General features: G+C 43.3%; 3 protein-coding genes across 6 annotated transcripts; all 3 read right to left on the bottom strand.

The window, feature by feature from the left end:
- Window positions 1-23500: 23500 nt before the first annotated feature.
- On the bottom strand, window positions 23501-25048 carry LOC115147389 (high choriolytic enzyme 1). Its single transcript, XM_029689619.1, has one exon. The coding sequence runs from the start codon at window positions 24501-24503 to the stop codon at window positions 23694-23696; it is 810 nt and encodes a 269-aa protein (XP_029545479.1). The 5' UTR covers window positions 24504-25048; the 3' UTR covers window positions 23501-23693.
- An 18056-nt stretch (window positions 25049-43104) lies between these two features.
- Window positions 43105-54108, bottom strand: LOC115147387 (xaa-Pro aminopeptidase 1). Of its 2 annotated transcripts, none has more exons than XM_029689618.1 (20): window positions 53990-54108; window positions 52329-52453; window positions 51846-51909; window positions 51001-51105; window positions 50664-50756; window positions 50374-50517; window positions 50077-50172; window positions 48883-48964; window positions 48526-48736; window positions 46699-46788; window positions 46524-46574; window positions 46323-46381; window positions 45705-45782; window positions 45520-45591; window positions 45029-45089; window positions 44849-44918; window positions 44566-44739; window positions 44262-44338; window positions 44019-44117; window positions 43105-43456 (listed from the first exon to the last, which is right to left on the bottom strand). In XM_029689618.1, exons 2-20 carry the CDS (start codon window positions 52443-52445, stop codon window positions 43337-43339), a joined length of 1863 nt encoding a protein of 620 aa, XP_029545478.1. In that variant the 5' UTR covers window positions 52446-52453; window positions 53990-54108; the 3' UTR covers window positions 43105-43336. The 2 variants fall into 2 exon arrangements, with proteins under 2 accessions (XP_029545478.1, XP_029545477.1); XM_029689617.1 differs by lacking the exon at window positions 53990-54108 and adding an exon at window positions 52996-53100.
- A 1335-nt stretch (window positions 54109-55443) lies between these two features.
- On the bottom strand, window positions 55444-80637 carry LOC115147386 (uncharacterized). Of its 3 annotated transcripts, none has more exons than XM_029689616.1 (11): window positions 80609-80637; window positions 73931-75784; window positions 73435-73681; window positions 72101-72200; window positions 68212-68289; window positions 65600-65704; window positions 64904-65036; window positions 64326-64440; window positions 60551-60675; window positions 55776-55856; window positions 55444-55625 (listed from the first exon to the last, which is right to left on the bottom strand). In XM_029689616.1, the coding sequence occupies exons 2-11, from the start codon at window positions 75744-75746 to the stop codon at window positions 55534-55536; spliced, it is 2892 nt and encodes a 963-aa protein (XP_029545476.1). In that variant the 5' UTR covers window positions 75747-75784; window positions 80609-80637; the 3' UTR covers window positions 55444-55533. The 3 variants fall into 3 exon arrangements, with proteins under 3 accessions (XP_029545476.1, XP_029545475.1, XP_029545474.1); XM_029689615.1 differs by lacking the exon at window positions 80609-80637 and adding an exon at window positions 78680-78901; XM_029689614.1 differs by lacking the exon at window positions 80609-80637 and having other exon boundaries at window positions 73931-76047.
- Between the last annotated feature and the right edge of the window lie 62962 nt (window positions 80638-143599).

The following is a 143599-nucleotide window of genomic DNA, read 5'->3' as shown; positions in this document are numbered from 1 at the left end:
TGTGTGTGTGTGTGTGTGTGTGTGTTGCTTTAATTAGATGAAGATGTGAGTGGTGTCAGTGGAACATCACAACACACACTATAACACAGGACCGTGTTCTCTATGGGCTTGACATGTATCCTCCCACATCACTGTTTGTTTAGTGGCTGTTGAACATACAGCTCTCTATGATCTCTCCATTCCTCTCATCTATGATCTCTCCATTCCTCTCATCTATGATCTCTCCAGTCCTCTGTGTGTGATTAGTAGTGTTGGATTGGAGGAGTTTTGATTTATTTCAGAGTAGTAGTTTCAGCTGTAGCAGCCAAACATCTAGATGCTCAGAGCATCTGTGAGGGAAGCCAACATCTCATTTGAAAAATGTTTAGTCCTGGAAATGGGACTTCTGGAACTGTGCTGTTGTGTTTCTTTTCTGAACATCTTACGTAAACATCAGCCGGGAGTCGAAATTAAAATCTAATTTCTTTATGACTTGGAAATCAATCGAACTTACTTAGAGGGTTCAAACCCATCAAAAACGTCTGGTTAAATCTCCAAGGAAATAACTGAAAGTAAATCATCTAATCAGGGACATGGCTACTACATTGATGGATAGCTGTAAAGCCCCACAAACACTTTCTCTGGGAGTGTGTCTAACAGATATTGACCCTGCGCTCCAGCTAAGTGGACCCATAACTCTAATCTACTCATCATGTTTACAGCCACGGGGGTCTAAAGAAGAGAGTCGTTTTTAGTCTTCAAGTCTTTTTCCACCATCTCCTCCATTCATTGGAAAGTTAGGGCCTATCACTCACCCAGCGTTGGGGGGGTTCTGAGGGTGGTGTGTGTGTGTGTGTGTGTGTGTGTGTGTGTGTGTGTGTGTGTGTGTGTGTGTGTGTGTGTGTGTGTGTGTGTGTGTGTGTGTGTGTGTGTGTGTGTGTGTGTGCGTGCGTTTGTGTGTCTGTGTGTCTGTGCACGCGAGTTTGTGTGTTTTTTTTCTGTGTGTGTCAGAGTGACAAGTTTACCATCACACAGAGGGATTATGGGCATGGGGGTCTGTCAGCGATCAAACACAGATCTGAGAGGGCTCTAAGATGGGCCTGGTGATAAGACCGAGAAGAGCTGTCAGGGAAGAGAGAGACACTCCGCAGTGAACAACAGAGCTGTGTGTATGTGATTGATAGATGAGAGAGGAGAGGCAACAAAACAAATAATAGAGAAAAAGAGAATAACAACTAGAAGTCTCCGCTCTACCAGACAGCAGGCCTTTTGACTCTTTACCTGTTTTACTGAGATGCCCTTGACCTTCTCTCTACTGACCACCTCCAGAGGTTTCTGGTTATGATGAGAAACGGGACAAAGTGCTACGACTGTGAGCGAGATACCAGATGTGTTATAGGGTGGCCATTTTAACAGTTATCCCCACTTTGTAGACTTTACTGCTGGACCAAGTGCTCCATATCGGCCGTCTTGAAATGACATCTGTGAGGTCAAACTGGACTAGAGCCACGTTTGTATGTTAGCTGCAGACCAAGTGATGCTTAGCAGATGGATGTGTGTTATCACTGGGAGGACATTTTGGGGTGATAAAGAGAAGGAGATTAGTAATCTGCTGTAAGGGGTGAAACGACCACAGAGCTGGTTTTTATCTGAAGGACAATAGAGGTGGCCGTCTTTAGCCTTTAGACCTTAGTGTGTCTCAGGTTGTTCTTAATGGGATTTCATTGAAAGCGTTAAGATAACCACGGTACATTCACGCTCTGTGATTTCAGAGGGGGACCATGGACTTTAAAAAAAAAACGTCAGAATGTTTTCTCTACATTCTGTCTTAACGGCAGTTTCTCAACCATTGTGGCTCGGCCATTGGAACGAGATGGGAAGTGAATGATGTTTGTCCGTTTGTATTGAATGAAAGCGAGAGATGAAAAGAGGGAGAAAAGAAGGGAGAAGAAGAGGACCCTCGTTTTGCACAAAACTAACATCCAGTGTTGCTTCTATAGAAGACAGTTCTATAGAAGACAGTTCTATAGAAGACAGTTCTATAGAAGACAGTTCTATAGAATAAACTTTTGTGTCCCCAGAAGTCAGAGGGTTAACTGAATCCTGGAAGCATCCATAGTTCCAGTCATTTGTTCGATCTGGTGAAGTGTTCCTTTTGAAGTGTGTGTGTGTGTGTGTGTGTGCCTCTCTGTGTGTTTATTTCATCAATCCAACCTACTGACCAGCCATTCTCTTTCTTCTCACTTCCAAGTGGTGTCTCACTTTCATAAAAACCCAGCGGTCCATTCACACTTCCATCCACTTTTATCTTCTCCTCATTCCAAAAGGGTTGAAATGTCATCGCTGAGGTAATGCTGTACCTCCCTCCCTCCCTCCATTCAAATGCCGATACACAATCAGCCAACTGTATTCTATTTCTGAAAGGACAACCCCAGTCAAACAGAATCGTACAACGACACATGCCACAAATCCATTAAAAAACATAATCCCTTTAGTTATGTCTAAACGTTCATATGTTGTCTTATCTGTCTCGTTTCATGAAGTTATCAGGGCTGGACCGCTGACAGAGAAGTGGTATTCAGGGTTATCTGATGGCAACAGGGATCTTGGTGGTGGTGGGGATTTCTGCTTCAAGTTTGTGTGTACTGTGTGTGTGTATGTGCGTGTGCGTGTGCGTGTGTGTGTGTGTGTGTGTGTGTGTGTGTGTGTGTGTGTGCATGTTTCTGTTGGAGTAAAGAAGGGGAGAGAACATAGTCTGAGCGCCGAAACTCTTAATCCCAAATCCAGAGACATGACAAGACTCCTAAACTGCATTTATACTATACACAATTGATCCACTGATTAAACTATTAAGATGAGGTCTTTATGTTCGGTCTGTTCTGTATTCTGACCAGGACAGCTGTTTAAGTAGCTGGTGTATGTTTGTCTGCCAGTGGAAGAATGGAGCTTTTATATAAAATGTTATATTTAGTTGCTTTATGAGATCTCATAAATGTTTTATTGCAAATAAACAATTAATTATGCAAATAAACAATTATAAAGCTGTCTTTGACTTTTCTATGGGATGGATACCTCTTGCCTTGTCTTTAGCTGCCCAGTAAATCTATGGGATGGATACCTCTTGCCTTGTCTTTAGCTGCCCAGTAAATCTATGGGATGGATACCTCTTGCCTTGTCTTTAGTTGCCCAGTAAATCTATGGGATGGATACCTCTTGCTGTTATAATGAGGATTACAGAGAAATAGCTCTGAGGCCGGTTTGCCGATAGCGATGGAATTTAGGCTTACAATTCTTTAACAGTGCGTCTTCCTACAACGGCCGAAGATGTAACATGCGCTTCCCAAAACACCACGCAGAGACAAATGATCGCTAAGTGAGTCATTGGAGTATGTGTCTATATTGATTGGATCGAATGAAAGGGTGCGCTGATCTTAGATCAGCTTTCTCCATTCAAATCTTACCTCAACATTATAATTATTTCACAATACTGACGTCAGATCAGCTCCTAGTGAGATATTACCACCTATGGCTGCAAATTTTAGGACTGCCTGTTCTAATGCTTACCCAATAAAAATGCACTGAATCACCAATTTGGCACATCATTGCGCACGTTAGGCTACACATCATGAAATCTATTGCAGACAGTAGCCTACAAGTAGCAAAATAGAACTCAATTGATTGAACGTGAAATGTATTCCAATATAATGGAAATAGGCCTACAGCCTGCTGTTTATGTTTTAATGTAGTCATCTCAGTTTTAAGCATATTTTTATACGCCGCTTGTTTGTAACAATTACAACTTTGGTTCAGAAGGTCACAGAGAGACAGATAAATCAAAAAAGCATCTAACGACGCACTTACCACTGGGCACAGACGTTAATTCATCGTCTATTCCACATTGGTTCAACGTAATTTCATTGAAATGACATGGAAACAACGTTGATTCAACCAGTGTGTGCCCAGTGGGTTAGCTGTTCTGCAAGTGGTCTGACGCTTCGATCACCCCGACATCATTACATTTCGGTGCACCAGAATTACATTCATATCCAATGGAACGCTGCGTTTGCTTTGCAGCACTGCGTTGCAGAGGCAGTTGCAGTGCGTTCGGTGTGGTGCATACGTTGGATTTATCGTACGTATGCGTCAGACTGTATGTGTAGACGGCTTGACAGAAATGGTAGCAGAAGGTGAATGTTGAACTTTTGTTGCATACATATCCAGATGATGCTGAGTACTATTTTGAGCAATGACGCTGTCGGTGTGTTTGAAGCGTGAGGCAGGTGTCAGATTACAAGTGTTTTCTATTGCAACATTAATAACGATGTTTTTGGGAAACAGCTGAGTGATCTAACGGTGTTCCTACGAAGGTTGTAATGATGAACTTAGCCTTAAGATACTTTGGGGAAACCGTGTCCCTTGTGAAACAACTTTCTGTTATAATGATGATTACAGAGAAATAGCTCTGGTGAAACAATGATTTTGGACACAAGTCCAGTTCAACTTTGTACAAAAATGACTTTGGATACCGGTAGAAAATGATTTGGCCCTACACCTCCAGTAAAATGTTCTGTACCACGGGAATGTGTATTGGACAATTCCACTGCACAGCTGTTCAGACTATTTCCCCAATCCCTGAGCAGCGCTTGAACAGGTGACATTAAAACGCCTCACTAATTAAAGCAAACAACAGTAGAAAGTGAGAAATCCATTGTTTACAGCTATGGTCACATTCCCTCTCATTCAGTGAATTACAACAGCATGTGTGATTCTGATACTTTCTTGTTCTATTTCTGTGTGTGGTTCCATAGAATATCAGAGAATAGAATAAAATAGAATAGAAAAGAAAGGAAAATAAATGGGGAAAAAATATGGAACAGAACAGAGCTAAATAGAATAATTGTTCGCCGTAACAGTGTGTTTTAGAATCACAGATACCCCAAGCATCTGTTCCTCACACATACCACACAAAAACCTCTCACAAATTAAATTAACCGCCATACAAAATCACATCTGAAGCGGTACTGTGGGCTGAGTGCCAAAAACAATAAACAAGCAACCGCAAGCATATGGAGCCCAACCCACAACCCACAACTCTCTCACTCAACCACATCTCCATAGAAGACATGTCCAGGTCCTTCATTGAAACCACACCAGACAGCTGACAGACAACCAGGGCTGGGTCCCTTTACTTTGGCAGTCCAAATAGACAAATCTCAATTCCATCGCAATTAAGCAGGTTAAAACGGTAAAAATATTTGGATTTTGGTTGTTGTTAATGTAAAGTTCACTGTTATCGCGGTGTGTAGTTATCTTTCCGATCGTTCGTCTGTCAGTTTAGCAGTTTAGTGGTTGGGTGTTATCTGGGGTGAGATCTTACCTAAATGGACTTCAGGCAGGACTATTTTTACTGTATCTTGAGGTGATGATGACGCTAATGTGCTGTTCAAGGTTATTCATAGTCAGTGGAAATAAACACAGAACTGGAGTTCCTATTCTGTCAGAGATTCAACAGAAATCTCTGTCAGTATATTTTAATAGGGTGAGTTGTACCAATGTATTCTGACATTTTGGGATCCCAATCAAAACACACAAGCAAACTTCTATTGCACTATTTTCATTCATCCCCCTCCTCTCCCCTGAAACTATTCCCCATGTCGATGCTGTAAATGAGAATGCGTTCTCAGTCAACTTACCTGGTAAAATAAGAGTTAATTAAAAAATATAAAAATAGGCTCAGCAAATACAGTATGAGCACCATTTTGTCTGACCACATAATCAGAGAAATCTTGCTACCACAGAGTACCCTCTATCCTAAATTCCAAGAGTGAGTTAGTAATTAAACAGGCTCTGTCTGGGTAGTGCAGCAGCAGACCAGTCAGACTGGGACAAAAGCCTTACAACCACCATGTTGTAACCTCACCAGGTCAAGCGGGGTCTGTGTGTGTGTGTGTGTGTGTGTTTGTGTGTGTGTGTGTGTGTGTTTGTGTGTGTGTGTGTGTGTGTGTGTGTGTGTGTGTGTGTGTGTGTGTGTGTGTGTGTGTGTGTGTGTGTGTGCGTGTGTGTGCGTGCGTGTGTGTCTGTGTGACAAAATAACTACACGTGTGTGTCTGTGTGTGTGTGTGTGGGTGCGCATGTGTGTGACCTGGGCTCTATCAAAGCAACTGGACAATGTCCCTGTCCCTGAGTCCTGCTGGGAAAGTAGACCAATCACAGTCCTGCCAATGGCAATCAAACTGACGAAAAACTTCAACTGATTAATATAACTAAAGTGACTGGAGAGTGATTATAGCCGATAGAAGATCTGCTTTAAGATAGTCAGTATCAATACACCAGATGTCTTTTGGTTTTAGTCAACAAAGTGGAGAGGGATTTTTAGACATAAAACCAAGTAAAGAAGGTAATTTCAAGCTCAGAAAACCTAAACGGTAACATTACGATCCACATGCCACCATATACCCCTCCTTTAAATCCACCACAGACTATAGTTTCAAAAGGACTCAAGTGATATCTGACATCTATCACATGCCATGAGAAATCATGATGAATGGAGATGTAGCGTTCAAAGGAGAACCAGGTTCCCTCCATGCAGACTGACAATCACTTCCATATGGTCTATCAGAGAGCTGTGAATGATGGTGATCACACACACACACACACACACACACACACACACACACACACACACACACACACACACACACACACGCGCGCGCGCGCGCACACGCACACACACACACCAGTGAATGATGATGTGAATGAATAATGATGTGCTAGAGGTATTATTTAGGATCTTGGATGTGAGTCAGAGTAATGTCAACTTATCCGGATGATAGATCGACCAGGGATGAATAGGTGAGCCACGTCGTCAAATTGTGCGCAACTATATTTCACTGGAATTGCTGCTATGAAGCAAGGTCAATATGAGGAAATTGGTGAAAAATATATTTTCTATGAAAATACCACACACAGGCATTTTAGCACTTTTTAAAAAGTTTGTTGACATTCGCTGTAAGAAATGTTTGTTTTACAGTTATTTCCTGGTTATTCCCCAGTCATGTGCAGTACAGCCACTATAAGTTGCAGCTATCAATGAAGTTAAGAAAACCAGTAAGTTCTGTAAAAACATCTCCATTTCCAAAGTCCGATAAACCATTATATTATCAATATAGTCTGATACTGCTGTTTCTGATGAGCCAATAAGTCTTTCTCTCTTACCATGTGAATCTAAGGGGACATGTTTCCTTTCAAATGACAACTTGATAGACTGGGTGTGTTGTCAGTATAAATCCTTCTGTAATATACATATATGCGTGACGTCTGGGCATCCATTTTGTGTCTGATTCTTGGCTGGTGTTCAGTCTAGTGTCTGGACATGTTGAAAATGTATCTACAGCTCGAGGCGGGATTTGAACGCTATGTTGGTAATCCACAGCTGGAAGACCCCCCTCGGTTCTCTCACAAAGACTGGCTATTGTTTTAATAAAACATATATAGTTTCCATACACAGGGCCTTGGGAATGGCTGAAAACGGAACAGCTTGAAACTACAAGTAGCGTAGCGGTCAATCTGAAAAGAAAACGATGGACAAACGTCAAACAATGCAGTGAGTTGATGAGTTCATGTTGGACCAAGACTTTTTCCAAATATCCCCTCTCAGCAAACGTTTTCAGCTTTTCAAAAGATAAAGGATTTGTGGGTAATATACTAAAATATGATGATTAACAACTACAGTATAATAAAGTGGGACTTTCGGGAGCCAGTGGTTTGAGCCAATGCAGTCATGCTCTGTGTAGTACAGTATGTATGTATCAGCCATGGGTTCAAATCCTATTTTAAACCATGTCAAATACTGCATTTGTGCTTGATTGAGCTTGCCTGTTGCAATGGAACCAATAGACATGTCTCAAAAGTGCAAACCCCGCCCATAGCACTCCAGGCAGGTTTAATCAAACACTGAAAGCATTTGAAAGATTTTCAAACACTATTTGAACCCAAGTCTGGTCAGTACTCAAAGGAGATGAACTGCAGACGGGGGAACGATCTCCTCGCTGCGATTAATCAACCAGCTCCAAGATCATGGAACAACATCCAGGAGGTTTAGGATGTGGTCTCTGGACTCCACATAAAGACTGATGTTTAAAAGAACCAAAGGAAATCATGTTATTTTCAAAACGCTGCCCAAACTTTGACCAGACTAGGCTTTCTATATAATTCTATAAATATACAGTATTTAACTACAAAGGTCATAGATGAAAACAAACTGGCTGGTCTGAGAAACCTCGCTCCAAGATAGGCTCCTTAGGGTCCTCATTTTAGAAGTGAAAATGTTTATTGTCTCAATCAAATGAATCACACTGGACCTCTGTGATTAACTGGCTGTTTTACTTCAGTACAGTCATGCAGGCTTACGCGTGTGTGACTGAGCGTGTGTGTGTGTGTGTAGCCTTTACTGTCTGTGTCCACCTGGGCTTAGTATAGAATCAGGGAATGTAGGACTATGCCCTAAGGGATGCACTGGTAGAAAAAACCCTAGCTTACAGTTAACACACCAGGAAATCAATCTAGGGCAATACAGGAAGTAAGGTTGCTTATTTTATCCTCCCATTCAATGTATCTCTTTTTTCCTTGTTATTATTCAGATACCATGGAGGTCTGTGTAATTGTGATTTAATTAAACACGATAGACGAATGAATTAATGGGTGTTTTGTATGAAGGAGTACAGTGTGGATTTCAAAGAGAGAGAGAGAGAAAAGAGAGAGAGCAACAGAAAAAAGAGTGAGAGGGAGATACATTTCTAAACAGCTCTACCCTGACCCCTACTGACCAGGCATTCTGTGAGGTCACCTATATGAACTGGCAGGGTCCTACTATACAACCAGTGAATCAACTGTATTATTGTCTCACTCTCACCGTGTATAAAAAGTCTATCTAACATCAGACCTTAAAGTAAAAGGACACTAATCTTCTACCCTTACACCCTCGTACACATATCTTCTCATCTATCCCCCTATTACTCAGTGGTGCGTATTCATGGATGCCAAGGGAAACCAGGCTTCCCAAAATAATTTACCCCAAAAAAGAATACAAAACATGGCATTGGCTTTTCTTTACAAGTAGGATGAATGTGAACGCGCACGCACACACACGCACATACAGAAATCAGCCGCATTATATTTAGCTTACGTTGATTGGACTAAATTGTTTTTGGTATCTTTTAGTTGTCACTGTATTATACTAAGCAAAGGTGATGTGAGGATGTTGAAATGTTGAAGTTGAAATGGTGCTGGAATAGTGGAGGCAGCTCCTGTTTTTGTTTTGCATCTTGCTGGTAACTCTCTGTGGTTCTTAATCGCTAGTTTTTTAATGGTCCGAAAATGTCGGAAATATGAACTTGTTTGACCATGCTGTAGGTCATGTACATGCAATATGCGTAGTGGACTTCACCAGACAGAGGTTTCTATCTAGTTTTGTGATAAAACAAAGGTGTGGTTGAATTTATTTTGCCACTGTCTTGTTATTGTCTCGGCCTTTGTCACGACTTCCACCGAAGTCGGTCCCTCTCCTTGTTCGGGCGGCGTTCGGCGGTCGACGTCACCGGCCTTCTAGCCACCGCCGATCCACTTTTCATTTTCCATTTGTTTTGTCTTAGTCTTACACGCCTGGTTTCACTCACCCAATTACCTGTTTATTATTTAACCCTCTGTTCCCCATGTTTGTTTGTGAGTGATTGTTCTTTGTAAATGGGTCTGTTATTTGTGGACTCGTATATTTGCCTTGTATTTTTGTATTTTGAGTAAAGTACGTTGATTACTCATTTCTGCTGTCCTGCGCCTGACTCTCTACACCAGCTACGCAAAGGTCCCTTACAGACCTGGTGTTGTTCTACTCATATCTGCTGTCCTGCGCCTGACTCTCTACACCAGCTACACAAAGGTCCCTTACAGACCTGGTGTTGTTCTACTCATATCTGCTGTCCTGCGCCTGACTCTCTACACCAGCTACACACAGGACCCTTACAGACCTGGTGTTGTTCTACTCATATCTGCTGTCCTGCACCTGACTCTCTACACCAGCTACACACAGGACCCTTACAGACCTGGTGTTGTTCTACTCATATCTGCTGTCCTGCACCTGACTCTCTACACCAGCTACACACAGGACCCTTACAGACCTGGTGTTGTTCTACTCATATCTGCTGTCCTGCGCCTGACTCTCTACACCAGCTACACACAGGTCCCTTACAGACCTGGTGTTGTTCTACTCATATCTGCTGTCCTGCGCCTGACTCTCTACACCAGCTACACACAGGACCCTTACAGACCTGGTGTTGTTCTACTCATATCTGCTGTCCTGCACCTGACTCTCTACACCAGCTACACACAGGACCACATTACAGCCTTTAGGCCTATATATCACCATGTCAAGACATGAATTAGCAGGTTATAGAGCAAACAACGCAATAGGTTGTAATATGGCCCTTTATCCTTCCTTCTATGTCCGCTTTAGGGGTACATCACCCCTTAAAAGGGGTACCTTGCTGAGCTCTAGTGGTCTCTTGGCCTGGGTATAGAGCCCCAGACTGGTGCCTTGGGTCTGGGGTAACCACCAGATGGCTGCTTCATAGTCTCTAGGAGAGTCTTAACTATCACAGTTCAGGATATGGCTTAGTTTAATGATACTTTCTTCACAGTCAGACAGTCATTTATTATTCATCTACAGTCATTCAGACACTACAAACTGTGAGCATTTTCGTTGACTTTGGGTCATATTTTCACATCGATATAATAATTTCCCTGTCTTCTTCAATAGCAAGGTCTAAGGTGTATGTCAAGTTTTAACATACCAACTGTGTTGAGAGATCAGATGGTTTAGATTTTCCTGTCATTATGGTGTTGTATTTAAACGCAGAAGTCGTTTGAGAAAAGTGAAACCTATACTCCCTGTACGGACTACATGTTCGTTAATGGTCTAATGGCTGTGTCAGTCTCCCCCCAAAACGAATACACACCTGTTAAAACAAGACAGGACTTATGGGGGCTAACACAGACTTATGGGTACTGTCAATACTGTTGAATACAGTCTTTATGAGTGCCCTCAACACGTACTTCCTAACACAGGACATGTTTTAGAAATGTAAAGCTTTCGGATGGGATTTGCTAATCAAATTAAGATGGCCGCCATCCTTTTGCGATGATGTGATGCGATCGTCACCGTAGAGACGCCTTGTTTCCCTGGGGTTTATTCCCTAACTTCCCTAACAGGTTGCTAATAGGTTGCTAATAGCGGAAGCTGACTTGTACTAATGTGACGACCACTTAAAAGTGATATGGAACAAATTAATGCAATTCCTCTAGTTCTCATAATAGGAGATTTTCACATTAAGGCGTGGAGGGAAAATAAATAAATTCCATTGGAATATCGGGTTTAGACTAACTGAGTAAAAATAATAAACTTTCCCTCAAGTTCATAACTGTTAGCCTGGGGGAGGGAATGATAGCTAAGCTAACAGTGCCATGGGTCTCTGGGTCTGGGGTCTGATATGCTAGCTGCTCCTGTATGTACTGTATATTCAGTTGAATGTTGAACTATGACTGATTCTTTACAAGGGACTCCTCTTAGCTGTAACACTCTGGGATGTTAAAATGTACTGTGAAAGGATTCTGTGAGAGTGTTACATAGATCTTGTTTTCACAGTGTTAAGTTCTTTAAGTGGTGTGTCAACAGTGTTTGTGTCTGAGCTATGTGGTGGGAGTGGCGTATTTATGGCCCTAAGGTCATTTCTGCTTTATGTTTGACCATTCTCGGGTGTGCAGTGCTCCTTGTATCCATGAGAGACACATCCATGAAAGAGGAGTCCCTTGTAAAGAATCAGTCATAGTTCAACATTCAACTCTATCTAGGACCACCAGAGAGTTATATAAATATGACTCTGAGTCAACCTACAGTTGATTCATAGGTGTGCTACGACAGTTGTAGTGACATGGAGTCATCCCTTGGTATGGAATTCTCCTGCAGCGGTGCTCACAGTCCGCTTGTCATGTCATGGTGGAATTCAGACCTCCTAACCTAAAGTTTTACCTCAGTGCTGAAAAACAAATCTAAAGATGAGTTGGTCGTCTTTTAGAAATGAAAGAATGACATCGTATATAATTGAAGTGTGAATGGCATACATCTATTCCAACAACATTATCCCTCACAATTACATTTGAAACTTCATTGAACATCCACTATGTAATTAGTAAATCTACTTAAACCATAATGTGGCCATAAAGCATATGTCTTTACGTTAACCTTGTTGCTTTACAATAACGTCTTGGCAGAGTAAACTAACGGCAGTCTATGACTTCCTTCCTGTCTAGGCAGTATGGTATATTTTTTATGGCTTACGATGATCTGTGTAATATCAACATGGCGCCGGTCCAAATTGTAAAAATAAACAGGCAATAGAGAAGTTTGAGGACGTAATGACTTATTAGCTACAGATAGGGACGAGATAGGGACTAGGCCATTCACTAGGGCTGATATTGCAGTATGGGGTAGATTTAAATTAAGAGTTTCATTCCAACATGCTATATAGTATATCCATTTTCAGAAATGTTGGTGAATTAGCTTTTATTGTTTAAAGATATTCTGAAAGAGATTGGTGTGTTTTTTCACTATCTAATCATGTCAGAGAGGCAAATAATCCTTATTTTTTTGCATAATGCTATACATCTGCCTCACTCTCAGAGAAATAAGTAGTACTGCTAGGCTTTACACAGTCAAATGTAACAAATAAAAAAAAAATATATAAAGAAATTTACAAATTTGTGAAATAATGTAAATATATATATTAAATAATTCAGTACAGTAATGTGAGATCTGTGTGTAAAACATTTACATTTGACATTTTAGTAATTTAGCAGATGCTCTTATCCAGAGCGACTTACAGTAACATTCATCATAAGATAGCTAGGTGAGACAACCACATTTGACAGTCAAATATACAGGAAACAAATATTCGATTCCTGCTAAACAATGGATATATAGCGTTTTACAAAAAAATAACTAATCTAAACTCTATGTATAAAAAATCTGAGAACAGTAATATTTTACACACACATGAAGGTACACATGAGCAATCATTTCTGATGAAAAAACACAAATGTGAAACATTTGTGGATATAGCGTTTTGGAAATAAACTCATGCTATTAAAATCATGCTATTCTTATGCTTCATTGGGATTTCAATGGTGCCGAAAATGTTTCACTTGTGGAGAATAGATAAATGTCGTATTATAATTTTTTATTGAGAACACTTTGCCTTAGTAGGCCTAGTCATGTCTGTCTGTCTGTCTGTCTGTCTGTCTGTCTGTCTGTCTGTCTGTCTGTCTGTCTGTCTGTCTGTCTGTCTGTCTGTCTGTCTGTCTGTCTGTCTCTGTCTGTCTGTCTGTCTGTCTGTCTGTCTGTCTGTCTGTCTGTCTGTCTGTCTGTCTGTCTGTCTGTCTGTCTGTCTGTCTGTCTGTCTGTATTGGCAGTGTTTTCTGAACAGCATTGTCTAAGATTCCATAACCCATTTCAACCTTCAGATAGGTTCTTAATATTCCATGACGGCAAATATGTACTTTTAGAGTGACTGCCATCCATCTTGTCCACCAACAGTCTGAAGAAACACTTAGCTAGGAGAATGATAACATGACACTGATGCAGAAAATGAGATCTAAAGTATTGAAGAATTGCAAACGTACAGAGTTCCTTGCTTGCCCTGATCCAGACTAAATACTACTTTAAACAACAAAGCTGACAAACCTATAATCAATCATTTTTTTGCGGAAAGAGCTGACATGAGCTGAAATTCAGAGAGGAGATTTAAAGTGCTTAAACACTGCAAACATAGAGAGTGCTTATGGAGAGATAACAAACAGATTGTTGTAGGGGTAGGTGGTACAGAGACATGGGCACTAGGTGATAAGATCATTGTGCTTTGTGGTTTAAAGGTTAAAGGAAACTCCACCCAAAAACAATATTTTAGTACTTGTTTCATTAGTCCATTGTTGACATAGTCCAAAAATGTTTTGCCTGTCAGCAATCAAGTTTTCAAGATATGTAACTTTCAAAATACAGAAAGCATCCCCTTATGATGCATTTTGTATCGTAAATCATGTGATGCAAAATACAGGGATACAGGGATGATTTTTGCATTTTGGAAGTTTAACATTAACAGTATCTAACATGAACCGTGTCTATACATCATTTAACATGTACCATATCTATACATCATTTAACATGAACAGTATTTATACATCATTTAACATGAACAGTATTTATACATCATTTAACATGAACCATATCTATACATCATTTAACATGAACAGTATCTATACATCATTTAACATTAACCATATCTATACATAATTTAACATGAACAGTATCTATACATCATTTAACATGAGCCGTATCTATACATCATTTAACATGAACCATATCTATACATCATTTAACATGAACAGTATCTATACATCATTTAACATGAGCCGTATCTATACATAATTTAACATGAACAGTATCTATACATCATTTAACATGAACAGTATCTATACATCATTTAACATGAGCCGTATCTATACATCATTTAACATGAACCATATCTATACATCATTTAACATGAACAGTATCTATACATCATTTAACATGAGCCGTATCTATACATCATTTAACATGAACAGTATCTATACATCATTTAACATGAACAGTATCTATACATCATTTAACATGAACAGTATCTATACATCATTTAACTTTTATTTAGCTGGGTAAGTCAGTTAAGAATAAATTCTTATTTTCAATGACGGCCTAGGAACAGTGGGTTAACTGCCTTGTTTCAGGGGCAGAATGACAGATTTTTACCTTGGCAGCTCGGGGATTCAATCTTGCAACCTTTCGGTTACTAGTCCAACGGTCTAACCACTAGGCTACCTGCCACCCCACATGAACAATATCTAGACATTATATAAATATTTCTTCAGTAACAGCTTTACTGGAGAGATTAGCCTATGTGTGACTTTCAGAAAATGAAATACACTGCTCAAAAAAATAAAGGGAACACTAAAATAACACATCCTAGATCTGAATCAATGAAATAATCTTATTAAATACTTTTTTCTTTACATAGTTGAATGTGCTGACAACAAAATCACACAAAAATAATCAATGGAAATCCAATTTATCAACCCATGGAGGTCTGGATTTGGAGTCACACTACAGGCTGATCCAACTTTAATGTAATGTCCTTAAAACAAGTCAAAATGAGGCTCAGTAGTGTGTGTGGCCTCCACGTGCCTGTATGACCTCCCTACAACGCCTGGGCATGCTCCTGATGAGGTGGCGGATGGTCTCCTGAGGGATCTCCTCCCAGACCTGGACTAAAGCATCCGTCAACTCCTGGACAGTCTGTGGTGCAACGTGGCGTTGGTGGATGGAGCGAGACATGATGTCCCAGATGTGCTCAATTGGATTCAGGTCTGGGGAACGGGCGGGCCAGTCCATAGCATCAATGCCTTCCTCTTGCAGGAACTGCTGACACACTCCAGCCACATGAGGTCTAGCATTGTCTTGCATTAGGAACCCAGGGCCAATCGCACCAGCATATGGTTTTACAAGGGGTCTGAGGATCTCATCTCGGTAACTAATGGCAGTCAGGCTACCTCTGGCGAGCACATGGGGGGCTGTGCGGCCCCCCAAAGAAATGCCACCCCACACCATGGCTGACCCACCGCCAAACCGGTCATGCTGGAGGATGTTGCAGGCAGCAGAACGTTCTTCACGGCGTCTCCAGACTCTGTCACGTCTGTCACATGTGCTCAGTGGGAACCTGCTTTCATCTGTGAAGAGCACAGGGCGCCAGTGGCGAATTTGCCAATCTTGGTGTTCTCTGGCAAATGCCAAACGTCCTGCACGGTGTTGGGCTGTAAGCACAACCCCCACCTGTGGATGTCGGGCCCTCATACCACCCTCATGGAGTCTGTTTCTGACCATTTGAGCAGACACATGCACATTTGTGGCCTGCTGGAGGTCATTTTGCAGGGCTCTGGCAGTGCTCTTCCTGCTCCTCCTTGCACAAAGGTGGAGGTAGCGGTCCTGCTGCTGGGTTGTTGCCCTCCTACAGCCTCCTCCACGTCTTCTGATGTACTGGCCTGTCTCCTGGTAGCGCCTCCATGCTCTGGACACTACGCTGACAGACACAGCAAACCTTCTTGCCACAGCTCGCATTGATGTGCCATCCTGGATGAGCTGCACTACCTGAGCCACTTGTGTGGGTTTTAGACTCCGTCTCATGCTACCACTAGAGCGAAAGCACCGCCAGCATTCAAAAGTGACCAAAACATCAGCCAGGAAGCATAGGAACTGAGAAGTGGTCTGTGGTCACCACCTGCAGAACCACTCCTTTATTGGGGGTGTCTTGCTAATTGCCTATAATTTCCACCTGTTGTCTATTCCATTTGCACAACAGCATGTGAAATGTATTGTCAATCAGTGTTGCTTTCTAAGTGGACAGTTTGATTTCACAGAAGTGTGATTGACTTGGAGTTACATTTTGTTGTTTAAGTGTTCCCTTTATTTTTTACATTTACATTTACATTTAAGTCATTTAGCAGAGTACTTTCGTTTGGTTCTTCATTTAATGTATTGTACAATGAGTGTACAAAACATTAGGAACACCTGCTCTTTCCATGACAGACTGACCAGGTGAATCCAGGTAAAAGCTATGATCCCTTATTGATGTCACTTGTTAAATCCACTTCAGTCAGTGTAGATGAAGGGGAGGAGACAGGTAAAAAAAAAATGTTTAAGCCTTGAGACAATTGAGACATGGATTGTGCATGTGTGCCGTTCAGACAAAAAAATGTAAGTGCCTTGGGATGGGTTATGGTAGTAGGTGCCAGGCACACCGGTTTGAGTGTGTTGAGAACTGTAGTTTCCCGTATGTATCAAGAATGGTCCACCACCCAAAGGACATCCAGCCAACTTGACAACTGTGGGAAGCATTGGAGTGAATACGGGCCAGCATCCCTGTGGAGCGCTTTCGACACCTTGTGGAGTCCATGCCCCGATGAACATAGGCTGTTCTGAGGACAAAAGGGGCTGCAACTCACTATTATGAAGGTGTTCCTAACATTTTGCAAACTCAGTGTATATCACTGTATTAAGTTTCCTAACTACAAGTCTTCGCTCATAAGAGTAGACTAAGGAGACTTCTACAGAATATAGGCCTATCAATCCATATAATTCCAAATACCTTTTTCAGTAGAAGTTGAGAGCGTAATTTGTTATCGTTGGGGATATGTCACAGTATGACAATGTGCACCTGGGATTAGGAGGATGGAGAATATCATTTTCCCTTCATAATCAACTGACCATCAAGTTACATATCCTGACGTTTCCTACAGGAATACAGTAAGGCATATACAGTGAAAGCCAACCTGATCCTGTAGGCTAGCACTCTTTCTGCGTGGGTAATCACAATAGACCCACTAAATACAGTGAGCATTCCCAATGTGACAATGACCTTTTTACACATTATTTATATTGAATTACTTCAAATTGTATTATTATAAACGCTAAAGCCAAATTACCACCCTGTTCCTATAATATTGAAATCCCATTTGAATACCATGTTTGAGCAGACATTGTATTCTTTCTCCACCACCTCTATCTGCCAGCTACAACACAGTGTGGTTGTCACGGCTGTTCAAAGGAGCAGACTAAAGTGCAGCGTGGTTGTAGTTCCACATTTTATTAAATCCGTGAAACTTTGCAAAACATAAATAACTGAATTTACAACCCAACATAGAAAAAGAAAAACTAGAACTTAAACATAGAAATATAAAACATAGAAAAACACAAAACACCCCCTGTCACGCCCTGACCTACTCTACCATAGAAAATCACATCTTACTATGGTCAGGACGTGACAGTGGTTTTAATGTCATCAATCCACCATGTAACATGTTGACAGTGGAGCTGCTATAGCTGGATGAAATACTGCCTTTTTTCCGGATTGTACAGTATTTCAAGTGGAGCTCCTCATGAGAAGACCTTGGTTCAAACTGCATTTGTTTCCTTTCAAATAGTTTGATGGTTTTATTAAAGTCTGTCTGGACTGCCAGATGGATGGGGTTTGCATTTTTGGGACTATTCTATTGGTTCCATTGCCTCAGGTAAGCTCAATCAAGCACAGTGAATGGGTTTGAAAGAAAACAAATATGATTTGAACCCAGGCAGGGTTGTCTGGTGCAGCTAGCAGAGGTTTTACAAGATATAGCCCCTCCAGAGTGTGTTGTCTCTGGGGACAGAACCCAATACCTCTCCACTCCATCCCTCCATTCCCTCTCTCCACGCTTGGATGAGCGTACTCAATGTACTGTGAGCTGTGGCGTATGTGATTTCACTGTTGGGGTTGGCAATGGTTACCAAACCTGTCTGATTCTTCTTCAACTACAGGGAAAGCCCCACTGGATTGTGTAGAGGAGAGAACAGAGAGAATGAATGAATCTAAACTGGAACAAAAAGCAGGACTACTAAACTGGATCTGTGAGAACCACTGCCATGATGTACGAGACATGAAGGTATCTGGCCCATTACGAGCCCCAGACCCTGCCTGTTTCCAGTGTCCTTGTCCATGCACCCTGTGTGAACACACAAGTCAACAGGGGGGCACATTTTTCCAACAGTCGCCATGCAAGGCTGCTGAGAGATTTGGAGATGTCAATTGGTTCTATCTTTGGGGCGGCTGTGTGCTCCTGTGTCCATCCCCCACATACATGATTCCCCCTGAGTGTCTGAGACATTGTTTCCCAGCGTCCCGTGCTGCATCCCAAATGGCACCCTTTTCCCTATATGGCACTACTTTAAACCAGAGCCCAATGAGCCCCGGTCAAACGTAATGCACTAAAAAGGGAATATGGTGCATTCGTGATGCAGCCCAGGACGCTCGTCTCAACTCCCCGACCGGTTTGCTTTTTATTTTTCATGGGCAACTCCCACATCAAACATATATGCGTTCCCAGAGACAAGCGTATCTATCCATCTAATATCCGAACCCAGAACCAAATATGTCATGAGAGACTACTATCCATCTAACTGAGCAACAGCGGGAGATAAAGCAAGCCAAGTCTCTACACAACTATTGGAGCTGTCTTTGGGTCTTTGAGAAGAAGTATGCAGTCACGTTTTACAGCAACGATTCAAGATATGTCCAGAAGTTATTGCTGAGGCTGTAGTTCAGTATAGAACTGTAGTTTGATATGGAGGGTGATACCATGATTCAGCTCTTCTGCAAAAAATAGAGTTTATAAAGATGTGTCATAGATGGACTATATACAGTATTATAGTGTTGTCTTGCTCTCAGTTTCCTCTCCAGAAATGCTACATCAACATGTCAAATCTAATCAGGTTGATTTGACACTTTGGTCACTGCATGTCCTCTCAAGAGAACGAAGAGAAACGTCTTTGGAAAAACTAATTCTCCCAGACCACAACCGTTCTGGAGCAAAATTGGCCCTGTGTCATCCGGGTTAGGAGAGGGTTTGGCCGGGGTAGGCTGTCATTGTAAATAAGAATTTGTTCTTAACTGCCTAGTTAAATAAAGGTTAAATAAAATATTATAGTCATATTGATTTAGGAGTGTTCCATAGTTCTATTATAGTCATATTGATTTAGGAGTGTTCCATAGTTCTATTATAGTCATACTGATTTAGGAGTGTTCCAGAACTCCATTGTAGTCATATTGATTTAGGAGTGTTCCATAGCTCCATTATAGTCAAATTAATTTAGGAGCGTTCCAGAACTCCATTGTAGTCATATTGATTTAGGAGTGTTCCATAGCTCCATTATAGTCAAATTGATTTAGGAGTGTTCCATAGCTCCATTATAGTCATATTGATTTAGGAGTGTTCCATAGCTCCATTATAGTCAAATTGATTTAGGAGTGTTCCAGAACTCCATTGTAGTCATATTGATTTAGGAGTGTTCCATAGCTCCATTATAGTCAAATTGATTTAGGAGTGTTCCAGAACTCCATTGTAGTCATATTGATTTAGGAGTGTTCCATAGCTCCATTATAGTCAAATTGATTTAGGAGTGTTCCAGAACTCCATTGTAGTCATATTGATTTAGGAGTGTTCCAGAACTCCATTATAGTCATATTGATTTAGGAGTGTTCCATAGCTCCATTAAAGTCAAATTGATTTAGGAGTGTTCCAGAACTCCATTGTAGTCATATTGATTTAGGAGTGTTCCATAGCTCCATTATAGTCAACTTGATTTAGGAGTGTTCCAGAACTCCATTATAGTCATACTGATTTAGGAGTGTTCCAGAACTCCATTATAGTCATATTGATTTAGGAGTGTTCCATAGCTCCATTATAATCATATTGATTTAGGAGTGGTCCAGAACTCCATTGTAGTCATATTGATTTAGGAGTGTTCCAGAACTCCATTATAGTCATATTGATTTAGGAGTGTTCCATAGCTCCATTATAGTCATATTGATTTAGGAGTGTTCCATAGCTCCATTATAGTCAAATTGATTTAGGAGTGTTCCAGAACTCCATTGTAGTCATATTGATTTAGGAGTGTTCCAGAACTCCATTATAGTGATATATTGATTTAGGAGTGTTCCATAGCTCCATTATAGCTCTGCAGATGTAAAGGAAGTGTCAAAAGGTGTATTGGAGGCGAAGTCAGGTGCAGGAGAGCAGAGTATAATGAACAGGCACACTTTTATTATAGTTCCAAAAACAAGAGCACTACATAAATCAAACGCGCTCAAAAAACAGAACATAAAAGTAAAGCGCGTAAACTAACACCACATAACATGAAACAATTACACACAAAACATGATGGGAAACAGAGGGTTAAATACAAGTAGCTTAATTGGGGAAATGAAAACCAGGTGTGTATGGAGACAAGACAAGACAAATGGAGCGGCGATGGCTAGAAAGCCGGTGACGTCGATCGCCGAACGCCGCCCGAACAAGGAGAGGAGCCGACTTCGGCGGAAGTCGTGACAGGAAGATAGGAGTGAAATCAACCTCCTTGATTCCATTTAACATTTTCTTTGGCGCTTTGAGTCTATTCTATACTTTAAAACGCATGAGGTGAGTCTTCATAACAGAACCAGTGCTATTAGATGGAAGAGATAGACCTAATGGCAAAGGGAAAGAATCCATATGCCTTTTAAGAAATCTTCCACAATATGTCATCTACATCTGCCTTTGTACTCTTGCCAAATGCACTCATTCCACTAGACTCAAGAAGATGCCCAGTTCCATTTGAAGAGCACTTTCACATGAACATGCATTCTTTCTAGTACCAGAGATCCAAAGATAGCTAGCTCTTTCTACATGTAATTCAAAATGTGGCTCATCCTCATCCGCATTAACATATGACAATGAACAGATAGGATGTTGTCCATGGCCAGCGTCCCGAATGGCACCCTATTCCCATAGGGCATGGGCCCTGGTCAAAAGTAGGGCACAATGTATGGGAATAGGGAGCGATTTGAGATGCAGGGCATACTTCCACAATGGCAAACAATATGGTTTCATACAGCATTCAGAGAGAGAATGTGTGTGTCTGTCTGTGGGACCAGGGGCTGTAAGATAAGTATGTCTAGAACAAGAGGGATGGAGGGAGACTCTGCAAGTGCATGGTCAGTGGGAGTGAACCAGTAGAATCCCACTTTATCTGGATAGTCCCCGTCAGATGATTTATATATGTTCAAACTAACTATCAACAACTGTTCAACTAACCCTAACTCTAGGTTCATGTTTATCCCCTGGCTCAGCCCTAACCTTAACCATAACCCTAACTCTAGGTTCCTGTTCATCCCCTGGCTCAACCCTAACCATAACCCTAACCCTAACCATAGCCATCACCTTTAGAGGTTACAAAGTCATGCCCTTGATCCTTGCCCTAACCCAAACCACACCCTTCACAAGGGCCCTAACCTAAACCTTCTTCTGGGAATGTTTTCTCCCTTCTCATATAACAACTTTAATAAAGATGGATCCCTAGGAGCAATAGAATCCCTAGCTCTAACCCTAACCTAACCCTAGCTCTAACCCTAACCTAACCCTAGCTCTAACCCTAACCTAACCCTAGCTCTAAGCCTAGCTCTAACCCTAACCCTAGCTCTAACCCAAGCTCTAACCCTAACCTAATCCTAGCTCTAACCCTAGCTCTAACCCTAACCCTAGCTCTAACCTTAGCTCTAACCCTAGCCTTAGCTCTAACCCCAACCTAACCCTAGCTCTAACCCTACACCTAGCTCTAACCCCACCCCTAGCTCTAACCATAACCCTAGCTCTAACCCTAACCCTAGCTCTAACCCTAACCCTAGCTCTAACCCTAACCCTAGCTCTAACCCTACGCCTATCTCTAACCCTAACCCTAGCTCTAACCCTACTCCTAGCTCTAACCCTAACCCTAGCTCTAACCCTAACCCTAGCTCTAACCCTAACCCTAGCTCTAACCCTACGCCTATCTCTAACCCTAACCCTAGCTCTAACCCTACTCCTAGCTCTAACCTTAACCCTAGCTCTAACCCTACGCCTATCTCTAACCCTAACCCTAGCTCTAACCCTACGCCTATCTCTAACCCTAACCCTAGCTCTAACCCTACACTTAGCTCTACCCCTAACCCTAGCTCTACCCCTACACTTAGCTCTAACCCTAACCCTAGCTCTAACCCTAACCCTAGCTCTAACCCTAACCCTAGCTCTAACCCTAACCCTAGCTCTAACCCTACGCCTATCTCTAACCCTAACCCTAGCTCTAACCCTACTCCTAGCTCTAACCTTAACCCTAGCTCTAACCCTACGCCTATCTCTAACCCTAACCCTAGCTCTAACCCTACGCCTATCTCTAACCCTAACCCTAGCTCTAACCCTACACTTAGCTCTACCCCTAACCCTAGCTCTACCCCTACACTTAGCTCTAACCCTAACCCTAGCTCTAACCCTAACCCTAGCTCTAACCCTACACTTAGCTCTACCCCTAACCCTAGCTCTAACCCTTCACTTAGCTCTAACCCTAACCCTAGCTCTAACCCTAACCCTAGCTCTAACCCTACTCCTAGCTCTAACCCTAACCCTAGCTCTAACCCTACGCCTATCTCTAACCCTAACCCTAGCTCTAACCCTACACTTAGCTCTACCCCTAACCCTAGCTCTACCCCTAACCCTAGCTCTAACCCTAACCCTAGCTCTAACCCTACTCCTAGCTCTAACCCTAACCCTAGCTCTAACCCTACGCCTATCTCTAACCCTAACCCTAGCTCTAACCCTACTCCTAGCTCTAACCCTAACCCTAGCTCTAACCCTACGCCTATCTCTAACCCTAACCCTAGCTCTAACCCTACACTTAGCTCTACCCCTAACCCTAGCTCTACCCCTAACCCTAGCTCTAATCTAACCCTAAATGATGTAGTGTGGACAATTGACTGAAATGACTTGACAAAAGAAAGACAGAGGACTTATGTGCTTCCTCATCAGATTTATTTTTATTTCCATTACTGTCAAGTAATGAACATGACAAAATGAGTTAACCCCACGTTGCCTTCAAACAACACAATGCCAGATCGTTTTAACATTGACAGTCCAACATCAAATTCAGACATCAGATTCAGACATCAGATTCAGACATCAGATTCAGCTCCAACTTTTCCCTCCCTTTAACACCTGTAGAGCTTGTTAACCCTCTGAACATCAATCGCAGACATCTCCAAGCTCTGTCCGATGGGCACAGTGGCGTCAGGAATAGGAGTGATCGTCTCCTTCCTATACACAGTGCTGAACGACCATCTATTATAATGCATGACGGAGGAGTAGTCATAGGGAATGTCCAGGTTGTTGGTGTCCTCTTTGTCGAAGTTGGGCTCCTCCCCGCGTTCAACATACTCCCAGTTGATCCTGATGTACTTGTCGCGGTCACTCCTGTTCTGTTCGTGGTAGAAACCCAGAGCGTGGAGCAGCTCGTGCTGGATGGTACCGTGGTTAACACACCCTCTTTTTTCGAGGGATACGAGCTGCTTACCTCCGGTTTTGCCAACCCATGAAGAACAGCCGGATCTGCTTTCGATGCTAAGGTAGTCCCTCTGGTTGCTACGTTGGACGAAGCGCACGCAGGTCTTGGTGTGGAAGGTGTTCATGGCTTGCTTGATCTTCCCCTGGGAATAAGAGTCAAAATCTGAGCTGAGCGTGTAAGGAACCTTGACGAGGTTCTCTGACTTCTTCCTCTCCCAGAGGCATTTGTTGGACCACGAGCACCTGATGGCGGTCCTGGTCCTTGGGACCATGATGTCTCCTTCCATCAGCATCTCTGTGGTGGCATTGTTGGTCTCCAGGATCCTGGTGGTGATGTCCACCAGATCATCTGGGTCTTCTGTGAAGACCATCTCATCTTTCTCATCAAGCTGGATAGGGTGGGCCTGTGTGAGTCCTAGGAAGAGGAGGAAGAAGGAGAGAGGAAGAAGGTAGGCCATTTTTCTTAGCAGTCGGAGAGACTGTTTGTGTGTCCTCTTTTGCTGTGGCTCCCAGACCGGCCAGCCGGATGCCTGACGACGACCCAGATCACACAGGACACAACATTCTCAGAAGCCTCAACTCGTGACCAATCCAGCCTTGAACTGGTTAAACCTGCTGGTCATCACTCTCTGTACCCAAAGTAGCAAATGTTTCACTGTTCCCATTGTTCAGTTGAAAGTTGTATCAATTTCATATCAACCAACGTCTGTACTGATGCATGTATGTGTAATTCAGAATGACTATGTAATCTTCAGACAGAATAGTTAGCCGTGTCTTTTGCAAGTTGTTCAGGTCAGTTCAGGTAATGTAATGTTTCTATACCAGAGCTGTAGGGGTTGTCCAGCTATGCTTATACAGTCTTTATGATGCACCACCACCAGACCAGACACTCTCCCCACACATTCCTAAACCAGAAACTCTGATTGTAATTGCCCTACTCTGAAGCCATTGTAGCCTGGTTGAGGCATTAAAGTCTTAGTGACTAGGAACATGGTAAAGGACAGACAATACTGTATAGTCAACAAGTGGGAACAATTTCATTTGATTCAATAATCCGGTTTACATTAACACAGCGTTTTAAAGGCCTTATACCCAATCATTCCAATCCTAGCTGTGCTGAAGACATTGTATTGGATACACATAGACTGTGTGTCTGGGGCTAGTGTTTGTAGGGTTATGGAAGAGTGGAGGGACAGGAATGCTGTTTTTGATTCTGTTAGACTCCATAGCAGCACAGCAGAGATCCTAAAATGGTTGAGGATTGTGAATGGTGTAAGTGGGTGGTGACGGAGTGGGTGAGTGAACAACAGATAGAGAACAGGCTGAGTACCTCTCTCTGTGTATATCTCCCTCGTTCCCTCTCCCTCGCTCCCTCGCTCTCTCTCTCTCCTTCCCTCTCCCTCTCTCTCTCCCTCTATCCCCCCCTCTCTCCCTCTCTCTCTCCCTCTATCCCCCCTCTCTCTCTCGCCCTCTCGCCCTTTCTCTCTTTCTCTCCCTCTCTCCCTCTCTCTCCCCCTCCCCCATATCCCCTCTCTCTCTCTCTCTCTCTCTTTCTTTCTCACATACTGTAATTCATCCTCCAGTATTTATCTACATGTGTGTGCCACACACTGGTACCCTCCCTCCTCCTTCCTACAGCACATCATCAGACATAACCACAGTTCCTTGTCTTCATTCATCACGCCTGAGGTGAGAGGGCGAGGAGAACTGGGCCTGATGTATGGTCGTGGGCCTGACATACAGACGCTGTCTCCATACGTTCTGCTTCACACTGATTAAGCTACACAGTGTGAGGGACGACCTTGGATCAACTGCACTTCAAGGATAAAGATCTGTATACGGCTGAAAGCTACACACTCCTCTATGGTGAACCATCACTCTACTCTAGTCACCCTCCCTAATGGTACATTCACATATAGAAATGACTAGTAGTCTAAGGATTAAAAGCCACCCGTGTTAAGTGTGTTTAAATTATTCAGCCTTATCAACAAGTGCAAAGCTTCTATTTATTTTTCCTTTGATTTTTGTATTCCTTAGCAACCTGATTAATATGTCTTTATTGCACTGCTGTCATGTTCAAGCTTAGTTAATCGACTGTGAGTTGACTCTACTCTTGTGGTACGGCAGATAGCACCCCTCTTATCACATACAGAGATTCATATAACATTCATGGGAGTTAGATGATCAAGACAGACTATGGTCTCTAATGCCACCATATTCCCTAGATACAGATGTAGGATCTTAATGTGAGCCCGTTTGCTACATCAGGAAAAGAATCCTGCGCAAGAGGAAAAGTGAATTATTATGTGGATTATAATTAATGGACATTTTTATAGGCATTGATACATTTTTCATTAGGGCAAATCAAGTCTGACATTTTTAAGTGGAAATTACCAACTTTAGAAGCCTTTTTTGAACCTTGAATACACTTCAAGTTTACGTTTCCTGCTGTGCAGGAAGATTCCTGCAACAACAGGATCAAATTAAGATACAGCATCTGTAGTGCAATACTTTTGACAAGCCCTCCCCCTATGTAGTGCACTACTTTTGTCAAAAGTAATACACTTTGTAGGGAATAGGGTGCCATTTGGGACGCACAGTATGTTCCTATCCAGGGTGTGTAGATGAAACTAGTGATGTGATGGATGAGTTTTACACTACAGTACAGTGCTGAGAACACACAGATGGAATGAGGAGGGAGAGAGAGGAAGAGAGGGGGAGAGGAGAGGAGGAGGAGAGGAGGATGGGGGAGAGGAGGAGAGTGGGCAAGGGGGAGAGGAGGAAAGGGGGAGAAGAGAGGAGAGGGGGAGAGGAGGAGAGGAGGAGAGGAGAAGAGTGGAAGAGGAGGGGGAAAGGAGAGGAGAGGAGGATAGGGGGAGAGGCGGAGAGTGGGCGAGGGGGAGAGGAGGAAAGGGGGAGAAGAGAGGAGAGGAGGAGAGGAGAAGAGTGGAAGAGGAGGGGGAAAGGAGAGGAGAGGAGGATAGGGGGAGAGGCGGAGAGTGGGCGAGGGGGAGAGGAGGAAAGGGGGAGAAGAGAGGAGAGGAGGAGAGGAGAAGAGTGGAAGAGGAGGGGGAAAGGAGAGGAGAGGAGAAGAGGAGGAGAGGGGAGATAAGGGTGTATTAACCAACTATCTTTCATTAGGGGTGAAAACTGACCTAAGATCAGCGTTTAGTGGCAGCTTTATTGTACTGCACTTCTGTCAGACGTTGAATAAAATACTTGCATGATATCATAACCAGTAATTAAGCACTAACCCTTGTATTGTACAACATGGACAGAAGAAGTCTATTTAGACCTGCTAATTACACCTGGATGTAAACTGAACGTGCAAGTTTTCAGTAGGCATGGTGTTGTGTACTCTGACCAACATGGATTATTAAGGGATGATCACCTAGTTGGAACTGTGGGGTTAGACTGGGAGAAACTCCCATTGGGTGTTTGTACAGGACAGGTAGGATGAACATCAACCCATAATCCTAATCCAGACACACCTATGAAGGTTCTGTATAAAATACATGGTTTCCCTGGACTCCAGCATCCAGACACACCTATGAAGGTTCTGTATAAAATACATGGTTTCCCTGGACTTCAGCATCCAGACACACCTATGAAGGTTCTATATAAAATACATGGTTTCCCTGGACTTCAGCATCCAGACACACCTATGAAGGTTCTATATAAAATACATGGTTTCCCTGGACTTCAGCATCCAGACATAGCCAAGAAGTCTGTCAGACGTTGAATAAAATACTAAAATGTAAGTCTGCCAGTCTAGGGAGTCTCTATGCATCCAGACACAGCCAAGAAGTCTTCCAGTCTAGGGAGTCTCTATGCATCCAGGCACAGCCAAGAAGTCTTCCAGTCTAGGGAGTCTCTATGCATCCAGGCACAGCCAAGAAGTCTTCCAGTCTAGGGAGTCTCTATGCATCCAGACACAGCCAATAAGTCTTCCAGTCTAGGGAGTCTCTATGCATCCAGACACAGCCAAGACATCTTCCAGTCTAGGGAGTCTCTATGCATCCAGACACAGCCAAGAAGTCTTCCAGTCTAGGGAGTCTCTATGCATCCAGACACAGCCAAGAAGTCTTCCAGTCTAGGGAGTCTCTATGCATCCAGACACAGCCAAGACATCTTCCAGTCTAGGGAGTCTCTATGCATCCAGACACAGCCAAGAAGTCTTCCAGTCTAGGGAGTCTCTATGCATCCAGACACAGCCAAGAAGTCTTCCAGTCTAGGGAGTCTCTATGCATCCAGACACAGCCAAGACATCTTCCAGTCTAGGGAGTCTCTATACATCCAGACACAGCCAAGAAGTCTTCCAGTCTAGGGAGTCTCTATGCATCCAGACACAGCCAAGAAGTCTTCCAGTCTAGGGAGTCTCTATGCATCCAGACACAGCCAAGAAGTCTTCCAGTCTAGGGAGTCTCCACAACTGCAGCAGAAGAAGAGGACATCCAAAGACTCTTCCCTCCAAAGACTCTCCTCTCCACTGCCAAGAAAGATGAGCTACTTTAGTTCTCTCGCCTTAGTTCTTGCTAGGCCTCTTCATGGGGATGACGAGGATGGGGGATGATCTTCACAGAAGACACAGATGATCAAATGAAGACCCCAAATCTGTACAAGTGTTAAAGGAATGGGAGGCATGAGTGAAAAGACATTGGATTTAAAGGTGGACTTTATTTGAAATGAGGTTTTAGTTCCAGGTCCAATGTGTCTAATTATTTTATCATAATGTCAATTCATTGTAATAGCATGGAAGTAAAAACACGTTTCATTAAACAAAAAAGTTATCCTCTAGCACCCTCAAACTCAACTCTGGACCTGGAAGCCAGTTCCTCTGAGTTTTCTCATTCCTCCTGTCTGATCAGGGATTGATTTAGACCTGGGATACCAGGTGGGTGCAATTCATTATCAGGTAGAACAGAAAAGTAGCAGGCTCCGGACCTCGTAGGTTAAGAGTTGAACACCCCTGCTGTAGAGTTTTCCAAATCATAATCAGTATTGAATCTTGTAGGGACTGTGTATTAGCAAGCCTCCCTCATCAGCCTGTCAGAGATATGACTATTAATGCACATCTGATGGGTTTTGTTCAAGTATCAGGGTTGACTTGGGGGTGGTAGTGTGTGTGTGTGTGTGTGTGTGTGTGTGTGTGTGTGTGTGTGTGTGTGTGTGTGTGTGTGTGTGTGTGTGTGTGTGTGTGTGTGTGTGTGTGTGTGTGTGTGTGTGTGTGCGTGTGTGTGTGTGTGTGTGGGAGTTCATCTTCCTGACAGAGTGTGTGTTTGGCACAAAGCACAGACTGTGGTGCTCTGTCTGATGACCGCACACACGGACATAGAGCAGGGTATTTGTGTGGGCTGTCAAGGCTCCCACATGCCAGCTCTACACTCTCTGTCTGTATCCCAAATCCCACTACTTTTGACCAGGGTCCATACTGTATGTCTCTGGTCAAAAGTAGTGCACTATGTAGGGAATAGGTGGACTTTTGGGACGCAACCTGTCTCTTGCACACACACTCTCTTGTCTGGAAGAGGGGATCACCTCGGAGGAGTGAAATCACAGGGAGAGATAAACTGACTTGACTGAGTTTGTCCTGAAATGTTCACCTTGAAAACAGGAGGCGGAGAGAGAGAGCTGTGTGAGAATGTTTTTTTTGATAATCTCTCTATGAGGAAAAAAACGTTTTTTTGAGATATATAATTTTGACTTAAATTCAGTTTGAATTACATTTAGATTGTAGTCATTTAGCAGACACTTTTACCAGAGCAACTTACAAGACATCTTTATGTAGTAAAGTGGTTGGCTTAATTACCAACAACAACGAGACGGCCTACAGGGAGGAGGTGAGGGCCCTCGGAGTGTGGTGTCAGGAAAACAACCTCACACTCAACGTCAACAAAACAAAGGAGATGATCATGGACTTCAGGAAACAGCAGAGGGAGCACCCCCCTATCCACATCAACGGGACAGTAGTGGAGAAGGTGGAAAGTTTTAAGTTCCTCGGCGTACACATCACGGACAAATTGAAATGGTCCACCCACACAGGCAGCGTGGTGAAGAAGGCGCAACAGCTCCTCTTCAACCTCAGGAGGCTGAAGAAATTTGGCTTGTCACCAAAAACACTCACAAACTTTTACAGATGCACAATCGAGAGCATCCTGTCGGCTGTATCACTGCCTGGTACAGCAACTGCTCCGCCCACAACCGCAAGGCTCTCCATCACTAACATTGAGTGGCTGCTGCCAGCATACTGACTCTCTTCCATCTCTAGCCACTTTAATAATTACAAATTGGATGTAATAAATGTATCACTAGTCACTTTAAACAATGCCACTTTATATAATGTTTATATACCCTACATTACACATCTCATATGTATATACTGTACTCTATACCATCTACTGCATCTTGCCTATGCCGTTCGGCCATCGCTCATCCATATGTTTATATGTACATATTCTTATTCATTCATTACACTTGTGTGTATAAGGTAGTTGTGAAATTGTTAGATTACTTGTTAGATATTACTGCATGGTCGGAACTAGAAGCACAAGCATTTCGCTACACTCGCAGTGACATCTGATAACCATGTGTATGTGACCAATAAAATTACATTTGATTTGATTTGATTTGGTTGTTTTAAGGGTGTAGTTGAACTAAAATTACCACATTTTCCCACTAGACTGTAAAGTGATTGTTCCCTTGTGACAACCCCCTTAGAGAGTACTGGGTGGTCTATGTTCTCTTGTGGTAGGGAGGGAAGCTTGTTCTGCAATGGCTCATCTGAAATGTGACCCAATTATTGTTAAGTAGCACACTGTGACGAGGGGCAAACCGATCTCTCTCACACACACACACACACACACACACACACACACACACACACACACACACACACACACACACACACACACACACACACACACACGCACACTGTGACGAGGTGCAAACCGCTCACACACACACTGTGACGAGGGGCAAACTGCTCACACACACACACTGTGACGAGGGGCAAACCGCTCACACACACACTGTGACGAGGGGCAAACCGCTCACACACACACACACACACACACACACACACACACACACACACACTGTGACGAGGGGCAAACCGCTCACACACACACTGTGACGAGGGGCAAACCGCTCACACACACACACACTGTGACGAGGGGCAAACCGCTCACACACACACACACACACTGTGACGAGGTGCAAATTGCTACGCTGCGTCTCAGACAAATAAACGTACTAACACAAAATGTCAGGCCCTCCACTTGGATAACATTTGGGCTGTGTCATGGCACATAGGCTAGGAAGTGTTCGCTGTCATTACAATGTCCACTAAGAGGACAACTTTGCATCACAACAGATGCCAAGACTGTTGACTTATGCTTTAATATATCTAGCCTATCTAAATAAGTTGATTCACGAATTATAGAAATGTATTTCTTGTCATGAATCAAGATCCATACAATCCTCTGCCAGATAGCCAGCTTGCATCCATCTCAATCCCAAGCAAGCCAAGCAACAAGCCTAGCAACAAGAAACAAGCCCTAACAGCAAAAGGACCTAGTCACACTAAGAACAGTCCAAAACACAGCAACAAGTGTTTCTTCTTTTAGTTCCCACCGTGTCTCCATGGTCCACTTCCAGCCAAACTGTATTTGCTACCACCAGCCAGAATAGCAGGCCTGGCTATCCTCAGGGGGTCAAGGAGGGCTTGGTACCCAGCCAACAGTGCACTGAGCTGGGCCGGGAAGGAAGGAGCATTGGGGGTGCTGGAATGATCTATGATCCATACCCCCGTGGTTGTATTGAGTTATGGCAGACAGACAGGCAGACAGACAAGTTATGGCATTTTAGTATATAGATTGATAGATGGGTAGAGGTTGATAGAAAGGTAGAGATTGATAGAAAGGTAGAGATTGATAGATAGGTAGAGATTGATAGATAGGTAGAGAATGATAGAAAGGTAGAGATTGATAGAAAGGTAGAGATTGATAGAAAGGTAGAGATTGATAGAAAGGTAGAGATTGATAGAAATGTAGAGATTGATAGATGGGTAGAGAATGATAGAAAGGTAGAGATTGATAGAAAGGTAGAGTCTGATAGATAGGTAGAGATTGATAGAAAGGTAGAGATTGATAGAAAGGTAGAGATTGATAGATAGGTAGAGATTGATAGAAAGGTAGAGATTAATAGATAGGTAGAGATTGATAGAAAGGTAGAGATTAATAGATAGGTAGAGATTGATAGATAGGTAGAGGTTTAACGTTATATTAAACAAAAAAATGTAAATTGATAGATAGGTAGAGATTGATAGATAGGTAGAGATTGATAGAAAGGTAGAGATTCATAGAAAGGTAGAGATTGATAGAAAGGTAGAGATTGATAGAAAGGTAGAGATTGATAGATAGGTAGAGATTGATAGAAAGGTAGAGATTAATAGATAGGTAGAGATTGATAGAAAGGTAGAGGTTTAACGTTATATTAAACAAAAAAATGTAAATTGATAGATAGGTAGAGATTGATAGATAGGTAGAGATTGATAGATAGGTAGAGATTGATAGAAAGGTAGAGTCTGATAGATAGGTAGAGAATGATAGATAGGTAGAGATGATAGGTAGAGATTGATAGATAGGTAGAGAATGATAGAAAGGTAGAGATTAATAGATAGGTAGAGATTGATAGAAAGGTAGAGATTGATAGATGGGCAGAGATTGATAGATGGGTAGAGATTGATAGGATAATTTCATCTTTGTTGGGTATCCTAAAGCGTTATCTATAGGACAATATTGGTCAAAATGAATGCTTCTCTCTAGACAGAATAGCTTTGCAGAAAAGCAATAATTGTTTTTGGAAGGCCGACACACACGCAAACTTGATAATTGTTTGGTAGAACGATTCACCACTAAATAAGAAGCATATCTTTCTGATTCATGTACGATCTTTGCTCACACTGATTTCTCCTACACATCTGGCACAAGTTACAACCTCTCTGTGGGGTTACGAGGATCTGCTTTAGCTGTGTGGAGGATGAGGTCAGGGATATAGTGAAGCCATGGATTGCAACAAATATTCTAGGAATCCATTAAATTATGTGTTTCTATATTATGGGATCACAGAGGGCTATATTGTTTATGAAAACAGGGATTTTCGTAAAGAGTAATTATGTTTAATATAATGTTAAAGCTTAGCTGGATATGTATTTCGGTGCATGGCTACAAAGCTCTTGTTGGCATCCGAACAGTATGTATAGGTCAGACAGGATCGTGGAGGCAGTGTATTAACAAAGTGTATGGGTCATGCACCATGTACAATTCCTCTCTGATATATGATACAGTCATACTGGGACGTGTGTGTGTGTGTGTGTGTGTGTGTGTGTGTGTGTGTGTGTGTGTGTGTGTGTGTGTGTGTGTGTGTGTGTGTGTGTGTGTGTGTGTGTGTGTGTGTGTGTGTGTGTGTGTGTGTTACACTGTTATACATGACATATGACCATGTGCCATGTGCATGTATGGATTCAATAGGATGGAACGGCGATGACAGCAGGAATCATTAAATCATACACATAAAATGTGTCCTGACTGCCTGGGTTTTCAGTGGTCCTTGGTGGCTCCCGTTCTGCTGTGGGTGAGATTAGTGGGGTTTAACTGGTCATGTACAGCTGGTCTCATTGGCTTCTATTTGTAAATGGTCATAGAAATAAAATGAAATGTGTTGGCAACATACAGAAACAGTACAATATGTTTAGAAGATTAGATCTTTCAAATGTTCTGCTGTAGGTCCACTAAGGCTATGTTCACCAGACAGTCAGCGTGCCACATCATAATATATCATGTATATATAATATAATATATTGGCACCTATTCATCCAAAGTAGGCAGATGCTGCTTGAATTGTGTGATGATGTATACCAGGATAAAGAGGGATTCCCGAACCAACAGATGACTGGATAAACAAAATGTATCAGTTCTGTACCGACACGAAAAAGAGTAGTGAGTACTCAGGCAGTGCCCTATGGTTAAGAAGTATCCTGGTATTATAACTGGCCCTATGGTTAAGAAGTATCCTGGTATTATAACTGGCCCTATGGTTAAGAAGTATCCTGGTATTAGAACTGGCCCTATGGTTAAGAAGTATCCTGGTATTAGAACTGGCCCTATGGTTAAGAAGTATCCTGGTATTAGAACTGGCCCTATGGTTAAGAAGTATCCTGGTATTAGAACTGGCCCTATGGTTAAGAAGTATCCTGGTATTAGAACTGGCCCTATGGTTAAGAAGTATCCTGGTATTAGAACTGGCCCTATGGTTAAGAAGTATCCTGGTATTATAACTGGCACTATGGTTAAGAAGTATCCTGGTATTATAACTGGCCCTATGGTTAAGAAGTATCCTGGTATTAGAACTGGCACTATGGTTAAGAAGTATCCTGGTATTAGAACTGGCACTATGGTTAAGAAGTATCCTGGTATTATAACTGGCCCTATGGTTAAGAAGTATCCTGGTATTATAACTGGCCCTATGGTTAAGAAGTATCTTGGGTATTATAACTGGCACTATGGTTAAGAAGTATCTTGGGTATTATAACTGGCACTATGGTTAAGAAGTATCTTGGGTATTATAACTGGCACTATGGTTAAGAAGTATCTTGGGTATTATAACTGGCACTATGGTTAAGAAGTATCTTGGGTATTATAACTGGCACTATGGTTAAGAAGTATCTTGGGTATTATAACTGGCACTATGGTTAAGAAGTATCTTGGGTATTATAACTGGCACTATGGTTAAGAAGTATCTTGGGTATTATAACTGGCACTATGGTTAAGAAGAATCCTGGTATTATAACTGGCACGTGCGATAAATCAATAGTCGGGCCTTGCCATTGAACCACATCAGAACAAATGTACCGCGTCAGAACACTAATTCCCTACCAGCTTTTCCATAAACATAGACTTCAGGGTGAGAGGGGGAGGAGGGGCGAGGGCATGTGGTGCGGAGGGGGTAGGAGGAAGGGTGTGCGCAATGGGGAGGGGAGGGTGAGGAGGGAGGCAGACAGGTGAGGGGTAAGGAAGGGGAATTAATTCATTAATGACAACATTAAACACTACCATGCCAACGCTGGAACTATCTGGAACTCTCTCTGACACAAACTTTGCTTATTTACTCTACAAAGTACATCAAGAGGAATACGGTTTACACAAATAATTACCCCAGACACTTTCCCTCCTCATAAAATATAATTCCTGCACCACTTGCCCAAATAAACTACATTAAGAGCAACCACATGTAGCCACTTCACTACGGTGTGAGGGGAAACTTGGCGTAGACCAGGTCACAAAATGGCAGCTCATGGCCATATGACTGAGAGATGGTGCATTAAGTGGCGTGCGTGCTCGTAAGACATATTAGCACATTAAAAGATGTTAATATTTGAACCCAATTGTAAATGGAGTTAGTATAGACTCTCCTTCCCACGGTGGTTCTTGTTAGTTAATGAATACCAACTGCTGCTCAAATAAACCTTTCCATCCAGCGCCACACACATACCCTCAGATCAAAACAGCTAGACTCCAGTATAGGCTATGGTAGAATAAAATATCAAACAGTGAAGGTAGGTAAATAAACACATTTAAGAGGCCAGTGTCATGCTTGATTTCCTTATCAGTCAATCTGTCTCCATATTGATGTTTTTGCTTATAATATACCCATAACAGCTGTAACATATACAGTATAGTGTGTTTTATTATTACTGTAACATATACAGTATAGTGTGTTGTGTTATTACTGTAACATATACAGTATAGTGTGTTTTATTATTACTGTAACATAGACAGTATAGTGTGTTGTGTTATTACTGTAACATATACAGTATAGTGTGTTGTGTTATTACTGTAACATATACAGTATAGTGTTAGGTTATTACTGTAACATATACAGTATAGTGTGTTGTGTTATTACTGTAACATATACAGTATAGTGTGTCATGTTATTACTGTAACATATACAGTATAGTGTGTCATATTCTTACTGTAACATATACAGTATAGTGTGTCGTCTTATTACTGCAACATATACAGTATAGTGTGTTGTGTTATTACTGTAACATATACAGTATAGTGTGTCATGTTATTACTGTAACATATACAGTATAGTGTGTCATGTTCTTACTGTAACATATACAGTATAGTGTGTCGTGTTATTACTGTAACATAGACAGTATAGTGTGTTGTGTTATTACTGTAAAATATACAGTATAGTGTGTCGTGTTATTACTGTAACATAGACAGTATAGTGTGTCGTGTTATTACTGTAAAATATACAGTATAGTGTGTCGTGTTATTACTGTAACATATTCAGTATAGTGTGTTGTGTTATTACTGTAACATATACAGTATAGTGTGTTATGTTATTACTGTAACATGGACAGTATAGTGTGTCGTGTTATTACTGTAACATATACAGTATAGTGTGTCATGTTATTACTGTAACATATACAGTATAGTGTGTTGTTATTACTGTAACATATACAGTATAGTGTGTTGTGTTATTACTGTAACATATACAGTATAGTGTGTTGTTATTACTGTAACATATACAGTATAGTGTGTTGTTATTACTGTAACATGTACAGTATAGTGTGTCGTGTTATTACTGTAACATATACAGTAGAGTGTCACGTTATTACTGTAACATATACAGTAGAGTGTGTTGTGTTATTACTGTAACATATACAGTAGAGTGTGTTGTTATTACTGTAACATATACAGTAGAGTGTGTTGTATTATTACTGTAAAATATACAGTATAGTGTGTCATGTTATTACTGTAACATATACAGTAGAGTGTGTTGTATTATTACTGCAACATATACAGTATAGTGTGTCGTGTTATTACTGTAACATATACAGTAGAGTGTCATGTTATTACTGTAACATGTACAGTAGAGTGTGTCGTGTTATTACTGTAACATATACAGTAGAGTGTCATGTTATTACTGTAACATGTACAGTAGAGTGTGTCGTGTTATTACTGTAACATATACAGTAGAGTGTCATGTTATTACTGTAACATATACAGTAGAGTGTGTCGTGTTATTACTGTAACATATACAGTAGAGTGTGTCATGTTATTACTGTAACACATACAGGTTATAACTGTCACTCAACTCAGCAGCATGTCCTCCATGTAGACATAATGTGCTTTACAACTGGCTTGAGGAAGAACGTTCCCCTAACAGCAGATCTAGGATAAGATGACCTGTTCCTCAATTCTATCCAGAACTATAAGATGACCTGTTCCTCCACCCTATCCAGAACTATAAGATGACCTGTTCCTCAACCCTATCCAGAACTATAAGATGACCTGTTCCTCAAACCTATCCAGAACTATAAGATGACCTGTTCCTCAACCCTATCCAGAACTATAAGATGACCTGTTCCTCAATCCTATCCAGAACTATAAGATGACCTGTTCCTCAACCCTATCCAGAACTATAAGATGACCTGTTCCTCAACTCTATCCAGAACTATAAGATGACCTGTTCCTCAACCCTATCCAGAACTATAAGATGACCTGTTCCTCAACCCTATCCAGAACTATAAGATGACCTGTTCCTCAACCCTATCCAGAACTATAATGTGACCTGTTCCTCAACCCTATCCAGAACTATAAGATGACCTGTTCCTCAACCCTATCCAGAACTATAAGATGACCTGTTCCTCAACTCTATCCAGAACTATAAGATGACCTGTTCCTCAACCCTATCCAGAACTATAAGATGACCTGTTCCTCAACCCTATCCAGAACTATAAGATGACCTGTTCCTCAACTCTATCCAGAACTATAAGATGACCTGTTCCTCAACCCTATCCAGAACTATAAGATGACCTGTTCCTCAACCCTATCCAGAACTATAAGATGACCTGTTCCTCAACTCTATCCAGAACTATAAGATGACCTGTTCCTCAAACCTATCCAGAACTATAAGATGACCTGTTCCTCAACTCTATCCAGAACTATAAGATGACCTGTTCCTCAACCCTATCCAGAACTATAAGATGACCTGTTCCTCAACTCTATCCAGAACTATAATGTGGAAAAGGAACATCTAATCCTGGACCAGCATTTAGGGCACAACTTCTAACAACTTCTAACTCCTACAGTAGTTTCAGGACAGAAACACAAGTCAACACTCACCTCTAGTGGATTATAAAGTCAAATCTATCCCTCTTTCAAATTCCAAATGGTCCTACAGTAAGATATCACAGCCAAGGAGGATATAGGAAATTATTATTATTGTTTTGACATCCACATTATTTAATTTCCTTTATTTAATATGTCATTATTCTGTTTGTGTTTCAGGCAAATTCACCAATCACACTCTGCACTTATCTAGTGGGCTATGGTTTACAGTAGCCAGTTTGGTTGCTGTCCAACTGGTCTCGGTCAGGACAGTCAAATAAGCAGCAGTGAGAGTTCACAAGGAAAATATTTCTCCCACGTTCCATTGGCTCATTGCGGAGAGAGGAGCAAGGCACGGATTTCCCATGAGGTGAACAGACCCCCCTATATCTAGAGAACTGTCCCTCAACACCCCCAAGTCCAGTGGGTTCTTTCTCTCTCTCCTATTCTTTCTCTCTCTCTGTGTCTCTACCCTTCTCCTCTCTTCTCCCTCCTATTTCTGTCTGTATAACTCTTTCTCTCAACCTTTCTCCCTCTCTCTCCTTCCTTCCATCCAGTGGTGTAAAGTCCTCATTTAAAGTACTACTTTAAAGTACTACTTCAGTAGTTTTTTGGGGTATCTGTACTTTACTTTACTATTTATATTTTTGCCAGCTTTTACTTTTACTTCACTACATTCCTAAAGAAAATAATATACTTTTTACTCCATACATTTACCTGACACCCAGGAAAATGATCCAATTCACACACTTATCAAGAGAACATCCCTGGTCATCCCTACTGTCTCTTATCTGGCGGACTCACTCGACACAAATGCTTTGTTTGTAAATTATGTCTGAGTGTTGGAGTGTGCCCCTGGCTATCCTTCAATAAAAAAATTCCAAAATAAATTGTGCCGTCTGGTTTGCTTAATATAAGGAATTTGAAATGGTTTACATTTTTACTTTTGGTACTTAAGTACGTTTTAGCCATTCCATTCACCTAAGTATATTTAAAACCAAATACTTCTCGACTTTTACTCAAGTAGTATTTTACTGGTGACTTTACCTTTTACTTGAATCATTTTCTATTAAGGTACAGTATGTTTACTTAAGTATGACAATGTAGTACTTTTTCCACCATTGCTTCCATCCCTCCATGGCTTTAACTAGGATCGTAGCCAGATTCATCACAATAAACTTGTTGGTGGGATGATATGACCATGAAGACAGCCTCAGGAGAACAAGAGGAAAAAGGGGAAAGATGTTTACTGAACTTCTACTGGGACAATCTATTAATACATGTCTGGCACTGCATTGAGCGGCCGGGGACTGTGATATTGTCAAAAATGTCCAAAACAGTACTGAAGATGAGAATGGAAAATATACGATATCAACAACTATGATGGGATTATTCTAGAAGTATCAGGGGGGATTGAGATGTTTTCCTATTCACAGATATGGACATCGGACAGTAGGCCTTATGTAGATTTGATACATCCACAAGGGCCCAATGATGACCTATGAACTATAGACACACATCTACTGGAAAGTGACGAACCCCAAATAAAATGGTTATAGATCGATGGGAGATGGCATGGTTGAAAGACTTGTTTTTTTAATGAATACCGAGAATCATAATAATCACCTCTATATCCAGGTTGTATCCATGGTTTCACAATATGGGCTATGCACAGAGAGCAGACAGAGACAAAGAGAGCATTGTATTCCTCTACCAACTCTTCATGCTTCATTTAACACTGGAACGCTACTGGAGATAGCCAGGCTATTACGCAATGTGTTCCAATACAATACAGTGTGTGCTCCCCAAATGGGACCCTATTCCCTATAAAGTGCACTACTTTTGACAAGGGCTCTGGTCAAAAGTAGTGCACTAGTTAGGGATAGGGGCCATTTGGGACACAGACAGTGTGTTCCTTGTTTGACAGGATGTGATGAAGAGAAGCTGATGCATGATGTATTGAACATGATGGACCTTTTTCTTATAGAGGCCATATTGCAACATATTGCTATGATTGGGTTCGTTAGCCGAAGCTCAACTAGCTGTGAAACCAATTATAGCGTCAGAACATGAACACAACATATCTTGTTTGTACTGAAGTGGGTGGCAGTGTTGAGGGAAAAGTTGGTGGTGTTCAACCCAAGAGGCCTAAAGTACTGTAGCTCCCTGTTAATGTAGTGGGGCAACACTCAGAACCTGCCATGAGTATTCAGACTGTTACCCATCCACCCTCCACCACTATCCCCCTCTCTCTCACTGTCCCTCGGAGATGGAGAGAATACTCCCTCTCCCTCTCACTGTCCCTCAGAGATGGAGAGAATACTAATAATATGTAAACGAGGGGTGAATGGAGAGATGGGAGGGGGGAAGAGGGGTACAAGAATTATAAAGGGTGCAGAACAAAGGCTGGGGGGCACCAAAAGAGGGGCGCCAAGTTTCCACGACAACAGAACAGAGCCAAGAATAGTTGGGGGGAGTCACATGGTGTTGAGGGCTTTTAAATCAGTGAGTGGAGCTTGAAGCCTGGGATCAGTCCATGTGGTGGATGCCAATGGCAACAATATGAGTGGGATTGGGACCCACAACTACAGTAGTGTGACGGTGATGTCGTTTGATATGAACAGGACCGCGGCTCTCACCACGGTCGACCAGGATATGAACGCAGCAGTACATGGTAGGTAAGGTCAACTATAAGGGCTGCTTTTTGGTATTTAGAAACATATTGTAAGAAGGCTCACTGTTGAATCTAGCCTCTTCATTTGTAAGTTGAATTGGGAGTGTTGTTGGTTGAGTGGGACTTTGTGTCTTGAATAAGTTTCAGTGTTTGACTTGAAATGAAAGTGAACCTTAGTCTTCACTTGTTTTCCCCTCTTCTTAGAATATGGTCACCATAGTCACTTGTTCCTTTCCTTCTTCTTCCAGAGTTCAAGGTGTTCAACATCATCCTAATGTCTCTAGCCTTGTGTGTTCTCACCATCACTGGCCTGTTCTGCAGCATATCCTGTCACAACCGCAGACGGTAAGGCTTGATGTACTACAATACCCATAATGCTTTGTACTACATATGAATCTTAGCAAAGATTGTATATTATATTGACAAGATATTGGATATGTCCTCAAATGTGGAAGGCAGGCCAGAGGAGGCGAGATCAGGTGGGACCATTCTAGCCAATGACAGGGCAGATAATCGGTAAACAGGCCATAGAGTTAGATAGAGCACTCATCTTTGTATCTGTGTCATTATAGCATCTGTTAGAGAGCATTGGCAGCGCCATTGAGGCTAACTCTATTTAAAAGTCTTCATCATTGATTGATTGTTCCTAACTCATAGGAATCCCCACTCAGTTGACTACTTTAAAATGGTGGAGGCCCTCAATGGCAAGGTCCTTTCTAAAACAGGTTATATCCATGATGAGTCTTCTATCTATCTCTATGACAAAAGGCACATCTCCGATATAAAGTTGGTTTTTGGGCAAGTTGCAGAAATTCCACGTGTCCACTTTTATCAGTGCATTCGTAACAACCATTACGAAACGTCTATTCAATCAAATAAGCCTCACGTAGCAAATTAGCAATTACATTTTTTTATTGACAAATTCAACACTCTCTCGTTGACCTCCATACAAAAATTTATTTTTGTAAATAAATTATTTTCATGGACAGATTTTGGGTGGAGTAAAACCTCTCGCTTTGCATCTCCTGTCACAGTCACAGGAGGTAAGGCTTGTTGTACTACAGTACCCATAATTACCTATACTTCATATATATCTTAGTAAAGAATCTCTACAGCATCTCCTGTCACGGTCACAGGAGGTCATCTGTCTTTGGGTTATGTTTATATCACTGGCTTACAATTACCTCTCTGAGACATGTTGGCATCCTCAGCTAAAGCCATCTTAGTAATGACTTTCACTCACTAGGCTACATTGGAGCAAACAAAATATTTGGTAATTGAATATGACGCTTAAATTACATTGAACCTTTGTTGAAGATTGTTTTGGTGACAAACCTAGACGTGTAGCCCAGAGGAGGCTGGTGGAAGGAGCTATAGGAGGCCAGCTCAATGTAACGGCTGGAATGGAATTCATGGAACGGAGTCAAACATGTCGTTTCCATGTTTGATGCGTTTAATACCTTTCCATTTATTCCATTCCAGCCATTACACTGAGCCCGGCTTCCTCTGGCGTAGCCTTTTCCTCACTGTACAACTCCACATTTAACACAGTAGAACAGTGACACTCCATGGACATATGAGGAAACTGAATGGTCTTTCACAGCAACTGTTTTTACCATGTTGGTTTACCATGTTGGTGTGCACACAGAATAATAGACATTTTAATGCATTGGTTTAAAATGACAAGAAAAAACACATAGAAAGTCCCACAGTTCCCTGAAAGAGCATATCTTTTCCCGCCTCCAGGCTGTCGAAGAGGGCCCATATGTATGAGAGTGCTGTGCTTCGTGACGTACCAGTCAACCCGGTGGACATCAGAGCTGTCAAGAGATCCACCAGTTTCAGAAACCCTCTCTCATTCTTCAGAAAACAGGAAGCATCTAAGGACAACTCCAGAATCTACTACATCTACAGTAACCCTCTACCCATAGGGCTGGAGGAAGAGGACACTATCCAGAATATCGCCCCTGGTGGATTGAAGGAGCAAGAAGAGCTCACTTTTCAGGACTACGCCAATGATCCCAATAGTGGTATCATCCTGGACCCGCCCAACTTTTACATGCAGCTCTAGAGCAAGGTGGCATGTTCCACTTCATGGGAGGGGTGTTTGATTTTTTTGTCCTATTCAAGTTTGTATTTTGGGAAAAACATTGTCTAAAGTGGATGAACTTTGATGAAGTTATTTGGAAGTTGTGAAAGATCCTTTTTTCCACACTTGGATATTTATTGAATTGCCATAAAACAGTTCAGACATGGATGGGGTGTGCTTTAGAAAAGAAGCATAGCGTGAAATACACAGAGACCAGAACGATAGATAGTAGCTTCTCAGAGAAAATATCAAAAGAAAAGGTTATCATCACTGCTGAGATGAGCAATCAATTGTACTCCTGGGCAATACAATTGGATTAAATAAGAGTCAGTCACAGAATAGCCTTCAGGCGATTGGCTGGGTTTCCCTGATCAGCCAATCCAGGGCCTCCTTGCGGCCCTGCCTCTCCAGCTCTGCTCCAATCGTCTCTCGGCACTGCCTGTGGTACTCGTTCACCCAATCACGCTGCAGGAAGAGAAGAGAGAGTGTCACACACACAGAGTGATAACATACAAAATGGCAGAACTATTACTAATCGATTTCCCCGGTTTCAAAGAGCACCTGTGGATATTTCCTGAAGACCTCCTCATACATTATCTTTCTCTCCTATGGCAAAGCTGATTTGAAACTGAAAAATTGTTTTATTTCTGCTCTACTACGTGTCACTTCATTCAACCAAACAATACAGTTTTTCTACCCAAGTTTCAAGTGCCATGTTTACATTATAGAGCTGTATAATGCTGACTTTTTTTAAATTAGAAATAAATGACTACTTTATTTTAGTATAAATAAATGAGTGCTTTATTTTAGTATAAATAAATGAGTGCTTTATTTTAGTAGAACTAAATGGGTGCTTTATTTTAGTAGAACTAAATGAGTGCTCTATTTTAGTAGAAATAAATGGGTGCTCTATTTTAGTTGAAATAAATGTGTGCTTTATTTTAGTAGAAATACATGAATGATAGCTCCTAAAGAAACAGTGTGTTTGGTAAAATATGAATTCCAAAGAATGGGGACCAAGACTGACCTCTTTCTGGGTGAGAATATCTGTGTTTACCATCTTGGCTTGGATGGGGACCAGAGTGAGAGGCTCAAACGTCAAACTGCCCTTGTTTCTGTAGTTGTACTGAGGACACAGACACAAAGGTCACATGGTCTTCACACTTCATTTTACACGTAGTCAGTCAATGTGTCTCCATAAACATAAATACTCATTCTTCACTCTATACACACTTCACTTCATTTTATACTTATTCAGTCAATCTCTTACCTTGGGTTTTGCTGGCACCACCAGAACAACGTTTTCAATTCTAATGCCAAACAAGCCGTCCTCGTAGTACCCAGGTTCTGAGGAAAGCAAGGAGACAAGTTCAGGTGTGTGTGAGAGAGAAACAGACAGAGACCGAAAGAAACAGAGAGAGAGAAATAGTTAAATTGTCTGTGTGTTTGTGTATGCATGCATGCATGCATGATAGTTAGTAAGTGTGTGTGTGTATGCGTGCCTGCATGTCTGTGTGTGTGTGCATGCATGTACGTGAGTGTGTGTACATCCATATATGTGTGAGCGTACCCACCATCGCTGACAATCATGCCTGCCTCCAGGGGCTCGTCAGCGAAGGTCTTGTAGGAGATCCCACAGGGTCCCTCGTGGACATTGAGGAAACATCCCACCCCGTGGCCTGTACCATGGAGGTAGTCCAGCCCAGACTCCCACAGCGCCTGGCGGGCAAACGAGTCCAGCAGGTGGCCTAAAGGTGGAGGGGGAGGAGGGGGGAGTGGAGGTTTACATTTGACATATTAGTCATTTAAAAACAAACATTGGCAACATTGAGTCCTCCACAAACAACAAGGTCTCACCTTTGGTTCCGTTGGGGAAAATGGCAGCGCTGACGGCTATATGTCCCTTCAGTACGTAGGTGAAGGTTTCCTGAGATATAGAGAGAAAATCTATAGGTCACTGAACATACCACTGGGACTTTCTCTCTGTCATATGCTGTAGCAGGTCATGAGAGGAGAGGCCATATGGATAACTGTTACCTTCTCATAAGCAGAGGGGGATCCAAAGTGCATGGTGCGGGTGACGTCTGTTGTTCCATCACTAGAAAACACCAGAACCAGAATTTATTATAACTATATGTTTTATTTGTAATGTTCTTTTCTTATGTGTCACATTATTATGTATTACATGTAGGATTATGTGTAGCATTATTACATGTAGGATTATGTGCAGCATTATTACATGTGGGATTATGTGCAGCATTATTACATGTAGGATTATGTGCAGCATTATTACATGTAGGATTATGTGCAGCATTATTACATGTGGGATTATGTGCAGCATTATTACATGTAGGATTATGTGCAGCATTATTACATGTAGGATTATGTGCAGCATTATTACATGTGGGATTATGTGCAGCATTATTACATGTAGGATTATGTGCAGCATTATTACATGTAGGATTATGTGCAGCATTATTACATGTGGGATTATGTGTAGCATTATTACATGTAGGATTATTGCTTACATATACTGGGCTCCAGAGTCAAGGAGGTAGATTTCGTTTAGAGAGAGAGTTCTGTTGGTTTCAGGGAGGGGTCTATTGGACAACAAAAATGAGTACATAAATACAAAATAACTTATCAAAAACATGATTATAGACAACTCTACATTAATTACAGTCTAATAAAGTTATACAATAAACAAAGGTACCTGTAATGAATGATTGCTCCGTTTGGTCCAACACTGGAAATGGATGGGAAGCTGAGTCCGACAAAGTCTTTCTGCTGGCTGAAACCACATAAAATACATGAATATTTATTTATGTGTATTTAAGCAATAAGGACTGAGGGGGTGTGGTATATGGCCAATATACCACGGCTGTGGGCTGTTCTTAGGCACGTATCGCAAAGTTGAAGTAGGTACATACAGTTCCTAATTGTTTCAATAGAGGGAGTTAAAATACTAAATATCCCTATCATGCAAAAGCCTCTGACTCACTGGGAATATCTCAATTACATATACTCCTCGTGTCCGCTCTACTCTCTCCTCGTGTCCTTCTCAAAACCCATTGGATGAGAAAGCCAGAGATCCCTCCCTTCTGACCTTCTCCTCCAATGTGTTTTGAGAAAGAGATGAGAGAGGTGTATGCAATTGTCCTACTGCCTTGTGCATCAGAAATGATTTTTCACAGCGTAGCGACTGCACGGAACCTAGAAAATCTCAATCTAAAGATCCAGGATAATAAGTGAAGTTGGAGAGCAAACATCAGAGATGTTGTTATTGCATAGCTTTGTTATTTTATGGTTGAAGTGAAAAGTAGAACCCCACCTGCGTAACTCCTCGGCCTTATCTGCTGCGGATATCTCAGTCACTGTGCCTTTTGGAATCTATAAAACAACAACCACACAGTACATGACACGTAGTCATTACAACACTCACAGCCAAAACGTCTGCAATCATAAAACTGTAATACTACTTTCAGCTACAAAACTACTGGAAATTACATTTTAAAAGTACATATAAATGTACCTCTTTTTCCAACCAAGCGAAGAGCTCACAAAGAGCGACAGCATCCTTGATCTGTGGTTGAGGAGAAGAAGTCAAACATGATCAATGGCTGGTTGATGATACAATTATGGTGATTTCATGATGTCTAAAATCCAATTAAATAATTGTAAGGGTCAAAATGTCAAAGGTAACTTACATGGGCCATTTTCATCCCTTGAATCTCGGTGGCGTTCTTGACAGCTTTGGCGAGGCAGAGAGGAGTGTAGGGGATAAGAGTCCGGTGGGCCTGTGGACAAAACAGAAAAACAAAGCAATGAATTAGTTGGTACCTGATGCTACACATATCATTTTACTAAATAGGCCTACATGTAAACTCAGCAAAAAAAAGAAACATCCCTTTTTCAGGACCCTGTCTTTCAAAGATAATTCGTAAAAATCCAAATAACTTCACAGATCTTCATTGTAAAGGGTTTAAACACTGTTTCCCATGCTTGTTCAATGAACCATAAACAATTAATGAACCTGAACCTGTGGAACGGTCGTTAAGACACTAACAGCTTACAGATGGTAGGCAATTAAGGTCACAGTTATGAAAACTTAGGACACTAAAAAGCCTTTCTACGGACTCTGAAAAACACCAAAAGAAAGATGCCCAGGGTCCCTGCTCATCTGCATGAACGTGTCTTAGGCATGCTGCAAGGAGGCATGAGGACTGCAGATGTGGCCAGGGCAATAAATTGCAATGTCCGTACTGTGAGACGCCTAAGATAGCACTACAGGGAGACAGGACGGACAGCTGATTGTGTAACAACACCTGCACAGGATCGGTACATCCGAACATCACACCTGCGGGACAGGTACAGGATGGCGGCAACAACAACTGCCTGAGTTACACCAGGAACACACAATCCCTCCATCAGTGCTCAGACTGTCCGCAATAGGCTGAGAGAGGCTGAGAGAGGCTGGACTGAGGGCTTGTAGGCCTGTTGTAAGGCAGGTCCTCACCAGACACCACCGGCAACAACATCACCTATGGGCACAAACCTACCATCGCTGGACCAGACAGGACTGGCAAAAAGTGCTCTTCACTGACGAGTCGCGGTTTTGTCTCACCAGGGGTGATGGTCGGATTCGTGTTTATCGTCGAAGGAATGAGCGTTACACCGAGGCCTATACTCTGGAGCGGGATCGATTTGGAGGTGGAGGGTCCGTCATGGTCTGGGGCGGTGTGTCACAGCATCATCGGACTGAGCTTGTTGTCATTGCAGGCAATCTCAACGCTGTGCGTTACAGGGAAGACATCCTCCTCCGTCATGTGGTACCTTTCCTGCAGGCTCATCCTGACCTGACCCTCCAGCATGACAATGCCACCAGCCATACTGCTCGTTCTGTGCGTGATTTCCTAAAAGACAGGAATGTCAGTGTTCTGCCATGGCCAGCAAAGAGCCTGGATCTCAAGCCTATTGAGCACGTCTGGGACCTGTTGGATTGGAGGGTGAGGGCTAGGGCCGTTCCCCGCAGAAATGTCCGGGAACTTGCAGGTGCCTTGGTGGAAGAGAAGGGTAACATCTCACAGCAAGAACTGGAAAATCTGGTGCAGTCCATGAGGAGATGCACTGCAGTATTTAATGCAGCTGGTGGCCACACCAGATACTGACTGTTACTTTTGATTTTGACCCCCCTTTGTTCATGGACACATTATTCCATTTCTGTTAGTCACATGGTCTGTGGAACTTGTTCAGTTTATGTCTCAGTTGTTGAATCTTATATTTCACACAAATATTTACACGTTAAGTTTGCTGAAAATAAACGCAGTTGACAGTGAGGACGTTTCTATTTTTGCTGAGTTTATTAACAAACGTACTTTACATTGTTTGGGGGTAACTCATCCCCATCCCACTCATGTGATACAGCTATGCACAGTGGTCATTTTGTGCCTGACTACACAGTTGTACTCTCTCACCTGCATGAGCACCCACTACAGCCATTTTGTGTGAGACATTACACAGTCGCACTCTCTCACCTTGGGGATGACCTGCGTGAGGGCGCAGCTGGCTTTGTCACTGATCCACACCTTCTCCTTGGGCACCAGGGAGGCACACACGGCCTGCAGCTCCGTGAACACAGACTCGTAGGGGGCGGTCTGGATGCTAAGCTCCGCCTTAGAGGGCGTGTCCAGCTGAAGGTGCTCCCTCACCATCGGCACGGCCAGACGCTTGATGTCCACAAAGAGCCTAGGTGGGGTCAGAGGTCAGATTCATGTCCTACTTCCCATGGGAGATCAAAGTATGCTGTGCATTCTATACTGTGTCAGAGAAAGGACAGTCGGGAAAGAAAGTTTTTATTTTAGATTAATTTAGGTGCTTTTAGGATCTTTTACCTGATTGTGTTCATTCCAACGATGGCGTACGCAAAGAAAACAGGGTTGTACTCGATGTCAGAGCCACGGAGGTTGAACAGCCCTGAGAAGAGTAACACAGTTAAAACACACTACTACTTTACACCTGTTTGGTGGATACGATTTTTCCTGTTCTCCTTCAACAAATGCAGTAATGTATGTAAGCATTTCATTGTAAGGTCTACACCTGTTGTATTCGGCACATAACAAATCAAATTTGATTTAGATTTTTATGTACAGCAGTTTGAATCTTGTAAACAGCTGTTTAAAAATGTGTCTTGCTGCTCAAAATAAATTAGCTAACACTGTGTTATTATTATTATCATAATCATTATTATTAATAAGATCCTAATCATTATTATTAATATGATCCTAATCATTATTATTAATAATTGTATTATTATTATTAATAATTGTATTATTATTATTATTATTATTATTATTATGATGATGAGGTTACCCTCCTCACCTTCTAGGGAAGAAGCCCAGACAAACCCCCTCATTTAGACACACTAGTCTAAAAGTGACTGGACGACTGCAATCAACATCAACATTGTCCTCCCTAATTAACACAAACACTCTGGCCAGCCAATCAGCTCTGAGAGCTCTATAGGCTCGTTAGGGCCAGCTAACAAGGTGCTCAGACAGGCATCTACAGGGACACCCGTACAGCCTCAGGGTTCTTGGATCGTGATCAGGGGGTGTCGTGTCTACCTCACAGGGTTATGCAACGTAACCGTGGAGTCGATGCGATTGGCTGTGCCTGCTGTCACTGTTTGGTGAGGTCATTCAATAAAGTGCATCAACCCTCGTCCTGTAGGTCTACTGGTTGGGCAGACTTTTGTTCCAGCCCAGCACTAACACACCTGATTCAACCCATCACCTACTCTTCCATCAAGACATTTGATTAGGCTGTCATTGTAAATAAGAATGTGCTCTTAACTGACTTGCCTAGTTAAATAAAGGTTAAATAAAAAATAAAAAAATGTGTTGAATCAAGTGTGCTAGTGCTGGGTTGGAACAAAAGCCTGTGCACCCTGTAACTGGACATGACCAGGGTTAGTGAGTTGGTGATATTTTATATGGTAATTCCAACGACTGTTTAGGGTGAATTATATAGGAAAAATGTCTCTATGCTGTGTTATAGTAACTATATCAGTATAAAGGGAATCATACATGCAATCTCATCCAGCGCCGTGGCAACGAACCAAGAGATCTTCCTCTCGGCCATCTTGGATCTCAGAGCGGTCATCTTGTCCTGCCAGGTCAGACCTGGAACAGAGGAGGACCTGGATTAACTGTGAACCATTGATGAGGAAGATGTCATGGTCACTGTTGAACAAAATCCTTTCTGTATCAAAAACATTGTACATGCATGTACAGCTACTACCTTTCAACCAATCACAAGATAGGATACATAACACCTCTAGAATGTTGAATAGGTCAATAATTGCTCCAAGCAGTACTACCGACCCGTGAACCCCAGGCCCAGGGTGAGGAGCTTAGTGGAGGGTCTGGTTGGACGGTCCATCCAGATGGCATCTATCAGGTTGTCCTGAACAGCCACCAGGGAGTGGCCTGCACCGGCCAGGGCCTTAGACATGTTCTTCCACTGGTCTGGATGGAACAACAGACAGGTCACGTAACCATAGTCAGCACCAAAATGGTAGATGCTTAGCACTGGAAGTATAGTACACAACATGTACTACACCATTATTACTGTGTTATTGTGTATGGCGTAAGAGATGTAGAACTCTACAGACCAGTAGCAATGATCCAGGGGTCCACTCCTACTGTCGAGTTCTCAGGCAGCACACTGATCAGCCAGTCCTCCTGGCTAAGTGTCTCCTTCAGACCTGGTGACAGGAAACACCCGCAATGAGCCAGAAAATACTGACACATCTCACAACAAGGTAGACTGTCCCATGTGTAGTATGTCTTATCAAGAGAAGCATCGGCCAATCTATACTAAAGGGGTTAAGTGCATTTGCTTTAAAGTTTTAACTTTAGATGCAGAAGAAACCAACTTCCACTTATACTAGCTTCAACTAGGGGTCTTCACTTATCCATTCAAGAACTAAGAGTGTTGTTGTTGTTTACCCATCTTCATGAGGGTCCAGTTGTTGTCCATCTGCTGGCTGGCCTGGAGGAAGTACCGTCCGTCTGTCCACATGGCCGCATGCTTCTCTGTCACTATGGCCGTGCCTGGAGACATGTCATCAATCAATCAAGGCTGCATATCTGTTCTCTGTCACTATGGCCGTACCTGGAGACATGTCATCAATCAATCAAGGCTGCATATCTGTTCTCTGTCACTATGGCCGTACCTGGAGACATGTCATCAATCAATCAAGGCTGCATATCTGTTCTCTGTCACTATGGCCGTGCCTGGAGACATGTCATCAATCAATCAAGGCTGCATATCTGTTCTCTGTCACTATGGCCGTACCTGGAGACATGTCATCAATCAATCAAGGCTGCATATCTGTTCTCTGTCACTATGGCCGTGCCTGGAGACACGTTGTCTCAATATCTGATTCTTAGTTATGTCTTTAGTTGTCACTATGCTACTGTTCAAAGGTTGTCAAGCAAGGCTACAGAACTGTCCTGTTTCTATGGCCTGATTTCATTTTATTATCAACGTGTCCAAACTCTGACCCCAATTCAATACAAGCAAATGTCTGTCTATATTGTTTACCGATGTCCTGTTCTTCTTAGGGCGTAAAAGTTCACTGTTATAATCAAGGTGTGCATTTATGGGAGATGACAATACAACTTTGCTGGTATTGTATGAAGTGTTGATTTCATCTGGTCTGACATAACCAAAGGCTGTGATAAGTTTGTCTTGGTGTATTCACTGGTGTTCTCGCCATATCAACCTCCTTTATAACAAGGGAACTAGATCCTGACACACACACACACACACACACACACACACACAATACCTGCGGAGCCATTGAAGCCACAGATGAATTCACGTCTGCAGTCACATGGTGCGATGTATTCACTCTGTAACGAGAGAGAGAGAGAGAGAGAGAGAGAGAGAGAGAGAGAGAGAGAGATCAGATCAGATCCAGCAGTAATCAGGTATAAGTGGTCCCCTAGCAGTTATTATAACATCTTAATTATTCCCCTCTTCACATCACGACCAGAGAGAGAGAGAGAGAGAGAGAGAGAGAGAGAGAGAGAAAGGGAGGGATGAGGATTAGAGAGAGAGAAAGAAAGAGTAGAGTGAAAGATGTGGAGATGGAGAGGACCCTGCTAGAAAGTCACATTGTCCATTACTAGAGGTCAGGCAGACTTATACTCACTATTGTTCATTATTTCTAATTAGTAATTCTGTGTGTGTGTGTGTGTTTGTGTTCTTGCGTGCGTGCGACCGTGTGTGTGTGTGTGCGTGACCTGGTGTGTGTGTGTGTGTTCAGTACCTGGTGTGCGTCTCCAGAGGGGACAATGTAGGCCTGGATGGGCTCAGCGATGTACTTGGTGTTCCTCATGGCATGCCGTAGCTGCCGCAGCAGCTCCACCGTGATCTTGGGAGACATGGCAGCGTCTAGGGAGAGATACACAGGCGGTAAAGCCATAACAGACGAACTGAACAGGCAGCCCAAGAATGGGACTCCGGAGGGATCCACAGTTCCAGCATGCTCCTGCCTCCCCTGTCGAGTAGGTTAGTTCATCTGTCTCAGTCAGTTTTACCTCCCCAGATACAGGGGTTTAAACCACGATAGAGTAACAGAAGCACAACATGGCTAAAGATGCTCCCTCAGAGCTAGATTACACACAGCAGTGTAATACAACTGCAGCGACCGTGGTTTAGATTGACTCTACCATTGGAGCATGCTTTTGTGGCACGCTTTTGTGGCACAGTTGAATTCCGTGCGGCTACGGGCCAGAAGGTTGAGGGTTTGCACCGCAATCCCTGCCTGTTTCGTTACCTTGGTGTCAGAAGTGGGCCATGTATAGCCTAAACTAGAATCGACCTCCAACAAAATGATCAAGAATAATAACACAAACGCATCATTTAACATACCGAACAAACTAAACAGACATGTTATTCATTATTATTACTCAAAATATTAATAATGCGATTACCTGAGCCCATGTTGTCTTCAGCCGTCTATGAGATATCTGACAAATAGCCTGTTAATGTGGGGCTCAAAGTCTTAGCCTGCACATGGATCTTTAACCTTGCTGACTCAGACAAACTCAGGGTTAAATATTAACAGATTATGATTATTATCTTTGCTGCAACTGCAAACTATTCAATTACCCGTAGGCCTGAATGCTGCCTTTATACAGCATACTTTTGATCACGCATCAAGGTCTAAGAAACCCATCTACAAAAAGCCATTTTGTGAGATCATGACTTTGAAAGATTTGACATACTGTAAGGTGTATAATGGATAATATCAGTGGTTTCATTTCAGGCCGTTAAAGGAATAAAATCATCCCATATTATTGATGGGGTAGTTTTTATTCATCGATGCCAGTATGGGCGTCATCCAATCGCCTCAACAAAGGCACGGCCGAACTCACGGATTGGCTGAAACCTACATGCGATGCTGTTTACCATTTCAGAACAATTATTTAGGAAGTTCGCTGGCAACAAGTGGGGGGGAAAGTGGTTAGCTAATTCATTTACTAATTGAATGATTCCAACTGACATAATTGTGTTAATCAATTCAATGCAGTTATTTTGTCGCAGTTGGGGTAGGTGTGGCAATTCATCAGTCTGTTGTGGGGGATATTCAATGGAAAAGTTACTTTGAGCAAAATAATACGAATTTCTTAGCCAATGTTGTATATATTTCATTAGAGTACGAGTCACACGTTGTTCATAGCTGTAGTAGTTAACACATTAGACATATATTTTCTACCAAAAACATTCGTGGGCTTTGCCTATCTTGCTAGCTAGACAACACTAATGGGGCTACGTGAGTAGCATGTAGCACGCGAGCGTCTTCCACATTACAACCACACGATATTCTCCATTCATTGCTTTCTTGCATCGGGCAACTGAACCCCAGCTAGAAAGTTTGTTAACACCATGTCAGTTTAATAAGATAACGTTGAATTGTACATTTACCTTAGAAATGCGATTCTGTCGTTTAAAACAGTATTTTATGCAGCTGTCCCTTGTGTTAATTTACAAAACAGTAGGCTGCCATTGAATCGTTGACGTTCCCGGTCACGTGACACGAGCTTCTTCCAATAACCACACGGAGATGAGGCTCGCCTCCCTTTAATTCAAAATGCAGCGGCTCAAGTAAACAACATGTATGAAACAGTATGTAGACTACGCCCCTGCATAGGAGCAAAAGGCCTATAGAGATTTCATGAAATTCACGTTTTCAATAATCGGTATTTATCAAAATATTTTTTTTTCATCATCACATATTATTTTTTATGGTTACTCAATAAAAACATATATGCAAGACTTGGAAATTCACCTTAAATGGGAAAGTGGCAGTTTAATACATTAATGCATGAGAAAACAATGCATACATACAATGGGACACATTTGCAAACATTTACAGCATCTCTTTCTTTCAAATTGCATTTTTGATACAGTAATTGGACATGGAAGGACAATGAACAATTGTTGCTCTATTACGTTTGCTTTGATGTTCTGGATATTGGGCTGAAACAGTATACATATCTACCCAAATGTGGAATATTTACAATATAATACAGGAAGTTGGCATTTAGTTGGCATCTAAAGTATATATATTTTTTATATCTAGGATAAAAAACGAATAAACAACAAAATGCTTGCTTCAAGAGCAAATTCAAACCCACACCATTCAGATCAATGACAAAAAGATCATCAAAATATAGACTAAATTGCAGTTTAGAAAATAGGAATATTTGACAGTTCCAGTGTTGATTCAGAGTGAGGGTTAGGGCTATGCCCAAATGGCACCTTATTCCCTATACAGTGCACTACTTTTGACCAAAGCCCAAGTCTTTGCTAGGTAAAGCCCTGCCTTATCTCAACTCACTGGTCACCATAGCAGCACCCACCCGTAGCACGCGCTCCAGCAGGTATATTTCACCGGTCAACCCCAAAGTCAATTCCTTCTTTGGCCGCCTTTCCTTCCAGTTCTCTGCTGCCAATGACTGGAACGAGTTGCAAAAATCACTGAAGCTAGAGACTCATATCTCCCTCACTAACTTTAAGCATCAGCTGTCAGAGCAGCTCACAGATCATTGCACCTGTACATAGGCCATCTGTAAATAGCCCATCCAACTACCTCATCCCCATATTGTTATTATTTTATTTTTTTGCTCCTAATTGCTAAATTGTAATTACTTCGCCACTACAGCCTATTTATTGCCTTACCTCCCTAATCTTACCTCATTTGCACACACTGTATATAGATTTTTTTCTATTGTGTTATTGACTGTACATTTGTTTATTCCATGTGTAAATCCGTGTTGTTTGTGTCGCACTGCTTTGCTTTAACTTGGCCAGGTCGCAGTTGTAAATGAGAACTTGTTCTCAACTGGCATACCTGGTTAAATAAAGGTGAAATAAAAAAAAAGTTTTAAAAGTCTCTGGTCAGAAGTAGTGCACTATATGGGGAATAGGGTACCATTTGGGATGCAAACCTAGATCTACAGTATAAACTACTGCTGGATCAGAGAGTGTAGGAAGTAGGCTGCAGCTATCGTCAACATCACCAGATGTCTCCCAGGCTCCAGCAGTTGTCCAGAACTTCCTGTTTAAATGAACATTGAGATGAAAGATTGTATTACATTAATACGTCTACACAGTAAGGTTTATTTGTATGTTTCTGTTCAGTTATACACTATCCCACCTACTGTATTGTGTGTGTGTGTGTGTGTGTGTGTGTCAGTGGTGTACTTACTTGAGCAACCTTCTGTCTGCTTGAAGATGCCCATCTTCTCACTGTCTTTGATAGAGTTCATCTTGTCCGTACTCACCTCCCCTGTAAGTCAACAGGGTATTGGTTATTAAAAGTCACAGTAGTATGTAGCATTGTGAGTAACTTGTTACCATTGTATTATTACAATGTTATTACCATTTTATTCTCCCCTGTAATGTCTTCATCAGGCTTCCCTAAACTGAGAATATTGTGTAAAGACTGTTTTGGAGTCAGTGAAAGCTTGGGTCACGCATTCTCTACCAGAAAGTTGGTTGGCCCTCTTTGATGTCACGTAGGTTGATACATTGCTATGTTTTCATTTATGAAGCCCTTTTACAAAAAGTTCCACTGTTCCTAACATCATTACTAAACTTCAGTCATACTAGTTACCACACCCGGTTTCAGGGATGACTAACTCTGTAAATTCCTTTGGTCTCTACAGAGTTAGGTAAATCAGCTTTAGTTTTCTTGCACCTTATTTGAGGAACAATCTTCAAAATGTTGTTAAATGTGATGTTCTGGTGCCTCTATGGCAATTCAGAAAGCGGATTGAGGACCTTATTACTGATGAATGTCTTTGTTTTTTATGACCGTGTTTTTCTTTCTGCTTGCATTTTGTATTTATATTTTCATGTGTGTATTTTCTGTAATTTATTGACTCAGTATGACTCTCTGATAAAATAAAGGTTCAATAAATACATCTACAGCCTAGTCTGAGTACCCAGATCAAGGAAAAACTATGTTTTTAGATGAGACAAATAAACTTTTTTTCACAAAGATAGTTTATCATTCACAACTCTGTATGTCTTCATCGGACAGTCCTAAACTGAGAACGTTCCACTGTGTTCTTCTGATGTCATAAAGGCCATCCTGTCTGTGCTATACTGTGGTACCACTTCTCCATACACTGCTCTCCTCTGTCCTCCTGGGACAGACAACTTGGAGGGGGACAAAGGCTGCATCCCAAAGGGCACCCTATTCCCTACTTAGTGCACTACTTTTGACCAGGGTACATAGGGCTTTGGTCAAAAGTAGTACACTATAGAGAATAGCCAGACCCTTAACTCCAGCATCAGGTTACCCAGCAGTTTTTCCAGGTTTTGTAAGGCTTTTGAATGGGCAGAATTATTCATTGTCTGGACGTCTAGACACAGAGGCCTGAGCAGCTAGCTACTTAGTGCACTACTTTTGACCAGGGCCATTGGGGTTCTGTTAAAAGTAGAGTGCTATGTAGGGAATAGGATTCTTTGGAACGCAACTATCTCTGAGTAGCTCTCAGAGTGGGACACAAGGGCTGAGAAAACAACAAAGCTTTATGGAGGGAAGAATCAACACCTAGCATAGCATCTACACAGACTCCCACGATTTGGCAGTTCATTGAAAACGACAGACAAAAACCCTGGTAATTGCTCTGTAGCGTGAGGAGGAGTTGTTTTTCTCCATTATACAAGGCTTAATCTGTGTCCTGCAAACCATCTGTGAGCAGCCTACCTCCTCATTCTTCAAAAAGTTATTCCTTCACCCAAGAACACCCACAGCTCGTGTTTCAGCACCTCTATTCCTTCTCTACCTGACTGTCAGTTGTGACACTTTAATGACAAAGACAACTATATAAGTGGTGTGATGTTCAAATACTCAGACAACATAATTATAACGTTTCGGATGTAAACAATAGGTTCACAATCCAGGTGAATACTTTTGACTAATGAATTGTGTCATGGCCTCCAAGAAACTAGATTTCAACATAGATTGCCAAATATAAATGAACACACACACACACACACACACACACCTAAACACCTTCTTTGCCCGCTTTGAGGATAATACAGTGCCACAGACACGGCCCGCTACCAAGGACTGTGGGCTCTCCTTCTCTGTGGCCGTTGTGAGTAAGACATTTAAACGTGTTAACCCTCACAAGGCTGCCGGCCCAGACGGCATCCCTAACCGTGTCCTCAGAGCATGCGCAGACCAGCTGGCTGATGTGTTTACAGACATATTCAATTTCTCCCTATCCCAGTCTGCTGTCGCTTCAAGATGGCCACCATTGTACATGTACCCAAGAAGACAAATGTAACTTAACTAAATGACTACCGCCCCGTAGCACTCACTTCTGTCATCACGAAGTGCCCAAGAGACTAGTCCAAGATCATATCACCTCCACCTTACCTGTCACCCTAGACCCACTTCAATTTGCGTATCGCCCCAATAGGTCCACAGACGATGCAATTGCCATCACACTGCACACTGCCCTACCCCATCTGGACAAGAGGAATACCTATGTAAGAATGCTGTTCATTGACTACAGCTCAGCATTCAACATCATAGTACCCTCCAAGCTCATCATTAAGCTTGAGGCCCTGGGTCTCAACCCCACCCTGTGCAATTGGGTCCTGGACTTCCTGACGAGCCGCTCCCAGGTGGTGAAGGAAGCAAACAACATCTCCACTTCGCTGATCCTCAACACTGGGGCCCCACAAGGGTGCATGCTCGGCCCCCTCCTGTACTCCCTGTTCACCCATGACTGTGTAGCCATGCACACCTCCAACTCAATCATCAAGTTTGCAGATGACACAGCAGTAGTAGGCTTGATTACCAACAACAACGAGACAGCCTATAGGGAGGAGGTGACGACACTCGAAGTGTGGTGTCAGGAAAACAACCTCTCACCCAACGTCAACAAAACAAAGGAGATGATCTTGGACTTCAGGAGGCTGAATAAATTTGGCTTGTCACCTAAAACCCTCACAAACTTTTACAGATGCACAGTTGAGAGCATCCTGTCGGGCTGTATCACTGCCTGGTATGGCAACTGCACTGCGCATAACCCCAGGGCTCTCCAGAGGGTGGTGCAGTCTGCACAACGCATCACCAGGGGCAAACTACATGCCCTCCAGGACACCTACAGCACCCGATGTCACAGGAAGGCCAAAAAGATCATCAAGGACAACAACCACCCGAGCCACTGCCTGTTCACCCCGCTACCATCCAGAAGGCGAGGTCAGTACAGGTGCATCAAAGCTGGGACCGAGAGACTGAAAAACAGCTTCTATCTCAAGGCCATAGACTGTTAAACAGCAATCACTAACACAGAGAGGCTGCTATCTACATACAGACTTGAAATCATTGGCCACTTTAATAACTGGATCACTAGTCACTTTAATAATGCCACTTTAATAATGTTTACATATCTTGCATTACTCATCTCATATGTATATACTGTATTTTATACCATCTATTGCATCTTGCCTATGCCGCTTGGTCATTGCTCATCCATATATTTATATTTATATATTCTATTCCATTCCTTTACTTAGATTTGTGTGTATTAGGTATTTGTTGTGGAATGTTTAGATTATTTGTTAGATATTGCTGCACTGTCGGAACTAGAAGCACAAGCATTTCGCTACACTCGCAATAACATCTGCTAACCATGTGTATGTGACCAATAACATTTGATTTGACCTTTCCACTATAACATTAGACTGGTGATAGACCTATGCTGTATTGTCACTGTTAGTATTTGACTTGAACTGACGTTTACCTTAAAATGAGTGACAACAATGTGCAGTAGCTGTCATTCTTGAATTACTGTCATCTCTTCAACACCTCTGCAGTGAACCTGTCCTGAAACCACTTCTGAATATGGGTGACTAACTTCTCACTACTTTCAATGACTCACTGAGGAAGATACTTGATTGTTTTTCTGAAGTCGCTGTAGGCTCGTAGACTATAAGCTCTAGGGGATCTCCCTCACAAGTGCTTAAAGGTCCAATGCAGCCGTTTTATCTCAATATCAAATCATTTCTGGGTAACAATTAAGTACCTTGCTGTAATTTAAAATGGTCAAAAATAGCAAAGAGCAATTTCTCAAGCTAGAATTTTGCTAGGACTGTCTGGGAGTGGTCTGAGTGGGGAGGGGAAAACTGAAAATTAGCTGTTATTGGCAGAAAGATTTGGAACTCTCTTTCTTATTGGTCTATTAACTAATTTACCACCTGGTGATATCACCAGGCAGGCTAAAGCGCCATCCCACTAAAACAGGCAAGAATATCAAGCTGTCTTTTCAAACAGCTCTTACATTAAAAGAGCATTATCATAATTATATTTTAACCTCATGGTGAGGAAAAATATATATTGTAAAACACAGGAATATCACTTTTTGACTGCACTAGGACTTTACACTTTATTATTATTGTTAAAACAATTCCCCCACATGCACTGTCAGATGTTTTAGGCTGATCTGATTAATCAGCGCAACCCACACACTTCCTTTTTACAACTTGCATGTCCCTCCCTGTTCAGTGTTAGGGTCAGGAGAGGGGACTTGGTATATAATATGGGCACAGACAATAATTCATTCTGTAATGTTTTGACTTTGCCACAATTATCAGTGTTTGTGCTGGAACATTTGTCTGCATCTTATTTGGAAAGAATATCACTTTTGAACAGTATAGAAATTCAAAGAAAACACGTTTTCAGGCAGATTTTGATAAAGGAATATTGGGCATCATTGCGCTGAACCATAGACAAACAATATACTACCTACTGTATGTCATCAGCTGTACCTGAGATAAGGAAGCTGATAATAGCATGGGCACAGACAATAATTACCAATGTAATGTTTTAAATGTGTCTTAAGTGCCACTGCCTCCGTAATTCATAAAATGTTTCTTCTTTTTTCTTCTTTGATCAGAGAATATTGTGCATCACTGTGCTCTACCCATACACATACAGCACTATATTATTGGCTGTACCTGAGACAAGGAAGCTGACTTTCTGGCATGGTCTGTCCACTGTGGCCAGAGGAGACCCTGGAAGGATGGTGACCCTGGACATGTTCACCTCTAGGACCTCTGCCACCCTATTGCGGAAGTCATATCTTGAGAGAAAAATGAACAATAGACAATTTGTATTATTGTTTTTATAATTTGTTGGGAAAATATACAATTTCACAACATATATACTGCTCAAAAAAATAAAGGGAACACTTAAACAATACATCCTAGATCTGAATGAAAGAAATAATCTTATTAAATAGTTTTTTCTTTACATAGTTGAATGTTTTGACAACAAAATCACACAAAAATAATCAATGGAAATCCAATTTATCAACCCATGGAGGTCTGGATTTGGAGTCACACTCAAAATTAAAGTGGAAAACCACACTACAGGCTGATCCAACTTTGATGTAATGTCCTTAAAACAGGTCAAAATGAGGCTCAGTAGTGTGTGTGGCCTCCACGTGCCTGTATGACCTCCCTGCAATGCCTGGGCATGCTCCTGATGAGGTGGCGGATGGTCTCCTGAGGGATCTCCTCCCAGACCTGGACTAAAGCATCCGCCAACTCCTGGACAGTCTGTGGTGCAACGTGGCGTTGGTGGATGGAGCGAGACATGATGTCCCAGATGTGCCCAATTGGATTCAGGTCTGGGGAACGGGCGGGCCAGTCCATAGCATCAATGCCTTCCTCTTGCAGGAACTGCTGACACACTCCAGCCACATGAGGTCTAGCATTGTCCTGCATTAGGAGGAACCCAGGGCCAACCGCACCAGCATATGGTCTTACAAGGGGTCTGAGGATCTCATCTCGGTACCTAATGGCAGTCAGGCTACCTCTGGCGAGCACATGGAGGGCTGTGCGGCCCCCCAAAGAAATGCCACCCCACACCATGACTGACCCACCGCCAAACCGGTCATGCTGGAGGACGTTGCAGGCAGCAGAACGTTCTCCACGGTGTCTCCAGACTCTGTCACGTCTGTCACATGCTCAGTGTGAACCTGCTTTCATCTGTGAAGAGCACAGGGCGCCAGTGGCGAATTTGCCAATCTTGATGTTCTCTGGCAAATGCCAAATGTCCTGCACGGTGTTGGGCTGTAAGCACAACCCCCACCTGTGGATGTCGGGCCCTCATACCACCCTCATGGAGTCTGTTTCTGACCATTTGAGCAGACACATGCACATTTGTGGCCTGCTGGAGGTCATTTTGCAGGGCTCTGGCAGGGCTTCTCCTGCTCCTCCTTGTACAAAGGCGGAGGTAGCGGTCCTGCTGCTGGGTTGTTGCCCTCCTACGGCCTCCTCCACGTCTCCTGATGTACTGGCCTGTCTCCTGGTAGCGCCTCCATGCTCTGGACACTACGCTGACAGACACAGCAAACCTTCTTGCCACAGCTCGCATTGATGTCCCATCCTGGATGAGCTGCACTACCTGAGCCACTTGTGTGGGTTGTGGACTCCGTCTCATGCTACCACTAGAGTGAAAGCACCGCCAGCATTCAAAAGTGACCAAAACATCAGCCAGGAAGCATAGGAACTGAGAAGTGGTCTATGGTCACCACCTGCAGAACCACTCCTTTATTGGGGGTGTCTTGCTAATTGCCTATAATTTCCACCTGTTGTCTATTCCATTTGCACAACAGCATGTGAAATGTATTGTCAATCAGTGTTGCTTCCTAAGTGTACAGTTTGATTTCACAGAAGTGTGATTGACTTGGAGTTACATTGTGTTGTTTAAGTGTTCCCTTTATTTTTTTGAGCAGTGTATATATATAAATAAATAAATAAATATATATATACAGAGGCTGCATAATAATGGCCGGAACGGAGCAAATGGAATGGCATCAACCACCTGGAAACCATGTGTTTTATGTATATGATACCGTTCCACTGATTCCCCTCCAGTTATTATTAACTTTTTTTTTATTACATTTTAGTCATTTAGCAGACGCTCTTATCCAGAGCGACTTACAGTAGTGAATACATTTCATACATTTTGTTTTATTTTTTTCCCGTACTATCACGATCCTGTTCACCCCAATTAAGGTGCCACCAACATCCTGTTATATATAGTGTTTTCAGAAAGTATTCAGACCCCTTGACTTTTTTCACATTTTGTTACGTTACAGTCTTATTCTAAAATTGATTGAAAATATTTTTTTCCTCATCAATCTACACACAATACGCCCATAATGACAAAGCGATAACAGGTTTTTAGAAATGTTTACTAATTTATTAAAAATAGAAAACTGAAATACTTTATTTACATAAGTATTCAGACCCTTTGCTATGAGACTCGAAATTGAGCTCAGGTGCATCCTGTTTCCATTGATCATCTTTGAGATGTTTCTACAACTTGATTGGAGTCCACCTGTGGTAAATTCAATTGACTGGACATGATTTGGAAAGGCACACACCTGTCTATATAAGGTCCCAAAGTTGACAATGCATGTCAGAGCAAAAACCAAGCCATGAGGTCAAAGGAATTGTCCGTAGAGCTCTGAGACAGGATTGTGTTGAGGCACAGATCTGAGGAAGGATACCAAAAAATTTCTGCGCCATTTAAGGTCCCCAAGAACACAGTCGCCTCCATCATTCTTAAATGGAAGAAGTTTGGAACCACCGAGACTCTTCCTAGAGTTGGCCGCCTGACCAAACTGAGCAATCCGGGGAGAAGGGCCTTGGTCAGAGAGGTAACCAAGAACCCGAACTCTGACAGAGCTCTAGAGTCCCTCTGTGGAGATGGGAGAACCTTCCAGAAGGACAACCATCTCTGTAGCGCTCTACCAATCAGGCCTTTATGGTAGAGTGGCCAGACAGAAGCCCCTCCTCAGTAAAAGGCACATGACAACCCATCTGTGTGATATTGAGTATACAAAACATTAAGAACAGGATGCTGGCCAATGTTGATTCCATTGTTTCCCACAGTTGTGTCAAGTTGGCTGGATGTCCTTTGGGTGGTGAACCATTCTTGATACACACGAGAAACTGTTGAGTGTGAAAAACCCAGCAGCATTGCAGTTCTTGACTCAAACCGCTATGCCTGGCACCTACAATCATACCCTGTTCAAAGGCACTTAAATATGTTGTCTTGCCCATTCATCCTCTGAATGAAACACACAACCCATGTCTCAAATGTCTCAAGGTATAAAAATCCTTCTTTAACCTGTCTCCTCCCCTTCATCTACACTGATTGAAGTGGATTTAACAAGTGACATCAATAAGGGATCATAGCTTTCACCTGGATTCACCTGGTCAGTCTGTCATGGAAAGAAAAGGTGTTCCTAATGTTTTGTACACTCAGCATATATGAATTCATGATGATGTACTGTAATCCCATAATTCAGGATTAGTGATGGTGTATTATCATGTAAAGCATTTGAGATATGGTTGGATTGTTTTCGTGGTTCGACAATTGGCACTGGGCCAAACCCTTTATGAAGATATGATCAATGAGTTGTGTCACATTGTTGTCAATGAACCCTCCATCATCTTATACAGGTGTGGCACGTGTGGTGGCTCGCTGAGGAGGTGGTGGCATTTCCAAATAAATGTAAATGCCAGGTACTCAAGTTTTAAAAACAAGTAGTCTAATTACATTTAACACTCACTTCCTCATTCCCTCTCCAGTTCCACGGTTTAATACCCGATCAGTCTCACATATTGGCTCCCAACACTAACGCCTGTAGGTCTTAGCTTGATGGGCTAACACAGTCTTGAGTTCACAGGCGGTTTAATACCCAATCACACCCACCTGCTGAAAGACATGACGTTGGGGAAGGTCTGCTCTGCCCAGGGGGATTCTGGAAGAATGACGGCACACGCGAAGACATCGCTGCCGCTCCTCAGGACCAGGGACCTGTGGACCACTACAACAACAACATCAACAACAGCACCAAAGTCAGAAATATACTTTTTATATTATCACCTAAATTACTTTGTTGTTTCACACATGACATATCCCCTAATAGTGAAGGTGGTTGACATTTTTGTCATGAAACTTGATTCTCTTGGGAAACAATGTGATGCAACAATTTTGGATTGCAGTTTGGTGAGTGTGCAATGACAATACATCAATATTATGTTTCATGTGCATCATAAAGGAGTCTAGATTTCTGAACAGACAATGTGTGTCTGTTACCTGTGTACTCCCCTGACCTTTGTATGCTGGTGTCTGAGTACAGCTGTTTGTATTCTGTCTGGTCCAGCTTACAGTGCTGTGTGTGTGTGTGTGTGTGTGTGTGTGTGTGTGTGTGTGTGTGTGTGTGTGTGTGTGTGTGTGTGTGTGTCTCTGTGTGTCTCTGTGTGTGTGCGTACATGCTTGTGTGTTACCTGTGTAGTCCCCAGCCAGTTGTATGCTGGTGTCGGTGTACAGCTGTCTGTGTGTCAGGCTGACTGTCCCCTGTCTGTTCGTCAGGTCTCCCACCTCACAACTCAGAGCGTTGTCACGGGAACAACTGGAGTTCTGAGAGAGAACAGAACAGAGCAGAGGACGGAACCAACCATAGAAATAGAATTACTAGAAGGGACGTCCCCATTCAAGTCAATAGGGCTGGGTCAGAGGTTCCATGACTGTTCTACTCATTCTAATTCTATTGAAACCAATTCCAACAAACACTTCCACTTCTGGTTATGAGAACGATGTGAAGTATATGGTTGTGGTTGTGGTGTAGTTGCAAGTTTTAATGTCACATGCATAAGTACAGTGAAATGCCTTTCTTGCAAACTCAAAACCCAACAACTGTGACATTGTCAAAGACAAAGATTCGATGGAATATCAAACACAGTTCTGTTGGATTCCATAAGACTTGTTGATCAAGTGGAACTTTAAAGTTGAAATAAAGCAGAGATCAGCGCTGCACAGTGGACTACACAGTGGACTACACAGTGGGGGAAATTCTCCTATGATGGCTAGGTACTGGGCCCTTATTCATAAAGTGTCTCAGAGTAGGAATTCTGATCTATCCTAGACACTTCATGAAGAAGGGCCATGATGTATTGTAAGTGAAAATGAGAGAATAAACTCACCCCAGCTTCCATGTTGAAGGGGTTAAACGTGTCCCCAACACTGGTACACTGGTTGTCGTTCACCTCAGAGCCTTTACCAGTGATGATCCAGGAAACCTCTGTTACCTAGTTACAGTGGGGAAAACATTATTTTTTCTCTGATGTTTTACCATTCTTTTTATACAGCTTCCCTTTTCTAATAGAACCTGTGATAAGATTCTACGGTAGATAGACTCTAGTGACAGACATTAGAATGTTACAGAGCAGCTGATTTGTTTCTTACATTGTTTTTACTTCTGCATTGTGGTTCTACATCTGCATTGTGTTTCTACGTCTGCATTGTGCTTCTACATCTGCATTGTGCTTCTACATCTGCATTGTGCTTCTACGTCTGCATTGTGCTTCCACATCTGTATTGTGTGTTCTACGTCTGCATTGTGTTTCTACGTCTGCATTGTGCTTCTACATCTGTATTGTGTGTTCTACGTCTGCATTGTGTTTCTACGTCTGCATTGTGTTTCTACATCCGCATTGTGCTTTTACATCTGTATTGTGTGTTCTACGTCTGTATTGTGTGTTCTACGTCTGCATTGTGGTTCTACGTCTGCATTGTGATTCTACATCTGCATTGTGCTTCTACATCCGCATTGTGCTTCTACATCTGCATTGTGTTTCTACGTCTGCATTGTGCTTCTACATCCGCATTGTGCTTCTACATCTGTATTGTGTGTTCTACGTCTGCATTGTGCTTCTACATCCGCATTGTGTGTTCTACGTCTGCATTGTGCTTCTACGTCTGCATTGTGCTTCTACGTCTGCATTGTGCTTCTACGTCTGCATTGTGCTTCTACATCCGCATTGTGCTTCTACATCTGTATTGTGTGTTCTACGTCTGCATTGTGTTTATACGTCTGCATTGTGCTTCTACATCCGCATTGTGCTTCTACATCTGTATTGTGTGTTCTACGTCTGCATTGTGTTTCTACGTCTGCATTGTGCTTCTACATCCGCATTGTGCTTCTACGTCTGCATTGTGTTTCTACGTCTGCACTGTGCTTCTACATCCGCATTGTGCTTCTACATCTGCATTGTGTTTCTACGTCTGCATTGTGCTTCTACATCTGCATTGTGTGTTCTACGTCTGCGTTGTGGTTCTACGTCTGCATTGTGCTTCTACGTCTGCGTTGTGATTCTACATCTGCATTGTGCTTCTACATCCGCATTGTGCTTCTACATCTGCATTGTGGTTCTACGTCTGCATTGTGTTTCTACGTCTGCATTGTGCTTCTACATCCGCATTGTGCTTCTACATCTGCATTGTGTTTCTACGTCTGCATTGTGCTTCCACATCCGCATTGTGCTTCTACATCTGTATTGTGTGTTCTACGTCTGCATTGTGGTTCTACGTCTGCATTGTGCTTCTACATCCGCATTGTGCTTCTACATCTGCATTGTGTTTCTACGTCTGCATTGTGCTTCTACGTCTGCACTGTGCTTCTACATCCGCATTGTGCTTCTACATCTGCATTGTGCTTCTACATCTGTATTGTGTGTTCTACGTCTGCATTGTGGTTCTACGTCTGCATTGTGCTTCTACATCCGCATTGTGCTTCTACATCTGCATTGTGTTTCTACGTCTGCATTGTGCTTCTACATCCGCATTGTGCTTCTACATCTGCATTGTGTTTCTACGTCTGCATTGTGCTTCTACATCTGCATTGTGCTTCTACATCTGTATTGTGTGTTCTACGTCTGCATTGTGGTTCTACGTCTGCATTGTGCTTCTACATCTGTATTGTGTGTTCTACGTCTGCATTGTGCTTCTACATCTGTATTGTGTGTTCTACGTCTGCATTGTGCTTCTACATCTGCATTGTGCTTCTACATCTGTATTGTGTGTTCTACGTCTGCATTGTGGTTCTACGTCTGCATTGTGCTTCTACATCCGCATTGTGCTTCTACATCCGCATTGTGCTTCTACATCTGCATTGTGCTTCTACGTCTGCATTGTGCTTCTACGTCTGCATTGTGCTTCTACGTCTGCATTGTGTTTCTACATCTGCATTGTGCTTCTACGTCTGCATTGTGTTTCTACATCTGCATTGTGCTTCTACATCTGCATTGTGCTTCTACGTCTGCATTGTGTTTCTACGTCTGCATTGTGCTTCTACGTCTGCATTGTGCTTCTACATCCGCATTGTGCTTCTACATCTGTATTGTGTGTTCTACGTCTGCATTGTGTTTCTACATCTGCATTGTGTTTCTACATCTGCATTGTGCTTCTACGTCTGCATTGTGCTTCTACGTCTGCAATGCTTGCTCTTTGGGGTTTTAGGATGGGTTTCTGTATAAGCACTTTGTGACAACTGCTGATGTAAAAACGGCTTTATAAATACATTTGATTGATTGACCTTGATTTCTGGATGCCGAGATTGCACTGTAGGCTAGATAACAGCCACTATGTGACACAAGTTATTTATTGCCACAAAAATAGTTTATTTTTCCAGGCTCCCTTTTTCAATGGAACCTACCTGTGATAAGGTTAGTAATTAGATAACAATGAGAATGTGACCGTTTTTTTTTGTTTCTATTAAAAGAGATTGAACAGATCCGAGAGGTCCATGCATGCTTACGTCTAGCACCTGTGATGACCGCACGTCCACCTCCAGAGTGATGTCACTGTAGCTGCCATCCAGAAAAGTCTGCTGGGACTGAAGACAGTAGAGTATACTGTTAGACTAGTTACTGAGTCAATGGGGCTGAAGACAGTAGAGGATACTGTTAGACTAGTTACTGAGTCAATGGGACTGAAGACAGTAGAGGATACTGTTAGACTAGTTACTGAGTCAATGGGACTGAAGACAGTAGAGAATACTGTTAGACTAGTTACTGAGTCAATGGGACTGAAGACAGTAGAGTATACTGTTAGACTAGCTACTGAGTCAATGGGACTGAAGACAGTAGAGTATACTGTTAGACTAGCTACTGAGTCAATGGGACTGAAGACAGTAGAGTATACTGTTAGACTAGTTACTGAGTCAATGGGACTGAAGACAGTAGAGGATACTGTTAGACTAGTTACTGAGTCAATGGGACTGAAGACAGTAGAGTATACTGTTAGACTAGTTACTGAGTCAATGGGACTGAAGACAGTAGAGTATACTGTTAGACTAGTTACTGAGTCTGCTGGGACAAAAGACAGTAGAGGATACTGTTAGACTAGTTACTGAGTCAATGGGACAAAAGACAGTAGAGGATACTGTTAGACTAGTTACTGAGTCAATGGGACTGAAGACAGTAGAGGATACTGTTAGACTAGTTACTGAGTCAATGGGACTAAAGACAGTAGAGGATACTGTTAGACTAGTTACTGAGTCAATGGGACTGAAGACAGTAGAGTATACTGTTAGACTAGTTACTGAGTCAATGGGACTGAAGACAGTAGAGGATACTGTTAGACTAGTTACTGAGTCAATGGGACTGAAGACAGTAGAGTATACTGTTAGACTAGTTACTGAGTCAATGGGACTGAAGACAGTAGAGGATACTGTTAGACTAGCTACTGAGTCAATGGGACTGAAGACAGTAGAGTATACTGTTAGACTAGTTACTGAGTCAATGGGACTGAAGACAGTAGAGGATACTGTTAGACTAGTTACTGAGTCAATGGGACTGAAGACAGTAGAGTATACTGTTAGACTAGCTACTGAGTCAATGGGACTGAAGACAGTAGAGACTACTGTTAGACTAGTTACTGAGTCAATGGGACTGAAGACAGTAGAGAATACTGTTAGACTAGTTACTGAGTCAATGGGACTGAAGACAGTAGAGGATACTGTTAGACTAGTTACTGAGTCAATGGGACTGAAGACAGTAGAGTATACTGTTAGACTAGTTACTGAGTCAATGGGACTGAAGACAGTAGAGTATACTGTTAGACTAGTTACTGAGTCAATGGGACTGAAGACAGTAGAGAATACTGTTAGACTAGTTACTGAGTCAATGGGACTGAAGACAGTAGAGGATACTGTTAGACTAGTTACTGAGTCAATGGGACTGAAGACAGTAGAGGATACTGTTAGACTAGTTACTGAGTCAATGGGACTGAAGACAGTAGAGTATACTGTTAGACTAGTTACTGAGTCAATGGGACTGAAGACAGTAGAGTATACTGTTAGACTAGTTACTGAGTCAATGGGACTGAAGACAGTAGAGTATACTGTTAGACTAGTTACTGAGTCAATGGGACTGAAGACAGTAGAGGATACTGTTAGACTAGTTACTGAGTCAATGGGACTGAAGACAGTAGAGTATACTGTTAGACTAGTTACTGAGTCAATGGGACTGAAGACAGTAGAGAATACTGTTAGACTAGTTACTGAGTCAATGGGACTGAAGACAGTAGAGTATACTGTTAGACTAGTTACTGAGTCAATGGGACTGAAGACAGTAGAGTATACTGTTAGACTAGTTACTGAGTCAATGGGACTGAAGACAGTAGAGGATACTGTTAGACTAGTTACTGAGTCAATGGGACTGAAGACAGTAGAGAATACTGTTAGACTAGTTACTGAGTCAATGGGACTGAAGACAGTAGAGGATACTGTTAGACTAGTTACTGAGTCAATGGGACTGAAGACAGTAGAGGATACTGTTAGACTAGTTACTGAGTCAATGGGACTGAAGACAGTAGAGGATACTGTTAGACTAGTTACTGAGTCAATGGGACTGAAGACAGTAGAGTATACTGTTAGACTAGTTACTGAGTCAATGGGACTGAAGACAGTAGAGGATACTGTTAGACTAGTTACTGAGTCAATGGGACTGAAGACAGTAGAGGATACTGTTAGACTAGTTACTGAGTCAATGGGACTGAGGACAGTAGAGGATACTGTTAGACTAGTTACTGAGTCAATGGGACTGAAGACAGTAGATAATTGTAACAGGTGTCGTAATGATTGGACGAAGGTACAGCGGGAACGTGTATACTCATCTTCTTTAATTGGTTAAAAGAAGGAAAAACAAACACACCGACCGCCACTAACTGTCATGTCATGTCATGTCATGTCATGTCATGTCATGTCATGTCATGTCATGTCATGTCATGTCATGTCATGTCATGTCATGTCATGTCATGTCATGTCATGTCATGTCATGTCATGTCATGTGTTCAGACACTAAACAAGGAGACAACTACCCACAAATCCCATTACAAACACACCCCTATACATAGGACCTTCAATCAGAGGCAATGAGGAACAGCTGCCTCCAATTGAAGGCCAATCCCAATTAACTAAACATAGAACTAAACAACCTAGATCTAACATAGAAATACACTAACCTAGAACATAACCCAAAGACCCCGGAACACTCTAAACAAACACCCCTCTACATAACACATAGCCCAACAAACCCTGAACCACATAAAACAAACACCCCCTGCCACGTCCTGACCAAACTACAATAATAAATAACCCCTTTACTGGTCAGACGTGACAAGAATACTGTTAGACTAGTTACTGAGTCAATGGGACTGAAGACAGTAGAGAATACTGTTAGACTAGTTACTGAGTCAATGTAATTTAACCAGGTGTTTTAAGGTTATGAAATCTTACGTCACTGGGAACATGATCACCTGCTGTCCTATCAGCAAAGCTATATTAGCACTTGTTTTATGAGACGCTCATACCAGGTGTTCTAAACTGTCTGTAAAGAGCACACAAATCCTGCATCTGATAGACCATAATATTTGAAAGGATATTTGATGGGTTCTCTAAGCATCCTAAACAGTAATGGAGATACACTGTGGAGGACACAGGTCTGTATAGGAGCCTGACAAATACAGCTGTTCTCCTGAGTGCTTTAGACTGGGGGCTGCCGGGGGCTGCCGGGGGGCTGCCAGGGGGTTGCCGGGGGGCTGCCGGGAAGCTGCCTGGGGGCTGGGGGCTGACTCTACAGGCCAACACTACATGGCTGTGTTTACACAGGGATCCCAATTTGATTGTTCTAAAGACCAATTAGTGAGAAAAAACCCCATCAGAAATGGGCTGCCTGTGTAAACACAGCCATAGACACACATAGACAAACACAAACACTCACAGATATACACACACAGATCCAGACACACGCCCTACCGTCACACACAGGAGTCTGCCACAGCCCTAATGAATTCACTGTCTGGCGCAGCAGAAAATACAGTGTCATGTTTTTGTGGCAGCTTTGTAATGATTCGCCAGCTTACTCTCCTGGGACGTATCATAAACGGAATAACATCCACCCCTGCAGATGCGTGTTGTTGTATTCCTCATGCTCTGAATTAGTCTAAATACGTTTCCCCTGTAGGCAATAATGAAGTCTTTTTTTGTTGTTGTATATATTTGGCAATTTCTTTATTGGATAGAGAAGAGGCAGTGTGAAATATGGAGATTTTTTCTGAAATAGTATTAGACCGGATTCAAACCAATGAAGTACTTTTGTGCCATTTGAATACTGTAGAGAGCAAAGGTGAGATCCAGGTCTTACCAGTGTGACTGTCCCTGTCACCGTGCTTTTGAAGACAGCCTTGGCAAACACCCAGTGTCCATCTGTTGCATTCTCAGCTAAGACGTCAGCACACCGCATCCTGGAATTCACAAACACAAATAGACAAAATATGAACTCATTAAAGAAAATTATTATTGTGAACGACTCAAAAATGAAACATTTAGGGGATGCAAACATGATTCAGATGTGTCCTGTGTGGCTCAGTTGGTAGAGCATGGTGTTTGCAATGCCAGGGTTGTGGGTTCGATTCCCACGGGGGACCAGTACGGAGAAGAAAAAAAAAATGTATGAAATGTATGCACTCACTACTGTAAGTCGCTCTGGATAAGAGCGTCTGCTAAATGACGTAAATGTTATAAACTGTTATGCCGATTCAGAAGACATACCCACTTTATAAGTCAACACCACAACAAGAGATGAGGATACAGTATTCCAGACATCCTACTCTATAAAGGCCCTACTTTACCTATTTGGCTTCTTGTTGTGCCAAAGAAGCTTTGTTCTAGGTAATAATGTGAGCTGTCCCATGTCCTGTATGGCCAAGTGTAGCTCATTTGGTAGAGCATGGTGCTTGCAATGCCAGGTTTGTGGGTTCAATTCCCACGGGGGGGGAATCAGTATGCACACACTACTGTAAATTACTCTGACTAAGTGCTTCTGCTAAATGTCTGTGTGAGAGTGTTGGGCCAGTAACCAAAAGGTTTCTGGATCGAATCCCTGAGATGACAAGATAAAAATCTATCATTCTGCCCCTGAACAAGGCAGTTAACCCTAGGTTGCTATTGTAAATAATAATATGTTCTTAACTGACTTGCCTAGTGAAATAAATGTTACATTTTTAAAAGAATTAAGTGAATATAGCTCTCTCCATTTTACATGAGTAAAGTGTTTGATTTGAGTCAGAAATTATTCTGCGTGAACTGACTGAGCTAAAGAGGAACTGGATGGTAATGTAAAACATTCCAAGTTTGTCAGAAGTTCCGTTCATGAATGTCAAGGTATCACAAATGTGACCCAAAGAGGAACCAAGTCTACAGCAGTCTTAAATTAATCACACACCACCTGTTACAATCTTTCCCCTTGTGTATTTTTGGTTTGGCTGTTTATAGCACTCCTGGAGGGAACTGTGGCTATACAGACCCATGACAAAGGACACTCTGTCTGTCTGTCTGTCTGTCTGTCTGTCTGTCTGTCTGTCTGTCTGTCTGTCTGTCTGTCTGTCTGTCTGTCTGTCTGTCTGTCTGTCTGTCTGTCTGTCTGTCTGTCTGTCTGTCTGTCTCTCTCTCTCACACACACAAAATCCCCACACTCACCTGGATCCGTTAGTGTAGTGAACCACCAATGACCTCCCCACTATACTGTTCGGCCCTGTCATCGGCATATTCCCGTCCAAATACCGAGTCTGTGTCTGGTTCTGATCCGTCAGCATCCCGAACTTCCCGCTGATGTCCCCAGTCTCATATTCATCCACAGTCCCTGACCCCGGAGCAGGAGAAGCAGACACATTCCAGGAGAAGGGGTTAAAGTGGTCCATGACGTTGTTGTCCGAGCAGGGCTCTCCTGTAATATTAATAATAATATGTTCTATTTGATAAACGCCTTTCTCAAAAGGAGGGAAAAGGATTGATACTTTGCGTTTAAAAAAATGAATATTTGATCAAGTTATCTGTTCATATTACAAAACAGTTACAGCTTTGAAATTAATTAACAGATATACACACAAAGGCTGAACAAACACTCAGAACAATAGAGGACTATCACAACATTCAAGGACAACTGGCTCCCATTATAAAGAACATGAAATAGTACCTGTGGCACTGATAGGCAGCATGTGGACGTGGTAGCCCCCAGCCCTGGAGCTGAGTCCAGCCAGGGAGACGTCCATCATGGTTGGGCCCTGAGGGAAAGCCTGGGAGAACCGGATCTGGCCCCTGGAGGCCCCTGGTCCATGCCAGGGGCCCAAGACCGCCGCGGGCATCCGGACCTCAGTGAGGTTAGCACAGGCTATCCTGGGGGCGGCGCCCTCCGCACTGTGAATCACCACCGATCGACCAATCATGGAGCCCGACCTGGCGGGAAGTGACAACCAGGAAGTGGTATCCGTGAAGAAGTGTTTGGCCGACGCCCCACCCGCTCGGGTCCCCAGGTCGAGGGTGCTGTGCTTTTTGGAGAGGTCCCCCACCTCACAGGAAAAGGGTCTGGAGGGGCCGCAGTGGAGGCCGTAGCTCAAATCCCTTGTGTCCACGTTGAAGGGGTTCCAGTGGTCCCCCGTGGTCCCACACCTCCCCTTGTCCGCGTCTGTCTCCGAGCTGATAGGATACATGTGGATGTGCCAGTGGTGGTTACGGGTAGCGGTCTCGGAGGGTCTCCCATAGGACAGATCCATGAAGACTGTGACATCAGACAACGGGTTGCTCTTGAGTTGGACGAACTGGACCATACCCACCACAGGGTGACGGAATGTAGCCCTGGCTACATGCACCTCTCCTGGGTAGCCTATGTAGGTGCACAGGAACCTAGTTCCATCCGGACGGTGGATTACCACAGACCGACCCACTATGCTGTTCTGTCCGAACAGAGGGAGGTTGAAGTCTGTGAAAACTGCGTCCATCACAGCTTTACCCTCTAGTGACCCATGCCTGGCGCTGAGGTCCCCTACTTCATACCGGTCATGGGTCGACCCAGGTCCAGAGGGGTAGGTGGGATCTTTAGTGTCCATCCCGAACGGGTTCCAATGGCCTCCAACGTTGTCGTTGGAGCAGGTCGTCTGCGGAGGTGACCTCATAGGAGGTGTGGGGAAGTGGTGGATGTGATAGGGTCCGACCCGGCTCCTCAGATTGGTCAGATTTACTCTCAGTTTTGTGACTTCGAACGGCGAGTCCTGCCTGAAGAGGAAGTAACCCTTGACCCCTCTCATATTCACCAGGGCGCTCACCTCCTTCCTGTCCATTGTTCTGATCTCGGCGCACATATAACTCGAAGACCCCAGTTTGAGGAGAGCGAAGCGGGTGTTGGAGCTGAAGCTAGCGAGGTCCAAACGAGACTTGACGGGTGTAAGAGGGCTGCCTACTTTCAGTTCCCCAAGCTGGGTGAGAGATGAAGGTTCCAGACTATCCAGAAGAGCCTTACAGTCTCTAGCAGAACTCTGCGACGTCAAGATGGTGATGTTGGTTGCCGTAGCACCTACCTGACCAATCGTTGCCAAGTTTGTGAGGACCCTGGCGTGGGTCTGTCCGACGTTCTGCCTGATGTAAATGTCGCCGGCAACCGAGCTGAAGAACCTGGCCTGCCACGTCTGAACTGTGGTTTGACCGCTTATGACTGTACAAGCTTTGGTGCCGTTGCATGTCTCCAAGGTCAACGAAAGGTCATCCAGATTTGACCTCTGCTTAAATAGACTGGACATATTAACAGTGGTGTTGGATGAGAACGGATCAATGGTGAACGTGAAGATGCTCGCTCCTACGTTGGCTTCAAGGCAAGGCTGAGCAAAATGGCCGAACATCACAGGGAACACACTCAGGGAGAAGTTGAGCGACGAATCACAGGTTCCGGTACCAGTGACGTTTACGGTCGCCGTCTGATTAGTGGAGTCAAACCGAACCCATCCCGTGACTCCCCCCATGTTTAGGTTGGCCTGAAACTGGGTGCAGGAACTGGAACCTGAAAAACACAGCCAAACAGACAGAGAGACATACAGACAGACAAATGTGGAAGTAAATAAGTGCACAAGGAAGTACGTCCCTATTGTGTTACATCTGAATTGTTTTGGAGTGTTCACATGCTTTGCCATTATGGACGTAATAACTGACAGGTTTAGTAATTGATATTGATCTTTCTCATTTCTCAAGGAAGTTCTTAAAGGTCCAATGCAGCTGTTTTTATCTAAATATCATTTCTGGGTCACAAATAAGTACCTTACTGTGTTCGTTCTCAATTAAAATGGTCGAAAAGAAACCAAAATAGCTTCTTGGTAAAGGGCAATTTCTCAAGCAAGAATTTTGCTAGGACTGTCTTGGAGTGGTCTAAGTTGGGAGGGGAAAACTGAAAACTAGCTGTTGGCAAAGATGTTTGGAACTCTCTTTCTTATTGGTCTATTAACTAATTACCAGGCAGGCCAAAGCTCCATCCCACCAAAACAGGCTGAAATTTCTGACGGTCTTTTCAAACAGCTCTTACACTAAAAGGTCATTATTATAATCTTCACAATTTCACAGTATTATTTCAACCACTATGGGGGCCATAGTGTGGAAATATATATAAAACACAGGAATTCATGTTTTTGACTGCACTAGGCCTTTTAGGATAATCTTAAAGTGGTTTATGATATTTCTTCAAGCTTAAGTATTGACGACTATACAGTAGCAGTGGTTAATCTAACATATTTTCCAAGGCATGTAGAAAGGGTTTCCCCCACTATTACAGTAACTTCCTCATCACTGTAATGTCAATAGCTAGTATATTTCATCATCACTGTAATGTCAATAGCTAGTATATTTCATCATCACTGTAATGTCAATAGCTAGTATATTTCATCATCACTGTAATGTCAATAGCTAGTATATTTCATCATCACTGTAATGTCAATAGCTAGTATATTTCATCATCATTGTAATGTCAATAGCTAGTATATTTCATAATCACTGTAATGTCAATAGCTAGTATATTTCATCATCACTGTAATGTCAATAGCTAGTATATTTCATAATCACTGTAATGTCAATAGCTAGTATATTTCATCATCACTGTAATGTCAATAGCTAGTATATTTCATCATCACTGCAATGTCAATAGCTAGTATATTTCATCATCACTGTAATGTCAATAGCTAGTATATTTCATCATCACTGCAATGTCAATAGTGGTGGAACAAGTACCCAATTGTCATACTTGAGTAAAGGTAAATATACCTTAATAGAAAATGACTCAAGTAAAAGTCACCCAGTAAAATCCTACTTGAGTAAACATCTAAAAGTATTTGGTTTTAAATATACTTAAGTATCAAAAGTAAATGTAATTGCTAAAATATACTTAAGTATCAAAAGTATAAATCCTTTCAAATTCCTTATATTAACCAAACCAGACGGCACCATTTTCTTGTTTTTTCTATTTACGGATAGCAGGGGCACAATTCAACACTCAGAAATAATTTACAAACAAAGCATGTGTGTTTAGTGAGTCCACCAGATCAGAGGCAGTAGGGATGAGTGTGTGAATTAGACAATTTTCCTGTCCTGCTAAGCATTCAAAATGTAATCAACAGTACTGTTGGGTGTCAGGGAAAATGTATGGAGTAAAAAGTACATAATTGTCTTTAAGAATGTAGTGAAGTAAAAGTTGTCAAAAATATAAATTGTAAAGTACAGATACCCAAAACAACTACTTAAGTAGTACTTTAAAGTAGTTATACTTAAGTACTTTACACCACTGAATGTTAATAACTAGTACATTTCATCATCACTGTAATTTCAATAGCAAGTATATTTAACATGAGATGATGACAGATAGCTGCAGCGAATTAGTCATATTAAGTAATCAACATGCATGTAGTAGCCTATAAAACAGATATGCCTACCAGTTAATATGCCTTCATATTCTAGCTGAATGATAGCCTATGACTCAGGACTGTTATGAATGTAAGGTATGCAGTAAACATCAATATTAGGATATCTGGAGGAAGTAAACAAAGCACCTATGAATGTGGGCTATTGGACTCTACCTCTCACTTAACCGATATGCCCCCTTACCAGGCGTATACTGCTCACCTGATCTAAGCTAGTGACACATTGAAATTACACTGGTCTCATGTAACACATGAATGGATTTCATACAAGAGCTCAACTCAGCCATAGAGAATAGGCTACTGGAGCCAAAGACTGCTGCGTGAGCCAAGCCATGTATTAAGGATGAATGAAATGGCTATAACCCTTGCGACCCAATGGGCCGATAACATTGTCTGAAACTATGGGGCTTTAGTCAAAAGTAGTGCACTATGTAGGGAATAGGGTGCTATTTGGGAAGCAGCCATTGTCTCTCAGCGCATGTCATTCTATCAATTAGCCTGGGTAGCCCTGAGAAATGCTACAGTATCAAATGACATTCATAGCTGCTACGGGTGGAGTGTATGTATCTATGGGTGAAAAAGTTCTAACATAGAGTAATATGTGAATATACACCACAGGTGTGTTCTGAACCTGTGAAGTCAACCATGCAGAAGACAACTCCATTGGAACATCACTGTGATTTTTGCCATCAAGTTTGATACATTAGTTTGATCCTTGATAGATTAGTTTGCTAGATTAGTTTGATTGATTGAATAAAACAAAGTATTTAGAAAGAAACTGTATTGATCATAACCTCTTTTTAGGGATAGTTAATAGTAATAGTTAACAATCATTTATTAACTAAAGCAAGTGGATTTCAAGGTGTAACTATTATGTGACCTTTTCCCACACCCTCTACAGTAACCAAGTAAACAGCACTTCGTATACAAAAGACCTGCAAACCAACCAGGCTTAAGTATTGCAAAAGTATTTAAAAAACCATTGATGTACTTACCCAGAAATGCCAACAGCATGACAACTGGAACAAGGCACATATTGGCAAATGTGTGTATTGTACTAATTGTATGAAAACATGCAAAAAATAAAACAAATTCAAAATGTACATGCAAAATCCAAATCAAAAGTGTATAATAAAACTCTATGAGTGTGTGAAAGAGAGATCCAGTGTGTGTGTCTGTGTGTGAGCGAGTGTGCGTGTTTGGTCTCAGAAGGAACGACCGTGTGTGTGTGAGATGTGTGTGCAGCCTCCCTCTTTGTGCCCCTCTCTCTCCCAGCATCAACCTCTGCTGTTTAAGCAGCCGATTGGTCCAGCCAACATCACTGTATCTATTCTATGGAGCATAGGAAAGGAGAGGCTGGCTGGCTGGTTGGTTGGCTGATTGACTGAGTGATTGCTTGACTGGCTGTTTAGCTGACTGGTTGGCTGAATGACTGATTGGCTGGCTGACTGTCTAGTTGAATGACTGGTTGGCTGAATGACTGACTGGCTGGCTGACTGGCTGGTTGGCTGAATGACTGACTGGCTGGTTAGCTGAATGACTGACTGGCTGACTGGTTGGCTGAATGATTGACTGACTGGCTGGTTAGCTGAATGACTGACTTACTGACTGGCTTGCTGGTTGGCTGAATGACTGGCTGATAAAAGTGTGATTATAGTTTTTAACCCATAGGAGAACCCTTTTTGCTTCTAAGTAGAACCCTGTTGGGTTCCGTGTAGAACCCTCTGTAGAAAGGTCTCTACATGGAACCCAAAGGGGTTCTACCTGCAACCAAAAATAGTTATTCAAAAGGGTTCTCCTAAGGTTTTAGAAAGCACCTTGTTTCTAAGAGTGTAGGATCTCTTCATTGATAGTATTTTAAAGTAATTTTTAAGTTTACCTTTTACTCTATGAACCATTTCACCTTGAGGGGGAAATAAATATACTGTACTGTAGTTTTAGAAGGTGAGACCTTTTTTCTTGTTATTAAAACATTGTGCTTCTCATATAATTGTACTAGACAAAAACTGTATATTAGTAGTCCTATAGGGATGTGAGTTAAGGGCGCAAAAATATCTTACATATCTACATTTATCATGCTTGAGTATTTTATGCCGGTCTGGAATCTTGAATGAAACTCAGTTTTGTTGTTCCGGACGCTATGTCATCAGTGCATGTTATTTTACTTAAGGTTCTTAATTGGTTTAATTGATTGGGGATTTTAGCATCTGGTCAGAAAACCAGTCAGTATCTGGTGTGACCACCATTTGCCTCATGCAGCGCGACACATCTCCTTCGCATAGAGTTGATCAGGCTGTTTATTGTGGCCTGTTGATTGTTGTCCCACTCCTCTTCAATGGCTGTGCAAAGTTGCTGGATATTGGCGGGAACTGGAACACGCTGTCGTACACGTTGATCCAGAGCATTCCAAACATGCTTAATGGGTGACATGTCTGGTGAGTATGAAGACCACGGAAGAACTGGGACATTTTCAGCTCCCAGGAATTGTATACAGATGCTTGCGACATGGGGCCGTGCATTATCATGCTGAAACATGAGCTGATGGCGGCGGATGAATGGCACGACAATGCAATTGTAATTGATAAAATGAAATTGTTCTCATTGTCTGTAGCTTATGTCTGCCTATACCATGACCCCACTGCCCCCATGGGGCACTCTGTTCACAACGTTAGCATCAGCCAACCGTTCACACACAAGATGCCATACATGCTGTCTGCCATCTGCCCGGTACAATTGAAACCGAGATTAATCCGTAAAGAGCACTTTTCCAGCGTGCTAGTAGCCATCGAAGGTGAGCATTTGCCCACTAAAGTCGGTTACAACGCCGAATTGCAGTCAAGTCAAGACCCTGGTGAGGACAACGAGCACATAGATGAGCTTCCCTGAGACAAACTGTCAGAAATTCTTCGGTTGTGCAAACCTACAGTTTCATCAGCTGTCCGGGTGGCTGGTCTCAGATGATTCCGCAGGTGAAGAAGCCAAATGTAGAGGTCCTGGGCTGGCGTGGTTAACGTGGTCTGCGGTTGTGAGGCAGGTTGGATGTACTGCCAAATTCTCTAAAATGGTAGAGAAATTAACATTAAATTCTCTGGCAACAGCTCTGGTGGACATTCCTGCAGTCAGCACGCCAAACATCTGTGGAATTGTGTTGTGTAACAAAACTGCACATTTTAAAGTGGCCTTTTATTGTCCCCAGCAAAATGACTAATATGTAATGTGCACCTGTGTCATGATCATGCTGTTTAAACAGCTTTTTGATACGCCACACCTGTCAGGTGGATGGATTATCTTGGCAAAGATTAAATGCTGACTAACAGGAATGTAAACAAACGTGTACACAACATTTTTGAGAAATAAGCTTTGTATGCATATGGAAAATGTCTGGGATTTTTTTTTTTCAGCTCATGAAACATGGGACCAACACTTTACATGTTGCGTTTATATTTATGTTCGGTATATAACATTAGTAGGAGTCGGAAAATGATTTAATCTGAGGTTTAGCCAGCCAAGAGAGATTATCTTCATAGCATTCACTGTGGAAGCTCTTGCCTAACATAGACAGTTGGAAAAAGAGTCAGGTGCTAGGCTCTAAGGATGCCCGCTAAACTGTACATCTTTATCACTTGGGCTTAGATAACATCCCCAAGCTGTGTCCAGCCTACTTTATGAGGTTCATCAACCTTTTTCAGTCCCGCTTGAACTGAGACAAGGAATCATCGACTGTTCTTGGGATAGGCCGATTTGATTGAGTATTAGTTTAAGGGTGGAGTGGGATTTAAACAATCATCACAGTCACTACACTCTGGAATGCTACTGTGTTACTATAGTTTTATGTCACCACACACTACACTCCGGACTGTTACTATGTTACTGTAGTTCTATAGTTCTATGTCCCCGCACACTATGTGGTTGTGGTGATAGCAGAATCAGAGTATAATATAGATACTGCATAGATGACAGCCGATACAAAGAGCATTGATGACAATGTTAATAGTTCCATGCCCCAGACACTATGTGGCTGTTGTGATGATAGCATAAAGAGTGTGGATTAATTGCTGCATAGATATAGATACTGTACATAGAATAGATGACAGGATGGATCTACATCTCTTTTTCTATCCAGAGAGAACCGTAACTTCCACTGATGCCATTGGGAGAAGTTGATTTAGGTGGAAACATTTGACTTAGGTGGAAGCTATGTGGGCCAGCCGCGTTGATATTTGATGTTGATACCAGGCTGCTCGTTTGGGCACACACCTGTCACCAGCGTTACGCGCATAATGACACTTTACGTTTAATGACGCACATTTAATCCATGTGTCTCTGTGTGGCCATACCATTAATCTGACAGGCAAAGCATAGATGCATAAAGAATAGATGCATTAGAAATAGATAGCCTAGATGAAAACATGTTCTATTCATGAGTGAACGTCTATGGGTGTGGATTGGTATTGGACGGAAGGAGTACCCGTGTATCCATTGGGTTGGGTTGGATTCTCAGGAACATGAATCTGACGACCAGGGTAATCTGATTGAAGTTTAATTAAGGTGATGAATCACTACATCATGTGTGTCCCAAATTGAGACACAACCATGAGGTCAAGGTTGAGGCGTGCAAGTTCATAAGAAAAAAGGAACAGCACCAGAAATGAAGACGCAAATTAAAGATATTCAAACACATGTTTGATCTGATACACCAACACATTTGTCATTGCTCACTGACACAAACAGTGAACATGGACATATTTAGACTCATCTCTTTTTCCATATCCTTCATTCCTCTGTTCACCATCATGGTCATTTCCCCTCGTGACGGGGCTGAGCAGAATAGGCTATTCACTCCTAGCTAGAAATAGCTGTCGTAAAGGACCATCAGATCAGAGTGTTGTTTTTGGTAGGTGTCGCGCGCACACACACACACACACACACTCCAGTGTGAGTTATTTATAGGTCATTTACACATTTCAGAGGGCCCTCAAGGTGGTGAAGGTACTTCACTGGTCCTATTTGGGCCCTTGATTGTAGTGGGAGGTAAACTTGGGATGGGGATGAACGCTGTTCCATGGTAAGGGGAGGAACGTATAGTCACACACAGGGTGCGTCCTAATATTATCTCCTTTCTCCTGATGTGTGAGCGTCCCACTTATTTACAGTTGGTCTACTTTGTCCCTGTTTTCAACGCTTTTTGCGTCAACATTTTTATTGAACCAAATCAAAAGTGTTGGGGCGCTGCCCCACCTAATTGAAAAGTGCTGTGAAAAATGCCTGCTCGCCACACGTTTGTCGCTGTTATGACGCTGATGATTTGTCGCTATGTATGTATTTAACGTTTCTACCTTTGTGACGAGATTAGGCATACAGCGCCATCTAATGGCCGTGTTGGGGATAACATTTACATTTACATTTGAGTCATTTAGCAGACGCTCTTATCCAGAGCGACTTACAGTAGTGAATGCATACATTTCATACATAACAGTTGTTGACAACTGTAGCATTGTGACCCTAAAGCCCTTTGCTAACCCTTTTCCTAACCTTTATCCTCCTTCTCCTAACCTGCTGCGTTAATTCACCCAATCTGATTTATCCTTACCTGCTATGAATAACAAACCATCTGCGGCAACAAATCAACGGTATCAAACTAATGAGGTTTGTGAGAAAGCTCCCACCACACACTGCCTCACCAGAACATTTGGAAACACACTTCTCACACTTTCTTTTATTGAGTTTTATTATAATAATTTGGGGGGTGCTTATATTTGTCCTTTAACAAGTATATAATGGAAACGTGTTTCTTGCATATTCCAACTCCACCTGAGATACCTGCTGCAAGGAGCGGGGTCACGACCAGGGTCACCATTGTCCATCGCCCCTGGAGCAATTGGTTTATTTAATTTATGAGTTATACAAATTAATTTGCTTCTTTATGTAAAAACAAATGTTTATTTTCTCTAACTTTGTTTTTCCACTTCCTGGTTATTAACAGCGTGCTGTGCAAGTGAATGGATTTGTTTCATCTTTGATTAAAGGGGCAATCTACAAATCAAACAATAACAAAGCGGTTACCCCGCCACTGATTTGGTACATAGCTGAGGGATGGGGCTGGAGAAATGTAACCACTTTCAAATTCAAAGACAGAGCTCTGGATGCAAGTACTAGATCAAAATTACAATTTTATCTGTGTTTTGAGTGTCTAAAAGTCCACAAGCGTATGCAGCAATCACAGATTGCCCCTAAGGGTACAAAGGGGGGACGAGTTCTGTTCCTTACAATTGTATCTTCAGCTCGGAGTTTAACAGTATTAGCATACCTTCTAAAGATGTTTTCCGTAACAAAAACATATTTAGTCAAGACTTCTATTATAGTGTGACGTGTATTGTGACTCATCAGGCTATGAAAAAGAACAATTCAATTCTTGAAAAAAGTAATAGGTTGGCTAACTTGCATAACTTGGTTTTAAGACAAATGGCCAAAGTTCTTGTTTTTGTCATTTGTGAAGAAATCTGGCATATACAAAATCAGGCCTACCATTTTATGTTACCATTTTATGCTACCATTTTATTCTAGTAGGCCTACAGTTAAACTCAAAGCTATACATAGCCTACACCAGGGTTTCCCAAACTCGGTCCTAGAGCCCCCCCTGGGTGCACGTTTTGGTATTTGCCCACGCACTACACAGCTGATTCAAATCACCAACGATTTAAAACAGCTGTGTAGCGTTAGGGACTGATGTTTGGGAAACCCTGGCCCACACCACCAGTGTTAAGCGGGCCTACCATACCTGGTCAGTATGTGGTCTACCATAAAAACCCTACAATCATAAACACATCTTTCTGAGCTGATGTAGGCTGTGTTATGCCACCAGACATCCTTTTTTATTAATTATATAAAAGAGTAAAAGCACTGGCACATCTGAGTTTTCTCGTTGCAGGTGTGTGGGAATAATTCTCTGATATCTAATATCTTAGGAAAAAATGAAGACCCTCACACTGAGCACAGGTCGTCAAGCACTGACGAAGCCTTAATAGGCATACGGGTCGAAAAGTAAACTAAAGTGATATCATACGAGCAAGAGCTTGTGCGGGGCTTTCATTTCTCCTCACTCTATAAGCACAAGTACACTCACCTTGGTCATGTTTAGACATCTAGTTTGTATGTACTACCTGCTACGGCACAGTGAGAATAGCCACTAGGTGGCCTTGGTGTAACATGGAAATAGCTGGAGAGTCTCCATCACCAGCAGCATCTGGGCAGGTGATACGTCTGTTCAGGACAATTCGTGTAAGGAAATTGTGATCTTTCTGACGTTTTTGAGGAACATACAGTTGAGAGTGTTGTTAAAGATGGAATATAAGTATTTGTCAACAGACCCCAATCGGACAGAGTGGACCCGCCCTACATTTTGTATAAAGTTGTAATCCATAATATTTTAAAGTAACTGATGTTGTTGACATTTAGTGTAAAAAAATGATCAAACAGATGCATAAATTTATATGGCTGTAGGATGCAAGCTCTTACTTCTATAATGATACATTTTCGGAATGGTCTCGTTTGCAGGAATGCGCTACCCTGTAGCAGACAGGCACTGTCCGGTAAATGCCTTGGATGTTGCACGGAGCCGGTAGAGCACAATAGGTAGTAGGGAATTCTGCTGCAGGATAATTGAAAGTGCGACTGTGGTGAGTAGCCTACATATATCTATGGCATGCATGTCTAGTCGTAGGTATAGAACATAGAGTTGAGTTTTGCATGGGATAAACTGGTGAAATTGTATAGGCCTATGCAGAACGCATGTGGGCGTTGTTTCTTCTCGTCCACTTGACTAGACTATTTACTGAACGCCATAGCAGGCTCTGATTACAGGCATGTCAATGGGAAGCACAATCCTAGTCCCCTAGTCAGAACAACTGACCTATATAGGCATAATACTCTGCCATAGTCATTTTTATTCATGTTTTATTAACGAAAAAGTGCCTATGTTGTTTTTGTGAATTAGATATAGGCCTAGTCGTATGATTCATGGTCCATCTATTCAGATTGTGATAAAGACTGGACAGTTTGCCATTTTGTTTTGCCGTGCGTAAATGTATAGCCAAATGATTTACCATAGGCCTATAACTTATAATAACATAAGTTAAAGGTCTACAGGAGGTGAGGTTTGCCAAATGTATGCACATTCACGTAAAGCAGAGGAAAGTCAGAAACGACTTCCTGCCAAATAGTGACTCTGGTTCCGCGTTCATATATTTTAAATCTCTACACCATCTGGCTTGGTTTGGAATAAGCGTTGGGATCAGTTTAGGCATATCACTTTAGTTTGTCGTCAGTGAAGGAGGCGTTCTCTTCGTGTGGTCCATTGCTTTAATTCAAAACGCTTGAATCAAAGATTCAGAGCACTTTGCGGAGTGGCGTGCTGTGGTCCTTGAATGAAATTAATGTATTCTCAATTTATCCAGTTTCCACGAGTTTATCAGGTAAATGCACTTTAAAACGTTAACACATTTATGTATATTAATAGTCGTAGCATATTCGTTTACATCTAGTAAGAATGTTAACCTGTGTGTGTGATTTTGATGAACGTTCGCCGCGCGTCAGACAGGAGCAGCCTATTATCTGGCAGACCGTGGTGGCAAGCATTTCAAGTTGCTTATGCAACGTGGTGCAACAATGTAAATTGTATCCTCAGTCAATGAGTGCGTATGATACTGTAATGTGTTTTGTAAACGTCTTCGCGTGGTGGTGGCTACAGTATGTAATCATGGCAACCAGCCAATCAATGTAGGTTAGCCTACTGTAGTTCGACTAGGGAAAGTAAAATAAGTGCTACTCTTTTCAAAAATGCTAAATATGTTGGCGTGTTATTGCATGAAGCTACCCTTTGTTTACGGAAAGCGTTAAAGTTGTATGGTATGCATGCAGCATGCAAAAACACTCGTGGTGAAGAGGAGAATATTGGTGCTTTAAAGACAACTGGGAACTCGGAAGAGAACCAGGTCAGATCATGACGTCGGTGATCTTCAGGTCGGAAATGCTCTAGAAACATGCCCGAGTTTCCGACTTGGAATTCTGAATTGGACGACTGTTAAAAATATGTTGTTGTTTTTAGCTCGTTTGTTTTCGGAGTTCCCAGTTGTCTTGAACGTACTGAAGTCGGAAGTCCAGAGATTTCCGAGTTCCTAGTTTTCAACGCGGCATGTGGTGCGAGACAGTGTGATGATCAGTGCTTTGCTCCTTCATAGATTTTGTAGTATTGAAAATGCTCAATTTAATTATATCATATAGCATTCATTCTTCCATGTCACAGTTGTCTGAACTCCCTTGATTATCTCCCAGACAGAAAAGAATGGTCTGCAGTTTCCCCTCTGTCTTCATATCTCTCTGTATCTCCAACTGAGAGTCTGGCTGGGAGATAAAACCCTGGGATATCAGCTGACACTGTACAGTTCCAGTCCTTTATCAACGTGGTGCAACACTGTCACTCTCTCTACATGGAATGTAAATGTCTTGGTGTAATTGTATGTCATTATACTCTAACTACACTGGTAACTAATTTGAAACATAATCCAAACAGTGAGCTACTACATTATCAAAAAGGAACCCATATGCAGACCACACACACACCCCAGTGGTATGACTAGACAAGATAAATATGTGTTTAATCATAGATTGTTACAGAGTTGGTTTTAACCTACAGTATGGTGTTCAGTGCTGAGTCACTCGTATCTTCCAGACCCCTTGAAGGCCTTGTGGTTTCACGTCTCTGTAGTCTACTATGTCCGGATAGATCAAAGAAAGAAGGGATACAGATACACACACACACACACCTGCCCGACTATCCAGATCACCCCAGCGCTGATATTTCTCAACTTATAATCACCCTCTAAGGATATCCATTTCAACACCAGGACCAGAGAGCAGACTTCCTGGAGTTAAAAGGCCCAGCCAAGATAAATATGATGATTGGTTCTGAGAGGGTGTAACTCTGAATCTGAGATGCTTGGTTTTTCACCACAGTCGTTTTGGTGTGTGTGTTCTGTTCAGCAGATGGACCTGAAATCCAAATCCAGGCTAGGCCTTCACCCTATCCCAAGGAACAGTATACTGCTAGTGCTCGCTTGCTTTTGGAATGGTAGTGTCACTTCCTCTATCACTCCAACACAATGATCTCTTGCTCTTTCTCTCTCTCTCCTTGCCTCTCTCTCCTTGTTTATTTTCCCTTTCTAAATGAATGGCTTTACAATCACCCCAAGGCGCTAGCTGGCCAGCCAATACTAATGTCTGTCTAAGTAGGCAGGAAGTACAGTGTCCACCATGCTCCATTTTACCTAGTGAGTACACGTAGAGGAATAAGGCCGATTAACCATTTGGACTTTTGCAGGCGGCTCCAACAATGCACACCTTCAGTGACGGCTAAATGGCTACCATCAGTGCAGAACACTGTATTTGTAGTGACAGATGTCTGTCCCGCTAGTACACTCAGCCTTGTTCAACTGTTAGCAGCGTTGTATGAAATCAAACCTGAAATACGTCTGTGTACTGAGGAAGGCTTGAAAGAGTTAGTGTTTGTTTTGGTGAATACGTAGCTTCTCGATAGGCTCAGCTCTATATAAAAGAGCAGCTAGGGCTCGTTGTAACATGCACAATCAACCTGGTGTGTGTTCCAGCGCATGTGTGTGGAACTATGCCTGTAAATGTATGTGTGTTTGGTGGTGGATGGGTGTGTGTGGGCGTGCGACTTTTACGTGTTGTTGGTGTGTTCGTTCATGCTTGCCTGTATGTGTGTGTGCATTTGATTTGGGAGAGAGGGAGCATTAAACCATTTAGAAGCATCAAGTCCTTTTATTTGAACCTGTCCAAAAGACAAACATGACATCACCGTTACCTCACTTCCTCTCTCAGTTAGAGGCTGATCAAAAACATGTGGCTTTCTCTCTTTATATATCTCTCTTTCTCTCTCTCTCTCTGTCTCTTTCTCTCTCTCTCTGCTACAACATTGATTGAGACTTGGCCTGGAAAGTTTTCCTTTTGTTATGAAGACGTGTGTGTGTAGGAGGTGTGATTGTGTGTGTTTGTCTGTGGACTTTGTTTTGACTTTCTTTCTCTCTCTCTCTCCATCTGTAATACATTTGACTGTTTTCTATATTTCCGTCTAGTTGTTGGTTCTGGGTCAGGGTCTGGGTCAGGTCTGAATGAAGCTGCTCTTTTGGACATGCTCAGAACCCTGTCTGTGTCTCTAAGCTTGTTTGTAATGCCCAGTGAAACCAGGTGAACGCCATTAGAAATGACTTATGTCAAAGTAATGTAAGAACAATTATACATTGTTTACATTTTAAAATCTCTTTATACGGTATTCTCAACATAAATGGATCTTACTGTCTGGCTGTGTGGGATGAATGTTTGTAGCGTTGTTTGGTAGCCAAACTCAGTGTTCCCAGTAGCCCTAGTGGGCTGGGTTATAATAACCTCATTATACATGTGTGGGTGATGTGATGTGCTGAATGGAGTCGTGCTTCCGGCCCTTGGACTACAGCTGAGTTTTGTTCTGCCAGGGGAAGTGTGTGTGTGTGTGTGTGTGTGTGTGTGTGTGTGTGTGTGTGTGTGTGTGTGTGTGCGTTCCAGTCCAGACTAGAGTTGAGATTCCTGAGCGGTGAAAAGGCGTTTGCATAGATATTGGAGTTCCTTCGCCATAGTTACGAGGTCAAGCAAGCCACGACCATGGGAAGAGTGAGGAGTGCCAAGTTTGGGCAAAATGAGCGGGCTGTTAAAATGACTCGAGATCTGGTCTTCGCACTTCACGAATCCTTAGTTGCTTCCCAAATGGCACCCAATTCCCTATTGACTCTGGTCAAAAGTAGTGCACTAGTATCTACCCCCTACACTGTCTGTACCCTCCTGTATCTACCCCTACACTGTCTGTACCCTACTGTATCTACCCCTACACTGTCTGTACCCTCCTGTATCTACCCCTACACTGTCTGTACCCTCCTGTATCTACCCCCTACACTGTCTGTACCCTACTGTAGCTACCCCCTACACTGTCTGTACCCTACTGTATCTACCCCCTACACTGTCTGTACCCTCCTGTATCTACCCCCTACACTGTCTGTACCCTACTGTATCTACCCCCTACACTGTCTGTACCCTCCTGTAGCTACCCCCTACACTGTCTGTACCCTACTGTATCTACCCCCTACACTGTCTGTACCCTACTGTATCTACCCCCTACACTGTCTGTACCCTCCTGTATCTACCCCCTACACTGTCTGTACCCTCCTGTATCTACCCCCTACACTGTCTGTACCCTCCTGTATCTACCCCCTACACTGTCTGTACCCTCCTGTATCTACCCCCTACACTGTCTGTACCCTCCTGTATCTACCCCCTACACTGTCTGTACCCTCCTGTAGCTACCCCCTACACTGTCTGTACCCTCCTGTATCTACCCCCTACACTGTCTGTACCCTCCTGTATCTACCCCCTACACTGTCTGTACCCTCCTGTATCTACCCCCTACACTGTCTGTACCCTCCTGTATCTACCCCCTACACTGTCTGTACCCTCCTGTATCTACCCCCTACACTGTCTGTACCCTCCTGTAGCTACCCCCTACACTGTCTGTACCCTCCTGTAGCTACCCCCTACACTGTCTGTACCCTACTGTATCTACCCCTACACTGTCTGTACCCTCCTGTATCTACCCCTACACTGTCTGTACCCTCCTGTATCTACCCCCTACACTGTCTGTACCCTCCTGTATCTACCCCCTACACTGTCTGTACCCTCCTGTATCTACCCCCTACACTGTCTGTACCCTACTGTATCTACCCCCTACACTGTCTGTACCCTCCTGTATCTACCCCCTACACTGTCTGTACCCTCCTGTATCTACCCCCTACACTGTCTGTACCCTCCTGTATCTACCCCCTACACTGTCTGTACCCTCCTGTATCTACCCCCTACACTGTCTGTACCCTCCTGTAGCTACCCCCTACACTGTCTGTACCCTCCTGTAGCTACCCCCTACACTGTCTGTACCCTCCTGTAGCTACCCCCTACACGGTCTGTACCCTCCTGTATCTACCCCCTACACTGTCTGTACCCTCCTGTATCTACCCCCTACACTGTCTGTACCCTCCTGTAGCTACCCCCTACACTGTCTGTACCCTCCTGTAGCTACCCCCTACACTGTCTGTACCCTCCTGTAGCTACCCCCTACACTGTCTGTACCCTCCTGTAGCTACCCCCTACACTGTCTGTACCCTCCTGTAGCTACCCCCTACACTGTCTGTACCCTCCTGTAGCTACCCCCTACACTGTCTGTACCCTCCTGTAGCTACCCCCTACACTGTCTGTACCCTCCTGTAGCTACCCCCTACACTGTCTGTACCCTCCTGTAGCTACCCCCTACACTGTCTGTACCCTCCTGTAGCTACCCCCTACACTGTCTGTACCCTCCTGTAGCTACCCCCTACACTGTCTGTACTGTACCCTCCTGTAGCTACCCCCCTACACTGTCCGTACCCTCCTGTAGCTACCCCCTACACTGTCTGTACCCTCTGTATCTACCCCCTACACTGTCTGTACCCTCCTGTATCTACCCCCTACACTGTCTGTACCCTCCTGTATCTACCCCCTACACTGTCTGTACCCTCCTGTATCTACCCCCTACACTGTCTGTACCCTCCTGTAGCTACCCCCTACACTGTCTGTACCCTACTGTATCTACCCCCTACACTGTCTGTACCCTCCTGTATCTACCCCCCTACACTGTCTGTACCTCCTGTATCTACCCCCTACACTGTCTGTACCTCCTGTATCTACCCCCTACACTGTCTGTACCCTACTGTATCTACCCCCTACACTGTCTGTACCCTCCTGTATCTACCCCCTACACGTCTGTACCCTACTGTATCTACCCCCCTACACAGTCTGTACCCTCCTGTATCTACCCCCTACACTGTCTGTACCCTACTGTATCTACCCCCTACACTGTCTGTACCCTACTGTATCTACCCCCTACACTGTCTGTACCCTCCTGTATCTACCCCCTACACTGTCTGTACCCTCCTGTATCTACCCCCTACACTGTCTGTACCCTCCTGTATCTACCCCCTACACTGTCTGTACCCTCCTGTAGCTACCCCCTACACTGTCTGTACCCTCCTGTAGCTACCCCCTACACTGTCTGTACCCTCCTGTATCTACCCCCTACACTGTCTGTACCCTCCTGTAGCTACCCCCTACACTGTCTGTACCCTCCTGTAGCTACCCCCTACACTGTCTGTACCCTCCTGTAGCTACCCCCTACACTGTCTGTACCCTCCTGTATCTACCCCCTACACTGTCTGTACCCTACTGTAGCTACCCCCTACACTGTCTGTACCCTACTGTATCTACCCCCTACACTGTCTGTACCCTACTGTAGCTACCCCCTACACTGTCTGTACCCTCCTGTATCTACCCCCTACACTGTCTGTACCCTACTGTAGCTACCCCCTACACTGTCTGTACCCTCCTGTATCTACCCCCTACACTGTCTGTACCCTCCTGTATCTACCCCCTACACTGTCTGTACCCTCCTGTATCTACCCCCTACACTGTCTGTACCCTCCTGTATCTACCCCCTACACTGTCTGTACCCTCCTGTATCTACCCCCTACACTGTCTGTACCCTCCTGTATCTACCCCCCTACACTGTCTGTACCCTACTGTATCTACCCCCTACACTGTCTGTACCCTCCTGTAGCTACCCCCTACACTGTCTGTACCCTACTGTAGCTACCCCCTACACTGTCTGTACCCTCCTGTATCTACCCCCTACACTGTCTGTACCCTCCTGTATCTACCCCCTACACTGTCTGTACCCTCCTGTATCTACCCCCTACACTGTCTGCACCCTCCTGTATCTACCCCCTACACTGTCTGCACCCTCCTGTATCTACCCCTACACTGTCTGCACCCTCCTGTATCTACCCCCTACACTGTCTGTACCCTCCTGTATCTACCCCCTACACTGTCTGTACCCTACTGTATCTACCCCCTACACTGTCTGTACCCTCCTGTAGCTACCCCCTACACTGTCTGTACCCTCCTGTAGCTACCCCCTACACTGTCTGTACCCTCCTGTAGCTACCCCCTACACTGTCTGTACCCTCCTGTAGCTACCCCCTACACTGTCTGTACCCTCCTGTATCTACCCCCCTACACTGTCTGTACCCTCCTGTAGCTACCCCCTACACTGTCTGTACCCTACTGTATCTACCCCCTACACTGTCTGTACCCTCCTGTAGCTACCCCCTACACTGTCTGTACCCTCCTGTATCTACCCCTACACTGTCTGTACCCTACTGTATCTACCCCCTACACTGTCTGTACCCTCCTGTAGCTACCCCCTACACTGTCTGTACCCTACTGTAGCTACCCCCTACACTGTCTGTACCCTACTGTATCTACCCCCTACACTGTCTGTACCCTCCTGTAGCTACCCCCTACACTGTCCGTACCCTCCTGTAGCTACCCCCTACACTGTCCGTACCCTCCTGTAGCTACCCCCTACACTGTCTGTACCCTCCTGTATCTACCCCCTACACTGTCTGTACCCTACTGTATCTACCCCCTACACTGTCTGTACCCTCCTGTATCTACCCCCTACACTGTCTGTACCCTACTGTATCTACCCCCTACACTGTCTGTACCCTCCTGTATCTACCCCCTACACTGTCTGTACCCTCCTGTATCTACCCCCTACACTGTCTGTACCCTCCTGTATCTACCCCCTACACTGTCTGTACCCTCCTGTATCTACCCCCTACACTGTCTGTACCCTCCTGTATCTACCCCCTACACTGTCTGTACCCTCCTGTAGCTACCCCCTACACTGTCTGTACCCTCCTGTAGCTACCCCCTACACTGTCTGTACCCTCCTGTAGCTACCCCCTACACTGTCTGTACCCTCCTGTATCTACCCCCTACACTGTCTGTACCCTCCTGTATCTACCCCCTACACTGTCTGTACCCTCCTGTAGCTACCCCCTACACTGTCTGTACCCTCCTGTATCTACCCCCCTACACTGTCTGTACCCTCCTGTAGCTACCCCTACACTGTCTGTACCCTCCTGTAGCTACCCCCTACACTGTCTGTACCCTCCTGTAGCTACCCCCTACACTGTCTGTACCCTCCTGTAGCTACCCCCATACACTGTCTGTACCCTCCTGTAGCTACCCCCTACACTGTCTGTACCCTCCTGTAGCTACCCCCTACACTGTCTGTACCCTCCTGTAGCTACCCCCTACACTGTCTGTACCCTCCTGTAGCTACCCCCCTACACTGTCTGTACCCTCCTGTAGCTACCCCCTACACTGTCTGTACCCTCCTGTATCTACCCCCTACACTGTCTGTACCCTCCTGTAGCTACCCCCTACACTGTCTGTACCCTCCTGTAGCTACCCCCCTACACTGTCTGTACCCTCCTGTAGCTACCCCCTACACTGTCTGTACCCTCCTGTAGCTACCCCCTACACTGTCTGTACCCTCCTGTATCTACCCCCTACACTGTCTGTACCCTCCTGTAGCTACCCCCTACACTGTCTGTACCCTCCTGTAGCTACCCCCCTACACTGTCTGTACCCTCCTGTAGCTACCCCCTACACTGTCTGTACCCTCCTGTAGCTACCCCCTACACTGTCTGTACCCTCCTGTAGCTACCCCCTACACTGTCTGTACCCTCCTGTAGCTACCCCCTACACTGTCTGTACCCTCCTGTAGCTACCCCCTACACTGTCTGTACCCTCCTGTAGCTACCCCCTACACTGTCTGTACCCTCCTGTAGCTACCCCCTACACTGTCTGTACCCTCCTGTAGCTACCCCCTACACTGTCTGTACCCTCCTGTAGCTACCCCCTACACTGTCTGTACCCTCCTGTAGCTACCCCCTACACTGTCTGTACCCTACTGTAGCTACCCCCTACACTGTCTGTACCCTCCTGTATCTACCCCTACACTGTCTGTACCCTCCTGTATCTACCCCCTACACTGTCTGTACCCTCCTGTATCTACCCCCTACACTGTCTGTACCCTACTGTATCTACCCCCTACACTGTCTGTACCCTCCTGTATCTACCCCCTACACTGTCTGTACCCTACTGTATCTACCCCCTACACTGTCTGTACCCTACTGTATCTACCCCCTACACTGTCTGTACCCTCCTGTATCTACCCCCTACACTGTCTGTACCCTCCTGTATCTACCCCCTACACTGTCTGTACCCTCCTGTATCTACCCCCTACACTGTCTGTACCCTCCTGTAGCTACCCCCTACACTGTCTGTACCCTCCTGTAGCTACCCCCTACACTGTCTGTACCCTCCTGTAGCTACCCCCTACACTGTCTGTACCCTCCTGTAGCTACCCCCTACACTGTCTGGACCCTCCTGTAGCTACCCCCTACACTGTCTGTACCCTCCTGTAGCTACCCCCTACACTGTCTGTACCCTACTGTAGCTACCCCCTACACTGTCTGTACCCTACTGTAGCTACCCCCTACACTGTCTGTACCCTACTGTAGCTACCCCCTACACTGTCTGTACCCTCCTGTATCTACCCCCTACACTGTCTGTACCCTACTGTAGCTACCCCCTACACTGTCTGTACCCTCCTGTATCTACCCCCTACACTGTCTGTACCCTCCTGTATCTACCCCCTACACTGTCTGTACCCTCCTGTATCTACCCCCTACACTGTCTGTACCCTCCTGTATCTACCCCCTACACTGTCTGTACCCTCCTGTATCTACCCCCTACACTGTCTGTACCCTACTGTATCTACCCCCTACACTGTCTGTACCCTCCTGTAGCTACCCCCTACACTGTCTGTACCCTACTGTAGCTACCCCCTACACTGTCTGTACCCTCCTGTATCTACCCCCTACACTGTCTGTACCCTCCTGTATCTACCCCCTACACTGTCTGTACCCTACTGTATCTACCCCCTACACTGTCTGTACCCTCCTGTATCTACCCCCTACACTGTCTGTACCCTCCTGTATCTACCCCTACACTGTCTGTACCCTCCTGTATCTACCCCCTACACTGTCTGTACCCTCCTGTATCTACCCCCTACACTGTCTGTACCCTACTGTATCTACCCCCTACACTGTCTGTACCCTCCTGTATCTACCCCCTACACTGTCTGTACCCTCCTGTAGCTACCCCCTACACTGTCTGTACCCTCCTGTAGCTACCCCCTACACTGTCTGTACCCTCCTGTAGCTACCCCCTACACTGTCTGTACCCTACTGTATCTACCCCCTACACTGTCTGTACCCTACTGTATCTACCCCCTACACTGTCTGTACCCTCCTGTATCTACCCCCTACACTGTCTGTACCCTCCTGTATCTACCCCCTACACTGTCTGTACCCTCCTGTATCTACCCCCTACACTGTCTGTACCCTCCTGTATCTACCCCCTACACTGTCTGTACCCTCCTGTATCTACCCCCTACACTGTCTGTACCCTCCTGTATCTACCCCCTACACTGTCTGTACCCTCCTGTAGCTACCCCCTACACTGTCTGTACCCTCCTGTAGCTACCCCCTACACTGTCTGTACCCTCCTGTAGCTACCCCCTACACTGTCTGTACCCTCCTGTAGCTACCCCCTACACTGTCTGTACCCTCCTGTAGCTACCCCCTACACTGTATGTACCCTCCTGTATCTACCCCCTACACTGTCTGTACCCTCCTGTATCTACCCCCTACACTGTCTGTACCCTCCTGTATCTACCCCCTACACTGTCTGTACCCTCCTGTATCTACCCCCTACACTGTCTGTACCCTCCTGTATCTACCCCCTACACTGTCTGTACCCTCCTGTATCTACCCCCTACACTGTCTGTACCCTCCTGTATCTACCCCCTACACTGTCTGTACCCTCCTGTATCTACCCCCTACACTGTCTGTACCCTCCTGTATCAACCCCCTACACTGTCTGTACCCTCCTGTATCTACCCCCTACACTGTCTGTACCCTCCTGTATCTACCCCCTACACTGTCTGTACCCTCCTGTATCTACCCCCTACACTGTCTGTACCCTCCTGTATCTACCCCCTACACTGTCTGTACCCTCCTGTAGCTACCCCCTACACTGTCTGTACCCTCCTGTAGCTACCCCCTACACTGTCTGTACCCTCCTGTAGCTACCCCCTACACTGTCTGTACCCTCCTGTATCTACCCCCTACACTGTCTGTACCCTCCTGTAGCTACCCCCTACACTGTCTGTACCCTCCTGTAGCTACCCCCTACACTGTCTGTACCCTACTGTATCTACCCCCTACACTGTCTGTACCCTCCTGTAGCTACCCCCTACACTGTCTGTACCCTCCTGTAGCTACCCCCCTACACTGTCTGTACCCTCCTGTAGCTACCCCCTACACTGTCTGTACCCTCCTGTAGCTACCCCCTACACTGTCTGTACCCTACTGTAGCTACCCCCTACACTGTCTGTACCCTCCTGTATCTACCCCCTACACTGTCTGTACCCTCCTGTATCTACCCCCTACACTGTCTGTACCCTCCTGTAGCTACCCCCTACACTGTCTGTACCCTCCTGTATCTACCCCCTACACTGTCTGTACCCTCCTGTATCTACCCCCTACACTGTCTGTACCCTCCTGTATCTACCCCCTACACTGTCTGTACCCTCCTGTATCTACCCCCTACACTGTCTGTACCCTCCTGTAGCTACCCCCTACACTGTCTGTACCCTCCTGTATCTACCCCCTACACTGTCTGTACCCTACTGTATCTACCCCCTACACTGTCTGTACCCTCAGGGCCTCTATACTTTATATGCATGTTTAACTATATGTGTTCCAGGCCACCAGACTCATTAACCCAATCACTGTCATCTCCGTTCACATCGTTACAGGCTGCTGCAGATTATCATTAGACGGATGAGATGTCTGTGTGTATGGGGAACAGAGCTGTGTGATATTTACCTATGTCATCCCTAATATGGTCTAGTATTTAGCTATGTCATCCCTAATATGGTCTAGTATTTAGCTATGTCATCCCTAATATGGTCTAGTATTTAGCTATGTCATCCCTAATATGGTCTAGTATTTAGCTATGTCATCCCTAATATGGTCTAGTATTTAGCTATGTCATCCCTGTTAGGGTGTGGTATGTAACTATGTCATCTCTAATAGGGTGTGGTATGCAACTATGTCATCTCTAATAGGGTGTGGTATGTAACTATGTCATCTCTAATAGGGTGTGATATGTAGCTGTGTCATATCTGTTTGGGTGTGGTATGTAGCTATGTCATCCAAGTTAGGGTGTGGTATGTAGCTACCGTAATTTCCGGACTATTGAGCACACCTGAATATAAGCCGCACAGACTGAATAAAAAAAATATAAAATATTTAACATAAATAAGCCGCACATGTCTATAAGCCGCAGGTGCCTACCGGTACATTGAAACAAAGAACTTTACACAGGCTTTAACGAAACACGGCTTGTAACAAAAATAAATAGGCTTTAACGAAACACGGCTTGTAACAAAAATATATAGGCTTTAACGAAACACGGCTTGTAACAAAAATAAATAGGCTTTAACGAAACACGGCTTGTAACAAAAAATAAAGAATTAGCAGTAAACAGTAGCCTCCCAAGAAAGTCATTGGTCACTATCTTCCTCCTCCTGTGCACTGAAACCACTGAAGTCATCTCCTTCGGTGTCGGAGTTGAATAGCCTCAGAATTGCTTCATCCGATATTGGATCGTTTTCATTGTCGCTCTCGTCACTTTCATCCGGAGGCAAATCCCCCGCTGAGCCCTCTTCAACAGGCAGCAGTCCAGCCTTTCGAAACCCGTTGATGATAGTGGATTTTTTGACAATGCTCCACGCTGTCAGGACCCATTTTATTTAATTATTTTTACATTTGAAAGCGGGAAAAATCCATATATTAGCCGCGTCATTGTTTAAGCCGCGAGGTTCAAAGCCTGGGAAAAAAGTTGCGGCTTATAGTCCGGAAATTACGGTATGTTATCTCCAATGTAGTATGTAGTTATGTCATCCCTGTTAAGGTGTAGTGTTTAGCTATGTCATCCTTGTTAAGGTGTAGTGTTTAGCTATGTCATCCTTGTTAAGGTGTAGTGTTTAGCAATGCCATCCTTGTTAAGGTGTAGTGTTTAGCAATGCCATCCCTGTTAAGGTGTAGTGTTTAGCTATGTCATCCTTGTTAAGGTGTAGTGTTTAGCTATGCCATCCCTGTTAAGGTGTAGTGTTTAGCTATGTCATCCCTGTTAAGGTGTAGTGTTTAGCTATGTCATCCCTGTTAAGGTGTAGTGTTTAGCTATGTCATCCTTGTTAAGGTGTAGTGTTTAGCTATGTCATCCTTGTTAAGGTGTAGTGTTTAGCTATGTCATCCTTGTTAAGGTGTAGTGTTTAGCTATGTCATCCTTGTTAAGGTGTAGTGTTTAGCTATGTCATCCTTGTTAAGGTGTAGTGTTTAGCTATGTCATCCTTGTTAAGGTGTAGTGTTTAGCTATGTCATCCTTGTTAAGGTGTAGTGTTTAGCTATGTCATCCTTGTTAAGGTGTAGTGTTTAGCTATGTCATCCTTGTTAAGGTGTAGTGTTTAGCTATGTCATCCTTGTTAAGGTGTAGTGTTTAGCTATGTCATCCTTGTTAAGGTGTAGTGTTTAGCTATGTCATCCTTGTTAAGGTGTAGTGTTTAGCAATGCCATCCCTGTTAAGGTGTAGTGTTTAGCTATGCCATCCCTGTTAAGGTGTAGTGTTTAGCAATGCCATCCCTGTTAAGGTGTAGTGTTTAGCTATGTCATCCCTGCTAGGCCTTAGTTGAACATGCAGTAAGTAAGCCTGAACAACATTGATAACAGCCATAAGAGAACAGCTGTGGTACTACAGTATAAAGAGATAGGCATATTAAAGGAGGAGGGATATGTGTTTTGACATGTGGGGAGCTAGGAGATGTGATCTCTCCCCAGCAGAGGCACGTTTTATTGGTGTTGATCCTTTCACTATGGAGGGAATCTGCTCTGTGCCAACTCTATTTCTGTGTCTATAACTGTATGTGACCTGCAAGTGTGTGTGTGGCTTGGCATACAGTGTGTGTGTGTGTGTGTGTGTGTGTGTGTGTGTGTGTGTGTGTGTGTGTGGGTGAACACACACAATCTCACACACACACGTGTGCATATCCAGTAGCACTCCTGAGGTCAGAGCCCCAGCTCTATGGTGCTGCCTACTGAACTCAATGGTATGTGCTCCTTGCTGTCCCATTCCCTTGTATTAAATACACTAGTCCATTCACTAGGCCTACATAGTGCTCTATGGACCCTGGTCAAACGTAGTGCACAGAGCCTTATGGGCCCTGCACTACATGGGGAATAGGGTGCATTTGTGACGCAAGCCCATCCTCCAGCCTGTGGAGCGGTATTCAGATAGGCCCCGGCTTCATGGACACACATCCCTCTGACGTGTAGGACAACATGTACGACAGTGTGTTCCAGTTCATGCCAATATCCAGAAACTTTGCACAGCCATTGAAGAGGAGTGGGACAGCAATCCACAGGCCACAATCAACAGCCTGATCAACTCTATGTGAAGGAGATGTGTTGCGCTGCATGAGGCAAATGGTGGTCACACCAGATATGGACTGGTTTTCTGATCCCACGTCCCAACCATTTTTTTAAAGGTATCTGTTTAAATTGACAGATTTTCTTATATGAACTGTAACTCGAAGAGAATGGCTGTCGTTTTAGTCTCCTAACTAGAGGTCGGTCGATTATTATTTTTTTCAATGCCGATACCGATTATTGCAAAAAAAAGCTGATGCCGATTAATTGGCCGATTTTTTTAAACAATTTTTATTATTTTTTTTATTATATTTATATATATTTTTTTGAATATAATAAAAAAATATCAAAAATGTAATATATTTGTAATAATGACAATTACAACAATGCTGAATGAACAATGAACACTTATTTTAACTTAATATAATACATCAATAAAATCAATTTAGTCTCAAATAAAGACTGAAACATGTTCAATTTGGTTTAAATAATGCAAAAACAAAGTGTTGGGGAAGAACGTAAAAGTGCAATATGTGCCATGTAAAAAAGCTAACGTGTAAGTTCCCTGCTCAGAACATGAGAACATATGAAAGCTGGTGGTTCCTTTTAACATGAGTCTTCAATATTCCCAGGTAAGAAGTTTTAGGTTGTAGTTATTTTAGGACTATTTCTCTCTATACCATTTGTATTTCATATACCTTTGACTATTGGATGTTCTTTCAGGCACTATAGTATTGCCTGCCTAATCTCGGGAGTTGATAGGCTTGAAGTCATAAACAGCGCTGTGCTTCAAGCATTGCGAAAAGCAGCTGGTAAACAGAGGAAAGTGCTGTTTGAATGAATGCTTATGAGCCTGCTGCTGCCTACCACCGCTCAGTCAGACTGCTCTATCAAATATAAAATCATAGACTTAATTATAATATAATAAACACTCAGAAATACGAGCCTTAGGTCATTAATATGGTAAAATCTGGAAACTATCATTTCGTAAACAAAACATTTTCTTTCAGTGAAATATGGAATCGTTCTGTATTTTATCTAACGGGTGGCAACCCTAAGTCTAAATATTGCTGTTACATTGCACAACCTTCAATATTATGTCATAATTATGTACAATTCTGGCAAATTAATTAAGGTCTTTGTTAGGAAGAAATGGTCTTCACACAGTTCGCAAAGAGCCAGGCGACCCAAACTGCTGCATATACCCTGACTCTGCTTACACTGAACGCAAGAGAAGTGACACAATTTCAGGCACCGCATTGATTATATGCAACACAGGACAAGCTAGTTAAACTAGTAATATCATCAACCATGTGTAGTTAACTAGTGATTATGTTAAGATTGATTGTTTTTTTATAAGATAAGTTTAATGCTAGCTAGCAACTTACCATGGCTCCTTGCTGCCTGCACTCGCGTAACAGGTGGTCAGCCTGCCACGCAGTCTCCTCGTGGATTGCAATATAATCGGCATCCAAAAATGCAGATTACCGATTGTTATGAAAACTTGAAATCGGCCCTGATTAATCGGTCAACCTCTACTCCTAACCAATTGTGATATTGTGTTTTTTTTTTTTTGTGTTATTTGTAACTTAATTTGTAAATAATGTTTCTGCCACCTTCTCTTATGACCGAAAAGAGCTTCTAGAAATCAGGACAGCGATTTCTCACCTCGTATTTTTCTTTAACGAGTCAGAGGAGAGGGATTTACTCCAGACACCTGACAAGGCCTTCATCCCCGTCATTCACAGGAGAAAGAGACGGAGATATCGAGGACGAAGGTCGGGGTGCCTTGTAAGGATCTGGTGGCGAGTGGGAATTTCCTTTTACCATCGGTCCTATTAGCCAACGTACAATCACTGAATAATAAAATAGACTAACTACAAGCACGTATATCCGACCAACAGGACATTAAAAATTGTATCTTATATTTCACCGAGTCTTGGCTGAACGACGACATGAATAACATACAGCTGGAGGAATCCCGGAATATATTCCAGTCTGTGCTAGCAAAAAACAGGCCTGTAGCTCAGCATCTGGTAAGACGAGGGGTGACGGTCTATGTATATTTGTAAACAACAGCTGGTGCACGATATCTAAGGAAGTGTCAAGGTTTTACTCTACCTCAGCTGAGCATCTCATGATAAGCTGTAGACCACACTATTTACCAAGAGGGTTTTCATCTATATTCTAGTAGCTGTCTATTTACCTCCACAAACCGATGCGGCCATATGCAAAAGGAAAACGCTCATCCAGAGGCGGCACTCCTAGTGGCCGGGGACTTTAATGCAGGGAAACTTAAATCCGTTGTACTTCATGGTGCCCAGTAACACGAGCCTACCAGACGAGCTAAATAACTTCTATGCTCGCTTCGAGGCAAGTAACACTGAAACATGCATGAGAGCATCAGCTGTTCCAGATGACTGTGTGATCACACTCTTCGTAGCAGATGTGAGCAAGACCTTTAAACAGGTCAACATTCACAAAGCCGCAGGGCCAGACGGATTACCAGGACGTGTACTCCGAGCATGCGCTGACCAACTGGCATGTGTCTTCACTGACATTTTCAACCTCTCCTTGTCTGAGTCTGTAATACCAACATATGTCAAGCAGACCATCATTGTCCCTGTCCCTGACTCCAACACGATCATTACGTTTGTTGATGACACAACAGTAGTAGGCCTGATCACCGACAATGATGAGACAGCCTATAGGGAGGAAGTCAGAGACCTGGCCGTGTGGTGCCAGGACAGCAACCTCTCCCTCAGCGTGATCAAGACGAAGGACATGATTGTGGATTACAGGAAAAGGAGGACCGAGCACGCCCCCATTCTCATCGATGGGGCTGTAGTGGAGCAGGTTGAGTGCTTCAAGTTCCTTGCTGTCCACATCACCATCAAACTAACATGGTCCAAGCACACCAAGACAGTCGTGAAGAGGGCACGACAAAACCTATTCCCCTCGGGAGACTGAAAAGATTTGGCATGGGTCCTCAGATCCTGAAAAATTCTACAGCTGCACCATCGAGAGCATCCTGACTGGTTGCATCACTGCCTGGTATGGCAACTGCTCGGCCTCCAACCGCAAGGCACTACAGAGGGTAGTGCGTACTGTCCAGTACATCACCGGGGCCAAGCTTCCTGCCATCCAGGACCTCTATACCAGGCGGTGTCAGAGGAAGGCCCTAAAAATTATCAAAGACCCCAGCCACCCTAGTCATAGACTGTTCTTTCTGCTACCGCATGGCAAGCGGTCTAGGTCCAAAAGACTTCTCAACAGCTTCTACCTCCAAGCCATAAGACTCCTGAACAGCTAATTAAATGGCTACCCAGACTATTTATTTGCCCCCACCCCCACCTTTACGCTGCTGCTATTCTCTGTTTATTGTGTATGCATAGTCACTTTAACTCTACCTACATGTACATATTCCCTCAACTAACCGGTGCCCCTGCACATTGACTCTGTACTGGTACCCCCTGAATATAGCCTCACTATTGTTATTTTCTGCTGCTCTTTAAATATGTTACTTTTATTTCTTATTTTTTCTTAACTACGTTGTTGGTTAAGGCCTTATAAGTAAGCATTTTACTATAAGGTCTACACCTGTTGTATTCGGCGTATTCGGCGCATGTGACAAATACAATTTGATTTCATCTGAAATTGTTACATGTTGCGTTTTATATTGTTGTTCAGTGTATTAGATAACTGGAAAGTCAGAACATGTAGTAGTAGGTATGTAAATCAGTGGGATTTGTGGAAGTTTTCTTTGTGGTTGGGGTTTGGTTAGGTTGGCTTGGGGTTAGGTAATTGGTATCTGGCTGGCTTTAGGGTAGTAGGGGGAGAGAGAATGTGGTTTGGGGTCAGAGAGAGTCGACTTCTTCTGCTGATGGAAAGAGAGTCAGAGATCTACTTTCAATGATCATTAGGCCTTGTGTTTTCCTTGGCTCGTTGCTGACATCACATTGTCAAACATAATCTAGTAGCTCATTGCTATCGCTTCAATCATAGCTGTCCTGTGAGGATGGGTGGCTTCATTCTGGGGTGTGTGTGGTAGGATTGTGTGTGTGCATTAGTGATGGGTGGAAAAAATCGATACAGGTACATTTTGGGATATTATTTCTGATGGTATATCGTGTCATATCGCTTTGACAAAGTCACTATTATTTGTGCTCTAGTTGGCTGTACCTGTCCTGCACCAGAACTCCAGTATTTTTCCTTCATAGCTTGTTCTCCATCTTCTTTTTAAATAGGGAGACAATTTGTTTTCAGCACTTTTATTTCCATGACTGATCAAAACTCGTTTTCTCAAGTTGCAAACATATAGTGAGCAATATGCTTGGAACATCACAGCGCAATAAAATCACAGTATTGAATCGCAATACATAGAATCACAATATATTTTGTTTCGGCACTTAAGTATCGTGAGGTCCCTGGCAAACCCCAGCCCTAGTGTGCATATGTACGTGGTAGCGTTTGTGTGTGTTCATAGGTGAGTTTGTGTGTTTCTCCACAGGCACAGGAAACATGCATTATCATCCCTGTTACCAAACGTCTATATTTACCACATCAGCTGCTGTTCTACCAGACACACCCAGACTATAGTTCCTGTTTGTGGGGTAAACCATCAGCAACATCCTCTGGTCACATCACACACCCAGTGACAAATCACTACTGGCAGGATTCACCGCAAAATACTGCATTGTGTGTGTTCTGCTGCCACTTTTCTTCTAGCGTCCAAATTAGGCCCGGGACGATTTATTCCATGGCTAAAAGGAAAACACGAAGCAGACGAAACACTTTGTTCCTTTAAAAAGAAATGCATGTGACTCTGGATGACAACATGGCGATGTTTGTTTTTAACAGTAGAACTGTTTTCCTTGCTACGATTCTAACAAGTATCGCGATACCGGTATCGTCCCGGCCCTAATCCGAATGGATGATACGCTTACCAACTGTACTGTTATAGCTAGCCGTCATGTCATGATTTAATAAGTCGGGCTCTGTTCTGGTCAGGTCCATTGTGTGGGTTGAGGGTTCAGAAGGAAGAAGACTGTCGGCCCTAGTGATAGGTCATATTTAAAGCAACGTGATCATAGGTCAGATGGGTGTGTAGAGGGGAGGGTAACAGCGTGGCGTTAACTACGTATGTACCATACTGTACTCACTGTTCTGCAGGGTGACATGAGATCCCTGAACAACATGGGCCCATCTGTGTTAATCCGAGGATCGTCTATTGCTTCCACAGCCTGAATTCTAATAGAATGTGTCTGTGTGTGCGTGTCTATGACATGCGTTTGTGTGTGTGCGACATGAGTGAGTGTGCGTCTTCGTGTGTGTTTCCGTGTGTGTATGTGCACGCGCGCGTGTGTGTGTGTGTGTGTGTGTGTGTGTGTGCGTGTGTGTGTTCACCTCATTGTGTTCTAATAGTAGACCCAGACCCCCACAGTTCAGGTTCTCTCTCTTTCCTGCTAACATGAGGCAGCCCAGCTGTTCACTGCTATATTCTAAACACACATAGACTCACTTCCATTGTCCTTAGATTGTTTCTATACATCACCATTGTGTTCTATGGCAGTTTAATGCATGCAGGTCAGTGTTAGTGTATTTAAAGCTAGGCTATATTTGGCCTAATATGGAGTCTGCAGGCCCCTAGGGCCTATATCCAGGGCAGGGAAGGGAACCCACCAGGTACTGTATAATCTCCATTGAAGTCCCTATAGAGGTCTAGGTGTAGAGCTACTGATACTGTAGTTCTAGATGGAAATCTTTGGACTTTGTTGTTGTTTAGTGGTGTGCTTGTTTTGAACCAAGCCAATGATGCGTTTCATTGGTGACACATCTTGCATTCTGCTCTATACCCCTGAGGGCATGGCATCCCTGTGTGTGTGTGTGTGTGTGTGTGTGTGTGTGTGTGTGTGTGTGTGTGTGTGTGTCAGCGCAGATGAGTGCGTGTCTTCTCTTCTGAAGTAAAATGCGGACACCGATTGTGACAATCCTTCTGTCTCTATCCCTCCATGTCCTGTTCAGTGTCCATGTCCAATCACTGTAATCGCTCCTGAACCCTGCAGAGACAACATGGGACAGGCAGTTCTAATTAGATAGCAGGAGCACCCTGAGTTGTGGTGTGTTTGAGTCAGTTGATGGTTGCTATGGAGGGTTCTTGCATAATATCCTGTTGGTAACACATTTGTTGTGTTCCTTTCTTTCCTGTTGGTGATGGACTGATGGTGACACTCCTCCTTTTTAACTATTTGTTTTGTGGTTTGTTTGTCGTTGTGACTGAGCAGCAAACAGGCTCCTCTGTCTAAAGGGAAGTCGGTTGCCAACTTGTCTCCCTTATCACCATGTGTCTGGATAGTAATGGACAACAGTTCTCTTTCTCACAGAGAAACACTGGTTTGATGTGTACGTTCCTAGTGGGATTGTAACAACACTGTTGGAAGAGGATAGTTCAATCAATGGTGTGTGTGCACAGCATCCCATCCAATAGAACCAGGGGATTCACATCTTACCACAGGAGGTTGGTGGCACCTTCATTTGGGAGGACGGGCTCATGGTAACGACTGGAGCGCAATAGGTGGAATGGCATCAAACACATGTTTTCTATGTTTGATGCCATTCCATTCGCTCCCTTCCAGCCATTATTATGAGCCATCCTCTCCTCAGCAGCCTCCACTGGGTCTTACCCTACGAGGTCCGGAGCCTGCCGGGTTTCTGTTCTACCTGATCATTCATTGACCCGCCTGGTGTCCCAGGTCTACGTCAGTCCCTGATTGGAGGGGAAGAAAGAATAGAAGTAGTGAACTGGCTTCGAGGTCCAGATTTAAATTTGAGGGCTGTAGTGCGTGAGGACATTATGGTGTTGGCCCAAGAGTAGTGTTATCGGTTTGTACATCATTCTCACAATGGAATAAAATACACACAGAGTTCTACTGTTGTGTTTTAATCTTCCTTATTAACAACGTCTCAGAAGACTGCAAGGCTATTGGCCATCTATTGTTAGTTCCATGTAGCATATTTTTCTGGAACAAAAACCAACCAATCACAGGAAGCATAATTGATACCATCATAGGGTAGGCATGGAGTTCAGAATACAAACCAAACTTTACCCACAAAAGGATGTATTTAAGGATCACATCAAAGGATATGACATCATTTCACCACTCAAAAGTATGGCCAAAGGGAAAATGGAATGGGTCCATTTTCTAAACCTCAGCATGTTGATCCAACCTGATATCACTGTCCATCCTGAATGAAAAGAACAGAACAAAGAAAGATGAGTGTCCTTATTGTGTTGTTTCCTTCAGACACATCCTCAGTGGAAGCTCTGAGAGAGCGAGAGAGAGAGAGAGAGAGAAAGCTTGTGTGTTACTTCACTGATAAGGGGTAAAGTGTTACTGACAGGGGTATCTGTCTCCTAGTCCATACAGAATGAGCTCTATTGTCCAGCTGGCCCTTAGGAAGTGTGTGAGAGCACACTGTGTCCTCACTGTCACGACACACACACACACACTCCATCACGTCAAACCAGCTCCATCACGATGAAAGGTTTAGGAGTCTGATGGTAAAGTAGCACACTGCCATGCAGATGATGTCGATGACTCCATAGCATGCAATGATGCAATAGGATGTTCTCTAACAGAAGTCTTCCTACCCAGCATCCTTACACACCCCAGTGGTATGACTAGACAGACTAAATACACACATATACACACCCCAGTGGTATGACTAGACAGACTAAATCCACACGTATACACACCCCAGTGGTATGACTAGACAGACTAAATCCACACACATACACACACACCTGTGCCAACAGTTGATTCATAGCCAGAGTTAAGTGCATCTCATGGATCCAGCCCAGAAACCCTAAAGCCATATTGCGCAATGATGCCAATGGCGTGGGTTAAGGAGGGGTTTGAGCTTCATCACCTTTATCTCTAGATGAACTCATACACATAACACATGATGTTTGCTGCTTCTACAGCTAAACATATCTACTGTCTCCTCCTCCTCCTCAGTATACAGCTAAACATATCTACTGTCTCCTCCTCCTCCTCAGTATACAGCTAAACATATCTACTGTCTCCTCCTCCTCCTCAGTATACAGCTAAACATATCTACTGTCTCCTCCTCCTCAGTATACCTAAACATATTACTGTCTCCTCCTCCTCCTCAGTATACAGCTAAACATATCTACTGTCTCCTCCTCCTCCTCAGTATACAGCTAAACATATCTACTGTCTCCTCCTCCTCCTCAGTATACAGCTAAACATATCTACTGTCTCCTCCTCCTCCTCAGTATACAGCTAAACATATCTACTGTCTCCTCCTCCTCCTCAGTATACAGCTAAACATATCTACTGTCTCCTCCTCCTCCTCAGTATACAGCTAAACATATCTACTGTCTCCTCCTCCTCCTCAGTATACAGCTAAACATATCTACTGTCTCCTCCTCCTCCTCAGTATACAGCTAAACATATCTACTGTCTCCTCCTCCTCCTCAGTATACAGCTAAACATATCTACTGTCTCCTCCTCCTCCTCAGTATACAGCTAAACATATCTACTGTCTCCTCCTCCTCCTCAGTATACAGCTAAACATATCTACTGTCTCCTCCTCCTCCTCAGTATACAGCTAAACATATCTACTGTCTCCTCCTCCTCCTCAGTATACAGCTAAACATATCTACTGTCTCCTCCTCCTCCTCAGTATACAGCTAAACATATCTACTGTCTCCTCCTCCTCCTCAGTATACAGCTAAACATATCTACTGTCTCCTCCTCCTCCTCAGTATACAGCTAAACATATCTACTGTCTCCTCCTCCTCCTCAGTATACAGCTAAACATATCTACTGTCTCCTCCTCCTCCTCAGTATACAGCTAAACATATCTACTGTCTCCTCCTCCTCCTCAGTATACAGCTAAACATATCTACTGTCTCCTCCTCCTCCTCAGTATACAGCTAAACATATCTACTGTCTCCTCCTCCTCCTCAGTATACAGCTAAACATATCTACTGTCTCCTCCTCCTCCTCAGTATACAGCTAAACATATCTACTGTCTCCTCCTCCTCCTCAGTATACAGCTAAACATATCTACTGTCTCCTCCTCCTCCTCAGTATACAGCTAAACATATCTACTGTCTCCTCCTCCTCCTCAGTATACAGCTAAACATATCTACTGTCTCCTCCTCCTCCTCAGTATACAGCTAAACATATCTACTGTCTCCTCCTCCTCCTCAGTATACAGCTAAACATATCTACTGTCCTCCTCCTCCTCCTCAGTATACAGCTAAACATATCTACTGTCTCCTCCTCCTCCTCAGTATACAGCTAAACATATCTACTGTCTCCTCCTCCTCCTCAGTATACAGCTAAACATATCTACTGTCTCCTCCTCCTCCTCAGTATACAGCTAAACATATCTACTGTCTCCTCCTCCTCCTCAGTATACAGCTAAACATATCTACTGTCTCCTCCTCCTCCTCAGTATACAGCTAAACATATCTACTGTCTCCTCCTCCTCCTCAGTATACAGCTAAACATATCTACTGTCTCCTCCTCCTCCTCAGTATACAGCTAAACATATCTACTGTCTCCTCCTCCTCCTCAGTATACAGCTAAACATATCTACTGTCTCCTCCTCCTCCTCAGTATACAGCTAAACATATCTACTGTCTCCTCCTCCTCCTCCTCAGTATACAGCTAAACATATCTACTGTCTCCTCTCCTCCTCCTCAGTATACAGCTAAACATATCTACTGTCTCCTCCTCCTCCTCCTCAGTATACAGCTAAACATATCTACTGTCTCCTCCTCCTCCTCCTCAGTATACAGCTAAACATATCTACTGTCTCCTCCTCCTCCTCCTCAGTATACAGCTAAACATATCTACTGTCTCCTCCTCCTCCTCCTCAGTATACAGCTAAACATATCTACTGTCTCCTCCTCCTCCTCCTCAGTATACAGCTAAACATATCTACTGTCTCCTCCTCCTCCTCCTCAGTATACAGCTAAACATATCTACTGTCTCCTCCTCCTCCTCCTCAGTATACAGCTAAACATATCTACTGTCTCCTCCTCCTCCTCCTCAGTATACAGCTAAACATATCTACTGTCTCCTCCTCCTCCTCCTCAGTATACAGCTAAACATATCTACTGTCTCCTCCTCCTCCTCCTCAGTATACAGCTAAACATATCTACTGTCTCCTCCTCCTCCTCCTCAGTATACAGCTAAACATATCTACTGTCTCCTCCTCCTCCTCCTCAGTATACAGCTAAACATATCTACTGTCTCCTCCTCCTCCTCCTCAGTATACAGCTAAACATATCTACTGTCTCCTCCTCCTCCTCCTCAGTATACAGCTAAACATATCTACTGTCTCCTCCTCCTCCTCCTCAGTATACAGCTAAACATATCTACTGTCTCCTCCTCCTCCTCCTCAGTATACAGCTAAACATATCTACTGTCTCCTCCCCTCCTCCTAGTATACAGCTAAACATATCTACTGTCTCCTCCTCCTCCTCCTCAGTATACAGCTAAACATATCTACTGTCTCCTCCTCCTCCTCCTCAGTATACAGCTAAACATATCTACTGTCTCCTCCTCCTCCTCCTCAGTATACAGCTAAACATATCTACTGTCTCCTCCTCCTCCTCCTCAGTATACAGCTAAACATATCTACTGTCCTCCTCCTCCTCCTCCTCAGTATACAGCTAAACATATCTACTGTCTCCTCCTCCTCCTCCTCAGTATACAGCTAAACATATCTACTGTCTCCTCCTCCTCCTCCTCAGTATACAGCTAAACATATCTACTGTCTCCTCCTCAGTATACAGCTAAACATATCTACTGTCTCCTCCTCAGTATACAGCTAAACATATCTACTGTCTCCTCCTCAGTATACAGCTAAACATATCTACTGTCTCCTCCTCAGTATACAGCTAAACATATCTACTGTCTCCTCCTCAGTATACAGCTAAACATATCTACTGTCTCCTCCTCAGTATACAGCTAAACATATCTACTGTCTCCTCCTCAGTATACAGCTAAACATATCTACTGTCTCCTCCTCAGTATACAGCTAAACATATCTACTGTCTCCTCCTCAGTATACAGCTAAACATATCTACTGTCTCCTCCTCAGTATACAGCTAAACATATCTACTGTCTCCTCCTCAGTATACAGCTAAACATATCTACTGTCTCCTCCTCAGTATACAGCTAAACATATCTACTGTCTCCCTCCTCAGTATACAGCTAAACATATCTACTGTCTCCTCCTCAGTATACAGCTAAACATATCTACTGTCTCCTCCTCAGTATACAGCTAAACATATCTACTGTCTCCTCCTCAGTATACAGCTAAACATATCTACTGTCTCCTCCTCAGTATACAGCTAAACATATCTACTGTCTCCTCCTCAGTATACAGCTAAACATATCTACTGTCTCCTCCTCAGTATACAGCTAAACATATCTACTGTCTCCTCCTCAGTATACAGCTAAACATATCTACTGTCTCCTCCTCAGTATACAGCTAAACATATCTACTGTCTCCTCCTCAGTATACAGCTAAACATATCTACTGTCTCCTCCTCAGTATACAGCTAAACATATCTACTGTCTCCTCCTCAGTATACAGCTAAACATATCTACTGTCTCCTCCTCAGTATACAGCTAAACATATCTACTGTCTCCTCCTCAGTATACAGCTAAACATATCTACTGTCTCCTCCTCAGTATACAGCTAAACATATCTACTGTCTCCTCCTCAGTATACAGCTAAACATATCTACTGTCTCCTCCTCAGTATACAGCTAAACATATCTACTGTCTCCTCCTCAGTATACAGCTAAACATATCTACTGTCTCCTCCTCAGTATACAGCTAAACATATCTACTGTCTCCTCCTCAGTATACAGCTAAACATATCTACTGTCTCCTCCTCAGTATACAGCTAAACATATCTACTGTCTCCTCCTCAGTATACAGCTAAACATATCTACTGTCTCCTCCTCAGTATACAGCTAAACATATCTACTGCCTCCTCCTCAGTATACAGCTAAACATATCTACTGCCTCCTCCTCAGTATACAGCTAAACATATCTACTGTCTCCTCCTCAGTATACAGCTAAACATATCTACTGTCTCCTCCTCCTCCTCGGTATACAGCTAAACATATCTACTGTCTCCTCCTCCTCCTCGGTATACAGCTAAACGCATCTACTGTCTCCTCCTCGGTATACAGCTAAACGCATCTACTGTCTCCTCCTCGGTATACAGCTAAACGCGTCTACTGTCTCCTCCTCCTCCTCGGTATACAGCTAAACGCGTCTGCTGTCTCCTCCTCCTCCTCGGTATACAGCTAAACGCGTCTGCTGTCTCCTCCTCCTCCTCGGTATACAGCTAAACGCGTCTGCTGTCTCCTCCTCCTCCTCGGTATACAGCTAAACGCGTCTGCTGTCTCCTCCTCCTCCTCGGTATACAGCTAAACGCGTCTGCTGTCTCCTCCTCCTCCTCGGTATACAGCTAAACGCGTCTGCTTGTCTCCTCCTCCTCCTCGGTATACAGCTAAACGCGTCTGCTGTCTCCTCCTCCTCCTCGGTATACAGCTAAACGCGTCTGCTGTCTCCTCCTCCTCCTCGGTATACAGCTAAACGCGTCTGCTGTCTCCTCCTCCTCCTCGGTATACAGCTAAACGCGTCTGCTGTCTCCTCCTCCTCCTCGGTATACAGCTAAACGCGTCTGCTGTCTCCTCCTCCTCCTCGGTATACAGCTAAACGCGTCTGCTGTCTCCTCCTCCTCCTCGGTATACAGCTAAACGCGTCTGCTGTCTCCTCCTCCTCCTCGGTATACAGCTAAACGCGTCTGCTGTCTCCTCCTCCTCCTCGGTATACAGCTAAACGCGTCTGCTGTCTCCTCCTCCTCCTCGGTATACAGCTAAACGCGTCTGCTGTCTCCTCCTCCTCCTCGGTATACAGCTAAACGCGTCTGCTGTCTCCTCCTCCTCCTCGGTATACAGCTAAACGCGTCTGCTGTCTCCTCCTCCTCCTCGGTATACAGCTAAACGCGTCTGCTGTCTCCTCCTCCTCCTCGGTATACAGCTAAACGCGTCTGCTGTCTCCTCCTCCTCCTCGGTATACAGCTAAACGCGTCTGCTGTCTCCTCCTCCTCCTCGGTATACAGCTAAACGCGTCTGCTGTCTCCTCCTCCTCCTCGGTATACAGCTAAACGCGTCTGCTGTCTCCTCCTCCTCCTCGGTATACAGCTAAACGCGTCTGCTGTCTCCTCCTCCTCCTCGGTATACAGCTAAACGCGTCTGCTGTCTCCTCCTCCTCCTCGGTATACAGCTAAACGCGTCTGCTGTCTCCTCCTCCTCCTCGGTATACAGCTAAACGCGTCTGCTGTCTCCTCCTCCTCCTCGGTATACAGCTAAACGCGTCTGCTGTCTCCTCCTCCTCCTCGGTATACAGCTAAACGCGTCTGCTGTCTCCTCCTCCTCCTCGGTATACAGCTAAACGCGTCTGCTGTCTCCTCCTCCTCCTCGGTATACAGCTAAACGCGTCTGCTGTCTCCTCCTCCTCCTCGGTATACAGCTAAACGCGTCTGCTGTCTCCTCCTCCTCCTCGGTATACAGCTAAACGCGTCTGCTGTCTCCTCCTCCTCCTCGGTATACAGCTAAACGCGTCTGCTGTCTCCTCCTCCTCCTCGGTATACAGCTAAACGCGTCTGCTGTCTCCTCCTCCTCCTCGGTATACAGCTAAACGCGTCTGCTGTCTCCTCCTCCTCCTCGGTATACAGCTAAACGCGTCTGCTGTCTCCTCCTCCTCCTCGGTATACAGCTAAACGCGTCTGCTGTCTCCTCCTCCTCCTCGGTATACAGCTAAACGCGTCTGCTGTCTCCTCCTCCTCCTCGGTATACAGCTAAACGCGTCTGCTGTCTCCTCCTCCTCCTCCTCGGTATACAGCTAAACGCGTCTGCTGTCTCCTCCTCCTCCTCGGTATACAGCTAAACGCGTCTGCTGTCTCCTCCTCCTCCTCGGTATACAGCTAAACGCGTCTGCTGTCTCCTCCTCGGTATACAGCTAAACGCGTCTGCTGTCTCCTCCTCCTCCTCGTATACAGCTAAACGCGTCTGCTGTCGCCTCCTCCTCCTCGGTATACAGCTAAACGCGTCTGCTGTCTCCTCCTCCTCCTCGGTATACAGCTAAACGCGTCTGCTGTCTCCTCCTCCTCCTCGGTATACAGCTAAACGCGTCTGCTGTCTCCTCCTCCTCCTCGGTATACAGCTAAACGCGTCTGCTGTCTCCTCCTCCTCCTCGGTATACAGCTAAACGCGTCTGCTGTCTCCTCCTCCTCCTCGGTATAACAGCTAAACGCGTCTGCTGTCTCCTCCTCCTCCTCGGTATACAGCTAAACGCGTCTGCTGTCTCCTCCTCCTCCTCGGTATACAGCTAAACGCGTCTGCTGTCTCCTCCTCCTCCTCGGTATACAGCTAAACGCGTCTGCTGTCTCCTCCTCCTCCTCGGTATACAGCTAAACGCGTCTGCTGTCTCCTCCTCCTCCTCGGTATACAGCTAAACGCGTCTGCTGTCTCCTCCTCCTCCTCGGTATACAGCTAAACGCGTCTGCTGTCTCCTCCTCCTCCTCGGTATACAGCTAACGCGTCTGCTGTCTCCTCCTCCTCCTCGGTATACAGCTAAACGCGTCTGCTGTCTCCTCCTCCTCCTCGGTATACAGCTAAACGCGTCTGCTGTCTCCTCCTCCTCCTCGGTATACAGCTAAACGCGTCTGCTGTCTCCTCCTCCTCCTCGGTATACAGCTAAACGCGTCTGCTGTCTCCTCCTCCTCCTCGGTATACAGCTAAACGCGTCTGCTGTCTCCTCCTCCTCCTCGGTATACAGCTAAACGCGTCTGCTGTCTCCTCCTCCTCCTCGGTATACACCCTTAAGGTTGCCGTGCATGTGAAGCTCTGTAACGTGACAATTTGGCTCAGTGAAGTGAACTGTTTTCTGGAATAGATTTAGAGATGAGGGACATCACTTGGGGGCTATGTGATTCATATTTACAGTAAGAGAGGGAGGGGGTTATGTCATTCATATTTACAGTAAGAGAGGAGGAAGGAGGGGTTAGTAGTTAGGGAGGGAGTGTAGGACAGAAGAGTTTAAGGACAAGTGAAGGGTGGAGAGTATTTGCATGTGTGTTTGTGCAGTGGTGTGGCTATATGCAGCTGTGTTTATCCTCCCTCCATATTGTTGACCTATGTTTGACCCCCACCACTTCCCAATGATGTTATCTATAGGGGGGGTCAGCACCATCAACACTACTCTCTATAGAGCCTAATGTACAGGGGGGGTTCAGCACCATCAACACTACTCTCTATAGAACCTAATGTACAGAGGGGAGGGGGGGGGGGGGGGGGGTCAGCACCGTCAACACTATTCTCTATAGGGCCTAATGTACAGGGGGGGTCAGCACCATCAACACTATTCTCTATAGAGCCTAATGTACGGGGGGGGTCAGCACCGTCAACACTACTCTCTATAGAACCTAATGTACAGGGGGGGTTCAGCACCATCAACCCTATTCTCTATAGAGCCTAATGTACGGGGTGGGGGGGGGGGTTAGCACCATCAACAGTATAGAGGTTGTGGACCTCCAAGATTACCTGCATATTAGACAAATACTGCATTGTCAGTTGTCTTGAAAGAACTACAGCACTGTTCTCAGTGTCAGTCCTGTTCCTCTTACCATCACAGGAATCTCTAGGAGCTCTTACTGTAACCATGGAGCTGTAGGAGAGCTTACTGTAACCATGGAGCTGTAGGAGAGCTTACTGTAACCATGGAGCTGTAGGAGAGCTTACTGTAACCATGGAGCTGTAGGAGAGCTTACTGTAACCATGGAGCTGTAGGAGAGCTTACTGTAACCATGGAGCTGTAGGAGAGCTTACTGTAACCATGGAGCTGTAGGAGCGCTTACTGTAACCATGGAGCTGTAGGAGCGCTTACTGTAACCATGGAGCTGTAGGAGCGCTTACTGTAACCATGGAGCTGTAGGAGCGCTTACTGTAACCATGGAGCTGTAGGAGCGCTTACTGTAACCATGGAGCTGTAGGAGCACTTACTGTAACCATGGAGCTGTAGGAGCGCTTACTGTAACCATGGAGCTGTAGGAGCGCTTACTGTAACCATGGAGCTGTAGGAGCGCTTACTGTAACCATGGAGCGCTTACTGTAACCATGGAGCTCTTACTGTAACCATGGAGCTCTTACTGTAACCATGGAGCTCTTACTGTAACCATGGAGCTCTTACTGTAACCATGGAGCTCTTACTGTAACCATGGAGCTCTAGGAGCTCTTACTGTAAACATGGAGCTATAGGAGCTCTTACTGTAAACATGGAGCTCATATAGGAGCCCTATAGACACTATCATATAATTATCTGAAGCGACTTAGTCATGCATGCATACATTTTACATGGGGTAGTCCTGGGAACCTAACCCACTGTCCTGGCATTGCATGCACCAACTGAGCTACAGAGGACCCTTACTACCCTCGGAGTCTCTCCGCTGTTCTAGTGGTTAGATGGAGAGAGGGTCAGTCAGATTGTGTATTTGGGTATAATGGTGATGTATGTGTGATGATGCTGGGAGTCTGACACGCACGTTGTTGCCCCTGTAAAGCTGAGTCAACAGTACGCAGATTAAAGGGCTTTTAGTGTGGACTGCAGCACCGACACAAAGAATCGCACCTCCGCCCAAAACTGCTGCTATCAGGAAAAACCTTTTATTGGCTAGTTGTGGCTCTCGGGACATGATGCCAAGCCTCTGCAGTCAAGCCACCTTCCTGCCCTCTCTCGACCTCTGCCATGCATTTGAATTGTGCCAAATACAAGTCAATATCAGCTATTGGTTTGAAATTGAATTTTAGACATTTGAGACCCAGCACAATTTTAGTCATCAATTTTACTTTCAGGGTTGTGTCTAGGGTTGTTTCCAAATGGCACACTATATAGTGCACTACTTTTGACCACAGCCATGGGAATAGGGTACAATTTGAGACACTCCAGTATAGCGTTGTTTTGGGGTGTTCTATAACGAAAGGGCTGGCATGTGGTTATTGACTTTGATAAATGGCCTGATTTTACTAGCTGTCAATCATCTTAGGTCTGCTGTTGTTCCAGTGACGTCCCCTCCCACCATCTGTCCCTGAGACGTGGCATCTCGTGTTATCTTGGACATGCTGCGAGAGCTTTGTTGACAACAGAGAGCTGTTTTATAGCACACATCTTCCTGGAAAAGATTGTTGATTCAGGTAGTTTGGTTCATTTGCTTTCAGACGAGACCACCTGTTTTTAGTTTTTGATTGGGGTCAGGTGTCTACAGATACTGAGCAGAGCCGTTGGTTTCTGCTGGTCAAAGAGATTAGAATTGGAGAGCAAAATACATCTAATTTCACCTCTACTTTGAAGTTGCATTTGACCTCAAAATAGAGGTAATGACCTTATATCTCTACAGGGCTGGATGGAAGTGAAGGCTTTAGTATCCTACCAGCCATGGGAGGTCAACCTTCTCCACCCTAGTCTGTCTTTCTCTTTCGCTCTCCTTTTCTCTCTGTGTCTCTCTCTCTGTGTGTCTCTCTCTGTGTGTCTCTCTCTGTGTGTCTCTCTCTGTGTGTCTCTCTCTGTGTGTCTCTCTCTCTGTGTGTCTCTCTCTGTGTGTCTCTCTCTGTGTCTCTGTCTGTCTGTCTCTCTCTCTCTCTCTCTGTCTGTCTCTGTCTCCCGGTGAATGGTCTTCTTTGACAATCTGATTTGATTCATGAATTGTCATATAATATATTGGATGATTGTGATAATAACATTATATAATGACAAAGAGAACTGTATTCATTCACAAGGCAAGTCTCTTCCCCTAACCAATGCTGCTCTTTTTCCACCACCAGCTGTGTCATTAGAGTGAATCCACCATCGGCGGGGAGAAAAGCTTGGTGCCAGCACCTCTCTGAGCCGGCTGACAAAATCAGACTAATGATCGCATGTTGTTGCGTAACTGTGACGATGCAAAAAACGAAGCGGGTTATGTCCTCATTGGGTTTTTTAATTAGAAAGTGTGTGTGTGTGTTTGACTGAGTGCTTGTGTCACACAACCTGATGTCCTGTGATCTAGAAGCTGCTCATCGGGAAGACCTTTGTTTTGGGTTGTGAAACTGGGCTGTAGGATCATTAAACATTTAGCCTGCTCAACACAACTTGATGGGCTTATATAAGTGTGCTGGTTCCTCATGTTCACTCCCTGGGCAAGGCTGGCACTAAGGAAAGACAGCTAAGCCAACTTCCCAGGACTTTCCAAAGAGTTGGGTCCAATTCTCTTATGTTTAGTCATTGTGCGATATTACAATGTGTTTTGATTAGGTGTGAAACGGTTCACAAAACTCACGGTTCGGTACGATACGGTACAGTGGTGTCACGGTTCGGTACGATACGGTACAGTGGTGTCACGGTTCGGTACGATACGGTTCAGTGGTGTCACGTTCGGTACGATACGGTACAGTGGTGTCACGGTTCGGTACGATACGGTACAGTGGTGTCACGGTTCGGTACGATACGGTACAGTGGTGTCACGGTTCGGTACGATACGGTACAGTGGTGTCACGGTTCGGTACGATACGGTACAGTGGTGTCACGGTTCGGTACGATACGGTACAGTGGTGTCACGGTTCGGTACGATACAGTGCAGTGGTGTCAAGGTTCGGTTCGGTACGGTACAGTGGTGTCACGGTACGATACGGTACAGTGGTGTCACGGTACGGTACAGTGGTGTCACGGTTCGGTACGATACGGTACGGTGGTGTCACGGTTCGGTACGGTTTCGATACATCGACAAAATAAATGCCTGAGAAATATCTGATTTCTATTTAGATTTTCCATGTATTATAATAGTAACATGGGTAGCTTGAATTCCCAGGAGCATATGGAAACAGAGGGACAACAAAAACAGCAGTGCCTGCCTTATAACATGAAATAAAATAGTCATTTAAAACAGAACTTCAACAAGAGTGCATAGTCCAGCAGCAAATATCAACATTAAGTCACATAGCAGTGTCTTAAACAAAATAGGACCACTTGAGACTGGTTACTTGAAACATTTTTTTTAGCAGATTTTCTAGTTTTTCTTTAAGATTAGTCTATCCACATTATCTGCAGTGAGCACAGATCAGCTTGCTGTGACAATGTCAGCTGCTGTGGAGAATACCATCTCGCTAGGGACAGAGGTCCCAGGCATAGCCAGGTAGCACCTTGCTAACATGGCAACAGGGTATACTATGGTTTTCCACCATGTAAGTGGATCAGCATCCAGGGGAATACAGTCCACTTCCCTGTATGAGGTCACCTCCTCCTCCTCTATGACCTTGACCTTTGACTTGGTTCCCTGGTCCTGGGTCGTGAACAACTCCCCAGAAAGCTCAGCCGTGGCAGATTTCTTTTCTGGAGGAGAACCCCTGACGTCTGCTGTCTCTGGAGAGGGGTTGGCCCCTGTGGTGTCTGTGGCTTGACCCTGCACAATTAAATGAGATGAAAATGACTATCTCTGAAGGGGCTTTAAAAATATGATTTGTTGTTAGAAAGATATCAGACACTTATTACAATTATTACTTTAGAATTGTTAAATCACAAATTAACAAACTAAATACAATACCTATTGGTCACAATCTCTGCTGTGAGTTCATTGTAAACTCTCAGACGAGCAGCAGCATTCTGGTGCAGCAGGGATTGAACCGGGGGTCCAAAGCTCTTGTGTAAGAAGTCTTGGACACCGGGGCCAGCATATCTAGGCTCCAGGTTAACTCTGATAGCAGTCTTGACATCCCTTACTGGGGGTTCATCTTCATCAGATGCCACCATTGATTTCAGGACCATTGTTTTCACAGGCAGGACCATGGAAGCTGATGGAATGCTCTCAGTGCAGATCAGTGTTGTGACTGTTTTGAGAGGTTTGCACACTTTGATAACTTCCTCTGCTAGTCTTATGTCATTTTCAGACAAACTCATATCTTTGACCTTCTTCCTCACAGCTTGATCAGTCAGTGTAGAACACACCGCAACTTTTTGCTGAAGGTATCTCAACCATGTCATGGCTTGAATTCCATCTAGTAGGGACATCTTGGATTAGTTTGATTTGGCAGCTCCAGCACCTCCTGTTTTGTCTTGAAAATATGTGCAGCAGTTGTGCTTTTATGAAAGAAGGATACCACCTTCCTGATCTTGGCTAAGTGAGAGGTTGGATTCACTGACATTGCTTTTTCAAATGCTAGATTAATAACGTATCCAGCTAGTGCAACTGCAGTTACAATATTTCTAGCGTTGTCAGTGGTCACAGGAATCGTTACATTATCCCTCTCCAACTTCCACACTGCAACTACTTCCCTTAGCTCTTCCCCCAAGTTTACACTGGTGTGAACACTCTCAAGCGGACGTGTTTGAAGGACATGGCTTTTTATCTCCCACTCTGCCTTAATGAAATGAGTAAGGTAGCTCTCTGTAGCTATAGACGTCCAACTGTTTGTTAGAGCAACAGACCGCGTTTCTGACAACTCTCAAGTTCTTTAGTTTTTTGTGTAAGGCAGGTATTAGGCAAAATGTGTGCGGGAAGGAATGGTGAAGGGCGGCTCGACCACTTTAAACATGTTTCGGAACCCCGCATTCTCTACCACAGAGAAGGGTCTCATATCTGCCGCTGTGAATTTAGCTATCGCTGCGTTGATTTCTGTAGCCCTACCGGAGTCAGCCGCATGTTGTTGCCTGAAGGCTGTGGGGGAAAGTGGTTGCCGTTTTATTTTTTTTCCACTTAGTCCCACCAATTTTCACTTTGGGGGTGACGTCGGCACAAATGAGTAGTCATGTTACTCGTATTGCCACTCGAATAGGGGCGGCAGGTAGCCTAGTGGTTAGAGCGTTGGACTAGTAACCGAAGGTTGCAAGTTCAAATCCCTGAGCTGACAAGAGGCCGTCATTGTAAATAATAATTTGTTCTTAACTGACGTGCCTAGTTAAATAAAGGTAAAATAAAAAAGTCAATATAGTCTATCGGCAATGAACAGAGCCTACATGTTGTAGAAGTTTTATCCACCACTCGTTGGCCATCCCCGTTATAGTTTACAGGGAAACCGAAATGTTCCCAGACCGCATACCTGAATGGTACTGGGGCGTCTTCTAGTTCTAGCTCACCATGTTGCTCCTCTGCATTTAGCTAACTGCTAATTCCTTCATATGCTAATTGCTGCTACGACGGTCTCTCAGCTCTGTTCTCGCTGGAGTGAAATAACTCATGAGCGGAGCTGCATACAGCTACGAGACTAAACGTTTTTTTTTTAAGACAACTTTATTACTATGTGGATATTTTTCCCACGTTAATTTATACGCCATTGGTTTATGCAATAATATTTTTTTTACAATGAAATATATTTTCCTAGCTATAATATATGATTAATGTATTGTTCAGTTCGCAGTGCGTACCGAACCGTGCACCGTGGACCGAACGGTTCAATACGAATACACGTACCGTTTCACCCCTAGTTTTGATGCTTTCGCCATAGTATCTGTAGTTAGAATCGGTAGATGCTCAAGTAGAACTACGATAACCCATACACTAGTATGTGTATGAGTCTCTCGTTCCCATAGCAACAATCCACTACCCATGACATGATGCTCTGCTAATGATAGGTTGTACTCTACTCTACTCTGGTGTTGACACAGCTGGCGTTTGTTCAGAGGACAGAGATGCTAATCACGGGCAGGTCAAGGTTCCCCTGCCACCGCCCTGTGTGTGAGGGGGGCACACCTGGGTTTGTTTAAATACTTTTTTTCTGTATATTTGAGTATATCCAAATACACAGCCCAAAACATGTACTTTTACTTCAGTATTTTAATGGTCGTTTGTAAAAACAAAAAACAAATAGTCGGCCAAATTGTATTTGAAAGTATTTTCATATACCTAGGTTAAATGCATGGGAGTGTATTTGAGTAAGTATATTTCAATATTTTCAAAAAGTTATCTGAATAGTTATTTTTAAAATCTATTGAAAAATATCTGTAATAATATTTGAATTGGTCTGGTTGGGGCACCTGGTTCCACACCCTGTACACTAGGCCCTTGGCCACCAGCTATGTTGGAAATCACTACCTGCTGAGTGCTATGATGGAGAACATGTTAAAACACAGACACACACATGCGCACACGCTCCTCATAGCTCTGAGGCTCTGACATTGTTGACCCAGGGGTGTCAATGGGCTCCAGCTGCACTTGGTTCCCCATCAGAGTTCATAAAGTGCAGACAGAGAGCATGAGAAGAGAGGGGACACTCCTGACCCTAAGAACTTGGGAAGTGAAAAGATGTTTACACTTTGACAGCATTCCTCTACAACTCCCCTCCCAACCACTGCTGTATGAGAGGTTTCACACCCTGTACACTGGGCCCCTAGCCACCAGCTAAATGAGAGCCTACACACCCTGTACACTGGGCCCCTAGCCACCAGCTAAATGAGAGGTTACACTTCCTGTACACTGGGCCCCTGGCCACCAGCTAAATGAGAGGTTACACACCCTGTACACTGGGCCCCTGGCCACCAGCTAAATGAGAGGTTACACACCCTGTACACTGGGCCCCTAGCCACCAGCTAAATGAGAGCCTACACACCCTGTACACTGGGCCCCTGGCCACCAGCTAAATGAGAGCCTACACACCCTGAACACTGGGCCCCTGGCCACCAGCTAAATGAGAGCCTACACACCCTGTACACTGGGCCCCTGGCCACCAGCTAAATGAGAGGTTACACACCCTGTACACTGGGCCCCTGGCCACCAGCTAAATGAGAGCCTACACACCCTGTACACTGGACCCCTGGCCACCAGCTAAATGAGAGGTTACACACCCTGTACACTGGGCCCCTGGCCACCAGCTAAATGAGAGGTTGTGCTGTGAAATAAGAACAGGATTATTTTGTATGTTTTGTTTGCTTTATATCCCTCCTTTTTGATGATGTTGGACATTGAGTCAACAATGTGTATGTGAATGATGTAGTTACGATGACTTTGATGTGTAATGAGTGCATTCCAAGCCTCTTTTAAAAGATCAGAAGGCTAGATGCTATTTTACAAGAGGCCCACCTTTTCATGTAATCTTTTCATATCTAAACTGTGTTTTTACCTGAGATCTCTATATGAGTCCCAAATGCACCCTATGCACTTCTTTTGACCAGGGCCTGGTAAAAGATCGTGCACTAGAACAGTGAATAGGGTGTCATTTGGGACTCATATTCTGTCTATCTATGCAGACTAGGCCTCAAAAAGCATGTCTTGTAATAGCAGAGTTGTGTTTAAACCAAATAGATACGTCTGTCTGTCTCTAATTATGAAGAAGTCTGCTGTTTTTAAAGTACTTTGCTCCAGACACATTAAAATGCTTTTTGGTTGATGAGATTGTTAAGTCGGTAAGACAGAAGAGCTCTCATAAGATGAATAACTCTGTCTGTTTTGTGTTTTCTCTAGGTGAGGAAACGGTGTTAACGATTGGACCGGACGAGGAAATCATCTCCCCAGAGAGGTAAGATATATTTATTTACATGCATAAACGTCGCTCTTCCTCTGACTTATTGTGTAGCAGCACCAGTGGGTTGTAACAACAACCCCAATTCATGTATCACATTCATTGTCGACTTGTTACGTGTTTTAATGAAAAGACATTGCTATTGTCTCAAGTGCTTCAAGTGCAGTAGGCTAAGCATTATTCTGCATGGAAAGCTTTCTTCACCGCGCCACAGACGTTTTCAAAAATAAACGACACTGGGTTGCCACTTGCTTATTCTGGAAACGCTGAACTAACAAATGATATGGCTTTGATTTGTCTGTTGGTGGTCACTCTGTGCCTGTCTGGCGAGACGTTTTACTGTGGTCACACACACACACACACACACACACACACACACACACACACATTATATCTCACACACACACCACAAGATGTTTTACTGCTTTTGGAAGTTATCCTACATGGGAAATAGTGACTGGTTTTGTCTCCCTAAAATGTTCAGTTTACAGTCTGTCTCTCTCCTCTTCCTCCATTTTTCCTCTCCTCCCCCGTCTGTGGCTGAAGAGGGCCTGACCATGCCTCTCCTATGTCATCTGATTTGTTTAACATTTCTTCATCTCCTCATCATTTTTTTGCCGGCTCGGTCTGGTCTAGATGTTTGAGTTGACGTACCGACCTGTTATGTGTTGTTTATGGTCCTAACAGCACCACCCCCCTCTTCAGAGGACAACTTCACTACTATTTATGCTGCATGACATGAGCCTCCTCATCAGTTTCTGAACTGTGTATCGAGGTCATGAAGAGAATGCCTAGGTTGGCATGTCAACATTATCCAGGGAACGTGTTTGGCACATAATGAGACACGTCAGCAAGCAGTCAGCATTGTTTTCCCCCTGGCCTGGGTCTGACCTGGGTCTGGCCTGGGCATATAGTGTCTGCCTGGGGCTTGGCAACCTGCCAGAGTAGGAACTGAATGAACAAAGATGCTCTAAACCGACCAGACCGAGGGAGGAGGGGGAGGAGGGGGAGAGGAGGGGTGTTTTATGAGCTTTGTCAAGGTTGCAATCTGAGCTATCTCCGTTTTCACTATAGGTTTATCTTTGAATCAACCAGTCTTTAACCATTCTTTAACCAGTCTTTAACTAGGCAAGTCAATTGCTTTCATATGGAATGTGACGGCTTGCATGTAGAGCTTTCTCCATTTTAATTGTCTGTAGACTTAGTCTGTCTGCTTGGTGCGTCGTCCATATTTAGGATTTGCAGTTAAGTGAGGCTGCTAATCTCTCTGGCTAAGCTCCTTATACTGCATTTATACATTACACCACAATGGAAAGTGGATTTGAGTTTGTCGCTTTAAGCTAGTTAATCATTTCATAGTGCTTTTTCTGTCTTATCTTGCCTCGATAGCAATATCTGAAGAGACAAAAGTCTGAAAATGACGAATTCTTATTTGGGCTGGTCCTGTTTTCGTGATAAAATACTTGTGTGATGATGCAAGTTAACAATGGTGTTGGAGTGAAATAGAGAATTGAGGCCAAATGTTTTTCCCTTTCCTCCTTAATCCCCCTTTCTCTCTCTCTCTTCTCTCTTCTGTCTTCCTCTCTGTCTTCCCCTGTAACGATCGTCGTTGTAATGATGGTCTGACCAAGATGCAGCGTGGGGTAGGTTAATCATGTTTATTAATGATAACCAGCAACAAAACAAGAACGAGAAACCAACGAAACGTACAGCCTTGTAGGGCTCAACAGCAACAATACAAAAAACAAGATCCCACAAACAATAGGTGGGAAAAGGCTGCCTAAATATGATCCCCAATCAGAGAGAACGTTAGACAGCTGCCTCTGATTGGGAACCATACCAGGCCAACATAGAAATACAAAAAACTAGAGTACCCACCCTAGTCACACCCGACCTAACCAAAATAGAGAATAAAAAAGCTGTCTAAGGTCAGGGCGTGACACCCCCTCTCCCCCCTCTCTCTATGCGTTTCCATGTGGTTCATTTATTCCATTCCTCCAAGGCAGTCTGATGTGACTAATGTCTAGGCCAGGGGTACACACACACACACACCACAGAGAGACAGAGGACCAGGCATTCCAAGGGGTTGTGAGGGCGTCAGCCCAGAGAGGTACGTCCATTGCCCCTGAAAGGAGGACCGGAGGAGGGGAAAAAAAGGAGACATAAAAGAGAGAAAAAGCTGCATGACTCGTAAACCTTTTACAGGACCGGATGGATGGATGGATGGATGTGAAGGGTTCAGTATCCCACCAACCATGCAAGGTCCAGTTGTTCCTCTCTTTCTCTCCCTCTGTCATTCACCCTGGTAAGACGAGCTATGCTAGCTGTACTAGACCAGTGTGTACTACAGTAAAGAGACCTTGCTAGCTCCCTGGGCCACCATTTAAACCGACACAAACACACACACACACACACACACACACACACATATATATATATATATATATATATATATCACATGTTTGTTTTACTATCCTTGTGGGGACCAAAACATTTATTCCCATTCAAAATCATATTTTCCAAAACCCTAAACTTAGCCTAAAATTGCCTTTTTTCTTGTGGGGACCAACATGTTTCTACACTTGTCTGAACTTTCCTTGTTTTACTATCCTTGTTAGGACTTATTGTCCAAACAAAGATAGTAATGCCAAAAACACACACACACAGAGCTCCCTGGGCTGCCATTTAAACCTCTTCTCCTCCCCAGATCCACGTGAAACACTCAGCTGTAAGTCTATCACGCTCCACACTGACTCCACACTCCACTTCCTGATCGGCAGGACTTCTCGCAGTAATGATGTCATGCACCTTGTTATTATGATATAATCGTTACTACCGCTCCATCTGGTCATGTTTAAAGACCGCTCAGTGGTTATCCATGTGATTCCCCGGAATTTAAAGCAAATCACAAGTATATCAGTCTCTCACAATGTACAGTAAGATGTACAGTGCCTTCAGAAAGTATTCAAACCCCTTAACTTATTCCATATTTTGTTATGTTACAGCCTGAATTCAAAGTTTTTCTCACCCATCTACACACAATACTCCATAATGACAAAGTGAAAAGATGTTTTTGGAAATGTTTGCAAATTTATTGAAAATGAAATACAGAAATGTATCTAATTTGCATAAGGATTCACACCCCTGAGTCAATACTTTGTAGAAGCATCTTTGGCAGCGATTACAGCTGTGAGTCTTTCTGGGTAAATCTCTCAAGAGCTTTACACACCTGGATTGTGCAACATTTGCCTTTTATTCTTTTCAAAATTCTTCAAACTCTGTCAAATTGGTTGTTGATTATTGCTAGACAACCATTTTCAGGTCTTCAGATTTTCAAGTAGATTTAAGTCAAAACCGTAACATTCACTGTCTTCTTGGTGGACAGCAACCAGGTTTTCCTCTCGGATTTTGCCTGTGCTTAGCTCCATTCAGTTTCTTTTTTATCCTGAAAAACTCAGCCGGTCCTTAACGATTACAAGCATACCCATAACATGATACAACCACCACTATGCTTGAAAATATGGAGAGTGATACTCAGTAATGTCTTGTATTGGATTTTCCTCCAACGTAACACTTTGCATTCAGGACAAAAAGTGAATTGCTTTGCCACATTTTTTGCAGTATTACTTTAGTGCCTTGTTGCTAACATGATGCATGTTTTGGAATATTCTTTACAGGCTTGCTTCTTTTCACTCTGTCATTTAGGTTAGTATTGTGGAGTAACTACAATGTGGTTGATCCACCCCCAGTTTTCTCCTATCACAACCATTAAAGTCATCATTGGTGAAATCCCTGAGCAGTTTTCTTCCTCTCCGGCAACTGAGTTAGAAAGAACGTCTATCTTTGTAGTGACTGGGTCTCTGCTTTAAAAAATATATATTATTGTCTACCAGTAGGTGCCTTTCTTTGGTCTTTGTGGTTGAATCTTTGTTTGAAATTCACTGCTCGACTGAGGGACCTTACAGATAATTGTAGGTGTGGGATACAGGGATGAGGTAGTCATTAAAAATCATGTTCAACACTATTATTGTACACAGAGTGCAACTTATTCTGCGATTTTGTTTTAAAACATTTTACTCCTGAACTTATTTAGGCTTGCCATAACAAAGGGGTTGAATACTTATTGACTCGAGACATTTCAGCTTTTTCATTTTGTAATTAATTTATAAAAGTTTAGATCAACATAATTCCACTTTGACATTAAGGGGTTTTTAGGCCAGTGACAAAAAAAAATCTCAATTTAATCAATTTTAAATTAAGTCAAAGGATGTGAATACTTTATGAAGGCACTGCATGTGGTGTTGGTAGTGCTGCTGTAGCTTGGCATCTTCTCCTCCTCTGTTCTCTGCTCTAATCATCTGGCTTTACCCAGGCTTATATCTCTCTGTGGAGTAGAGCAATCACTCTCTCTCACTCTCTCTCTCTCTCTCTCACTCTCTCACTCTCTCTGGAACAAACTAAAGGACGCATGCAAGCAGCCTGGATCCTCTCTATCGGTGTCGATTCCTCTCTCTCTCTAAAGGACAGATATGCAGTCTGGCTCTCTGCCCACACAACCTCTCTGCACTGATAGAACGTCTCCCTCACATGTGTCTTGGTTGGAGTTGAATTTAAGAGCCTGGTAAAAATCTGTACGTCCAGGAGGTTTTCATTTGTAGAAAATGTAAAAAGCATTTGGAGGGAGATTTATAGATGTGGCTTGGCCAAAGTGACTGTGTGTCTGTGTGTGTGTGTGAGTGAGACAAAGACTTGTAGAAACCCAGTGGACGTGTGGAAGTCCATATGGATCTTGAGGGTTAGCCGAAGTGATGGGTTGAAATTGTGGTGGGTTGAAATTGTAGTGATTTGAAAGGTATGTGAGCAATATCATGTTTTTGAAAGTAATAGTTGGGGGGGGGGGGGTTGTATGTTAGGGCGTCTGCAGATGGCCATTATCTCACTCCCACTATCTCTAGTAGTGACCTCAGAGGCATAGAATGCTGAAAACACAGTAGAGTCTGTTTATCTGCTAAACACTGGCCTGAGAGCTAACAGGCTGGGCTTCTCACACACACACACACACACACACACACACACACACACACACGGGGCTGGGGGGAAACGCCACTGGGCCGCTCCGGATTAATCAGTAGGGGTGTTTCCCTGACACATACCAGCTGTGCTGGTCTCCATGGGGACACACAGTCACTCATCGCTATTGGACCAGACTCACCAGACCGTGGCTGTGGATTGGCTGTGTGTGGCTGTATTGTTTGTATTGATTGGCAGTGTGTTTACAGCAGGGTATTATATGTTTGTAGTGGTTTCAATTAAGGAAAGTTGAAGGAAGTGTTTTGTTGCAGTGTGTTGATGATGTTGAAGTGGCCATGAAGTGGCTGTCAGTGACTTTCAAGGTTATTTAGTACATCTATTGCGGGTGGGTGTGTGTGTGTGTGTGTGTGTGTGTGTGTGTGTGTGTGTGTGTGTGCATCATTTTGGGAGGGAGATGGGTGCGGTCAGTGTGTGTGTTTTCAGTTTTGTCCCGCCAGCTCTGTTCTATCACACTGTATCTCCTGGGGCCTCTCTACAGCTGGCTGATGTGAGATCTCAGTCAACCAGACTAGTGTTAGCAGTCAACGCAGAGTCACACACACACACACATCCCCTCCAGTTCTGGCTGGTAGTCTATGTGGTCTTTGTAGCGCCGAGCCGAGTGGCCACAAATGACAGCATTGTCCTCAGGGAGGCTGAGAAACTTGGAGCACAAACACTCTCCTCAAGCAGTGTCAGGCCAGTCCACTGCTCCATTCAACTCCATGGGCTGTTTCTGCAAGAACTCCTCAAGGAGAGAGAGGGAGATATGATGGGAGGAGAGAGGGAGAGTTGAAGAGAGGAGAAAGAGAGAGAGTTGAACTGTAATAAAGAGAAGGGTAGAGGAAGTGAGGAGTCAGGAAAGGTCAACTGCCACAGGCAGAATAGAATGAGATGGAATGCTAGACTAGGTGATTTAAGGTTGTTGTATGGTAGAATATTACTACAGGAATGTCATATTTTATAGTCAGTGTACAGGACATTGACTAAAGATGGGTATTAACTTTCTATCACCCGGTAGTAAATGAATGTGTATGATAGAGGGAGTTTTGGGTGCATTCATGTTGAGTAAGTACATCATCTATTAGCTGATCATCCCAGGCTAAGATATGATCTACTGTCACGTACTGATGGAGAGGAGGAGTGGAAAAGCTCCTCTGGGTTTTACAACTGGGAGGAGTGGAGAAGATTTGAGGGGTAAAGATTTTTAAAGGGCCACAAGTGACCGGTAAGTAGCGGTTAAGAGCGTTGGGCCTATAACCGAAAGGTCGCTCGTTCGAATCTCTGAGCCGACTAGGTGAAAAATCTGCCCACGAGCCCTTGAGCAAGGCACTTAACCCTAATTGCTCCTGTAAGTTGTGATAGAAAATTCTGTATTTACCTGGTTTATTTGATATTAATGGTTAACAATTAATATTTAACTAATAATAAGACATTTCTGTCCTGCTAGTGTCTGTGTTTTTATGGGCTCCACTCTGCTTCACTGCAGCTAATCTGGGCGTATGGTCACCAGAGATGGCTTGAGCCACAAATAAGTTAAAGACTGCGTTACATAGACAAGAATGTGTTTGACTAGAAATAGCTTAAGAATAGAACAATCCCTCATTGTCTCAAAATCATCCTTGCATATGAGAAACTAAGCCAGGGTGGGGTTAAGACAACAACCCACCTGCAGATTTTAGTATTTATTTTTTTAACCTTTATTTAACTAGGCAAGAACAAATTCTTATTTACAAGGACGGCCTAGGAACAGTGGGTTAACTGCCTTGTTCAGGGGCAGAACGACAGATTTTTACCTTGTCAGCTCAGGGATTCGATCCAGCAACCTTTCGGTTAATGACCCAACGCTCTAACCACGAGGCTACCTGCCACCCCAAATAACGACAGGGTGAACCCAGAGTGGCTTATGATGCTCCTTGGTCTGCATGAGGGAGGTTGAACCAACCATGACTGAGCATTGTTAGTGTCCGGTATATATAGTACTCTGCATTTGTGTAAAGGTTACGTTACTCGGTCCGACACTCAAGGGGGTGGTGGGCAGACCAGCCTCATTATTGCAATAATTTATCGTTATTAAATAAGATGATTGTTTGAAGAAATCACCAAGTCTCTCTCAGTATTGAATTTCCACAATAAAGTCGCTCTGGATAAGAGCATCTGCTAAATGACTCAAATGTTAGTGACTAAGCTAGATTTTCTTTAAAAAGACAAGACTGGGGTCCTGGGTGGCGCAGAGGTTAAAAGCACTGCACAGCAGTGCAGATGCGCCGCTACAGCCTTGGGTTCGATCCGGTGCCACAACCGGCCATGACCAGGAGCCCCATAGGACGGTGCACAATTGGCCCAGTGCCGTCTGGGGTAGGGGAGGGTTTGGCCGGTGGGGCTTTCCTTGGCTCATCGTGCTCTAGCAACTCCCAGTGACTGGGCCAGGCGCCTGCAAGCTGACTCTGCTCGTCAGTCGAACTGTGTTTTCTCCGACATATTGGTGCGGCTGACATCCAGGTTAAGAGAGCAGTGTGATAAGAAGTAGACTGCCATGTGGGTCATGTTTCAGAGGACGCAGGACTCGACCTTTGCCTCTCCCAAGACAAGAGCCTACAAACCAAATTCAGGGAGAAAAAGGGGTTAAAAAATAAGGTTGTGGCCATACCGCCTGTTCAGGGTTGGGCCTGGTTAGTCCTGGGACGGGTGACCGTCTGGGAATACCAACTGCAGTAAGCAAAAAAACAAGAAAAAAAGACAAGACTGAAAGTTATGGGATATGGGTCTCATGTAAAGGCCTTAGTAATTGTATATGATTTTTTTTAAACACAGTAATATATTGAACAATATACTGTGCCAAATACTCAAGTGTGTCCCATCTGCAAACTGCACAATGGCTGCTTCAGAGGAAACATTTTGTTATTAACTGACTAATTCCATTTGCTAACAGGTATCATAGCAATATATGTACCAGTCATCGATAGGACCGCAGCAAACAATCACACATCATTATTATTATTATTAATAGCAAATTGTAACGACAAGATAAAAAAATCTTCCATCACTGTGTTTTTACATTTAATGTACTCAGGTGTGCAAACTAAGTAATTCCAAATTTCATGGAAAAATGTAAAAAACACTATCTGATATCCTCAGAAAATCTGTCAGTCTGTGTGGAAATATGTTGCAACAGCATGTTGTTGCAGTCAGAGAATGTGAGTATTTAACTAATGGAGTTTGGGAGTCTGGTGGTCCATGTGCCTGGATCCCTCAGTGTTTGCATCCTAAACAGCACCCTATTAAATACATAATGCCTATGAGCCCTGGTCAAAAGTAGTTCACTATATAGGGGATATGGTGCCATTTAGGATGCTGTGTCTCCAGTGGAGGCTTTGCCGTTAATCCACGTGGGCCACCTCAATGCGATCTCTCACTGCTGCATCATAACTGAGATGTTATTAGCTAGATGCATTCAATGTGTTAGTGTTGGAATGGAGACCGTATTTTCTATTTCAGCAGCTTGATGTGTTAGTCTGTGTTTTCTCTATGATGACGATGGCTAGTGACCTGTGTGTTTTTAATATTATAATATATTGTAGTTTGCCTGTGGAGTGGCCGATCGTTTCAATGTTTTTTTTTTTTTATTGTACGTTGTTTTGGTGTAATGGAACCAAATATCAACCATAACGAATTCAATTGAATTATCTATTCTGGTATTAATGAATTTAATGATCTCTATCGGATACGTCCACATATTATGACCTCTCACACACACAGTTGATTTGACTTGAAGGCAGAGTCCTGCCACTATATTCACTGAGGATACTATATAGGAGTGCTTCTTGACTCGCCACAGACACATTCTCATTAGCAGTAAGATCCCATCCACCTCTATCACACAGTATTACAATCAAGGAACGTGCCGACGGTCACAGAAGCCCCCGACTAGGGTCAGGGATAGCCCCTGGACATGACTGGACCTCTGTTATACCAGACGGAAACAAAGAGAGGCTAAATTAGTCATTCATGCTTCTAATGCCTGAAGTCCTTTTTTTTGTCATATTAAATTCACAGACCCTTTTCACATGACTTGAGCCAAGCCGAGCTGTGCTATGCTAGCCTGGTTACACATCCACCGTTTCTTTAGCTTTGCTGGAAAGGATCATGTGAAAATAAATGATCAGAGCCAGCACAGCACAGCACAGCACAGCACAGGTCAGCACAGGACAGTTCAGGTCAGCACAATAGTGTTTAAAGCAGGGCTCTCCAACTGTAAAAAATTGATTTGCATTTTAAATTAAAATGCAAATCAATTTATAACATTTTTGACATGTGTTTTTTTCTGGATTTTTTGGTTGTTATTCTGTCTCTCATTGTTCAAATAAACCTACCATTAAAATGATAGACTGATCATTTCTTTGTCAGTGGGCAAACGTACAAAATCAGCAGGGGATCAAATACTTTTTTCCCTCTCACAGTATATATATATTTGCGACTGCTCAACCCAAACAAATCTTGTTCGACCAACAGCCTGTCGACTAAATGTGATCAGCCCTAAGATGCTTCAACAATACTCTGTGGTTGTTGGCTTGAAGTCACTTGCTCTTCATTTATAAGCTATACGAGCACGCTTCCTCACTGAAACAGCTTGAAGTCACTTGTTCATCATTTATGAGCTATGCGAGCACGCTTCCTCACTGAAACGGGAAGCATCCAGAGAGTCATAGGCCCGCTCCACATCCCCCTCTTAATCTATATCTCTTCTATATGGTTGGATCTACACTCTTAGAAAAAAGGATTCCAAAAGGGTTCTTCAGTTGTCCCCATAGGAGAACCCTTTTTGGTTCAATGTAGAACCGTTTTGGGTTCCGTGTAGAACACTGTGGAAAGGGTTCTACATGGAACCCAAAATGGTTCTACTTTTATAATTTTTTTTGGACATAGGCGGCCCAAAAAAAACACTTAGGCGACCCGCCCAACACTTTTATATGCAGAAAAAACCCTGGACCTAGGGGTGAAGCGATACAGTACTGGACATGGATGTGAAATCTATAATGTTCTGTATAATGATGAAGAAATGGCATTCTGTAGCGTTCAGTGCTGCTGTGTGTCATTCTGTTGAACCAGAGATCTGACGGAGGGAGTTCTGAACACAGTACTCGATGTCCATGGGAACTGTGTACAGATGTGTGTTGAATGAAATGGATATCAAATCAAATCAAATCAAATTTATTTATATAGCCCTTCGTACATCAGCTGAAATCTCAAAGTGCTGTACAGAAACCCAGCCTAAAACCCCAAACAGCAAGCAATGCATGTGAAAGAAGCACGGTGGCTGGGAAAAACTCCCTAGGAAAAACTCCTGAGAAAGGCCAAAAACCTAGGAAGAAACCTAGAGAGGAACCAGGCTATGAGGGGTGGCCAGTCCTCTTCTGGCTGTGCCGGGTGGATATTATAACAGAACATGGTCAAGATGTTAAAATGTTCGTAAATGACCAGCATGGTCAAATAATAATAATCATAGTAATTGTCGAGGGTGCAACAAGCACGTCCGGTGAACAGGTCAGGGTTCCGTAGCCGCAGGCAGAACAGTTGAAACTGGAGCAGCAGCATGGCCAGGTGGACTGGGGACAGCAAGGAGTCATCATGCCAGGTAGTCCTAGGGCTCAGGTCCTCCGAGAGAAAGAAAGAAAGAAAGAGAGAATTAGAGAGAGCATATTTACATTCACACAGGACACCGGATAAGACAAGAGAATACTCCAGATGTAACAGACTGACCCTAGCCCCCCGACACATAAACTACTGCAGCATAAATACTGGAGGCTGAGACAGGAGGGATCAGAAGACACTGTGGCCCCATCCGATGATACCCCCGGACAGGGCCAAACAGGCAGGATATAACCCCACCCACTTTGCCAAAGCACAGCCCCCACACCACTAGAGGGATATCTACAACCACCAACTTACCGTCCGAAGACAAGGCCGAGTATAGCCCACAAAGATGTCCGCCACGGCACAACCCAAGGGGGGGGCGCCAACCCAGACAGGAAGACCACGTCAGTGGCTCAACCTACTCAAGTGACGCACCCCTCCCATGGACGGCATGGAAGAACACCAGTAAGTCAGTGACTCAGCCCCTGTAAAAGGGTTAGAGGCAGAGAATCCCAGTGGGAAGAGGGGAACCGACAAGGCAGAGACAGCAAGGGCGGTTCGTTGCTCCAGCCTTTCCGTTCACCTTCACACTCCTGGGCCAGACTATACTTAATCATAGGACCTACTGAAGAGATAAGTCTTCAGTAAAGACTTAAAGGTTGAGACTGAGTCTGCGTCTCTCACATGGGTAGGCAGACCATTCCATAAAAATGGAGCTCTATAGGAGAAAGCCCTACCTCCAGCCGTTTGCTTAGAAATTCTAGGGACAATTAGGAGGCCTGCGTCTTGTGACCGTAGCGTACGTGTAGGTATGTACGGCAGGACCAAATCGGAAAGATAGGTAGGAGCAAGCCCATGTAATGCTTTGTAGGTTAGCAGTAAAACCTTGAAATCAGCCCTTGCCTTAACAGGAAGCCAGTGTAGGGAAGCTAGCACTGGAGTAATATGATCAAATTTTTTGGTTCTAGTCAGGATTCTAGCAGCCGTATTTAGCACTAACTGAAGTTTGTTTAGTGCTTTATCCGGGTAGCCGGAAAGTAGAGCATTGCAGTAGTCGAGCCTAGAAGTAACAAAAGCATGGATTAATTTTTCTGCGTCATTTTTGGACAGAAAGTTTCTGATTTTTGCAATGTTACGTAGATGGAAAAAAGCTGTCCTTGAAGCAGTCTTGATATGTTCTTCAAAAGAGAGATCAGGGTCCAGAGTAACGCCGAGGTCCTTCACAGTTTTATTTGAGACGACTGTACAACCATCCAGATTAATTGTCAGATTCAACAGAAGATCTCTTTGTTTCTTGGGACCTAGGACAAGCATCTCTGTTTTGTCCGAGTTTAAAAGTAGAAAATTTGCAGCCATCCACTTCCTTATGTCTGAAACACAGGCTTCTAGCGAGAGCAATTTTGGGGCTTCACCATGTTTCATTGAAATGTACAGCTGTGTGTCGTCCGCATAGCAGTGAAATTTAACATTATGTTTTCGAATGACATCCCCAAGAGGTAAAATATATAGTGAAAACAATAGTGGTCCTAGAACGGAACCTTGAGGAACACCGAAATTTACAATTGATTTGTCAGAGGACGAACCATTCACAGAGACAAACTGATATCTTTCCGACAGATAAGATCTAAACCAGGCCAGAACTTGTCCATGTAGACCAATTTGGGTTTCCAATCTCTCCAAAAGAATGTGGTGATCGATGGTATCAAAAGCGGCACTAAGATCTAGGAGCATGAGGACAGATGCAGAGCCTCGGTCTGACGTCATTAAAAGGTCATTTACCACCTTCACAAGTGCAGTCTCAGTGCTATGATGGGGTCTAAAACCAGACTGAAGCGTTTCGTATACATTGTTTGTCTTCAGGAAGGCAGTGAGTTGCTGCGCAACAACTTTTTCTAAAATTTTTGAGAGGAATGGAAGATTCGATATAGGCCGATAGTTTTTTATAATTTCTGGGTCAAGATTCGGCTTTTTCAAGAGAGGCTTTATTACTGCCACTTTTAGTGAGCTTGGTACACATCCGGTGGATAGAGAGCCGTTTATTATGTTCAACATAGGAGGGCCAAGCACAGGAAGCAGCTCTTTCAGTAGTTTAGTTGGAATAGGTTCCAGTATGCAGCTTGAGGGTTTGGAGGCCATGATTATTTTCATCATTGTGTCAAGAGATATAGTACTAAAACACTTTAGTATCTCCCTTGAGCCAAGGTCCTGGCAGAGTTGTGCAGACTCTGGACAATGAAGCCCTGGAGGAATACCCAGATTTAAAGAGGAGTCCGTAATTTGCTTTCTAATGATCATGATCTTTTCCTCAAAAAAGTTCATAAATTTATTACTGCTGAAGTGAAAGCCATCCTCCATTTGCGAATGCTGCTTTTTAGTTAGCTTTGCGACAGTGTCAAAAAGAAATTTCGGATTGTTCTTATTTTCCTCAATTAAGTTGGAAAAATAGGATGATCGTGCAGCAGTGAGGGCTCTTCGATACTGCACGGTACTGTCTTTCCAAGCTAGTCGGAAGACTTCCAGTTTAGTGTGGCGCCATTTCCGTTCCAATTTTCTGGAAGCTTGCTTCAGAGCTCGTGTATTATCTGTATACCAGGGAGCTAGTTTCTTATGACAGATGTTTTTAATTTTTAGGGGTGCAACTGCATCTAGGGTATTGCGAGATTTACTCTATGAATGGGTGGCGACTGACAATGTTGTTGCTATTAAAAGCAGTGCATTGTGTACATGTTTGCACTGCTCAAACATTGAGGTTGAAACCCTTTTGTGTGTGTGTGTGTTAACAAAACATCTGACTTTATGTTCCTGACACACTATAATTCCTCATAGATGCTTATTACGTACAGTACAACCAGCAGGACAGTCTATACTAGAGAAGAACTGGTTCTCTGTCCTCCTCCATGATGGTCATACATGAATCAATCCCTCAACATCCCTTTATACCGTCAGATGGTAGTCACACACCTTGACTTTTTCCACATTTAGTTGTGTTACAGCCTAAATTTAAAATTGATTAAATTGAGATTGTTTTGTCAGTGGCCTACACACAATACCCCATAATGTCAAAGTGGAATTATGTTTTTCTAAATTTGTTCTAATTTTAAAAAAATGAGAAGCTGAAATGTCTTGAGTCAATAACTATTCAACCCTTTTGTTATGGCAAACCTAAATAAATTCATGAGTAAAAATGTGCTTAACAAGTCACATAATAAGTTGCATGGACTCACTCTCTGTGAAATAATAGTGTTTAAAAAATGTTTGACTACCTCATCTCTGTACCCCACACATAAAATAATCTGTATGGTCCCTCAGTCGAGCAGTGAATTTCAAACACCAATTCAAAAACAAAGTCCAGGGAGGATTTCCAATACACCTAATGGTAGATGGGTAAAAATGAAAAAAGGAGACACTGAATATCATGGAGCATGGTGAAGTTATTAATTCCACTTTGGATGGTGTATCAAAACACCCAAGTCACTACAAAAATACAGGCATTCTTTCTAACTCAGTTGCCGGAGAGGAAGGAAACCGCTCAGGGATTTCACCATGGTGACTTTAAAACAGTTACAGAGATCAAATCAAATTTATTTGTCACATACACATGGTTAGCAGGTGTTAATGCAAGTGTAGCGAAATGCTTGTGCTTCTAGTTCCGACCATGCAGTAATATCTAACAAGTAATCTACCAATTCCACAGCAACTACCTTGTAAAGGAATTAATACGAATATGTACATAAAACTATATAAATGAGTGATGGCCGAACGGCGTAGGCAAGATGTAATAGATGGTATGGAGTACAGTATATACATATGAGATGAGTATTGTAGGGTATGAAAATATATAAAGTGGCATTGTTTAAGGTGGCTAGTGATACATTACATCAGGATGGCATAGAGTACAGTATATACATATGAGATGAGTAATGTAGGTTATGAAAACATTATATAAAGTGGCATTGTTTAAAGTGGCTAGTGATGCATCTAATACATCAAGATGCAGTAGATGGTATAGCGTACAGTATATATACATATGAGATGAATAATGTAGGTTATGTAAACATCATCTAATATAAATAATATAAAGTGGCAAGTGATAAATTGATTACATCAATTTTCCCATTATTAAAGTGACTTGAGTTGAGTCAGTATGTTGGCAGCAGCCACTCATTGTTAGTGATGGCTGTTTAACAGTCTGATGGCCTTGAGATAGAAGCTGTTTTTCAGTCTCTCGGTCCCAGCTTTGATGCACCTGTACTGACCTCGCCTTCTGGATGTTAGCGGGGTGAACAGGCAGTGGCTCGGGTGGTTGTTGTCCTTGATGATCTTTTTGGCCTTCCTGTGACATCGGGTGGTGTAGGTGTCCTGGAGGGCAGGTAGTTTGCCCCCGGTGATGTGTTGTGCAGACCTCACTACCCTCTGGAGAGCCTTCCGGTTATGGGCGGAGCAGCTGCCGTACCAGGCGGTGATACAGCCCGACAGGATGCTCTCGATTGTGCATCTGTAAAAGTTTGAGTGTTTTTGGTGACAAGCCGAATTTCTTCAGCCTCCTGAGGTTGAAGAGGCGCTGCTGTGCCTTCTTCACCACGCTGTCTGTGTGGGTGGACCATTTCAGTTTGTCCGTGATGTGTACGCCGAGGAACTTGAATTGCTGTGATAGGAGAAAACTGAGGATGGATCAACATCATTGTAGTTACTCCACAATACGAACCTAATTGACAGAGTGAAAAGAAGGAAGCCTGTACAGAAACAAATATTTCAAAACATGCATCCTGTTAGCAACAAGGCACTAAAGTAATACTGCAAAATATTTGGCAAAGCAATTCACTTTTTGTCCTGAATACAATGTGTTGTTAAGTTTGGGACAAATCCAATGCAACACATTACTGAGTACCACTCCTCATATTTTCAAGCAAAGTGGTGGCTGCATCATGTTATTGGTATGCTTGTAATCGTTAAGGACTGGAGTTTTTCAGAATAAAAAATAAACGTAATGGAGCTAAGAACAGGCAAATTCCTAGAGGAAAACCTGATTCAGTCTGCTTTCCACCAGGCACTGGGAGATAAATTCAGTTTTCAGCAGGACAATAACCTAAAACACAAGGCCAACTCTACACTGGAGTTGCTTACCAAAAAGATTGAATGTTCCTGAGTGTCGAAGTTACAGTTTTGACTTAAATCTACATGAAAAACCTGAAAATGGTTGTCTAGCAATGATCATCAACCAATTTCACAGAGCTTGTAGAATTTCAAAAAGAATAATGGGCAAATGTTGCACAATCCAGGTGTGGGAAGCCCTTAGCTGAGTCTTTCTGGGCAAGTCTCTGTTAATCACTGCTAAAGATGCTTCTACAAATGATTGACTCATGGGTGTAAATACTTATGTAAATGAGATTTCTGTATTTCATTTTCAATAAATTCTTCCATTTTGTCATTATGGGTATTGTGTGTAGATGGGTGAGAAAATTAAGCAATTTAAATACTTTTGATTCGGGCTGTAACATAAAATGTGGAATAAGTCAAGCGGTATGAAGACTTTCGGAAGGCACTGTAACCCAGAGAATGGAGGGAGGCCTGACCATCTCCTCCACTCAAATATGTACTAATGTTAGACCAAAACACCAAGCAAGGGGGTGTAGTGGGCGAGAAGCGACGCTAAGTTATTTTGGGCAGGTATGCGGTGTCTGGTTAAGGGGATGGCTGAGGCGAGGCCAAACGTTAGAATGTGGCTAAGTCTCGTTTTAATGGAGAGCTTAGGGATAGACTGCACTAAGGAGACCTCAATACCGCTCCAGAGTAGAAGATTTAACTATCTTGATCTCATGGTTGTGGTCAAATACACAAATAGATCCTGTATCAGGCTAACATTTTCATATAGATAGATCTGGTATCAGGCTAACATTTTCATATAGATAGATCCGGTATCAGGCTAACATTTTCATATAGATAGATCCGGTATCAGGCTAACATTTTCATATTGATAGATCCGGTATCAGGCTAACATTTTCATATAGATAGATCCGGTATCAGGCTAACATTTTCATATAGATAGATCTGGTATCAGGCTAACATTTTCATATAGATAGATCTGGTATCAGGCTAACATTTTCATATAGATAGATCCGGTATCAGGCTAACATTTTCATATAGATAGATCTGGTATCAGGCTAACATTTTCATATAGATAGATCTGGTATCAGGCTAACATTTTCATATAGATAGATCTGGTATCAGGCTAACATTTTCATATAGATAGATCTGGTATCAGGCTAACATTTTCATATAGATAGATCTGGTATCAGGCTAACATTTTCATATAGATAGATCTGGTATCAGGCTAACATTTTCATATAGATAGATCTGGTATCAGGCTAACATTTTCATATAGATAGATCCGGTATCAGGCTAACATTTTCATATTGATAGATCCGGTATCAGGCTAACATTTTCATATAGATAGATCCGGTATCAGGCTAACATTTTCATATAGATAGATCTGGTATCAGGCTAACATTTTCATATTGATAGATCCGGTATCAGGCTAACATTTTCATATAGATAGATCTGGTATCAGGCTAACATTTTCATATAGATAGATCTGGTATCAGGCTAACATTTTCATATAGATAGATCTGGTATCAGGCTAACATTTTCATATAGATAGATCCGGTATCAGGCTAACATTTTCATATAGATAGATCTGGTATCAGGCTAACATTTTCATATAGATAGATCTGGTATCAGGCTAACATTTTCATATAGATAGATCCGGTATCAGGCTAACATTTTCATATAGATAGATCTGGTATCAGGCTAACATTTTCATATAGATAGATCCGGTATCAGGCTAACATTTTCATATAGATAGATCTGGTATCAGGCTAACATTTTCATATAGATAGATCTGGTATCAGGCTAACATTTTCATATAGATAGATCTGGTATCAGGCTAACATTTTCATATAGATAGATCTGGTATCAGGCTAACATTTTCATATAGATAGATCTGGTATCAGGCTAACATTTTCATATAGATAGATCCGGTATCAGGCTAACATTTTCATATTGATAGATCCGGTATCAGGCTAACATTTTCATATAGATAGATCCGGTATCAGGCTAACATTTTCATATAGATAGATCTGGTATCAGGCTAACATTTTCATATTGATAGATCCGGTATCAGGCTAACATTTTCATATAGATAGATCTGGTATCAGGCTAACATTTTCATATAGATAGATCTGGTATCAGGCTAACATTTTCATATAGATAGATCTGGTATCAGGCTAACATTTTCATATAGATAGATCTGGTATCAGGCTAACATTTTCATATAGATAGATCTGGTATCAGGCTAACATTTTCATATAGATAGATCTGGTATCAGGCTAACATTTTCATATTGATAGATCCGGTATCAGGCTAACATTTTCATCGCATTAGGTCTCCCTTTTCTAAAGCAACTTTGTCGTTCCCAGCACAAAGTTTTCATGAAAATAACCGGTTTGTTTTGGCCTATGGAAGATTGATTCTCTAGTCCTGGCTTTGTTTGACAAACACTAGACTACAAGTTGCAGGATGGAGGGAATCCCTATACCACTGATTGACAGTTGGCTTGGTGGGGTGTGTGTGGGTGTGTGTTTTCCTTTCCTCCCTTAGCTTGAATAATTTATATGGAATTGATTTAAACTCATCTGATAAGTACTGCTTAGCTTGTTCAGCAGGACACTTGGCATTGGACGGTTAGTGGAAAAGTGGACACAACGTTTATGTTTTACTTCCTATAATTATTGTCTGCCGTTTTTTTCTACCTCAGTCAGCACTGTACTAAAGCTTTCATCTCCCAAAAGCGACGGATGGAAGGATGGATGCTGTAAGCGATTGAAAACATTTTGAGACCACAGAAGAGAAGATTGTTTCTTCACAGTGATTTACTGTATATCATCTTAAAGCCACAGTCCTGAGACTGTGTTTCACCTCAACGTAAAACAACAACCTTATATTTAGGGTCAGGATGGGCTAAGACAGTTGTTGGTCTACTAAGCTTATGAGGCATGTATAAGTCATTCTTTCAGGATATTCTATTTAAGAATCAATGAGTATATCATTAATTGAAATTACCATTGAACAGGCAGAAAAATCACAGATTGTCCCTTTTAACACACAAGCTGTATACACTGCAATCGTCCTCCCTCACAGTGCACTGCACATGAGCGCACTAATAGGCTACTTAGGCTACAGACGTACGGTATGGGATAACTATCTGTCTCGATGCTATGTGGACATTGTATGACGGTTTAAATGTCAAGCTGTTTCCTTTTCAATTCCCTTTGAATGGCCTTCTGGGAAATCTCCAGGAGGTTTCTTGGAACTGCAACGTGTGCGACCGGGCCTCATAAAAACAAGTTAGCATGGAGAGGGTAAGGAGGCTGTCACTCAGATGTGTGTTGTTATGTAGGTCTTAAAGGGCCATTAAGCAGTTGCTATATCCATTTTTGGGGGACTTATAAATGTATGATAGTGAGCTCCAAAAGTATTGGGAAAATGACAAATGTTTTGACTCTGTACTCCAGCACTTTGGATTTGAAATGATACAATGACTATGAGGTTAAAGTGCAGACTGTCAGCTTTCATTTGAGGGGATTTTCATCCATATTGGGTAAACCGTCTAGAGATTGCAGCACTTTTTGTACGTTGTCCCCCCATTTTAGGGGGCCAAAAGTATTGGACAAATTCACCTATGTGTATTAAAGTTGTAAAACAATTTTAGTATTTGGTCCGATATTCATAGCATGCAGTGACTACATCAAGATTGTGACACATTTGCTGTGTGTTTTGGTTGTGTTTCAGATTATTTTGTGCCCAATAGAAATGAATGGTAAATCATGTATTGTGTCATTTTGGAGTCACTTTTATTGTAAATAAGAAAAGAATGTTTCTAAACACTTCTACATTCATGTGGATGTTACCATGATTACAGATAATAATCCTGAATGAATCGTGAATAATGAATG

The sequence above is a fragment of the Salmo trutta genome, chromosome 14 (assembly GCF_901001165.1).
Source record: "Salmo trutta chromosome 14, fSalTru1.1, whole genome shotgun sequence".
In the NCBI taxonomy this organism is placed as follows: Eukaryota; Metazoa; Chordata; class Actinopteri; order Salmoniformes; family Salmonidae; genus Salmo; species Salmo trutta.
The sequence above is the reverse complement of the archived record's forward strand: the minus strand, read 5'-3'. Positions and strand labels throughout refer to the sequence as shown.

What these genes read in the sequence shown, in the direction of transcription:
- LOC115147389 (XM_029689619.1), bottom strand. Translation starts at nt 24,503, where the DNA reads ATGGCCTACCTTCTTCCTCTCTCCTTCTTCCTCCTCTTCCTAGGACTC.
- LOC115147387 (XM_029689617.1), bottom strand. An exon ending in GTTGGAATGAACACAATCAG is followed by an intron (nt 48,737 to 48,882) that starts GTAAAAGATCCT and finishes GACCCCACCTAG; the next exon opens with GCTCTTTGTGGACATCAAGC. An exon ending in AAGGCCGAGGAGTTACGCAG is followed by an intron (nt 45,783 to 46,322) that starts GTGGGGTTCTAC and finishes ATGTGGTTTCAG; the next exon opens with CCAGCAGAAAGACTTTGTCG.
- LOC115147386 (XM_029689614.1), bottom strand. Translation starts at nt 75,914, where the DNA reads ATGGCAAAGCATGTGAACACTCCAAAACAATTCAGATGTAACACAATA. An exon ending in CCTTCAACATGGAAGCTGGG is followed by an intron (nt 65,037 to 65,599) that starts GTGAGTTTATTC and finishes GTTCTCTCTCAG; the next exon opens with AACTCCAGTTGTTCCCGTGA. An exon ending in GCAGACAGAAGGTTGCTCAA is followed by an intron (nt 55,626 to 55,775) that starts GTAAGTACACCA and finishes TCATTTAAACAG; the next exon opens with GAAGTTCTGGACAACTGCTG.